The sequence below is a fragment of the Lytechinus variegatus genome, chromosome 16, assembly GCF_018143015.1.
Source record: "Lytechinus variegatus isolate NC3 chromosome 16, Lvar_3.0, whole genome shotgun sequence".
Classification (NCBI taxonomy): domain Eukaryota; kingdom Metazoa; phylum Echinodermata; class Echinoidea; order Temnopleuroida; family Toxopneustidae; genus Lytechinus; species Lytechinus variegatus.
This window is the reverse complement of record NC_054755.1, coordinates 12,572,947-12,710,589: the sequence shown is the minus strand read 5'-3', so window position 1 is coordinate 12,710,589 and position 137,643 is coordinate 12,572,947. Positions and strand designations below refer to the sequence as shown.

The 137,643-nt window shown below is 36.1% G+C and overlaps 4 protein-coding genes across 26 annotated transcripts; 2 read left to right on the top strand and 2 right to left on the bottom strand.

Annotated features, from left to right (window-relative positions):
- Positions 1-12,152: 12,152 nt before the first annotated feature.
- Positions 12,153-30,261, top strand: LOC121429880 (PCI domain-containing protein 2-like). 2 transcript variants are annotated; one of them, XM_041627134.1, is made up of 13 exons: positions 12,153-12,211; positions 13,907-13,948; positions 14,650-14,771; positions 15,735-15,800; positions 16,812-16,853; positions 17,543-17,597; positions 18,384-18,487; positions 19,190-19,265; positions 20,827-20,968; positions 21,790-21,890; positions 22,379-22,578; positions 23,394-23,517; positions 29,740-30,261. In XM_041627134.1, exons 1-13 carry the CDS (start codon positions 12,176-12,178, stop codon positions 29,830-29,832), a joined length of 1,203 nt encoding a protein of 400 aa, XP_041483068.1. In that variant the 5' UTR covers positions 12,153-12,175; the 3' UTR covers positions 29,833-30,261. The 2 variants fall into 2 exon arrangements, with proteins under 2 accessions (XP_041483068.1, XP_041483069.1); XM_041627135.1 differs by lacking the exon at positions 29,740-30,261 and having other exon boundaries at positions 22,379-22,630; positions 23,394-23,483.
- A 4,772-nt stretch (positions 30,262-35,033) lies between these two features.
- On the top strand, positions 35,034-97,535 carry LOC121429772 (traf2 and NCK-interacting protein kinase-like). Of its 3 annotated transcripts, none has more exons than XM_041626988.1 (28): positions 35,034-35,520; positions 39,614-39,679; positions 44,829-44,885; positions 59,402-59,446; positions 60,245-60,325; positions 61,719-61,829; positions 63,830-63,920; positions 65,616-65,801; positions 66,367-66,445; positions 67,507-67,673; positions 68,840-68,921; positions 69,475-69,707; positions 71,958-72,041; positions 77,302-77,390; positions 82,334-82,482; positions 83,206-83,261; positions 83,872-83,966; positions 84,980-85,159; positions 85,779-85,928; positions 86,439-86,694; positions 87,378-87,521; positions 88,235-88,317; positions 88,763-88,945; positions 89,325-89,474; positions 90,532-90,610; positions 90,976-91,056; positions 91,604-91,743; positions 92,301-97,535. In XM_041626988.1, exons 1-28 carry the CDS (start codon positions 35,473-35,475, stop codon positions 92,376-92,378), a joined length of 3,243 nt encoding a protein of 1,080 aa, XP_041482922.1. In that variant the 5' UTR covers positions 35,034-35,472; the 3' UTR covers positions 92,379-97,535. The 3 variants fall into 3 exon arrangements, with proteins under 3 accessions (XP_041482922.1, XP_041482923.1, XP_041482924.1); XM_041626989.1 differs by having other exon boundaries at positions 35,035-35,520; positions 88,766-88,945; XM_041626990.1 differs by lacking the exon at positions 71,958-72,041 and having other exon boundaries at positions 35,035-35,520; positions 77,302-77,391; positions 82,332-82,482.
- A 4,052-nt stretch (positions 97,536-101,587) lies between these two features.
- Positions 101,588-105,513, bottom strand: LOC121430233 (translation initiation factor IF-2-like). The gene is made up of 3 exons (XM_041627509.1): positions 104,610-105,513; positions 102,152-103,070; positions 101,588-102,117 (listed from the first exon to the last, which is right to left on the bottom strand). The coding sequence occupies exons 1-3, from the start codon at positions 104,694-104,696 to the stop codon at positions 101,588-101,590; spliced, it is 1,536 nt and encodes a 511-aa protein (XP_041483443.1). The 5' UTR covers positions 104,697-105,513.
- Positions 105,514-109,182: 3,669 nt separating this feature from the next.
- On the bottom strand, positions 109,183-136,026 carry LOC121429713 (collagen alpha-1(I) chain-like). 20 transcript variants are annotated; one of them, XR_005971960.1, is made up of 17 exons: positions 135,917-136,026; positions 132,818-132,960; positions 131,963-132,069; positions 131,076-131,191; positions 130,312-130,590; positions 129,484-129,572; positions 128,968-129,060; positions 126,814-126,888; positions 126,392-126,457; positions 125,494-125,571; positions 124,106-124,162; positions 122,991-123,095; positions 122,068-122,281; positions 120,920-121,227; positions 120,221-120,286; positions 110,633-110,786; positions 109,183-109,515 (listed from the first exon to the last, which is right to left on the bottom strand). XR_005971960.1 is itself a non-coding variant. In XM_041626883.1 (16 exons), the coding sequence occupies exons 2-16, from the start codon at positions 132,930-132,932 to the stop codon at positions 117,817-117,819; spliced, it is 1,950 nt and encodes a 649-aa protein (XP_041482817.1). In that variant the 5' UTR covers positions 132,933-132,960; positions 135,917-136,026; the 3' UTR covers positions 116,421-117,816. The 20 variants fall into 20 exon arrangements, 19 of the variants coding, with proteins under 19 accessions (XP_041482817.1, XP_041482819.1, XP_041482837.1 ...); XM_041626883.1 differs by lacking the exons at positions 109,183-109,515; positions 110,633-110,786 and adding an exon at positions 116,421-117,998; XM_041626885.1 differs by lacking the exons at positions 109,183-109,515; positions 110,633-110,786 and adding an exon at positions 116,421-117,998 and having other exon boundaries at positions 122,991-123,092.
- Between the last annotated feature and the right edge of the window lie 1,617 nt (positions 136,027-137,643).

Sequence of the window (137,643 nt, the reverse complement as noted above, 5' to 3'; positions counted from 1 at the left end):
AGTTGTATAGAAATAATAGTGGTATAGTGGGCCCCTTACAGATAATAGTTAAGATGAATTAAAAATACTAAGGTCAAATTCTTGAAAATTATGGTTAACAGTTTTCATGTTGAACCCTAAAACATATTCGGTACATAATCAAATCAATAATAATCAGAGAGGGAGAGATTAAAATATGGAAAGAGATGTAGAGAAGTGGAGTAGAGAGGGAGATTGAAATATGAAAAGAGATGGAGATTGACATATGGAAAGAGATGGAGAGATTAAAATATGGAAAGAGATGGAGAGATTAAAATATGGAAAGAGATGGAGAGATTAAGATATGGAAAGAGATGGAGAGAAGTGGAGTAGGGAGAGAGATTGAAATATGGAAAGAGAGAGAGATTGAAATATGGAAAGGGATGGAGAGATCAAAATATGGAAAGAGATGGAGAAATTAAAATATGGAAAGAGATGGAGAGATTAAGATATGGAAAGAGATGGAGAGAAGTGGAGTAGGGAGAGAGATTGAAATATGGAAAGAGAGAGAGATTGAAATATGGAAAGGGATGGAGAGATCAAAATATGGAAAGAGATGGAGAAATTAAAATATGGAAAGAGATGGAGAGATTAAGATATGGAAAGAGATGGAGAGAAGTGGAGTAGGGAGAGAGATTGAAATATGGAAAGAGATGGAGATTGACATATGGAAAGAGATGGAGAGATTAAAATATGGAAAGAGATGGAGAGATTAAGATATGGAAAGAGATGGAGAGAAGTGGAGTAGAGAGGGAGATTGAAATATGAAAAGAGATGGAGATTGAAATATGGAAAGAGATGGAGAGATTAAAATATGGAAAGAGATGGAGAGATTAAAATATGGAAAGAGATGGAGAGATTAAGATATGGAAAGAGATGGAGAGAAGTGGAGTAGGGAGAGAGATTGAAATATGGAAAGAGAGAGATTGAAATATGGAAAGGGATGGAGAGATCAAAATATGGAAAGAGATGGAGAGATTAAAATATGGAAAGAGATGGAGAGATTAAAATATGGAAAGAGATGGAGAGAAGTGGAGTAGGGAGAGAGATTGAAATATGGAAAGAGATGGAGAGATTAAAATATGGAAAGAGATGGAGAGATTGAAATATGGAAAGAGATGGAGAGATTGAAATATGGAAAGAGATGGAGATATTAAAATATGGAAAGAGATGGAGAGATTAAGATATGGAAAGAGATGGAGAGATTGAAATATGGAAAGAGATGGAGAGAAGTGAAGTAGAGAGAGAGATTGAAATATGGAAAGAGATGGAGAAAGAAATGGACTGAAGTGTTATGTGATGATAAGACCTCTCTCACATATTCAATAACATATCAATCTCGGGAAACTATTTTGGGGTTCACTTCTGAACCCAAGCCAGAATAGAGATTGGAGTTAGATTACTTTAGAAATTGTTTCAGCATGCGGATAGATTAGAGATAGAGCTACAGAAGAGTTTATATTTTCGAGAAAGAGCTACAAAAGAGTTTAGATTTTATACTGCACAGTTAATCTTCATCCTCCATCAGACTTACTCATGTATTTGTCATTATCTCATTATCATCATCAAGTAATAATTGATGAATGTATATATGAACTGTACATCCTGCATTGCGTTGTCTTCATTGAAGACTGGTTTAAAGTCAAGTGCAATATATCCCAACGACAACATAACATAAGGAGGGCCCGAAATATGGAAAGAGATGGAGAGAATTGGTGTAGTATGGAAATACGTGCAGAGAAGAGATTAGGGATCTCTGCACATACAGATTAGTAGCAGAGATAGTGACAAAGCTGTCTAAAAAGAATCTATAGAGGGCACTTTTCATGATTTGTCAAATGCCACATGGATGGATATTCAAGGAAGTTGGTACTACGATTTTATGTTTAATCTTCATATATTTTGTTTAATTCACTCATTGCACATCCAGGGACGATGCGAAATGGGGGCACGGGGCATCCTCTTTGATTTAATAATGAAAACAAGAAAATGAAAGGAGAAAAGGGGTAATGAGGAAGAAACAAGAAAAAAAGAAAAAGAACATAAAAATGGGATTTGTGGTCAGAAAACACTTTACTCCGAAAAATCACAAATTTATTGAAAAAAAAGGGACAGAAAATAATTGAATAGTTTTGTGTTGATTATCATTATTTTCTGAAAGATTACCACCTTAATAATCCAATACTATTTTATGTGGTATAATTACGAGGCATTGTTTGGAGTGGTGTTAATTAAAATTGATATCAAAGAAAGACACACTGCAATTAATGAATCCTGATATCATGAAGACGTGTAAGTCATCATACAGTAAACTTCATTGTTAAATACCTTTTAATTAGATTAACATGATGATTAATACTAATCAGAAAAGTGTCATTTAAGATTTGAATTTTCACAAGTTCTGATTGTTGATTATAATTGCAATTAGGTTGTGATAAAGCATTGATTATTCTTCAGGAACCCACTTTGATATTGTTTCTATGAAAAATTAATAAATTATTTTCCCTAATTACAACGCTAATTGCTTGTTAATTTATACATTTAACTCAACTGGTAAAGTTAGAAAATATAACATTCTTCAGCCTAGAATTGATAGATGAAATAATAGAATTTTTAATTCACTAAAAAAATCATGCCCCATGTTCTGTCACTGATCAATACAGGTTTACCAATACAATGTGACATTTAAGTCTTTGAATATTAATCTATGAAGTTGTGCTAAATCACGGTGGGATACTGGGATTTACTTTCTCAATTAATGAATTATACAATTAGTGGTTGTATAATTAGTAACAGTTCTCTTTTTTTAACTTAATATTTCAATTTTATTCATATCATAATTTAAGTAAAAATATTTGTTTATTTATGTTACAAAACATGCATTGTTATCTTTGACTCAGAATTTGACTTTTTTTATGTATGATATGATTTTTGGTCGTTCTTTATGTTTTCATGTCATTGATGAAAAACAGATTTATGCTGATCTTTTGTACCTGAATAAATATGTTCTCATAAATAAATACATAATGTTACTTATAATGGTCTATGAATTGATTTATAAAGTACATGTAAATGGGGGAAATATGAAAGATAACTACAGTCTTCATCAGGAAAAATTTCCCTTCTCTTTTCAAACAGAGAGGTGTGCTGTGGCTAAGTAAGCCATTCTAACTGATCATTTCACATGCAAAATCTATTTTGGACTACCTGTAACTGAATATCAAAGTTTGAACAGCTAAGAATCAATGATTGATCACTACTTACAAAATCGATTTGTTGTTGTTGCATATTTGTTAATAATGTATTTCTTGACATTGATTATATTTGTTTGTGAAATTTAGTAATACTTTTAAATGAGAACCAGTGCCCTCGTTCGGCAATATTTCATTTCTCTTTTCAACAAAATTCCTTGGGCCCTTTGAACATTTATGGGGGGGGGGATGCAAGAAAATATTTGCAATCAATTGCAAATTCACAATACTATAGCAAATATAGTTCTTTTTTTTTCAAAATGCAGACAAGTAATTGAGTGAAAAGCTATTAATACACTGCATGTTTTTTGTGATAGACTTCAGGACCCTAAATTGACTAATTAATTCCAAGTCTCTTTCAGTGCCCCATGTTTGATTTTGTTTTTCTTTAGGCTGTAGATGAAGAGATAGAGGAACCAGCTCATTTTATTTTATATTACACAAATTTCCAAAAATGTGTTCAGACACATTATTCTGATCTTTTTTTAAATTGATCTTCAGAAAATCTTATCTACCCACAAGCCCCAGAAAACTGTATTTATGTAAAATTGATGGAACATGCCTGGAGCCCAGTTTCATATAGAGTTGCTATGGTAACATCGACATTATGGCTACTGCCATGGTAATGGGGATCAACAACTAATCATGAAGTCACCGTGGTAGTTGCCACAATAGCACACCATAATTTAAAATTTGACAACAGAACCCAGTTGTAACGCCATTACTATACTACTGATAATCATGAGCTGTTTTCTGAATACTAGTAATGAAAACAAGACAGAAAGGTGATTTTTAGTTATTTTCAATTTGTCCAATTACCAACTCGTCTACTACCATTTGGTCTACCATCAGTTCGTCCACTATCCACATTGTACAATTGCCATTTCGTCCACTCACCATTTCGTCTAATAACCAGTTGGTCCAATAGCCATATAGTCCATATACCATTTGGTCTAATTGGACTAAATGCAAATTGTGTGAAATGAATTAAAATAAAATGGATATTAAGACTAACTGGTTATGAGACGAAATGGTCAGAGACGACCTGGTGATTAGACAAAGCAATGATTAGATCAAATGGTTATTGGACTAAATGCAGGGTTCCCACAGAAATTTGAAAACAGAATTCCATGACTTTTCCGTGACTTTTCCACGATTAAATTGCTGCTTTTCATGACTTGCTTTCTGGCAAGGTTTCCAAAATCAGCAGAGTATGATAATAAAGTCTGAAAGAACTTTGCGAGACACGACAAAGCAGAAGCTGCCATAGCCATGAGGTAAATGCAATTCCATGACTTTTCACAAATTTTCCAAATTCCTTGACTTTCCTGGGGGGTGTTTCACAAAGATTTAAGAATGACTTAGAGTTGCACTTAAATACCGAGTTGCGTACGGTATGAAAGGCTTGACCGCATTGGTCAGATCATGCCAAGAGGACGCGCACTACTGCGTATTGATCAATAAGATTGCGCGTTGCATATCATGTACGCGTCGACATTTAAGTCATACTTAAATCTTTGTGAAACACCCCCCAGGACCATAAATTTTTCCAGGATTTTCAGTGACCGTGGGAACCCTGTAAATGGTTGTTAGACGAATTGACCTTAGACTAAATGAATGTAGACCAGTTGGTGAGTGGATGAGTTGGCAGTAGACGAATTGGCAATTTACCATTTTGACATCTTACAACCTAAAATAACAGTCATCTCACACACTTTTTTAAAGAGAAGAAAAAGTACATTTTATTCAGATCGAAATAGAGGACACATATATCATTTATATTACCTTGCTTCCATTTTGATACACAAGTCACGAAAAATGGACAAAAATGGTGAACAATGGGAAACATATTCTTGCAAAAATTAAGGCTATGCCGATACCTTGTGTATAATGATGAATCGTGAAAGTATTCCGTGCAGAACACAGCATATGGCATTTTGGACGTGGCTTTTACGTGTACATTACAAGAATAAACAATTATGTATTCAGCATCATCTAATAAAATTGATAAGCATAATGCCAGGATATCTATGGATTACATTGAGTTGGTGCAAGGTTAGGCAAACATTCAACAACTTGATGTAGCCAACATTGTTTAATGTATGCATTCAAGTTAACTAAAATTGCATTGAAGTGTCACCTGAAATGAGAACGGAATCACTCTTTTTTTTTTTTTGAATAAATGTGGATCCCATAATGATCTTCAAATGTGGACCATGGTGGCCTGAATCTAAAAAAAGGCGGTTTCAAATGTGGTCCATTCTATGGTTTATATATTTCATCATGCACAAAAATAACATACAACGCTCATGCACATCTTTGTCACCGGGCAGTGCACTAAATTCATGCTTTTTGCCACATTGTGCGGTTCAGGAAAAAAACTTCAAAATTTCTCTGTGAAAAATATACACTGTAAAACCAGGAGAGATGGGGGGTATTGTGCCCAGGCCCTGTCTTACAAAGACTTCGATAGATTTCTATCAATCTCAAACTTGTGATTGCTCTTAAATTTCTATCTCTTAATTACACAAACAATTGCAATCACAATCCAATTTAAGACAGGGCCCAATTGCAATGAATGGTCAAAACTGGTCTAAACCTACTTTATGTGAACTGACAGCGATAGTAGGATCATATTCTGCAGTAATATTTTCAATTCAGAATATATCATTGTAATTAAAGACAAGGCATTTATTGTGCAAAATCTAAATCAAGACCTATTTCTTTCTACCTGAATAACTGCATGTATTATAAATATAAAACTACTTTCTTCTGTCTCTCATGCTGCTTCCAAATGTTTACTTTTATTTCTATGCTACAATAACTTCATACCATTTGCTTTAAAATCTTTAAGTTCATAGATATCTGTAGAGTTGACAATGAAAAATGGCAATGCAATTTACATACAGCTCTATAGATTCATTCAATATTTAATAATTATTTACAAGAGATATCCAAAATCAAACTCCATACTCCACAACCCAACATGATCAATATTTTTACCTGAAAGTGAATAATTTGGTGCAATCTGTGTTGATAGCTTCTCTGTTATTAATCAAGAAATCAACACAGCTTAGGCAAAAGGATAAATGAAATCAGCACAAAATCAACATGAAAAAACAAAAGGTTTAAAGGGGATTGATTTTGATAAGACTTGCATTGCCTAAATTCAAATGTTTAAGTTATTTCTAGAATTCTAATAAAAAGAAAGTGAAAATATAGAAGTGACTTAGTGCATTATATCTAAGAAACAATATCTTTTAAAATGTTTGATAAAGAAATATAAAATGCTACTGCACAGATGGCGAGATGCAATAAAAATAAAAATCATTCTTTTCGAAGCAACTCTTTCAGCTACCGCAATGTGATTCGTAAGCATGATAAAATCAAATCATACTCAAAAACATTTATTTTTCAGTAAGTTATCAATCCATAAAAATAAAAATAGCAGGTTAAAATCAATGGCATTGATGACCTACTATTATGCAACAAAATTAAACTATATTCCCCAAAGAGAAAACTGTGAGAAAACAATCAACATCTGATACTTGAAGGAAGAAGACATCCACCTGAACACATCAAAGAATGAGATGTTGACGAAAATTCTGAGAAAACGCCCACAATGACAACCAAAGAAAATAATAATAATAAACCCTGAAAAGAATGTCCAAATCATGAAAAAAGATGGGGAATATTCTTTTACAACGACAAACATTCTTATTATGACCATTACTGAAGTACATAAACACGAACAGAATATTTAATTTGTCACTATGATTATAAAGACTTGATATTGTTACATTATGAACAAATTAAATTTGGTATATCTACTCAATCAAAAGCACACATGGTTTATTGTGAATATGAGGCATGAATAAACATTCATGACTAACAAATAATGCGTGATATCACCCATTTACATGTACTTCTCGATTACATACTGATAAGGTAGCAATAGACCTGTCAATAAAGCCATACAGATCAAAGTATTCACTATATAATTTTGGGGAGACTGTTGTGAAATTTCTTTCACTTTCATGTCACAGACACTTTTTGCTCAGAACTTGTTGCTATTATTCTGTCATACACATGCATTTGAAGTAAAATAATGAACACGAATGTATGAATTTCATGAAAATACAACCCTACTTCTGTGTTTATTTCAAGAAAATATAAAGAAACTGACTCATTAAGAAATTGAGTACAACATGTAATATATGAACTCCTTTCAAATAAGTTTGAGAAAGGATACAAGTAGAAGCCAAAAAAAATTGTGTGCACATTAAAAATAGAAAGATATGAAAGTGACATATTGGAAGCAATAAAGATAAATGGTTGAATTAAAGAAAAAAATCTGTGCATTTTCAAAAGCTATAATCTCATCACAAATTTCTCAATTGTCACAAAAAATGTGGCAAGTAAGACATACAAATATTCTGCTACTTTATATGGGATATAATAATTCTAAATGCAATTTGTAAAACCCTCAAATGACCCTTATAAACAGAAAAAGAGAAATACATCCACTTAAGTCTGAAATATTTGTGACATAAAACGCAAGACATAACACGATTTGTTCCATACACTTATCTTTACTATTTACGGGAATGTAGAGAATACTTTAAAAATGGGAATATGTTCATTGGAAATTTAGCATTATTAAAGAAAACATGCAGATTTTTTTTATCAAGAAATATTTCAACTAACCATACTTTCCTTTCATAGGTTAATTGCTGCATGAAAATTGTAATTGGTGTTTTATAAAGATAAGAACCCTTTTTTCAATAATTGGTAATTCAATTGAGTAAGTTTTATTTCAAAATAACTGAATTATACGTACTTTTTAGGTCATAATATATATATTGCTTAATTTGAATAAAAAAAGTTTCAATATGTCCATGCATCTTAACCTCTATAACATGTAGCTTAACTTGATGCAACTTGGTCAAAAATCTCCCTTTTATTACCTTTTTAATCCAAGAAATCAACACCATTTGGCATATATTTCATATCATATACACAAATATTATCATGACGTTGACATATGATTATAGGAGTGATGGAATTGATAAATGAAGAATTTTTTATCAATCAATTTTACAATAATTTGTCTTTTGAACGAGTTGAAGGGATAATAAAGAACAGGTACTAAGAAGCCGCAAACCATTATACCCCTGTCACATCAACAGACCGAATCCAAACTGACAGATGAGTGATGATTATTCTGGATATGTAATGTTCGATGGTTGGTCTCATCATTGTGACTGGGGCATTCATTCCACTTTTCGATGACCATATGTTGGTTGCAAAGTCCAGCTGTTGCGTTTGATAAGGATTGCCACTCACTTGGTGACCTTTGAACCTAGCCTGGGAACAACGAGGGCGATGCATCCTGGGAACCATCCACCTGCTCACTGGCTGAAGTTGAACAGTCTAGATTATTTCTCCCAAATAGGATTAAATGGAGATGAATGGCCTGACAATGATGAAGATGACAAACAGATGAAGACGGTGATGATGACGATGATAATGGCGATGATGACGGTGACCATGAAGTTCATGATGATGATGATGGTGGTAAATATGATTATCCATTGCCTATCCCATCCTGATCGATTGAATTATCTGAAATATTGCTGCAATGAAAAAAAAAGGAAAATAGAATAAAAAATAATACATTTATTGTATGCATTCATGAAGCACAAGTCCAAAAGGTGTTGTGTGCAAATTATTATTTCTTTTTCAGCTGAACTGTGACACATAAATAATAATAAAATAATATGTCCATTAATATAGTGCATGTTACTATGTGCATATACTCAACTGCGCTTTGATACTTGGTATCATTATTACCCCGGCTGTAGCTAAGCCGCCATATTAATAGGCGCTATAAAAGCGTTCAAGGAATAAATCCTACTGGGTACCCATTCACCTCACCTGGGTCGAGTGCAGCACAATGTGGATTAATTTCTTGAAGGAAATTACGCCATGGCTGGATTCAAACCCAGACCCTGTTTCAAAATCCGGAGACTAATCCACTGGGCCGCAACACTCCACATTAACACAGTACTTTACTTCTCTCTACTTCAGCAACTCAATATAACTTACTTTACTTACTTACTGCCCTAAGTAGCTAATTTGTGCATTTAATAACACACCACCAACCTTCATTATACATGTATTGTCACTTACAGGAAAACAAAATATCAGAGCAAGAGTGAGTGAGAATACAAATAATTAAGATATGTCTGAGTGATGATTCCCAAGCTCAGAGAAGATTAAGGATTCATCATAAGATGACCAGAGCTCCGTAACACAAATGTTTGCAATGAATTGCAAATATGAAAGAACAGCCCTGATTGGTCCCTGGTCAGTATTTTAAACTTGATGCGCACGGAACATTGATTGGTCAGTTCATTTAGTGATTGATCGCTAATCTTTGTGTTACGGAGCCCAGAAGTGAGAACCCTAGGAAAACTGCAGTTTATAATCATATAAATGAGGTTTGTAAATTCTAATCAGTTTGAAAGAGAAACATGGGGATAAATATTTAAATACAGTGTTAAGTCAACCAATCTCACTGGATTAACATGACGGATTGATGACACAAAGGGTTTTATTAAAGCCAGTTTAAAAGGTTTAGTAATGTTTTTATTGTACTGTACTACCATCTTGCATTTATACAAACTTCCATAAGTATAATGACCATTAAATCTTTCATCATCTGTCGATATTTGAAAAAAAAAATTGAAAATATTAAGTGCCCCCTCACTCTCTTTGTATTCTAATATCTTATTCCAATCAATTTGTTGTTGGGGGTATATTTTGAAATTGATAGGGTAAAATGAAATTGTATTGGATCTGACACATTTGTGCTTAATTCAAACATCTGAAAAAATAGCCTCTTGATCTTTTTAATTTAGATCTCTAAAGCAAATGAATTTTATTATTTTGTTTGCTGTTATCTTATCTTACCTGAACCACAAACAACGAAAATAAATAGTCCAATTAACCATGGTCCGACGGGATATCCTTCATCTGAATTTTTCTGCAGAAGTTAGGACAAAAAATTAATTCAAATTCATGAGCAATTGTCACTTGAATGTCTTTCAAGTTTGAACAAACTGGTATACCATTTAGTATAACCATTACTGTACATGTAGACTTTTTAAAAAGGACTTCCTTTGGAATATAATTTGGAAATAGTCTCATGTCATACCTGCCCACCAAGGCCAATACAGTTGTCAATATTTTGGGCACCAGGCCGACCCTAGCTCAGTAGCATGCAGTTTGTGCTCGAATTTAACTGCTCTCACATACATGTAATTCTATTCAATAGACAGTGCGCGGCATTCAACATTTATTTCCAAAGATAAAAGCATGAATGCAGTTTCAAAAATTTAACAACACAATGGAGGTAAAATACTGAATATTAACATGAAAGTCATGGATCCTACATGGATTCAAATAAAGAAATTTGGAGTGTGAATGACGAATTTAAAATCGAAGTTCCATCGGTCATACATTTGCACGAACATGCCACATCATCAGTGACACTGACCATGGCCCATGCAGCGCATTGCCATTGGCGTTTTCATTTTTGGTAGAAACTCGAACTCAGAAGCACAATTTGCAATGGTGTATACCATGCATTGCAGCATAAAAGTCACTCTAGAAAAATGATGATTTGAATCAATAGAGAAAAAGCAAACAAGAATAATGCTGAAAATTTCATCAAATTCGGATGTAAACTAAGAAAGTTTCAAAGTTGTGCTTAGTTTTCACAAAAATACGGTATGCACAACTCAGCAACATGCAAATGTGAGTCGACGATGTCCCTCACTATTTCTTTTGTTTTTTATTGTTTGAATTATACATTTTATTTTTTACAGATATGGCAATAAGGACCAGCTTTGCTGAAACATCAAATGTTAAAACAATTGTAATTCCCTAATGACATAAGGAGAAAATTAGAAAAGACCCCTCTATTTCCTACATGTATTTCATAGTACAATACAATACAAAAGAAATAGTGAGCCGAGTGACATCAAGACATCAGTCCCCTGACTCCAATCATTTAAATGAGGGTGTGCAACTGTTTTGTGAAATAAAGCAAAACTTTCCTCTTTTTTTACATCTGATTTATTTTTGATTAAATTTTAAGTGTAAACTTAATTTATGCTTCTAGTTTTATGTTTGATTTTCTCTTTTTTTATAATTCAAATCAACTTTTTGTTGGGGTGGACTTGTCCTTTATTAAATAAAAAGGGCATGAAGAGGGGCCGGTTATTCATGTGGGAGACAGCGTTACTCATGAGTTATTCAAATGACATGACATTTCATTGACAAGAAAACGTGATAATAATAGTTCCCTCGCATGCACAAGAAATTGCACAGGCCAATCATAGGAGCTGTCACTGCACTGCGCGATGCCATGCCAATGACACTCAATTGTAAAAAAAATACTCACCAATGTTTTCGGTACGTTCCCCCTCTTTTCCACGTTCTTGCTTGCTTTGTCATTTTGTAACCTCATTCTCTGCTTGCTAGGCATGTTGAAGAATAGTCTGAGTTTTCAAATTTGAAGTAAATAATAATTAAAAAATGACCAATATTGTAAATTTTCGATCCTCAGCTCCACTCACGTCGTGTCAAACGCCAGTGCACACGTCAGCGTCAGTTTCCCTTTAAATTCTGATCACGCGAATATAAATCTTTAGATAATTCTATGAATTGTAATTTCGTTTAAATAATATTATTTTTGAAAAAAAATATTGTTTATTTGTAACTGAGTTTTTATTTATCCTTTTTTTTTAATTTTGTGATGATGTGCATTTTGCTGATGGCACTATTTCTATTTCATCCTATGTGTAGACACGGCCCTCGGCCTCGGCAACATCAAAATCATGGCACACACAAGTTTGAATCAATATTTGCAACAGGTTAGTATATCTTTAAAGTTTGGATATTTGACCTCTTTTCTGCTTGTAATTTGAAAGAAATCGTAGATTATTGTATAGGATAAGTTTATTTGGCTAAATGACTGTTATTATCACACATTAAAACGAATAATTTAGTTTGAAACTATTGTACGATTGTAAGAACGGTCCCATGCATTGAAAATGGTGTTGGAATCGAAATATAAATTTAGTTGCTCGCACTAAGACAAGTCACACGATCACGAATCAAATGCCAGTGCCACTGCCAGTCAGGGTGACCAGATTTCACAGAATTAAATACGGGACATTCGACAAAGATTAGCAAAGAAGGCTATAGTGTTAGACTTGTGAAAAAATATAAATAATTGGAAGGGAGAGTGAAACGTGAACGACAGAATGGAGAGAAAGAAAAGACAAATGATGAATTGAGAAGAAAGAAAAAATGAAGAAGGGAAAAAATAAAGCTTACAAGAAAGTTAGAATAAAAGAAGGATGAAAGAAAAAATAAGAGGAAAAAAAAAGGTTTCCGTCATTTGAAATGTAGAAAGAAAGGAAGGGAAGATTAATAAATTTGTGAAAGATAAAAATAAAGGAGAGAACTGAGAAGGAAGGAAGGAAAAAACATGTTTCCTTCATTCTTTGAAAGAAAGAAGAAAAACAGGAAGGAATTGTGAAGGGAGGAAGGGAAAGAAAGAATAAGGGGAAAGAATTGGAATTTTACATCCGATTTTGATGACATTTTCAGCATTATGCCATATTTATGATAGTTTGATTTTTCTCTATTTAATTGAACCAACATTTTTCTGGGATGGACTTAACTAGTGGAGAATGAGATACCCATAGATTTGCAATAATTAAGGGGTGAAAAATGAGTGAGCCTCAAGTAGTGACAGTTGGCAGCTCAAGGTCTCACAAGATTAGTACATGTACCAAACTTGCACTTACAAAAACTAGCACATACAAAGAAAATAAAAGAAGCTGTTGATTCTATTTAAAAAGATATGTGGCAAAATTTATTAGTAAACATCCATAGTGGATTCTGACATTTTGCCATTGGAAAGCCAAAGGAAAGGGATACAAAATAAAAGATGGACACTCCTGAAGATGGATAGTCAACCTTCCCAAAATGTCAAGTCTTCTCTACTGCTCCTGCTAATGCTACACAAGTCTATTCGCCGACTCAAGCCAGCCTTCTCTCACCCTACCCTCTACTCGGCTTTCCACTCCTGGGGCCCGTAACACAAAGATTAGTGATCAATCGTACACTTGATTTTCACGATTGATTGTACATTGTAGTCAATGGAATCGTAGAAAAATGTTCTATGATCATTGCTAAGCTTTGTGTTACGGGCCCCACTGCTTTACAGCCCTTTTAAGTACTACACTTATCCTGAAAACAATACTTTGACAGAGTCTGACTTCCCAACCTTCACTTTTCACCTTTCCATTTCACTTCTATTTCTATCCACTTTTATCTCAGTCCTTCCATGGACTTTACACATGGGGTACCGTAAACCACTTACGCGATGGTTCATACCACCATGCAAACCTTCGAACATCATCCAAAAGTTAAATATCTAGAAACATTAGAAATCTGTTACACAACTGATTATTCACCAAATGATAGCAAACTGGAGCAAGAGCTGTGATGATATAGGCATATTAATGTTGTAAATTTTTCTTTGTTTGAAATTACAGGTAGAAAATGGGATCAAAAGGAGAGATGGCAGCCTTCTTGCAGTAAGTTTTGAATATTTCAATTATTAAAATGTCTATGAGAGAGGAAGAGACAGAGGGAGTGAAAACAAAAGAGAGGGTGGGGTAGAGAATTGAAAATGGATGGGGTGGGAGGGATTAAAATAATTGGTCATAGCAGAAATTTTAACTTTTCATCAGTGTTCACTGATTGAAATATTCACCTTGGCTTCAAAATGGTTAACAATGACAATGATAATTCTCAGCATTACTGAGACATCTTAATTAAGTTTCAGTTACCAGTCACCCCTCACAAATGAAGAAGTCCATTTACATCATGCATATTTCATTTTTGATATTGCTAAATAAATAATAATAGTCTTTAAGTTCTTACTTCACTTCACCCTATGTGATGATATTTTGACTGCTGTGTCTGTGTTTTATTGAATCGTATTTTATTGTTGATATTCCTCAACAGGGGTGTGAGAGTTCAGATTTTTATCTGATTTCAGATTTTTTTTGTTTTGATTTTCAGCTGAATTTCAGCTTATATTTGGCTTTCCTCTGTACAAAAAGTATGGGAGCTCTTTCTATTTCAGACTTTTTCAATACTCTTAAACTTTTTTCAGATCTTTTTATTTGTGACCACTCACACCCCTGTTCCTCAATGAATATTACTACTGTGTAAAGAGGAAGTAATAATGATAATAAAAATAGCCTTATATTCTTGATTTACTCCACCATAGGACCATCTTTCTTTCAAGCATCCACACATTGCCAACCCCAGACTTCACCTGGAGAGTCCGGAGGAACAGTGTGAACAATGGTTTGAGCCTCCATATGATGAAATGGTAGCTGCCCATCTCAAGTATGTCCATCACAAAATACAAATAGTGACTAGAGTAATTTGAATATTAAAATTTTTCATTGAATAATTCTTTTTTTTTTCATTTAATGTGTGATCAATAGTAAGTCCATTACAAAAACAAAATAATTGTCCCTGGGGCGTTAAAACCTTGTAAAAATCAAACTTAGAAAATGTTCAGGGCCCATCTCAGAAAAAGCTGTATTTTAGAGATATGACAAGTTGACAATGGTGGTAACATCATATTGTCTGAAAACATTCTTTTAATTTCTTTAGATCAAGAAATCTTTCTTGGCAGTAGAATGTTTCCTTTCATGATGTTAAACTCTAGTGGGGACGTCATGGTCTAGTGGTTATGACACTTGTCTTTCATTCTGAGGGACGTTGGTTCGATTCCTAGATATATGATGTGTTTTCCTTCAGCAAGAAATTTCCCAGGTGAGGTGAATGGGTACCCGGTAGGAAGAAATTCCTTGAATGCTTCAGCACCTATATGGCAGCACGGCAAAAGCAAGGGTAATACAGCATTTTGCATCCACAGGCAAAAAGCGCTTAATAAATCCAGCTGTTATTATCAGTAGTATAATTTAGCTTTTCTTGAGCAGTCCTAATTAATTTCACATTTATACTTTATTATACATACAAGGTTTTAGCATTCCAGCAACAAATTACTGACCTGAGAAATCTGTCTATTTTTTGTCTTCAGCTATTATGAAAGTATAATTTGTTTTCTATCAAATTATATATTATTCTTTATGTTCTTGCATATTACTAAATTCTTTCAATGTTCTTTATTTTTTAAGGCAGGTGACATTGGTGTTTCGATATTCACAAGTGGGGAGGAAGGGGGGGGGTCACACTTCTGTTTATCATTTGATATTCACAAGTGGGGGAGAGCCCGGAAAGGGTTATTTTCTTTTATCATTATCCTGTTAAAGTTAACTCTTAACTAATTTCATTGTCCAGGTGCTGTTGGTGTGTGGCTAATCATGACTTCATTGAAGCATACTCACTACAAAAAGTTGTTGTTCAGTATCCTTTGCTACATTCCTTGTATTTGATAATTTTATAATTTAAAAGAATATATATATGCATGTTATTCTGATATGATATTGTTGCCTTCCGGCACAAAGGCCGTTAGATCGTTGCTTTTCCATACAAATGCCATTAGTGCGCACTGCACGCCGCCTTCCCGCAGAAAGGCTGTAAGCATGCAGTGAACAGTGTCCGCGCTAATGGCCTTTGCACGGGAAGGCGACGCGCAGTCCGCACTAACTGCCCTAATGCGGGAAGGCGACGATATGCTTGTTGTTTGACAGTGGCGTCACTATCAAAATCTTAATCCAGGTTTCCAAGGTAAAGTTTGTGGAATGTCATCACAGCATGTTTTAATTTGAAAATAAGCATTGTTTATTAAAACTTGTTTGTTATGCTCGTACTGTAGCTAAGCATCTGGTGGTTGATTTCATTTCATTTATTTATTTCAACACGGCAAGACCTATTCAGCAAAAGCTGTTTTTCGATGAGTGGGGCCATCGCAACGCTGTTGCTTTGTAAACTTTGGCATTTCCCATTGTGTACGTAAACCTAAATTTGGGAAAAGAAGCTGGATATAACTGCCGAGTGCACCGTTGTAAATGTTGTAAAGCATGCAATGACGATGCACAGTCTTCGGTCTCAGAGATGTCATTAAGAGGCTCTTGTTTCTCAATTTGAGGCATCCAAAGAAGCATCTATGAAACTATTACTTGGTTTCCTATGGTCTACATGATTATTCAAATAAACCAGTGTTCTGCATGAATTCTGCTCTAATTTTAATATACATGTAGTTCACTATTTTGAAGAGTGACATTTTAATGTATGAAATGGTATGACATAGCTTGGATCCCCCCCGATTGTAAAATGCAGATTGAGACAACTCTTGGTGTTTTTTTTCTAACCAAATCACTCCCTGATTGTTCATCATTTTTACATCAAAGTCTCCTTTGATGTAGTGGTGAACTTTGTCCAGCTTTTATGAATCCTTAACCTGAGTTATTACAGAGCATTCAACAAAGCTTTCCAGAGTCAAAAGGATGAAAACTGGTGAGTTTGATATTGATTTTTAGTTCAATGGATAAAGGTGTGGGGGTGGTTGAATATTGGTATTAGTTGATTATATATTCCTATGAGATTTAAAATTTAAAATTCAGTAAGTTCATTCTTCCTGAAATCCATTTTTGCAAACGTCAAAAGTCACTAAGAAAAAAAAAGGACATTACAAATGTCCAATATTTTAATTGGCCTAACAAATTTTGATGAAATGACAGATAATGATAACAATTTTTTTCACAAGAAAACTACAAAAACCTCAATCATGTAACTGATTATTCTCTACATCTATCCAAGCAATATCTTTCACATTATAGTAACCAGACAGATTCTCAATTGTGTGCAGCTAACATTTATGTATAAAAAGAAATATACATGTAAAAATAAATGATCTAGTACTATCTTTTGGGTGAAAAGTCAAGTATTGCATTAAAGTGTTTAATTTCACTTGTGATAACAACATGAGAGTGACAATCTCCAAATCTTAGGTCAAGCGTGTATTATACTTCAGATTAGCCAATAATGGAAGCATAAATTTTAGCTGCACACAAATGAGAATCTGTCTTTTTGCAATGTTGTGAAAGATGCTTATTTTTTGGTTGTAATGTTCAAAGTTTGTTTCATTCTGTTTCCACATTCCCACTTCATTTGATTTATGAAATATCTTCTTTTTCTCTTTTCAGGGCTCTACCTGTTTTATATGTGGTCATAGTCGATCTGAGGTTATTTGCCAACAGTGTAAGTATAGCTCTTTCTTATTCAAATAATATTTATGATATTGTATTACGTTTAATAGTAAATACCATTAGTGATAGATCACACGTCTGAATACCGCTTTTACATGAGTGGTGATTGATGCCTCAGTTTCATTTGCCGTGCCTACCGTGGATTCTAGAATATCTACAGCCGGCAGTAATTATAGGGTCCCCTCAGAGTTTCTCTGGTCACATTATACTGTAACAGTCACATAATGGAACGTTTGCCACACAGGATATTTTTAATTTATGGAGACAGAAATCATGTGACTACCGTATGTCCTTTGAATTGACGATGCACAATCCCTTAGGGCGACTCTGTGGCGGCTGTAGGTTTTTGACAAAATACCATGCCAGACACAATCTAGATACAGTGCACCCAAACTACACACTCGAAATAGCATACATCTATGCAATATAAAGATAACCTCTGCTATGTTGGTTAAAACATTTCTTGAAAATAATGATTAAAAATATCACTAGACATTCAATGAAAAACAGAAAAAAATCATTTCTGAAAACTGTTAGATATTAAATGTTAAACATTTTTACAAGCAAATGCATGTCATTTTTTTCTCACGATCTCAAGATTCCATTCAAAATAGCCTCGGCGATGTAGGGTGAACCTTGTTGAAATATTTCTTGAAAATAATAATTTTAAAAATCATGCGACATTCAATGAAAAACAGAAAAAAAAATCATTTTTGAAAATCATTAGATATTAAATATTAAACATTTTACAAGCAAATGCATGTCATTTTTTCTTCAGGCTGAGACTCAGTTGTCAAAGAAAGGGAAAGGAAAACCTGGTGAACTGTTAGAGAAAGCAGCTGATACTATGATGGCTTGCTTCAGAACGTGTGCTGCTGATGGGTATGTATATTATGCCTCAGTTCTATTCACTTTCATGCACCTGGGGCCTGTTGCATAAAACTTATTGCCAAAAAAAAACTCTGCAAAATAAACAAAAACTCTGGTAAACAAAATTATGCCGTTGAAAATTATGCGTTAAAAAACTCTGGCAAAGAATTTGCCAGAGTATTTTATGGCAAAAGTTTTATGCAACTGGCCGCAGGTGGGTGTTTCACAAAGAATTGAGTGGCAATTAAAATTTAGTTTCATAGTCGCGTGCAGTATTAAAGTCATCACCACATTGGTCAATCATGAACAGGCACTACCGTGTAATCCATGATATCACAATGTAAAGATTGAGCATTGGCATTTAAACATGAATTGTAGTCGGACATACTTCTTTGTGAAACAACCTCCCCCAGTTTGAGCTCTTGTCCTAAATGAATTATAATATCCACAGATATTCTGAAATATGGAGATGTACTTTTATGCACTTAGGTAAAGAACCACAAAGTAAACGAAAGTGCCTTGTGAAATGCCTTTAATTCAGTTTTGACAACTGAATTCCACTATGCGGATAACATGGAATGCACCATGGGCAAACAATAGACTACTCTCATCATAAGATGCCATCAGAATCCGGAAAGAAGAATTTCCTTCATGACTTGGCCCTATTTTTCAATAAATTATTGTTTTGTACCTTTTTTCACACTACATGTACAGGCGAGCATCGACGGAAGATACAAAGAAATGGGGTATGCTCTATCTTGTCAACCAACTCTTCAAGGTCTATTTCAAGGTAAAGCATTCAAATTCAAAGTTTTGATTTTCATATCTTATCTAATAGTTTTAAGGGAGAGGTAGCTTTTTGTCTAATTTGAAAAATCAGAAGGGTGTTTTATGAATAATTAAGTCTGACTTAATGTAATTGTGAAGTGTAAATGAGCATGTGATAATGAACGCATGATATTATTGATAATTACTTAATCCTTAACCCATCACTTGCAAGGACATGTAGAGTTTAAAACTACTATGTATTTCTAATAATAATAATAATAATAAAACATTGTTTATATAGCGCATATAACGATGATAAAATCATGTCTCTATGCGCTTAGAAAGAAGAATAGAAAGAATGGAGAAGAAAGAAAAGCCTGTTCACAGGGGAGCAAATATATAATCAATTAATAGGTACATGTATATCTTATTTTACGAAAAGGAATGTCTTCAAAAGGGACTTAAAGGATTCTACATTATTAGCTTGTTTAACAATATCAGGTAATTTATTCCAAAGTTCAGCAGAGGACATTTTGAATGAACGAGCACCGTAGAATTGAGTGTTAATTTTGGGAACTACAAGGAGAGATTTGTTGTTTGACCTTAATTTTCTTTGGGGTACATACTGTTCAATGAGTTCTTTGAGATAGAGTGACGATTGACCTTGTAAGCATTTATAGGTTAGGAGTAATATCTTGTATTCAATACGGGATTTTACAGGAAGCCAGCGTAATTCTTGTAGTATGGGTGTTAGGTGTTTGCTGCGCCTCGTTCTTGTTATGAGTTCTTGCCTATGCAATAGTCAAGCTAGCCTTGTTCTAATGGACTACTCCCATCATGATAATCATACCTGATTGTATCATTTATAAGATAATTAGATTTATCTACATGTCTCCAACGCTCCTCTCCTTGTCATGCAACTTGTTCTGGCGTTGTTTGGACAACTGTCCAAGGAAATGGGTGGATAAAAACAGTTGGCAAAGAGCGCTCAGAGAAAGTCAAGATGTGTGTAGCTTGCATTCATGTATTTTTTTTAGTGAAATACCTTTTGGTCATCAAAAAAACATGTGTGAAATCTAGCATAGCAGTTACATAAATCTAATTATCTGATACATTGGATGTATCGAATTATCAAAAAAATAACATCAGGCCCTCGTCTTACAAAGAATTATGATTGATTTGATCAACTATGGATGGCCATCAACATCTATTTTGCATGTTCAAAATATTTTCTAACTATAATTGATATTCATGCATTCATTGCTTTTCTGGAAAATTTGCTGTGCTTCTCTTTTTTACAAAGGAAATTGTGCAAATTTTCTGTATAAAAATTATGACACTGATGGATTTCCATAGAGTTACGATTAATTGGATCAATTGTAACTCTTTGTAAGATGTGGCCCTGGTATATGAGTTTTTGTTTTCTATTAATCATTTAGGCATTTTATAAATAAAAGAATAGTATTCAGTTCTTCTGTATAATTTTTCTGTATATTTTTTTCAAATTATGATTAATTCTCTTAGCACAATGGAAAGGTGTGTATCATCATTGACTTGGATGTATTTTTTCAAATCCAATTTAGATCAACAAGCTGCCATTATGTAAACCTCTCATTCGGGCAATAGATGGCTCATCTCTCAAAGATCGTTTCAGTATCTCACAGCTAGTAACGTACAAGTATTACGTAGGCAGGAAAGAGATGTTTGAAAGCAACTTCAAAGCAGGTCAGTGGTCATTTTACTGCCTCCGTCCACCAAAGATGGTCGCCATGGTTATTAAGGTTTCTTGCAGTAACTAAAGAATTTTGACATGTTCATTTCAAACTTGGTCCAAGTATGCATACAGGAGTGACAATGATTTTAGCCACATTGCATAAAAATTACTATTATAATAACTTTATCATCCAATGGTAACTATCATAGTTACAATTGTCAACAGCCAATCAAAATCAAGAATTTTAAAGAAGCTCATAATTGGATGAGATTAGGTGTTTATAGAGGATTGGAATATAATCTAGCTTGTGCTTCAAACACCAGCACCAAACTGGAAATCACCCAATAATGTGATTTGGATCATATTTATGAATTCATATTAGGTGTTGTAGCCAGAGAAGGTAATCTAAATTTTGCTTCCAACACCAAACACCAAATATGATATCACCAGGGCTCCATAACACAAAGGTTTGCGATGAATTGCAAATATGAAAGAACCGTAATGATTGGTTCCCGGTCAGTATTTTAAACAGAGCTTGTATACAACGATGATCGTGATTGGTCATTGGTATTTAGTGATTGATTGCAAACCTTCGTGTTACGGAGCCCTGATTTACAAGGTACCTAAACAAATTTTAAATAAAGCTGGTCTTAAGATGATTCTATCTGGGGTTTAGCCATCATAGATGTGAGTTGAATATTTTCTGTAAACTGAAATTAGGTGATGGAGCAGGGGAAGTTAATCTAAACTGTGTTTCCAACACCACCTAAAATTGGCAAGTGTATCTTCGAATACTAACCGCAGTAATTTCCTTTAAAATTTGAATGTTTAGCCGAGGAGCACCTATCGTTTGCATTCCAGCGATGTCATCATTCCAGTCGGCAGAACAAACGTCTCATCCTGATCTATCTTCTACCTGTCAAAATGTTGCTGGTAAGTTTGCAGAAAACTACTTCCATACATATTTTAAATTGTATGATTTTTTTATATATTTAATTGGAATCCTACAAACAGTCTATAATCAAATATTAGCAGTTTATATAATTTATTCAAACAATCCTCTGATTTTCTGCATTAATTAACTTGAAACAAGATTTTTTTTCGAAATTTTTATTTGCAGTTTTGTAGATTGTGACATGGGGTTATCTGCATGCCAATTTCTCTTCACGATTGTTTAATAGCTGAAATCTTGGGGTGTGGGGGGAATCAGTTCCCTTAAACTTGCATAAGAATGGAAATCATACTTGTGTCTCCTACAGTGATTTTTTTTTAAAGTACACATGGCATCAGAAGTAGAAGTAAGGTACTGAACAAAGACTGGAGAGTGGCTCACTGTCAAAATTGCTAGATTCACTAATCTATGAATATCGACCCTCTACAATTTTCATACAAACTGTATAATTCATATTTTGACACACCAGGGTCATATGCCAAAGACATCCCTTCTGAAGAAGTACGATCTGATGCAGTTTGCGGATATCGCCAAGGCAACCAAGATGGGCGATCTCCGTCTCCTGATGAGTGCTATGAACAAGAACGAGGCATTCTTCATCAAGTGCGGTGTCTACCTCATCATCGAGAAACTACAGACCATCACGTACAGGAATCTATTTAAGAAAGTGTAAGTTAAGGAAACTACAGACTATCACATACAGGAATCTATTCAAGAAAGTGTAAGTTAGAGAAACTACAGACTATCACATACAGGAATCTATTCAAGAAAGTGTAAGTTAAGGAAACTACAGACTATCACATACAGGAATCTATTCAAGAAAGTGTAAGTTAGAAAAGCTACAGACTATCACATACAGGAATCTATTCAAGAAAGTGTAAGTTAGAGAAACTACAGACTATCACATACAGGAATCTATTCAAGAAAGTGTAAGTTAAGGAAACTACAGACTATCACACACAGGAATCTATTCAAGAAAATGTAAGTTTTGTTTTAAATGACAATGTCTATAGCAAAATATAGAGACGTAGTCTACCCCATAACAGGGTGGAGATATTTTGATTTAGGTAGAGCAGCATTCTTCTCAAGATCATATTAGGCAGAGGCTGACGTCAATGTTACTTTATAGCATAGCTGTTAAGAGCTAAAAGGAATATATTTAATTCTAAGAAACTATACATACACTGTAGCCATCAATACACATACATGCAAAGAATTACAAATATCTGGGAATAAGTTAAGTAATAAGGCACAGAATAAACACACCTTGGCCCGCTGCATAAAAGTTATTATTATGTTAACTGACACCCAATTGTAACTACCATGATAACGCTGATCAACAGCCAATCAGAATCAAGGATTCCACGCAAGTTACCATTGGATGGCAAAGTTACCATTATGTTAACTTTTATGCAACAGGCCCCAGTACACAGAAAATTTTGATCATTGTATATATATATAGAACACTTCATTTATCATTGCAGACAACTAATGCTGAAAGTACATCAGGTACCTATCGATGCGTTTGAAACAGCTCTGAAATTCACAGGACTGGAAGATGTAGACAAGGAGGAGGTAGAATGCATCTTGGCAAACCTTATATATAAGGTAAGAGTGCAGAGTGCAGTGGTGATTGATGCCTCAGTCTCATTTGCTGCGGCTACCATAGATTCTAGAATGTCTACAGCCAATAGCAATTATGTGGTCGCCTCAAAATTTTCATGGTCACATACGGTAATAGTCTCATATGTTAGGTTTGCCATACAGCATATTTTGGTAAGAGTGCAGCCCAAATTTTAGTCTTTTTAAAAAATGCAAAATTTTTTGTTTCTTGTTATTCCTTTTCTTGTTACTCAAAGTCAGCAATGACCAAAAGTTCCTGGATTTAGCCCATGCTGTTTACTTGTGTGATTCGTGATCTAGTAACTTCTGGGCCCCGTCTTACAAAGAGTTACGAGTGATCTGATCAATTGTAACTCTATGGAAATCAGTGACCTAATTTTTTCTACAGAAAATTTGCACAATGTCCTTTTTCAACAAAGAGAAGCATAGTGAATTTTCAAGAAAACAATGAATGCATGAAAATACAGCATAGTTAGAAAATATTTTTGAACAAACATACATAATAGATGTTGACGTTGCTGGCCCATAGTTGTGATTGATCGGATCAATCGCAACTCTTTGTAAGACGTACCCAGGTAGCTAAAAGTTGATAATAGTATACAACAAGAGGGATAAAACAGCAAATTTCATAATGATTCCTCCTCAAAATGTGAGAAGAAATAAAGAATGTTGTACAGATGTGACTAGACCAGCAGTAGGATTTCTAGATCAGTGCACAAAGTGAATGGCAAATTCATGCAGTGTGCTACTTAGTGTGAATGGCATTTTCAAGACAGCCATGTTACACTGCAAAAGGATTCTATATGAGGGAAGCACATCAAAGTCACCGATGGAGTTTTTTGCTGAAGTCTTAATGGTCCGTATTCTTAAAAGAGGTGTCAATTGTACCATGGTGCAAAATCATGAACAATGTAAATTTCTTGTATTATCGTGCTTCAATTTGATGTTTTTTTGCCAAGAGCCTGCACTTATAACTCAACTTTAAATAGATGTGATGAAACAAGCGTAATTGTGTTAACAAATTTGCATAGTCCAAGGTTTTGTTCCATGTGACAATTGAAGCCTCTCTTGAGAATACGAGTCAATGTCTGGTAAGGCTTCCTGGGGCCTGTTTCATAAAGAGTTGCAACTGTTGTAACTTTGCCATTATGGCAACTACCATTGTAAAAGGCCTCAGCAGCCATTCACAATCAAGGTTGCCATGGTAGTTGCCAAAATGGTAAAGTTACATCAGTTGCAAGTCCTTTATGAAATGGGCCCCCAGAAATGTTGGTCGCCATTCCATCTTATAGTTACATCATAAGAATGTGAAATTGCTGTGATGTTAATAAGATGACATCAAGACATGTGTTCGTAGATAATTTTTAAAATTCATTTTAGCTTTAGCGCCTATTGATATGGTGGCTCAGCTACAGCTGGCGTAATAATATGATACCTAACCCTACAGGGCTCCGCTGCGAAGCGGCGGAGCCCTACGCTCAACTATTGACATGCGCAGCAAACCGTCAGTTTGGTTCGCTTATTTTGGACATAATGCTTTAAAAGATAAAAATTGCTAGTCATATGGGCAATTCCACAGGTTGGTGGACATGAGCTTAAAAATTCAAATTCAATATTTTCTTGATTTTTTTAATACTTTAAGTCCTTCATACATGATAGTTTCAGGAACAAGAAATAAAAAGTTTATTTTCATATGTATACTTTGGAAAAAAATGGTCAAAAGTTGTGTCTTCCATTGTGTACCAAAATACAAGAAAAATAGTGAAAAATGAAATATGCCTTATTACCATTTTGTTGTTGCAACAACATACCACTTTACATATTTCTGAAGTTTAGAAGAGTCAAATTACTTAAAATACACAACCGCTTTTCAAGTAAATTTGTAGTACTCATTCAAAAAATAAATATTGCAACCTGCTAAGGTGATGTAACGTGAGTAACCGGAAAAACTGACTTTGTTTTCTGAGAGAAAAATTCTTCACAGTTAATTGGTGGGATTTTAAATTCTCTTCCTTCAAACAATCTTTGACACAGTGATGACGATCAAAATCATTGAAAAGTACAAATTTTTTTTTAAATTGATGAAGAAAAACTGTAACGTTACATGAGTAACTTTGTAACGTGAGTAACCATCATGTAATGTGAGTAACCAGTAAAAATTATTCAGTTCGCTAACATTTTCTGTGGGATGTCAAGTTTTAAGTCTCATGGTGAGTTGTGAAGTTATTTTTTATTAATTAAAAGCAAAATGAGGGTACATCTCTTTGATGTGACTCTTTGTTCATCAAAATATCAGTGGTCATACAATCACACAAAAAAATTGAATATTAGTAGAAGTATTCACAATGCAAGAGTGCATTAGTAAGACTTGGTTTTGATTAACCAAACTTTAAAGAGTGTTTGAACAAGACATTGAATGCCCTTACCTGTAACCCTATCTAGGCCGGGGTATTTTGGGAGTTGATATGGCCCGGGGGTGGGAGAGGGGGGGGGCTCCCAGGCCCCCCTTGAGATCTCGGCCATTGGCCGCACGATCACGCCAAAAATTTGCATGCAGGTTGTCTTGGACATAATCTACAATACTATACAGTAATTTATTTCATGCAAATTGGTATTAAGCGATTATGCTAATTAATGCATAATTAGTAAGCGAAATCGTACTTTTCCCTCCTACTCCCTAATAAAGCTCCAATTGTTCCAATTTTTGGTATAAAATCTCTTTTAGATGTTCCTAGCAATGAATTTTACACACATTATTGAATTTTTAATGACATGTGTGTTGTTAACCATACATAGACAAAATGTAACGTGAGTAACCGTAACGTGAGTAACCATATTATCTGCACCCCAAGTAAAAACCATGTGTTCTTTATTTTTTTAATTATATACAAAGTTTGTCTCCCTAATACACTTCTTTGAAATGGATATAATCAACTTTCATAAAAGCCTTGTATGAGGAGACTTTTCACTTATGTTGACTTTTAATTTTATGCATGTCCAAATCATGTAACGTGAGTAACCGACACATTCCAAAGATTTGCCAGGAGCATAATAGAATTTCCCAAGTTTTGTTTTTATACGAAGGATAGTCAGACTGTGTACTTTGTTGTGATAAGGAGATGTTTAGTTCCTATCAATAATAATGGAGTTACAGCTCCAAGTATGAGTCAAGGTGTCTCCAAATGTAACGTGAGTAACCGTGGAATAGCCCATATATACTCACGAACTTCCTGGACAACCAGCAAACCCTGTAGAATCCTGATTTGAAAATTAATATGAGAAAAAAAACGTGATTTTCCAGTGCTGTCAAAATGTTCCCATGTCGTAGCAGGCCATCTTGGAAAGTCCAAAATAGACTGCGCATGCGCGGTGTCGGCGCAGCAAACATGAATATTCAGGGTGCTTGCTGGGCGGTTTAAGGGGAACTTGAAAGAGAAAGGATAGCAGTATTGAAAGAGAAATGGGCATTATTCGAAGAGAAAGGGGGCAGACTTGAAAAAAATGGGACAGTTTTGGTAGTGTTGAGGGTTACAGGGGCACTTTTGAAAGAGAAAGGGACATTATTTGAAGAGAAATATGTAGGGAATGTACTATATTGGAAGAGAAGTGAGGTACGACTGAAGATGAAAGGGGCACTATTTCAAAAGAATTTGGCACTAATGGAACAGAAAGGGCACTACTGAAATAAAGATGGGGGTATTTTAAGCGATGAGGAGCTCTGATGTAAAAGCAAAGGGGCGCTATTAGAAATAAAAAGAGCATGTTAAGATTTAGAAGGGTTGATTGTTAGGACTTCAAAAGTGCGGGCACTGTGCCCCCATCCTCGAGCGCCCCCTCTGCCTACACTCTCATTATCCTTGAAATAATCCTGTGAATATTTATCTAGATATTCTTTTTTATCAAGTCTTCAAAGTCATCAAATATAAATTTAGCAGTAACTTATCAAGAACGCAACAATATCACACACTACCGTTGTGTGTCACACTCGTTATTTTCTATAACCTGATAACCTTTGTCATTTGCGTCTCTTGGTTGCAAGAGGTACACTGTCATGCTCTAAATGATTACTGTGTAAAATTCTGTGCACTTAATTCATCCCAAACCGGATTTTTAATTATTTATATCATCATTTAAAGAAAATTGATAAAGAGTATTTCATGAAAATTTCATAGCTAAGAAAATTACAATCTGATATATGTATAGCTTTTCAGTTAGTGAAGATCAACAGTGTGATTTGTTTTGTCAACACTTAGTAGATACGTGTATGTGTGTTATGTTCAAATAACAAATAAATGTTTACCACTTTGACAGACAATGCACCTCATCTAGTGCAAGGAGGGTGATTCGTCTTTTATTTTCTTGTAGCCACTGCCACCATGTTGGTGATGTTATGACTTCCGGTGAAGAAAATATCAGGTCGAATTGTCCTGTTCGTAAACCTAAATCAGTAGACATGAAATCGAGCATGACTTTTTTTTAAATTTCAATACAATTTATTTATTTGCCATCATTTAAAAATTCATCAATACATGATGAAACAGAAATCATTCGTTAAGAACATAATAATGACGGGACCCCCGCGTAAAAGACTCAATTAGTCAAGATTGATTCGACTGAAATAATGCCTTGAACAAAAAAACATAGTTGTATCACTTCCAATGTTGCAGATTCATGGTTACAGGTATAAAACCATGAAATAAACAAAATTGATTGTCTTTTGCTTTTTCATAGATCAAAGCTTAAATATTATCAGGGATCATCCAAAGTGTTGTAAAAATGTATGTCGAAAATTCTGATAAGGATTTCTCTACAAAGTAGCTAAGATTGCTTTCATGAATGGAAATGATATCACCCCAAGGCCCCAAGCATGAAAGTAAAGGCTAGTAGGGGAATCTTATAAAATCACCAGATAATGTACATCCTATATATTAAATGATGATGATTACAATTTGGCAACGGATTATCCCTGTTTATGAGGTTTATTGATTTGGTAATTGAGCATTATAACGGTTTAAAATGGATGTGTAGCTCCATCAAAAGATTAGCCTGAAGTATACCTTGTAAGTCATCGTCTGTCATATCTTTTTTGTTGGTAAGTCCCACAGCGAGGACACCGACCTTCCTCCACCTCTCCACCTGATTCATCATAAGACTTCGGAGGGGCGTCATGACAAGGGTCATTGGGCCAGGGCCTGGTTTTGCGGGTTCCATCTTTTGAATTGATAATGAAATTAGTTATATAACATAAGATATTTCATCAATGTCTTCACCTCCTTCTCCTCCTCCTACAACAACAACAACAAGAAAGATGCATACATGATTTGTTCAAGTAAAAACAAAATAAATACAAATTTGGATATAATTGTTTTCATTCCCACCTTGAGTATTTACTTACACATGAGAAAGAAAAAAGAAAAGAAAATGAGGCCCCTCTTACCTTTTTCTTAACCAGATGGTGAAGACCGAAACAATCGCTTTTACCATACCCCGTAGGGAGTACGCCCAGGGTGTTCCTCCCATTTAGGGCATGGACTAGTAGCATTACTTGTCCGTTTTTCAATTCATATTTCAGATTTAAATCTCTCACAGTTGATGCAATCTCTCTCTGGAGGTCCATGTTTTGCCGTCAGCCGGGGGCAAGGATGACATTAAGAACACGTGCGTTTGTTTACAATCTGTCACCCCATCGCTTCATGCATATTCATTAATCTCTCTGCAAAGCCTGAATATTAAAGTTTGCTGCGCCGACACCGCGCATGCACAGTCTATTTTCGACTTTCCAAGATGGCCTGCTACAACATGGGAACATTTTGACAGCACTGGAAAATCACGTTTTTTTTTCTCATATTAATTTTCAAATCAGGATTCTACAGGGTTTGCTGGTTGTCCAGGAAGTTCGTGAGTATATATGACTAGAAATTTTTATCTTTCAAAGCATTATGTCCAAAATAAGCGAACCAAACTGACGGTTTGCGGCGCATGTCAATAGTTGAGCGTAGGGCTCCACCGCGAAGCGGCGGAGCCCTGTAGGGTTATATGATACCAAGTATCAAAGCGCAGTTAAGTATATATGCGCATAGTAACTGCACTATATAAATGGACATATTATTTTTTCAAGGTAACATCATTTGATTTGCTCTTTAAATGAAAAATGAACACTCACAGTGCTATCATGGTAACCTCTCAGGCTTTTTTTTTCTATTTCAGAACTACATCAAAGGGTACCTTTCTCATCAGCACCAAAAACTGGTTGTTAGCAAGCAGAATCCTTTTCCTCCACTCTCCTCGTTTCTGTCATAGCGTCTTCTTGGTGCCAGTTTTGACATCACATTCAGAACTATCAAGGACTTTTGATGCTTGGAGAGTATCAAGGATAGATACTGCTTCATCTTGATCAGAAGGCTGCTTCTGCTTCGTCAAGCTCAGTCATATCGAAGACAGCTACTGCTCCGAGACATGCAGGACCAGTGATACTTGACAGTGTCAAAGACAGCTTTCTGTAAAGCACTTGGAAACTTTGTTCTGATATAAGAAGAAGAGAAGCACAGTGAAAGCAGAGTGTTGTTGTCACTACTTCGTCGAGCTCAAGACAGCTTTGCAAACTCAATATAATACTGTTTCTGTTTAGGTAACTCCTGTAGACACTCGGCAAAGCAGCTTTCTGCTGCATCAACACCAAGATGGTATATAACCCAATTACATATGAAATAATTTTACGTCTAGGCTAATCAGTTAATCAGCTAATGGCTGACCATTATAGACAGCAGAAATTATGCTTGGACTTTTTTTTGTTAAAGTGGGGATAATGGCAGGGCTAGGATTTGAACGTGGAGGAGCCGTGGTGTAGTGGTTCTGACTCTCGCCTTGAAACAGAGGGTCGTATGTTCGAATCTCACCGCGGTCTGGCGTCCTTTGGCAAGGCGTTAATCCACCTTTGCCACTCTCGACCCAGGTGCTAAATGGGTACCCGGTAGGATGTGAAAGTCATTGTAGCTTGTCCAGTACTGTGTGCGCCTTACAGGCGACTGACTGGAATACTCCCCAGGGAGTGGAGGATATGCACACATTGATTGTGTGCGGGAATCACTGATTGAATCCGATGACCGGGGTAATGATATATCTGTAAAGCACTTAGACATGTCGTTCCGAGATAATAAGAGCTACGGAATTATTATTATTAACTCACAACCTTTTAATCATGAGTCCAATGCTCTAACCCTGCCCAGGGGTCGCTTATGCGTACAGTGGCAAACAAGTGTGCCTCAAATAATGGTGTCCATAAAACGATACATACGATTCCAGTCAAGAACACAAATAATATGTCATAACCATCTGATTTCCATAGTTTTATTACACTGATATATGTAAGGTTTGAATTTGAATGTGAGAAATCTATAATGACAAGAATACTGAACATTGTACTCTGAGGAAAAATTATTTGCATGAATTGCGCTTCTCACCGTAATGTGAAAAACATTACTAGAATCTGATTTTATCAGATGAAGTGTTGCCGATTCATACATAAATCCAAAAATACTGATGGACCTTATACTGCGACACATATATGTTACTGCAAAATTAGTATTCTACTTTGCATGGAGTACTACAAAATAATTTTGAGAACCAAAAGCTTATGTCTTTACCACCTATTTGCTAGGAGAGAAGCTTCTATATGTTAGACAGTGTTATTTTTGAACCTGTATAAATTCTCTACCATGATGACTCTATTGCTTGTGAGCAAACGGGTAGCATTCATTTAAATGAAGTTGTGTTCAAATAATTCTCATCTTGAATTGCAAGATTTTTTTTTTTGTTGAAAAATTAATGAATTAAAGATCTGTATCATTGCATTGATACAAAGAGAATATGTTTAAGTTGAAATTTTTATAAACCATAATCTGTACAGGCTTAAACCTAGCCTTTAGACAGTACTCCTTGTATGTCATAATATTCATATCAGATGCCTAGTGACTGAAAATAGGGCGGGTAATTGCAAGCTCAGTGAATGAAATTGCTCGTGTACCCGGGTTTCGCCAACTCTCTTCGTTGACTGCTAGTCTCAAGATCTCAGCCACTACTTGACAAGGAATGTACCGGGGTAGTCAAGTCACAAGGCCTCTTCAAAAGGTTAGCTTAAACCAAGAGAGTGCAGCGAGTCCAATCAAGAATACATTTCCTCTACAAATGTGACCAGCCACCCCAAAACCACAAAGAAGTCGCGAGGAAAGCTTCTCTGTAATAGTCAAAATAGTAAATAGGCCTTCAAAAAAGGCCTTTAAAAATTTAGCTTATCTGAAGGAGTATTTCCTATTATTTTAAGTTGTAAAGTTGATTAGAAAACAAGATACTAGAGTCTCTTTGACACAAGTTATTGTGGACTGCTACTAGCTAGGAGGTTTCTTTGAAATTGCGCAGTGTGCACATCTCATGCTTGAGTGAACCCAAACTTCAAACGTTGTTTTCTTCTTATTTTCTGAAGCTCTCGCTTTATTTCTGCATTCAATCAAGTATTTGAGTGGGTATTGTTAATGAATTTTGACAAATTATGTACGATTTTAAAGCTAAGGATGTTCTTTGTCAAACTGAATTAAAATCTCAAAAATTCACTTCGAATGACTTATTGTTGGTTATGGGGTGGTTGGTCAAATGGGGAATCCAATCTTGGTAATAAAATGACCTGTGTAAAGGGGAAAAGTAGGAAAAACAGAATAGCTGTTTGATAAATGAGATCACAATGACATTTATAAATCTAAAATTTACAACTTGTTGAGGATATTATGGAAAGGGGTAAGGACACTTCTCGTGTATAAGTACCTTTCTCCACAGGGCATTAATATCACATAGATCACGCGTCCTCATAAAAGAAAACAATCAGTTCAGTCATTTTGTGTATTGGAGCCATAAACTCCAGTTCCTGTCTTTTTCTTTTGAAAGAGCTTTCTATTTGGATTTGATTTCCATTTGAAGTACATTATTCATTTGATTCTTCTGTAATACACTCATTCATGTTGTAAAGTAAAGTTAACATGTTGATGATGCTGTGTATAAAGTCAAGTTAATTAGGTTTTGTGATTATATGTATATAAATCATGCTCTATTTGGGCCTTTCTTTAAATACATGTTTTATAATGAATCCATTATTCCATGGTGTATAGTGTATTTTATTGTCAGCAAAGCCAGCCTGTGCCCCCTCCCTTTTGAGAGGCACAATTGATATTTGTAATGTAAAAGTGTCCCCTCCCTTTTGAAAATGAAAACTGTTTTTTTGCTTGTCAAATTTTTCCTCAGGGAAATGTGCCCCCCCCCCTTTGGAAAATCCTGGATCCGCCCCTGATTATGATACTAATAACACCTTCATTAGTTCATTCAGAGACCACTGAAATCCCACTAAAGGAATCTCTCCTTGCAATGTTTAACATTGTTTAAGCCTGTCACTCTAACAACAATTGTTTAAAGTTTTAAACAAGTTTAAGAAACAAATAAAAAAAAAATTAAGCAATTGTTTAAAAGTGTAATTAACTTCGTAGAGTGGCCGGCAATGTGCTTAAAATTCTAAACAGTGTTTTTACAGTGTAGAGGACCATGGAGAAAACAGAGACCACTAATTAGAAATTATAAAATATCTCGAAATTCATTCCAATTTTCATTGAAAATGGTTCAGAAGAAAACTTTCTTTGCAGCAAATGCAGAATGACAAACATCTTTTATTAAAGGGGAAGTTCACCCTGACAAAAAATTTATTGTAAATGTAGCAGAAAAAATAATAAAAAAATATTGCCGAAGGTTTGAGAAAAATTCATCAAATAATTAAAAAGTAATTAGAATTTCAATTATTTGATTTGTGACGTCATATGCGAGCAGCATTCCTACATAGCGAATGGTAAAATATCAATGAAATGTCATTTTCTCAGAAAATTGAAAATGGTTTTCACTGTACCTTTTGTATATCAATAGACAAATTACTTCACACCCGATCATGAATAGAAAACAAAATTAAGTCATCAGGAACCATACAGAATTTGAAATTCATGCATTTTATATTACATAACACATGGGGCAGCTGCTCGTTTATGACGTCACAAATCCAAAACTTTGAACTCTAATAACTTTCTTACTCTTTAACGGATTTTCCTCAAACCTTCACCAATATTTTTCAATATTTTTACAACAAAGTTTTCTTCAGGGTGAACTTCCCCTTTAATTACAATAACTAAAGATTGAATATAATCATATATTTTCGAAAAGGAAAGGAGAAGGAAAGACTTTATATCATTTTCTGGATACTATGTCAATGTCAGTCACAAAGTCATATTTTAATAAAGTATTTTTGACATTTTTAATACAAATATCAATGTTTGGGATAGGTTTTTACATGGGAGATATGACGTATCACCCTTTTTCTGGCCTTTTCATTCTCGTTATTTACTCACTTTTTTCTCTGTTGATGAACTTTTGGGGGCCGTGGCCTAACCCTAACCAAGCCCCCGCCCCCTCATCTGCATGCCAGTGGGGTTATGCGAGTGTGTTGATAAGAGAAAGGGGGAAAAAACAGTATGGAGAAATAGAAGGTGAGAGAAAGAAAGAGAGAAAGAGAAAGAAAGGATTCTGGGTCCAATTGCGCTGAAATCCAATTTCCATGAGATGAAATAAGAATGGACGAAATAATCATAATTATATTCATACCCATTTAGTATGAATATGCTTAATGAAAACAAAAATTGAAAGAATTAGATAAGGAGAGAATATAGGAAAGTGTATGAAAGAGGGGGGATGTAAGCTGATGGTGGAGAAGATTCACATCCATAACATTGATATCCATACCGGTTTTTAGGCCAATTTTTTATATTTGAAAGATTCATCATTCGTCTTGCAGCTGTTTTGCTTGCTGTAGATTTGGGGGCTTAATACCAACCAAGCTTTGCTAACTGCAATGCTGTTTATACATATATATATATATATATATATATATATATATATATATATAATTATTCTTTATTCATCTTCTTCCTTCTTCTCCTCCTCCTTTTTCTTCTTCTTTTTCTTCTCCTCCTCCTCCTTGTTCTTCCTTCTTCTTCTTCTTCTCCTCCTTCTTCTTCTTCCTTCTTTTTCTTCTTCTTCTTCTCCTGTGTTTTTTACTTTATCCCCCCTTTTTTGGAGGGGTGGGAAAATGCATCGTGTGCATAGAAAATATATTTGCTATTTTTTAGTTATGGTATATCTGTGCCCATTATCCATTTTTCTATTTTTTTTTCTAGGGCGGGGCGGCCCCCTCCCCCCACCCCCGTGTTCGGGGCTTTCGGTGCCTATATACACTGATTTTAGGTGTAACCTCTCAAAAATATCAGTTTTGGACACAGTCTGAAAATGATATTTGGGGGGATGATATGAGAACAGTTGGATTTGCAGTGAGCCCTCTCAGTTCCGTCAGAGAAAACAACGGCGATTTGGAATTTGACATCAAATCCTTATTATCTGAATATGTATACAAATGCATACGGCCGGTGTGCAGCGCGTGCAGCGCAGTGTAATTACGACAGTCTTTATGCAGTCAGGAAGCGAAGCAAAGTACGGTAGGGTTGCCCATGTCGAACAATGACTCACTCAGGTTCTGACTGTATTTGTATCTCCGAATGTACCATTCGATAGAAATGAGTGTCTCCAACGCCATTCTGTGGATTTATGGAAGGCATCCGTGCCAGTGAACTTGTGAGATTATATTGGATTTTACTACAGGAAGTAACGAAAGTTTGGTGATTTAGTTAGACGGAAGTTGCCTCCGAACACGCGACCGATCCAGTCCAAGACGGCCCTTGGCCTTAGCTTGCCCGAGTGGAATTCAGAGGCAACACCACCAGCGGTCCGCGGTATCTGCAGTAGTCTGTGCAGAGAGCTTCTTTATTTTGGCCGCAGCTGTGACGTACAGGGCGGTGGAAAACAAAAATGGCATCAATGCGAAGTTTAGATGATATTGATCTCTCCAGTTTGAGGGTAAGGAGGAGGTGGTATTTAAGAATAATTAAAACAAAACAAAAACAAGTCAAAACTTATAGCATTTTGATCTACAAAACAAAATGAAACAAATTTCAACTAGCCACCAAATTCAAAACAAAGACAGTATGGTATCGGTATACCGGTACTACTAGGCAAAGTCAATGAAACATTCCTCAGTCAGTTCCTAAATTAACCCAGGGAGCCAGCTTGCAGATGATAAAATTATATAAAACTTATGAAAATATGATTCACTATGTTCTGACAAAATGGTTATCAGAATCTTGATCAACTTCTCTTTACAAAAAGGAAGACCAAAAGTTTTTTCAGGAACTGCGAGAAAATTTGCTTAGGTTATGATGGGGTGTCCAAACTTCGCGCACTTTTCAAAAATATTCATCAGGCTTAATTTTGTCCACAAATTATTCATAATTTATACAAAACCAATTCAAGAAATAGTTACCACATTGACGGCAAGATCATTAACTATAAAATCATGGACGAAAATGTAAGGTACATGTAGGTCACGGGGTTTCGCAGGTATCGCGATTTCAAAATTCTATTCCGATCGGCGAATGCGGGCTGTGCTGGAAAACCGGCACAGAAAAAGTGTGACCTAACTTCGCGCACCAAAGCTTTTGTGGAGATTTAAACAAAGACTCAAGCTCAAAAAGTGAAATATTTATATCAGATTGATGACAAAATGCTATGGAATTGGTTAGTACCACATTTAACTCACATTTTTTATGATTTCTGCTTGTAAAATGGTGATATCGTGATGCTTGTTGCTTTCTTCAAAACGGGCGCTAACGGTGACAAATTTGCCGATCTTTTGCCAATATTTTCATGAATACTGGACTAATCCTAAAGAAACTTTCAGCGAAGGGTAATTTTAGGTCGCTTTTCACATTGATGATGTCAGATTTTAAGGATATTGGCAAGTTTTGGAGATAATGACCGTCCGCGAAGTTTGGACACGCGCAAAGTTTGGACTCACTGCCATATCATATTAAGGAGAATATATTGATTATGAATATGGCCTTATCAGTGGAAAGGTAATGATGTGGGGATTTAATATTTGGTCATTAAAAAATAACGAAAATAATACATAAGGTGGAAATCGCCAAATAAAAAGTGCTAAAATGCCTCTCTGACATATGCCTTGCATCGGTCTCTGAATTGACTTGAATTTGATGAAGTGCATGGTTGTACGAGAAATGTGATTGGCTCTCCCACGTCAAGCATGCAAAACCTGTTGTGAGGGTATGTTTTCTCCACACTGTCACTGAATAGTTCGATCACGAAATAAAAAAACCCCAGAAGTTTATTATCTAGATTTGGATTTTCAAATTGATGATTTTGAAGATGAAGAGAATGATGATGAAGTTTCTAGCTCTAGAACAACAAAGTGACGTGAATGGAGGTAAATTAGGGGAATTGGTTGATGAGTTGGATGATTCAACTTGCATGCAGATTCCCTACCAACTCATTCAGCTGCTAGCTGCACCGCTGGTCAAATCCATGAAAATTAATTCCAGCATGAGTTATTTTATGACCACATCCAGACAGAGTCTCTTTCCTCTATCAACAAAATAATGAGATGGAAAATGATGATATACATGTAACTATACAAACAAGTGAAAGTGAATATATCCGAACCTGAATGCAAATCAATAGCAGAAGACGATATGCACCGACGATGAACTTCACGTGGCTGGGATATATTGTCACTCGTTCTGTTAGATAAAATTTCTTTCTCATTATTTTGACAAAATTACGAAACTCAGGGAATTATTTTAATATAGCCTGCCTGGTACTATTTTTAAAATTATGATAAAAACTTTTTTGAAGCAAAAAATTGAGGTAAAAGATCCGCCTATCTTGCATGCAATTGTAAACAAACCATCACAAACACAGGGCTACATGTAGCTTGCTCGCCTTGCTGATTGTTTACAATTGCATGCGAGCTAGGCGGATGATCTTTTATATCTGATTTTAATTTACCTCAATTTTTGCTTCAAAAAAGTTTTATCGTAATTCAAAAAATAGTACCAGGTGTTACTATATTTCTATATAGAAAAATAATTCCCCAAGTTTCATAATTTTGTCAAAATAATGAGAATTTTTTTCTAACAAAATGAGTGACAATTCCAAGCCATGTGAAGTTCATCGTTGGTGCATATCGTCTGCTGCTATTCGTTGAGTTCATTTGCCTTCAGGTTTGGATATATTTACTTGTTTGTAAATTATACAGTTGTATCATTATTTTCCTTCTCATTATTTTGTTGACAGAGGGAAGAGACTCTGTCTGGATGTGGTCATGCTGGAATTCATTTTCATGGATTTGACCCACGGTGCAGCTAGCAGCTGAATGAGTTGGTAGCGAATCGGCATGCAAGTTGAATTGACCAACTCATTATCACTAGCGTAATTCCCCTAATTTACCTCCATTCACGTCACTTTGTTGTTCTAGAGCTAGAAACTTCATCATCATTCTCTTCATCTTCAATATCATCAATTTGAAAATCCAAATCTAGATAAACTTCTGGGTTTTCTTTCATTTCGTGATCAAAGTATTCAGTGTCAATGTGGAGAAAACGTACCCTCACAACAGGTTTTGCATTCAAGTGGAGCTTGACATGGGAGAGCCAATCATGTCTCTTGAACACTCATGCATGTCATAAAAAAACCCAATTTTGCAGGTCTAAGTAAATTCTGCGTGTTTGAAGCATTAAGAGAGAGAACTTTAACTATCAATTAACAGAGTTTCATCGGTCTCCATGATAAATGATTTACACCGTCGTGTTCTTATTTTCTCCTTTAATTTGATAGCGATATATGATTCTCAATTTTTAGGATTTGCAATATATTTCTACTTAAGCAGTCATCTTGGCTATTGTTAAGTGGAAAGCAGTTGTTTAATGTCACTTGGCCACTTCAATACTCATCTGGACAATTGAAACTCTGCATGGCTTAATGTATTCAATTGTATCAATTCTTTTTCAATTGTTTTCTTCTTCTTCCAGAGTAAGTGCTGCTTCAAGGTGATGACGATAAACACACTGGTTGTGTGTCAATGTGTGGAACTTTTCACATACTGTTGTTTCATTATAAATTAAGCTCTTGTTCTTGTAGTGCTGGTGCGAATATCTACATGTAAAGTTTTGCATGACAAAAGCCAAGGTGGTGTATGAGTTTAAAGGAGATGTTCACCCTAACAAAAAGTTGATTTAAATAAAGAGAAAAATCCAATAATTATATTATAACACTGAAAATTTAACCAAAATCAGATGTAAAACAAGAAGGTTATGACATTTAAACTCCCTAACCCCCACCCCTAGATCTTCCACCGAGGATTGTATACCATGTCACCAAAACATTAGTATAAGCGATAGATTATAGGACTGATATCTAAAATTGATTGCATTGATTGTGTGTGAATGTGATCAATATCCATTGCCCCCCCCCCCTAAAAAGAAGAAGCCCCCACGATCAGTTGCTACATGTATAGCATTGGTACATGTAGTCATGTACAACACTATTTTGAATATCCCCATGTGGAAACCATCAAAGTTGATTCCAACAAGTCCCAGGCCCCGTTAATTAATGTAGGTTATATAACTTCCTTTATTAGTTATACTCTACACATGTAAATGATGCGCAGACTACAGATTACGTTGTGTACACCTACAGTACATGTAGGGAATAATTTTCCTGCTATTGCATCGCAATTTGCTCCACATTTTTGAAAGACTGCTATGCATAAAAGTCTTTTGTATACCACATTTCTACATGTTCACCTGTAGGACTGTACATTAGTTAGTAGAGAGCTTTTCTCCTATGACCAAAAATGCTATTCAAATTTGTAAAGCAAAATTACATGTATTCCCTGGTACCGACTTTTATATTAGTTTAAATATTAAAGAATTGTAATTGAATCTAAAGAATTGTAATTTAATTTAAATCAACAAGATTTTAAAGTTTGAGTATTAGGCCATATGACATGCCATTGCCAAGTACACCTGTCACTCAATGACCTTATGACCTCCATGACCCTATGACCTTTATATTTTGTATGTTGATTTTATTCCAGGATCCGGCTGGCATCTTTGACTTGATGGAAGTAGTGGGAAATGGAACTTATGGACAAGTTTATAAGGTTTGTTTTCCAAATTTGCTATTTCATTAATAGAATTTTTGTTGCATTGTTTGATATTGTAAAGCCTATAAATCTTTTGCCGGAAACTTATTGGACAAGTTAAAGGTTGGTGTACAAATTTGCTAAAGCAAGTTCATAAAGGTTTCAATATCAACAAAAAATATAATCATAAACATGAAACTTTACTTTATATGTTTCATGAAATAGAATCGCATGAGCTACATGTATGATGAGTGGTGCAAGCCGTACATTGTGTACATCCAACTGTACATGTACATTGTATTTTGGACAAATAATATTCAGTGACTGCCTACATGTATTCCGATAAAATGTAATACATACATGTAACAAATATTTTTTTTCTCCTTCTGTATATCTTAACAAAATTTAAATCAAGTACGTTTAATTCAGTCTTACCAATCATAGCCCAGGTTTCTTTGTTACATTTCAGGTGACCACCAAGAAAAATATGATGAGAAGACAGGAAAAAACTTGCCAATGTTTACGTGGCCATCTTGTTCTCTTTGTTAGGAGCTAAGCTACGAGACGCATATAGAGGGCGGCAGACTCTTTATGCGTCTCGTAGCTTAGCCTTAGCTTCTATAAAAGAGAAAAAGATGGCCAAGTAAACATCGGCAAGTTTTTTTCCCCGTCTTCTCATAATATATTTTCTCGTTATTTTTTCAATGAATGTTTGGAAATTAAATCAATATTGTATAATCTGTGACTTCTTTGTACTTCCCCGTTCATGAATTCATTTATCGGGATACCGGATTCCGACCGGCGCAACACCGGCGGATTCCAGAACAAAAAATTTCTGGCATGACTCGGGCCTAGTCTTGTTATCTGTTAAGAAGTCCTAATGTTTTGAAATCAACATTTAGGTATTTACAGTAGATGTGTAAATGTACATGCAGCTCGAGCTAAAGCCGGGGTAACGGTAATAATAAATGCGACTCGGAATATATTATTTCTAGATAGATGGTGCTATATAAATGCCTATTACTATTATTTTTACATGCACACTCTCTGCAGGGAAATGTTTGTGAGAATTCCCTGCTCTCTGTATGTGATTTGCATGTTAGAATAAAGATACAATTTGTCCTTGGACAAAGAGTTGCATGCTCTGCTTGTGAACTCCATCCATCAAGCTGTGATTTGTTTGCATGCAATGCATGCAAGATTGGTACATCACATGGAAATGTACCATAGACAGTGCACACCAAGACATCACACTGTGCTGCATATATATTCACATAACAGGATATATGAGGCCTACATGTACATGTACACTGTACAAATGTTTATACAGGTACACATACATGTAGGCTTTAATAGTTTTGTGTATCTGTTTGTGTGTGTGTTTGTTATTTTCTCTTTTATGATACATGTACACTGTAGAAATGTGTGTCATTCAGAACCCTATCCTATACCCAGGGTCTTCTCAGAAATGCATTTCTAACTTCCACTCTCAGATGGGTGACAGGATACAGTATGCATCTTCTTCTTTGAGTCTTCCCCCTTTGTCAGGGGGGGGGGGAGGGATGCAGAATGCATTTTTTGCCTATTTTTTTTACAGGGGCAGGGCGATTGCCCCCCCACCCCCTCCCCTTTGCATCTTGTCTTTTACTCCAGAAATGCATTGCAGTGCCCAGTCAAATTTATTTCATAATGGTGGCCTAAAATTATCCATCAAGTGGGTTTATGTTATTCTAGATTATCGCTCCTTTTTTACCATTTTCAAGGTGTTATCCCTGCGAAAACATCCCCAAGGACAATCCACCCAGAAATCCCCCCAACCATCATCTCCAGGCCGTATACAAACTGAAAGGTACATACGGTTGGTCTGGAGCGACGAACATTAGAATGTACATTGGATCAACGAAAAGAACAAAATGATGGAAAATGAATTGTGCCTGTTTTACAACCAACCCCCAAACTGGTCAAGAAATATGTTCTGGTGAGGAGAGGGGGCCTACAACTGTACATGTCCCACATCAAACCCTTGGACAATTGCCCATGAAGATATTTTCCCCTACCCTAGGACAATTTCCCAGGATGCATGTACACATTAGTTACCCCTCAACAGCTCCCCCCCCACCAAAAAAAAAAAAAAAAAAAATTGATCTGATGCCAGAACAAGCACTTGGCAATTCTTGAATAAGTGAACTTCTGAACTTTTTGGTCAGGTGGCTCTGGTTATTCATCAGATTTTCTTTTATACTTTATTGAAAAAAAAGAGAAAAGTATTCTCATTGCTTTAAATAATTGTTTTCTTAACTTTACATTTTTGTGCCGCTTGAGTTGAATGGTCAATTTGGGATTTTTATTTGCAGTTTTGCACAGAGTTGAAAGTTGTTCTTTGTGAAGTAAATTGAACACAGGAAGGTGACATACTCTAGTCAAATTTGGCAAATTTTCTGAAGTACATGTTTAAACAGTTGATGACAAATGCTGCCAGACTACCATTTTCACATCCCTCTTTCTGTTGTGTACATGGACATGTAGATTTGTAGACTGTACAGTTGCATGAATTTGCATAAAGGACTACATGTACCCAGTTTTTCCATTTTTACTGGTCCAAACCCAAAATGTGTTGGTCCCCCAAATAAAGGAAAACTTCAATTTTATTTTGGTGTCTTTTATTGCCATTTGCGGCGGAATGAGTGCGGTCTACATGTACATGTACATACATGTACATCAACTGACTGGCCTTGATGTGCCCCTTACCATCGACATTGGAAATTATTTGTTCCTCTTTTTTTAGAAGGGGGGGGGTGTATAGTGAAAAAAGAAATCAGCTGCTCTAACTGCAAAATGACAGATGATCTTTATGTATTCTGTATTTGGAATACTCCCCAGTGAGTGGAGAAAGGGAATGCATTGTGTGCGGGTATGACAGGAACCTATGATCAGGGTAATAATTATGATGTACGTAAAATGCTTCAATAGAATTAGAAACAAAAGTATTAAGAGTTATATAAATGTACATGGGTTTCTATACAGGTGTGCGAAACAGAAACTGGATGTGATTTTAGAGGAAAACATGGACGATTATAGATGAGATAGAATTTGAGTTGATGACGTGATAAAAGTTCTCTTGGCTTCTTGAGTGTGGGAGGGAGACTATAGTCTGTCGATATCGATGAATCATCGGCAGAGCACGAATAAATCCAGACTGAATCAATATGGAAATGATGGGTGCATGTTGTGGCCCTGATCCGAATGCTACTTGATTCACTAATAATATTTGCATAATACCTTTACTCTCTCTCTCACATTTGTTGTCTCTCTCTTGTTGCTCCTGCCTGAGCGAGAAAGACTGTTGATTCATGTCTGCATGCTGTGTGGGGGAAAGCGTGCAAAATTAGTATTACATACATGTACTAGTTACTACATGTATTACAAATTTTGTGTGAAAATTTATGCAAACAAATTTCTCAAGTATTTTTATTGTAAAATAGATCATAAACCCAAAGGCCTGTATTCTGTACTCTGGTTCAAATTAAACCAGGGTTTAAAGTTGTGGTTTATCTATGGAGAGCCAATTGGAGCACAAATCCCTTACAGTACACATTCAATTTTCACATGGCACCCAAATTGTTCGTAATTGTCTGGGAATGATAACTGAAGTATTTTTCTTCGTTATGAAAGCAAAATGAAAACAAAATAATAAACAGAATTTTTTGCTCCCATAATTCTAGCACACAGTTAGACCGTGGTCTACATTGTACATGTAAGTTAAACCTGACTTCAAATACGGGCCAGAATGTTTTAGAGATTTAACTTGTTGAATTTTAATATAAAGAAAGGAAATTGCTAAGAAATAAACCATCATCAAACATGTTTGTTTTAATTCAAAGGGGCAATGATGTACATGCAAGCCCTAATTCTTTAATGACATTGCATTGTACATGTACATGTACAGGTAGGCCTACATGTACATATTGTAATTTGATAAAAATTGTAATTTAAGAATCTAACAAAACAGGAAATAAAATTCACCTCTGTGTGTTGCCAATTAGGATTCGTAAGCATTGCAAAAATATAGGCATACATGTACGTGTAGACCTACATTATCATGGAAGTTTTCTCAGTTTAACTGGGAATATTAAAGTTATTATTTTCCTGGTATCGCATGATTCGCATCACAATTTTCTCCACTTGTTTTAAAGACTGCTACACAAAACTTGTGTAGCAGATTTTTATTTTATGCTTAATGATATATGCCTGATTTTTATATTGTTATGTAGAAGAAAAATCAAATCAAATCATTATACATGTACATAAACTGTTGCTCAAGGGCTTCAACTGTCTTTAATGTTTACAATGCTGTTAAATCAAATTTGTGTAGCAAAATTATTACCCAGATAAGAAATACAGTACATAGACACAATTTTGGGTTCCGAGCCATGTGTAACAGGGATTTAAATCTTGAGATACAATACATGTAGAATAAGCTGTGGGTGTGAACTTGAAGCTGGCCCCTGGACTGGCTCTGAAATGCATCACATAAACAGTGTGGAATACATGTAGTTTGCAAGCCCAGTACTGTTACTGTTAGTGCCGAATGGAATCCAACCTTTTACATACATGTACAAAAGAACTATTAAAGACATGGTTATTTTTTTTTATGTAAGCCTCTGGCCCCTACACTACACGTACATGTAGATGTAATAATGGAAACCAGTACGTGATCAATGTAAAGGCACATTGATTACATGTATATGCAAGTCTCTACACTAACTTTTTTTCTTGGTGGCCCGATCAGTCCACAAAAATCATCAATTTCATATTTTTGGTGGACTGCATTTAATGTGGTTATGTGGTTGCCCTTAAGCAATAGTTAACATTACAATTTATCAATAATTTTGGTAGCCCAACTGGCCCATCAAGTGTGGGCTTTAATACAGAAATTTGGTGGCCCGACTCTCTTTTTTGGTTGCCCCGGGCCACTGCTAATGTCGAGCCCTGTTATGCTTTTTGCATCACATCATTATTGTAATGAATGTATTTTTAAATATATCAGCGGTCCAAGAGAGGACTAGGCCTGAGCATTTATAGAAATATGGTCAGAAGAGGGTTTAGTATATTACGGTACCCTTTAATGTGCATTTTCTATTATTATTGTCTTTGCTGTCATCTCCAGGGTCGGCATGTCAAGACTGGTCAACTTGCTGCTATCAAAGTGATGGATGTCACCGAGGTGAGTCTGATATCTATTCATATCATGGGCCCCTTATCATCAAGCGTAGTGATTGATTTTAGGGCTGACTTGTCACGATTGATTGATGAACTCTAATTATCAATTTCATCAATTTTAGGAATCAGTACCGCAATCAATCACTAAGCTTACAAGCAGAATTGGCAATTTCCCAGGGAAAATTAGCCTTTAGGTATTATTTTCCACCCAGGTGGGAAATACTGGGAAAAACATTTAAATGCCTTGAAGTACTTAAAGGTCAAGTCTACCACAGAAAATGTTGATTGAATCAATAGAGAAATATCAAACCAGCCAAACGCTGAAAAATTGCATCAAAATTTGATGTAAAATGATAAAGTTATGACATTATAAGTGTTGCTTATTTTCCCAAGATATGCACAACTCACTGACATGCAAATGAGGCAGTTGATGATGTCCCATTACTTGTTTTGTATTGTTTGAATTATACGATATTTCAATATTAACAGATTTGATGTCAAGGACCAACTTCACCGAACCAATGTTAAAACAATGGTACAGTACATGTGATTTCGTTTGTTCAGGGAGGAATAAACTTTTCTTTCACACGACAATGAGGAGAAAATGTTTCATATTTCCTACAATAAAATGCAAAAGAAATAGTGAGTGGGTGACATCATCAGTCCCTTCATTTGCATACATGTACCAATCAATATCTTCATGTTTTGTGAAATTTAGCAAAACTTACAATAACAATTGTCATAACTTTCTTAGTTATTTTACATCCGATTTTGATGAAATTTTCATTTTTTTCCTTGTTGGTTTTTTCTCTTTTCATAATTCAACTTTCTGTTGAGGTTGGCTTGTCACTTAAGTTGTACATGTACGTTTGGAAATGTAGTGGAAATTGGTACTAGAATAATGTACATATGCTTGATAAACACCTGGGCGATACCTGAAAAGATTCAAGAATTATATTTCATAGTATTAGTATTTCCCTGCATTTCCAACTACAGACGTATTTCCCATTTTCCTAAGAAATTATCGAGGTGGTGTTTACCGGTGTTTAACACCAGTATTTCCTACTCCGGTCAACCCTGGTTCCAGGGGCCCTGAATTGAATTTTGTGACATGATACTCTGATACCCCTTTCATAGTGAGAGCCGAAGTGGAGTTAGTCCGTAGTCCAGAAGGAGTTACTCCACTTTGGAGGGCAATGTGAAAATTCTGAGATTAGTTCTATCTGGATTCAAAGCGAAGTACTCAACCCACTTCGAGAAGAGGGTTACAAACGGAGTTACTCCGCACCGGAAATGCGGTATGCGCTTATCGCTGTGATCTCGCGTGAATTCGGCCACACGTATGGCGCGAACTCGTTTGGAAACCATGGCAATGACTGCGGATACACCGCTGCGGTGCTTGCCAATATGAAAGGGGGTTTAAAGTCAGTTCGCAGTACAAGCGGATCAACTCGACTCGGAGTTACTCCGGAGTAACTCCACTTCGCCTTCACTATGAAAGCGGTACTAGAAGAGGGATTCCAAGATTACCCCTTCCGTATGTTTACACTTACTATAATTTCATGTACAGTTCATTTCACCTTATAATTTATGGAATAATTTCAGTTTGTTTAGATTGCATTTTAAATTGTCTGATCCATCAAAGGGATGATCTTGCTTGTTTTGTGTGTATATATGTGTGTGTGTGTGGGGGGGGGGGGCTTCTGTCTGTATCATTCAGGGGCCCTTTTTATAAAGAGTTCCAACTGTTGTAACTTTGCCATTATGGCAATCACCATGGTAATCTGGATTCTAATTGGCTGCTGAGCCCTGTTTACCATCATGGTAGTTGCCATAATGGCAAAGTTACAACAGTTGCAAGTCCTTTATGAAACAGGCCCCTGGTTGTGTTGTGCTGGCTATAAACTTGGCTGCCATCCACACCTTCATGATGTACATGTAGGAATATTGTAGTATAGGCCTATCACTTCAATGTACTAATTCCTCAAAACAAATGCTGGTGCAATCACCTGCGATTATGATTTATTTTATTGTACGTGTGGCTCTCCTGTATGTTATTTGTCCAGTTGGATTTTGATTTTATTGGTCTTGGACCATCAGACTGGTGTCAATGTGTATTACATGTAGGCCCTGCATTCCTTTTTTTTCAAAATGCAATTCTTGCCAATATTGAATGTACAGATTTAGGGAAAGTAAAAATCAACTATTTTCAGTACTACATGTACACTGTATACTACATGTACATGTAGAAGTCCATATAATAAACTGTACAGTAGATTTGTACCTACATGTATGTACATGTACATGTATGTACAATAGGCCTGAAGACTGTAGTATCATGATTCGAATGCCTACAGTATGTATACGTACAGAGTATAGTGTTCATGTGTCATGGTTTACTCTAAGTACTTGTCATGTTAAAATACTGGTACATGGATGGAGTACATCCTGTAGATCCATCATACTGCGTGCAACTTGTCTCTAGATCAGTATGTAAAAGGAAGTGCATGTACATAAACACTCTCATTTGGCACATGATTGTAATTAAAGCTAGTATTCTTCCAACAACAAGTACATGTACATGTACATTGGAGGAAGAGAGACATAAAAAAGGTGTACATGTATGAAAGTTCATGTAGAGTTTACTGTATATCCAGGTATTATTCATGTTTAACATGTAGGCTTCTAAATTAATGCATCCGTAGACCAGTGTATAGGCCTATGGAGTAGTCATCAAATTTATAAAATAGAGGGAATGAAATATAAAAGTTAAAAGTTCCATTCGCATACATTTAATTTTCTGTTATACACCTGTACATATTTAATATTGTACATTGTTGGATTGATTTCTTATGGCCACACAACATAGTTTGCATTTTTTTTGTAACTGCCACTTTATACATGTGGGTGCAAGTGCGAATTATCTTGCAACTCTAATACACAGTCGAAATTGAAAATGACATTGCCAGATGACTGGGATCTAATCCTAGGAATTCTATCACAGGTTTTTGTCTCACCTGCGAAGCAAAGTGAGACTATAGGCGCCGCTTTTCCGACGGCGGCGGCGTCAACATCAAATCTTAACCTGAGGTTAAGTTTTTGAAATGACGTCATAACTTGGAAAGTATATGGACCTAGTTAATAAAACTTGGCCATAAGGTTAATCAAGTATTACTGAACATCCTATTAGAGTTTCATGTCACATGACCAAGGTCAAAGGTCATTTTGGGTCAATGAACTTAGACCATGTTGGAGGAATCAACATCGAAATCTTAACCTGAGGTTAAGTTTTTGAAATGTCATCATAACTTAGAAAATATATGGACCTAGTTCATGAAACTTGGACATAAGGTTAATCAAGTATCACTGAACATCCTGCATGAGTTTCACGTCACATGACCAAGGTCAAAGGTCATTTAGGGTCAATGAACTTTGGCTGAATTGGGGATATCTGTTGAATTCCCATCATAACTTTGAAAGTTTATGGATCTGATTCATGAAACTTGGACATAATAGTAATCAAGCATCACTGAAAATTTTATGCAAGTTTCAGGTCTCATGATTAAGGTCAAAGGTCATTTAGGGTCAATGAACTTTGGCCGAATCGGGGGTATCTGTTGAATTACCATCATAACTTTGAAAGTTTATTGGTCTAGTTCATTAAACTTGGACATTAGAGTAATCAAGTATCTCTGAACATCCTGTGCGCGTTTCAGGTCACATGACCAAGGTCAAAGGTCAATGAACTTTGGCCGAATTGGGTGTATCTGTTGAATTACCATCATAACTTTGAAAGTTTATGGATCTGATTCATGAAACTTGTACATAAGAGTAATCAAGTATCACTGAACATCCTGTTTGAGTTTCAGGTCACATGATCAAGGTCAAAGGTCATGTAAGGTCAATGAACTTTGGCCATGTTGGGTTTTTTTGTTGAATAACCATCATATCTCTGTAAGTTTATTGGTCTAGTTCATAAAAAGTGGACATAAGAGTAACCATGTATCACTGAACATCTTGTGCGAGTTAGAGTAGTATTCAAAGTCAGCACTGCTGCTATATTGAACCGCGTGATCTGCAGGTGAGACGGCCAGAGGCATTCCACTTGTTCTCATATAATTGTATTGAACGATAAAAATGAAAAATGTACATGTAGAAGAAATACAGTATGTGTACATGTACATGCTGCATTGCTTTATTTTCTTGCCTAATAATGTATGTACATGTACCTGTGTCTTGGTGTCTGCATGTACTACGAATGTCTCCCTTTAAAGGACAAGTCCACCCCAACGAAAACTTGATTTAAATAAAAAGAGAAAAAATTCAACAAGCATAACACTGAAAATTTCATCAAAATCAGTTGTAAAATAAGAAAGTTATGACATTTTAAAGTCTCGCTTCATTTCACAAAACAGTTATATGCACATCTCGGTCGATATGCAAATGAGAGAACTGATGACATCACTCACTCACTATATCTTTTGTATTTTATTTTATGAAATATTCTTATTTTCTCGTCATTGTCATGTGAAATGAAGTTTCATTCCTCCCTGAACACGTGGAATTCCATTATTTTAACATTTTGTGCTTCAGGCAAGGAGGTCCTAATCATCAAATTCGTAAAGATTGAAATATTGTATAATTCAAACAATAAAAAACAAAAGAAATAGTGAGTGACATCATTGACTCTCTCATTTGGATGTAACTGGATGTACATGTAACTGGTAACTGACTATTTTGTTAAAAATAGGCGAAATTTGAAATGTCATAACTTTCTTATTTTACATCCGATTTTGATGAAATTTTCAGCATTGTGCTTTTCTGATTTTTCTCTATTGATTCAAATCTACATTTTTCTAAGGTGGACTTGACCTTTAATTCCATAAATTGGCATGTCAATTTTTCATTGGCTATAAATGATGTCTGAATATATATGCATGAGTATCAAATATTTACTTGTCTAAACAAGTCTCTAATTTTAAATTTTATGAAATTTTATACAGTACGACAAACAGGCTTGCTTGTGACATCACAAAATTGTCTAAAATCTATGTCTAAAATCCATATATTTGAAAGCATTTTTCTGCTTTTATTACATGTACATGTAGATATCAAGTTGACGTAAGAGTGCACTTCCGTTTTACTTTCTTTTTGGTACACAGTCCATATCCTACATGTAGATGATACTTCTATTTTGTGTGTGTACAGTATGCAGATCATGTATGATGAGCAGCTGGGGCTATCCATCATAATGGAATCAGATACCCAGCCAGGCAATGTTGATTTGGAAAGATGTCATGGTGCTAAGACATGACCCTGTTCTCATCTACTTTCTTGAACTGGTTTCCCTTATTAAAACCAGTTTAGAAGATCACTTTGACACTATTCTCACTACCTTCCTACATGTAAAGCTAGTTTACCGGAAACTACATGTATTTTACGTGTAATGAGAAAGGATGAAGTGATCTTCTAAACTGGTTTTCAAGATCACTTTGCCACGTGAAACTGGTTTTAGCGTAAGTGAGGACACAACCGTTCTTCGGGAAGCGATCTTCGCACATTTTGAGCGCACTATTCTACACACTGTGTAGAATGCCTACATTGCGGTTTCAAATTTTCTGTGAAACGTGTCACCCCACTGAGAGCGTTCCCATAGAAATAAGATCGCTTTAATACGTGAAGTAATTTTGAAACCGCTTTCGGGTGATCAAATGGGAACGCTAGCAAAGCGATCTTCCAAACTGGTTTCCTGAACCGGATTCTGGCAAACTAGTTTTAGAAAGCATAATGAGAACTGGGTTTTTGCTAGCATCCTCATCTCTATCTCCTGATTCAGTTTCCGAACCACTTTTTAATGTAAAGTGGTCTTGTTGCTGTGGGATCGCTCTCAGCGGAGTCACATATTCGCGCAAAATTCAAAACCGCAGGGTATTAGCATTCTACACACAGTGTGTACAGGGGAGCATGCGCACATTCCTGTACATGTACTTCCTTGCAAAGATCACTCCCGAAGAACGGTTGACGTTGTGTCTAAATCTATGCTTTAAAGGTAAATGCTAGTTTTGGTAATGATATCAAAATGAGTTCGTACAGAATCCAATGAAATGACCACCAAAGTGTCTGTTTGTATAAATAAAACGTATGTGCCAAAGGATTCTGGAAGAAATTGTGTAATTGCTGATGAGAAATCAGCAAATAAGCACAGAATTCGGGTAGAGCGCCGGGCCCGACATTCAAAGCAATAATTATACCCTGTCCCACGTGTGCTTATCTGTGTTGGGGATCTTCAGTCTGAACATTTTCAGCGTAGATTTCAAGATTTCACAAAGTTCAGTTTATGTAACTGTACCAGGAGGCCGTTTTATAAAGCTGTTCGTAAGTTCGACTTTAAGGACTGGTGATCCTTTCTTACGCGCTAAACCATCGCCGATATGTATACCATTTACCAAAATCACCAGTTGTTCTTAAAGTCGTTCTTATCTTACGAACAGCTTTATGAAACACCCACCAGATCTACATGTAGATCCTCGATGATATACTGACAATTAAGCCTTGTTTTACAGACTTTCTCATGAAATCAGTGTTTACTGCAACTACTGGAATTTCTCTTTATTAACCAGTTTTTAACACAAGTCAAAGTGCTCTTGAAAAACTACATCATGAGGTGGTTTTGATGCATTGCCTCGTTAAGCTGGTTTAAGCATAGACGAGGACACAACCGTTCTACGGGAAGTGATCTTCGCATGGAAGTACAGTACGGGAATGTTTGCACGCTCCTCAGTACACTATGTGTAGAATGCCTACATGTATATGTACCCTGCGACTTCGAATATTTCGAAGTGGTTTTCCAAACTGGTTTGGAAGTGTTTAAAGATCAGTGTATGTACAAGTTGGCTTTGAGCATTCCAATTTAACATGTTATGCGTAAACTAGTTTCCATTAAACTGGTTTCCACAAAACTAGTTTAAGACGTACATGTATGAAGGCCTACATGTACACGTAAATGAGAATGGGGTCCAAGTCTCTCAATGACCAAGAAGAATAGGGAAAAGGGAAAGGAAAGGGGGGGAAAAAGGCTGAATAAGTGAAATATCCATAAATGTCAAAATCTCTCGCAAAATGTGAGTTTTGTGTTTTAAAGGTAACAATTTTTGCTCGCTTTGGAGAAATTTTGCCCTTTACGCCTTGTCTGGCTGGCCCTATCAAATTTTGGCTCGTTGCGCTGCAGGCTACAGTCTGGTACATGTACATACATGTAGGCCCATCCCATGCTCCATGTACACTACACTAGATTTATATGTATACATGAGACTGAAATGTAAATTTAAGGTATAAATGGAGCCCACTCCAGATACTTCTAATCACATGTAGCTTGTTTTGCTTTCCATCTGATATAAAGAAGCACCTTGATATATCTCTCTCATCAAATTGCAGTGATGAATACCCATCTCATATCCTCCCCATTGACAGCCATGCATCATGTAGGCATTATGACGGCTGAATGTTCTTCATTATTCCTTTCCCTCAGGAACCGAGCACCCAGATAATTTATGATTATTTCGATGAGTAATGCCCGAACATTATGTGAAGCTTTGCTCTATTCCAACCCATGCGTCACAGGTCAACGACCTCCAATCAGTTGTGCATGATTAGATGTAATGACAGACGGTCATTAAGCCAGACCGGATTGCTCAACCAGTACCCCAATAGAGATTCTACATGACATGTAATATAGTGTAGGAAATAAACGAGGTCGACCGGCGATTTTGCCCTTACTACAGCCTAAATTGCCCTTAAAAATAAAATTCCTTTGAAAGAAAGCAATTTAGGGTGACCATCTTTTCTAGAGTCAACCCAAGACTGCCGCCACGATCAATTCAGGACTAAATGATATTTGCATTTACTTCGTAATTGTAATTTGTGTCGAAAATGTAGCTCTTCAAATTAAAGAAATAGCCCCCCCCCCCCATTTCAGCTTTAGCCCCTATGCTTGATTTTAAGAGTAATTGTACATGTACATTGTAGTCAATGTAATCAGTCGTTAAAAATGTTATACGATGATTGCTTTAGATGTGTGTTATGGTCCCCTGATCATCATTTGGCCTACATGTATGCACGCATCTCATAGAGGGAAAGATGAAAACTAGATCAAAGATATTACATGTACATGTACATGTATGGCTGATGACAAAATACATAGACCTATACATGTACATGTATATCTGACAACAAGAGATGTACAAAAAATTATACTTCTTTATGTTTGCACTTGCACTATTTTATAATAGGCAATATTGCAAGTGAAATCTCGTAACCTACATGTAGTTACTAGGGTCCATGGTTTATTTATCAGTTGAAAATGAAATGTCCTTTGCATGAACTTTCCTTTCTGCTACTCCTGTGTGACCCATTGATTTACATGTTATGCATGTAGGTATCTATCCGCATAGATACTACATGTATCAATCTCAACAACAGATTTCTTAGAAATCAACCGCATTATCCACCAAATAGAATGACTAATACAATTTGCATATATCATGACAGCCACAGATGGCCATTCACCTGTGTTTTGGTAATCTCAGCCATTCGCAGTGTCAATAAATGGACCATGCATGTACAAAACATGTAGGCCTACATGTTTTTGTTTATACATGTATACCGTTGATCTGCTTCTTACTACATGTACTAAAGTTTATCACTTGAGATATTAAAACCCATTTGGTCTACAGTATTATCAATTTACATGTACTACTGTACGATGGATGTAGTTGCTGATTGGCCTACAGGCTGTTCTAATCTAAACCTCATTTAAAGGTCAAGTCCACCTCAGAAAAATGTTGATTTGAATCAATAGAGAAAAATCAGACAAGCACAATGCTGAAAATTTCATAAAAATCGGATGTAAAATAAGGAAGTTATGACATTTCAAAGTTTCGCTTATTTTCAACAAAATAGTTATACGAACGAGCCAGTTACATCCAAATGAGAGAGTCGATGATGTCACTCACTATTTATTTTGTTTTTTATTGTTTGAATTATACAATATTTCAATTTTTACGAATTTGACGATTAGGACCTCCTTGCCTGAAGCACAAAATGTTAAAATAATGGAATTCCACGTGTTCAGGGAGGAATGAAACTTCATTTCACATGACAATGGCGAGAAAATCAAAATATTTCATATTTCATATAATAAAATACAAAAGAAATAGTGAGTGAGTGATGTCATCAACTCTCTCATTTGGATGTAACTGGCTCGTTCATATAAATGTTTTGCTGAAAATAAGCGAAACTTTAAAATGCTATAACTTTCTTATTTTACATCCGATTTTGATGAAATTTTCAGTGTTATGCTTGTTGAATTTTTATCTTTTTATTCAAATCAAGTTTTTGTTGGGGTGGACTTGTCCTTTAAGCCCAGCACACACTATGTGATTTGATGCGATCCGATTTTCACAGAAATGATAACATTTGTAATCAATGACATGACCATTCCAACCAATAACAGCAATCAGAGATACATGTAAGAACAGTGCAGTGGTAGGACTACTGAAATCAAAATTCATTCTTGTTCGAGCCTTCCTGTAGGAATAAAAGCAAATTTAATTCGAAATCGCAATGACATCATCATCGGCTGTGACTTAAGCCGATGTGGATGTTACTCTGACAACATGGTTTGCCGCAAATCAAAATTAAGATTTTATCATCCCTAACTAACTTTATGCCAAACTTAAAGCAATTTTTCTTCTTGGAATCTTCATATTTAATGCGAATGAGATTAAACAAATTGCGTTGTATTGGATCCCGGATTGGATCGCATAATACATGAATGTGCTTGGCTTTTATAGTCTAAATTAATGTCTAGTTGGTCTAATTACCTCTTTTATGGTTTAATTCATGTGCTTTTGTCAAATGGTAATTTGGTTCATAGACAGTTTAATTAACCATATACTAAGTGGTGATAGATCAAGTGGATATTAGATGGGGGCATTGTGGTCTAGTGGTTATGACTCGTCTTTCAATCTGAGGGACGTTGGTTTGATTCCCAGCCACGGCGTGTTTTCCTCCAGCAAGAGAATTTACCCACATTGTGCTGCACTCAACCCAGGTGAGGTGAATGGGTACCCGGCAGGAAGAAGTTCCTTGAATGCCAGGGCGCAATAATAATAACATGATTGTAATGCGCAGCTGAGTATATACATGTACGTATAGAAATTGCGCAATATAAATGTACAATTATGAAATGGTTACAAACATAACCTCAAAAATTGGAAACTACATGTACACGGATAGGGTAAATGTCACCCATTAGACCAAATTGTTAGTAGAAAAATGAAACTGGTAGAATACAGTGTACGTGTAGACAAAGAAGGAATAAAGTCATTAAACCATGTACATGTAGTACATGTAGGGTGTGAGACCTAACGAAAGTACATGTATACCAAGCCAGTCTAGAGCAGTCGGCAATTGATCATGACTCTGATCACCCATATGACCCAATGTCATACAAGCACTTGGGTTCTATTTGTCTCAACGTAAGGTTTCATAGAAATCACCAACCAAGTTTGTTCACCAAATAGAATGACTAATTCAATTTGAAAATGATGACGGGCAAGGATGGCTGTTCATAAATCACCTGTTGTGGCATATTGAGCCATCCATAGTGTCAATCAATAGTCTGTTTATCATTAACACCTTTTGGGGCTAGAATTGAAATTTCAAAGCATATTTCAGCATTTTTTTTTCAGTTGATTAGCACAAGTGACATGTTTTCATTATGGTATTCTGAAAGCTATTGTCAAAACTATACTTGTAAATTGTTGCGATCAGATGACATACAGTGTACACCAAGGGCCAGTTGCATGAAACTTTTTACCTGAGAAAACTCAGGTTGATTTTACCGGTTTTTTTGCCCTGTGTTACAGTCAATGGCAGATATTCAGACTAACCTTAGTTTTCAGTTTTTACCAGAGTTTTCACAGGTAAAAAGTTTTATGCATATTGTGGGCTACCTTGTATTGCCTCAACAAAGCTGGGCCTTCAGTCTGTGTGCAACACTGGCATTGGTCCAACGGTCCAAGACCAGTAAAGATTGCTGTCAGGCCAGTAACTTTTCAGTAAAAGCTAGATTTACTGGTCTGACACGACTACAGAAGTAAAAGAAATGTATCAAACTGATACAAATAATATTTCTCCTCTTTTGTAAATTATAAAAATGGCTCTTCAAAATTAAGAATTGGCTCTTATGAATGATGTTATGTGTGTGTATGTGAACTGTTTGTTGTAGGTTTTTATTTTTTTTCTTGGGGGGGGGGGGGGAATAAAAGCAGTAAAAGACAGCAAAATAAACTAGAGTCCTTTTTAATTTTTTTCTTTATTTTGGAGACCAGTAAATTTGAGGTTTGGACCAGTCAAAAATGGAAAAACTGTATATAACGGTCCGACATGAACAGGTTGGACCAGTAGAAAAAAGGTGGAGTCCTGCTTTAATGTACATACTGTACATGTATATGTGTACATGACTCCTATACAGGTCAAATGGCACAATAGTTCTGCAGTATACATGTAGGCCTACTGCTTTAGCATTTAATTTTTTTGCCATGTGCATATACAAAAACAAATTTATTGAACTTTGAAGTTATGGATACCATTGACCTGTATGCCACAATACAATTCACTGTGTCATTCATGCATGTGTACACACTCAGCACAAAGGAAAACCCACTCATATGATGACACATCTGTGCATGCCATTATTCTAATTACTCGGAATAGTATACATTGCCAATTTGAATATTTTATATGATGATTCAAGTGACATCCATCAATCAAAACATTTTCATGGACAAAACCATTATCATGAAAAGGAAAGTACATGTAAATTGTGAATTGCTTTTATTAACACAATGGATATACACTGTATGGTAATTTTGATGGTGACAAAAAAAAACTGTATCATTTTTGGTTCTTGGGTAGATGAATTTCATTTCAACTCTAGTGAATGTAACAAAACAGCAATGTAAAAATTGTCCTACGAATTACCTGTCCCATCTACATTTTCTTTATTTTTTAACCTTACATGTGTACCTAAAACTGAACATTGTTTCACATAAAAAAAATTCTGTATATAAATTATAATTCATATTCATTATTCAGTATGGTGATTGAATGTTTACATGTAAGATGATGCAACCATATCTTTATTTTTAGATTCCAAGAGAAAAATGTTTTGTCCCATCATAGAGCTTTAGCTCTATGGTCCCATCAAGTGCTACAGTACATATGCCAATGAAAAAAATATGATCATCATTGGTAAATATAGCAATTGAACAGAAAAATTCCAAAATTTCCTAGGTTTTAGAGAAGGGGATTGTAAAATCTTTATGAACATAATTATTATTTTATCTCGATGTTTAACAGTTAAAGTTGTTTTTCTTTGCATCTGATACCCCTATATTACCAACTTAAAATAGCTTGGACATGGGCATGCCCATTGATGTATCATGATACATGTATGTTGTAAGAATTGTTATCATAGCACGGTCATTAGTGAAATAATACCCTTTTTACACATGCTAAAATTTCCTTAACCCTGTACTATAGGTGGGGCTAATTGTTACTTAGCCCCACCTATAGTACTGGGTTAAGCCCTGGTTAAGCTTAGCCCAATTTCTTTTTACACAGCATTTTTGCAAAGTGGGCTAACCCCACCTTTAGTACGGGATTATTTGGCCCTGCAAAAAAGCAGGGTTATCCCAGCAATTGCGGTGCTAAGAGCGATAGTACGGGGTTAAGATCGCTAGTGTAAAATGAAAGTGGGCTAACCTTAACCCCGTATTATATATGTAGGTGGGGCTAAATGGCAATTTAGCCCCACCTATAGTACGGGGTTAAGGAAATTTTAGCGTGTGTAAAAAGTGTACGAGTGAAGTACTTGTACTACGAATGATCGACAAATGTATTTAAAGCATGAGCTACCACTAGTCCGGGGTTAGCGAGTTTCGTGTGTGAAAAGCAAGCATTCCTTATCCAGGGTTAGCAATAACAATTTGACATGTGTGAAAAGGAAAAAAAATAGTATGGGGTTAAGGATAGTACGGGGTTAGCGATAGTCCGGGGCTAAGAAAATCCTGTGTGAAAAGGGTATAAGACTTTCTGCCAAGGAGCCATTATAATCACTACTTTGCTATCAAATTTGTTGTTTTATGAAGTATTTGCAAGCTACACCCTTTGGCCTATTCTTTTACACCAGTGTTGCTGGTATGATGATGTACTGGTCTGTATAATTCAAGGCATACCAGTATGTTTTTCAAATCATTGGTCTTAAAATTTAAAGGACAAGTCCACCCCAACAAAAAGTTGATTTGAATAAAAAGAGAAAAATCCAACAGCGCATCACTGAAAATTTCATCAAAATCGGATGTAAAATAAGAAAGTTATGACATTTTAAATTTCTTCGTATTTATACTGTTTCTTATGATATTCATTTTAAACCAATCTGATTTGTGACAATTATTGCATTTGTTTGGTTGGACCCTCTGTATGATGTAAAATCAATAATGAAAAAATTCAGCAAATTTGTGTACAATAAATCCATCAGCTACATGTACAGTATTACATGTACATGTACATGCATTTACATGTATCTGTATATGTAGCCCAGTCAGTATAATGTTCCCCATTTTTCTGGGAACTATTCCCCTGGAATACAGTTCCACCAATATTGTTTTATGTTGGTCATCATGGCGGCCAAATATTAGGCCAATACTAGTGCTGTTTACTGGATAGAGAGGTCTGCCGGGAGGTGCTACTTTGTTCATGAAAATCAATATGGCATAGGATATAGCTATTCTATGCCCTAAAATTAGTACACCTGTAGTACTACTACTACTGTAGATAAAGTAGTACTGTTATTGAAATAGCCCTGTTGACATGTCAAATTGATCATTGTTGACAATGTTCAGCACATTGTCTACAGAGAAATGCTTGGAAGGAACACTGTCAATCATTCTCTTGAAGACGACAGGAACACGGTTTTTAGAAATGTCGAGTTTGGGTGGCCCTTTGCAAGACCAACACATGCCCACAAAAAGAGTTATGGTGTACAGTGAAACCTCAACACTCTCAACTGTCAATCTGTTAATATTATGAACGACCATCATTGCACCCATGTATTTCTGTATCACACTGGTCTACCGGTCTCTGCCAGTTTATAACTCTTATACAGCCCTAGTAAAAAAAGGACCACAAAATGAGCACATGCGTTGTGTCCCCACCTTGATCCACAATAGTGTGGGCCCAACTCTGTATTAGATTGTAATTGTGTTGTTTTTATATATATTTGGTATAGAATTTGTTTTGCTGAAATTTCTTGCACAGATTATATTAATTGGTTTTTAATAATGATTTTTATTTTCATTTTTACTAAAATTTTTACAGTAATCCACATTCAATCAGTACTTTTTGTTATTGATCACTACTTCACATTTTTTTGTTCATTTTGTTTGTTTATTACAGGAAGAGGAGGAAGAAATCAAGCTGGAAATAAATGTGCTGAAAAAGGTATTGTTTATCTAAATTATTACAAACACAGGTCTTTATATAAAGGGTTGGATAAAAAAGTATTGATAATGATACTACTTGACTAGTACTTCTGCCTCTCTGCATGTTCTGTTAATTTGTTTGAAAATATAGATATAATACACCCAGCTTTTTATTTAATACCGGTTTACATCAATTTCAGTAAAATTTTCATTATTGAGAATACAGAATCTCCAAAAAGAAATGTACATGTAATATTTCTGATCATTTTGTAAATGAGGAATCGATTTATGATTACTCTTGATCTATATTCTTAACACTTTGTATTTAATTAGTGTCTTTTATTTGAATTTTCCTGATTTTTCTGGTGATTCATGTTATATTTTCTGTAAATTGTAAATGATAAAATAATCTTGTTTATTGTAACAAGCATGCCTGTTAGATATTTTCCTATTTATTCGAAACAACCTTCATGTACATGTACTGTATTGTCAGGCTAGCGCTAGACCTTGTCCAGATTGTAAAAAAAAAAGGAATGATATATTTTGCTTACAAATACATGTCAATAACAAATTAATATACACAATAACTAAAAAAATGTCATGGTTGACTTGAGTGAAGTCAGTGAGCGCACATTCTAATGAATATGAAGAAATTATGCTAAAATTCACTCTTTGAAGTATAAAAATGTCTCCTTTGTACGAGTTTGAATGATGAAGATTTTTTATTTGACGTGTATTCACTCAGGCATTGCTTGCATAGCTGTTTGGTGCATTGTAAATTATTGTTAAATATTACTCATCTTTTGTGTTCATCCAGTACTCCCACCATAGGAATATTGCAACATACTACGGGGCATTCATCAAGAAAGGGGTCAAAGGTCATGATGATCAGTTATGGGTAAGTGTTCCTCATGCTATTATTTATTTACCAATGATTATGATGATGATTTTGATGATGATGATGATGATGATGATGATGATGATGATGATGATGATGATGATGTTGATTATGATGTTGATAGTGATGGTGATGATGATAATGATGATTTTGATGTGATGACAATGATATTTATGTTACACAAGTATCCAACTTTATATTTTATGTGCTATTTTTTATATACTCTTGGTCAATAGTGATATGATGTGTTTCAATGAATTATTATTTTTTTTGTGTTTTGTTAATCTTTCAAAACTACATTGATTGTTAGTCACACTGATGATGAATACGATCAATATTAAGGATCTAGCATTGATTTGATGGTCACAATGCACATGATCCATATCTGGGCTCGTGTAAAAACAAGTTAATGATTTATATTTTTTTGGAAATTTGATATTGGAATATCACACTATCCTACCAGCAACATTTCACTGGATTCCTGAATCGTAGATGAAAACAAACTTTGGTAAGAAAAAGAATCAAGTCGGAATTGAATCAAATCAGAATTGCCCAATTCATTGCAACATTTACTGTATTTCTTTTTTTTTCAGATCCCAAAGCATTTGAAATGTGTTTCTCTCATTGCCCTAAATCTAGGATGAGATGCAGTTTTTTTATGACCTCAACTTATTAAAAAGCTGACTTCCCTAGCCATCCACTTTGAGTGAAATCTAAAGGATTTCTAATCTGACCGAATTCTCCTTTTTTTTCCATTTTCTAAAATTTCTGCAAATTCTGTGTTCTGTGAATATTGTTCATGAAATTCTGTATCATTCAATGGTGTGCGATACACATGACATGTATACATGATAATAAAACATTTTAAGCAACTGTAAATTTAGTGACAATCTCAGAAAAATTTGTTTATTGGATTTTGTAATAGTAATCATTAATTTCCCTGCATTTATTGTAATTTATATATTGGACTCTTATGGAAATATCAGGGGCTCTTTTTTTTTATTTTTATTTTTAGTTTTTTAAGGGCTCTTAAAGGCATTTTGGAGGCAAATTCACCCTGAGCTCCCATTTAATTTTTCCCCTGTTGATCAGTGTACCTGGATGCCATTGTGGTTTACTCATTCCAAACCTTTCCAATTGAGCCAAACTGCCATGTTGGGTCAGTCGGTAGAGCGTCTGTGTCACAACCGGGAGGTCGGGAGTTCAAACCCTGGCCGCGTCAGACCAAAATACGGTAATAGATGGGAGTTGCTTCTTCCCTGTTTGGCGTTCAACAATTAAAGGGATAGAGCCTTGTCGATCTGGCGCTGCACAGTGGCTGCCGGGCCCGCGATCAGTTATGCATTTCATTTTTTTTTTATTTAAAAAAAATGATTTGTTGTATTTTGTTCAGCTTGTGATGGAGTTCTGCGGAGCTGGATCTGTAACGGACCTGGTCAAAGCCACCAAAGGCAATGCACTCAAAGAGGAATGGATTGCGTACATATGCAGAGAAATTCTCAGGGTAAGTCATTTTCAATTTACTTCTTATACAAGGGGCGTTATCATGGGTAGGGGCACTTATTTATTTTTTCCAACCAAATCATGCAAACTTACAAATCATGAATCACATTTTAGACATAGAAATGGGGAACAAACAAAAACAGAATGAGCATTGCTACATGTTGGTTTAGGGGAATTACATGTAAGAATAGTAAATATTGTTTCTCAGATGCATACACGTATCACTCTCACGTAGCACTCCATATATATATATCAAACATCTGGTGTTCATGTTCATATTATTTGAGACAATTTAAATTTGCTTTTACATACACTGTAGACATACATGTAGACATAAATAAAAATAAAACAAAATCAGCAGTGCTATTTGTTGGTTATGGGTATTAAAAGTAGTAAATAATGTTGATCAGCAGCATTCATCTATCACCCCCATATAGCACTCCATACAAATATCAAGCATCTATGACATTCATACCCATATTGTCATTTGAGACCATATTCACTTGCACACTGCCACTAAACCAGAAGTAATGGACAATGAAATGCATTATGAAATTAGGTATTCTCTTAATGATAATTTCACGCTGACTTTATCATTGCTATTAAAAACCTGACGTACATTTATCAATTAAAATGTTGTAACTGTGCACCTTCAGGGTGCAACAAAAATGCAATACTGGGAGCACCTTTTAGGGTGCAATTCTGCACCTTTAAAAAAGAATAAAGGTGTTATTGGGAATTTGACATTGCTTCCCAAGCATGCGAACATTTTCACAAATGGTTAGATTTGCGAAATTCAAGAAAATAATAACCCTTCCGAAAACATCAGCTGATACTGTATTCTGTTATCGAAGCTTATGAGTTCAGTTTCTGGTCAGATCTGAGGAGATACTCTGTTGTCGAAGCTAGGTAGTTTCTATCTATCTCGGGTGAGGATATCTTCTCTGATGGGCAGACAGGCAGGCAGCGGGGAGTTCCTTTCAGATATCATCAAAGAAAATGGAACACTGCTTGCAGAAAACGGAAGAGTGGTTAATACGATAGACTCACAATAGAGATAAACACAGCATGGTGGAGACCTGTAAAGCTCTCCAGTTACCATGGCCCATCGGGATCATTGTTGAATTCAAATCCTATAACCTCATAAACTCAAGAATGCAGTAGTAACAAAACAAATTGTAAAATTGTCTAGAGTTTTGTATTTGTATAAGTTGAGGATTGTTCTTAAGAAGACCTTTGTTATTTTAATAATCAGTATCTTTAAAATTAGAAATTTATTGCGTACACATGTACATTGCTTTAGGCTTCCTCAGACAAGAAATATCTTACGGTACAGTGAATGTTATGATACATGTAGTCCTTTGTGGCAGACAATGCCATGATTCCAATCCACATCCTGGACAAATCATCTTTAATTTGATAACAAATCATGATTAATAAAGTCAAGACTTATACTCTGACATTTCATACACTGATTATAAACATTTCATCCTTTCTTTTATTTCATTTGTTGACCTTGTGGGTCGTTGAAAGATGTAAGACATTTTTCTTTGTTGTAGCACTTGGTTCTGGCGGTGGAGCCCGTCTTTATAAATTGCATTGTGTTCATTCCTAGCATAGTTCACCCTAGTTGAGATATCTAGTCTTACCAAACAGACATCCTTATTTTCTTTCTGGGCATTATAACGCTAGTCTTTTCAGAATAAAGAATATTTGACCTGAAAATGTGATATATTTAAATTGATCAAAATGATGCTCATGATATAACTGGTGCAAATGGTGATTATGGTAATTACTTTAATGATGACGGTGATATATTAAAGTGTGTGATTAATTGAAAAAATATTTTTTAATTCAAATAGTTTTTATAGACATCTATCAATCGGGTCAAGAGATGTTGATTTTGTTTGTCTAATTTTGATGTGCAACTTCATTACAGTTCAGATACTGTTGTTTTAATGAAAAATATGAATGAGAAAAAATTGTTTATTTTGTTTACAGGGCCTGAGTCATCTCCATGCCAACCATGTGATACATAGAGATATCAAAGGCCAGAATGTCCTTCTCACAGAAGATGCAGAGGTCAAACTAGGTAGGTTGAAATAATGGCTTAAAGCATCTTAATTGGCAATTCCCCCTTTGGTTATAAAAAAGAGAATATGAGGAAATAATAAAAATGCCAATAATGATGACAATGGTGATGATGATGAGGATAATAATAATGATAATATTGATAATAATAATGATAATAATAATAATAATAATAATGCTTCTACTACTACTACTACTAATAATAATAAAAATAATAATGATAATAATAATAATGAAGATAATAATAATAATGAGAAAAAAAGTACTTTTCATTATTTTGAAATATATATAAATATGCTTCACTTATGAAAAAATATGTATTATTAGATGCAAGTAGTCACATTTTAATAGTTTAATTGCAATAAAATCCAGTAAGAAATATATTGTATATTTTGTGATTTTACATGAATGTTGATGTTGGACAGGCCCCAAATGAAACAGACAGTACTGTTTTCTTTTTTGCTTGGTGTAAACTGTTTTTAAAAGAAATATGAAAACAGGAGTGACCATTTGATATGGTGTAATGTCTTCATGTGTACATGTAGATAAAGAGATTGGATTGATAATGATTTACCGAATAAACAAAGTGATTTTCCCTTTAAGTTGTGATGTGAGGTCATACTACCCCAAGATTCATACAAATAGGTCATTAATCCACTCCTATCAAGTTAGTATGTGCACTTGTGCTATAGAAAGGTACTCGTAGTAATTGAACCTTCTGTTTTGTGAACAAGGAAATGTGCTTTATTTTCATTGCATCATATGAAATTCATTCTTACATGTATTTACTATAAAGCTTCCGTGTTTTTGCAAATATCGTTATGAGAACTACAAAAATAGGGAAGTCTTTAATGGTACATGTACTTTATATGGAGTTATTTAGGTTTAAAAAATACAATATGAACATTAATACCAACCCTTTGTAATTAAAAAAAAAAGTCTTATTTTGTTTTTTCCCCCTTCAAATAAACTGATTCAGCCCACTTTAATAGCCCTGGAACACTCTACTTCTACATACTGGTCTTTTCATTATAATCAATGAAAATACCTTGAAATTTTTGCACAAATTAATGCAATTCAATACAAAAATGTAAGTAATAGATAATAATCTGATCATTTATCAAGCGCTTTATACATTATACTTATAGAAGCAATTACAGATTAATTTTTCCCCGGTCATAGATCTAATCAGTCATTCCTGCATGCATCCTCCCCTCCCTGGGGAGTATTAGGGCCAGTTACCTTATGAGGTGCTCACAATGCTGGACAATGAATTTCACATCCTATCAGGGGGGTGGTCCTTAAAGCTGTTCATAATTTAAGATTGATTTTAAGAACAACAGGGGAGCGTTTCATGAAAGGACTTGTCGGACGTTTTATCCGACAAGTCCCATTTTATCCGACAGTTACTATAGTTACAGTGCCTCTCAGCCAATCAGAATCAAGGAAAGATGTCAGATCTGACAACTTGTCAGACAAAAATGTTGATGAAACGGTCCCCTGATAAACCTGTCATATGCGATAAACCATTGCCAATGAACATTTTGGTGTATACCATTTACCACAAGACAGGATCACCAGTTCTAAAAGTACCGCCCCTAACTGACGAACAGCTTTATGACACGGCCCCAGGTTCCCGTTTATCACCTCAGTGGTAAATTCCTCTCGTTTATTTTTTTATGTTTTTTGTTTGCAGTTGACTTCGGAGTTAGTGCACAGTTGGACAAGACAATCGGGAGGAGAAACACATTCATTGGGACGCCATATTGGATGGCCCCTGAAGTCATCGCCTGTGATGAGAACCCCGATGCTACGTATGATAATAAGAGTGACTTGTGGTCACTCGGTATTACAGCACTAGAGATGGCCGAAGGTCAACCACGTAAGTATTAGGAAACTTGGGAACCTTTTGATTCATGCGCGCGCCCTCTAGTGGACCTGACATTTGTACGTCGTAATAGCTTGCTTTTGTTCATCTTATATTAAGTAGGTGAAGTGATGTTATGCGAAATACAGAGCATACGTAAGCAGACACCCTCTGTCTGCTATAGGGAAATCCAAGTGTCAGGCAACTAAAGAATGCTAAAAATTGAAAGAATAAAATTTTTATATTCATATTTGGATAACTAATATTTTAGATTTCTTGGCATGAGTCGTTTGATTTAATTACAATGTAGTTATTTTCGGATTCTTACACAAGAGTTAATCATGTTATTCTCATGAGAAATATTTTGATTCATGACATTGCCAACTCAGTGAAAAAAAATATATATTACGTGAGAAAAAGTTCTTCTTGCATAATCAGGAAGTTTCGTTGTGGAAACGAGAATGATTTCTCACGTCATCACACACTTTTCAGTGAAAAATCACATGAAATTCTTTGACTTGTATTGGGTCAACACTTCATTAATGATGTATTTTTTTACTCTTATCATCATTATTTACAGCTTTATGTGACATGCATCCTATGAGAGCTCTCTTTCTCATTCCCAGGAACCCTAGACCAAAGCTAAAATCAAAGAAATGGTAAGACGATAAATTCCTTTTGGTATCAGTGCACATTGCATTGTGGGTAGGCCTGTGAGTGTTTGATTTGTATTAATTTATGAAAAAAATAAACCACTTTTTATAAACTGGGAGATATTGAATGGAGGATCCTTCCCTAAAGTTGCTGAAATCTAAAGGGGCTCTTACACCAGGGTGGTGTTTCATGAAGCTGTGCGTAAAGTTACGCACAGCTTTACGCATGACTGGAACCTGTTCTTAGGCGCTTAATCGGTTCTATAGGGATACATCATGTAACACAAAAAAGGATCACCGGTCTTGCGTAAAGTCATTTATAACTGACGAACAGCTTTAATGAAACGGGCACCTGGACATTTTAGCCAGCAGATGCAGACATTCTAAGTGTGGCTTGTTGTTTTGAGCCATTTTATCCCTAAACCCCATTTCTTGATATCAAACATTTGATTCTTGATAACAAGAATTGCATTTTATTAACATCACAAATATCAATAATTCAAATTTTTGTGATATGAAGAATCAGTTGGGATGGAATCCCTTTCATTGTCTATATTTCCTTGAAAGTATTTTGGTTTAATCGGAAACTACCCCCAAAAAGAGGAATATTCCCTTCTTTCTCGACTCTAGAAATTTCAGTCGAAATTAGGCCACTAAAACATCAATGTATATTATATGGGACATGGATGCCACATTCTGGCGAAGCCAACAAAATCTGTCATTCTTGTATTGTTTACAAAGATATTTTTATAATGCCAGCAGATAATCCAAGAATAACCTACAGAATAATAGATTTTTAGCTTATTTATGGTTTGGGGTCACGGCTTGTGAGAAATGCCCCCCCCCCAAAAAAAAAAAAGTGTTTCCAAGTCGAGAAAATACTGAGCAGTTCTTTAATTTTGTGGAATAGTGTGCCCCAATCAATAGATTTAATGTTTTGGTATGCTATTTGTTCTTTGAAAGGAACAAAAAGTTTGTGGACTTAAGGAGTGCTGCAGACTTCTTCCCACACAATTAATTAATTGATTTCATGTTCTGACTTGTTTGTTTTTCTTTTTCTTTGAAAGGAACAAAAAGTTCATGGACTTTGTGGACAAATGTTTGATCAAGAATTACCAGCAAAGACCGGATACCAACCAGCTGCTGAAACACTCCTTCATTAAAGACCTTCCAAACGAAAGACAGGTCAGGATTCAGCTGAAAGATCACATAGATAGGACCAGAAAGAAGAGAGGTAAGCTGCAATACCCAGTGATAATTGAAAGATAATAATACAAATAATGCACATCATGTAGGGCGTTAGTAAGAATTATATGCCCGGGGTACCTATGGAACAGTTTTTCCTCTTGCTAACAAGCTCCTGAAACATTGCTCACTAAAGACCTCTCAAACGAAAGGCAGGAAAGAATTCGGCTAAAGGATCATATAGATAGGAAAATACCGAAAATTCTACCGGGGGTAAAGATCATAGAAAGTAATAGGGTAGTTTTATCAGCATTTTCATAGTTCAACTTAACTTGATTTTAATTTGCTGAGAAGAACTGTTTCCATGATAACTGTCAGATAAAATGGGACTGGTCAGATAGAACATCCGACAAACCCTTTCATGAAATGCTCCCCATCCGTCCGTCCATCCATCCTTCCGTCCGTCTGTCTGTCTGTCCGTCCATTTTCTTTTTCTAGTGCAAGAACTTGAAAAGCAATAAGATAAATTAAGTTGAATCTTATCACTGTGGATGTAAAATTAATCTTGCCATTTACTTTCTATATTAGTTTCATCTTACCTTATTAAAGAAATATCACAGTCTTATACTATTATATTCTGTGTTAGTCCACAAATTTATTCACAAAGATAGACAAACATCTGTATAAAATGCATTCTTATTATTTGTTATTATTAGTATGGTTATCAGCATGCAAGCATATGTAAAATCTTTTGCAGGGTGTTTATCTTCATTTGCCTCTCTCCACCCAGGTGTAGTAAATGGGTACCCGGTAGTAATGAATTCCTTGCATGCTCGGACTTGTTCAGGGAATCAGGGTAGCCGTGCTAGACCTGCGGTAATAGTATGAGGCAATTAAAAACATAGTATGATGTGCTATAGTGTGGAGGAGCCGTGATGTAGTGGTTCTGACTCTCGCCTTGTAAACAGAGGGTCGTGTGTTCGAAACCCACTACAGTCTGGCGTCCTTTGGCAAGGCGTTAATCCACACTTTGCCACTCTTGACCCAGGTGCTAAATCCGATGACCGGGGTTATAATATATCTGTAAAGTGCTTAGACACGTCGTTTCGATGTATTAAGTGCTATATAATAGCGGATTATTATTATTATTATTATATGAATATTGTATGTGTATTATATTGATTGAATGAGGTGTATTTTGTTGATTCTTTTCAGTTGAGGATCTCAGTACTGATTATGAGTACAATAGCAATGACAGTGAAGAGGAACCAGAAATAGAAGACGAAGGCGAGCCAAGGTAACTATTTTATTTTATGAGTTTTACTTTATCCTTATTTTTGGACAGTTGTGACTTTGTGATGAATAAAATTCATCCAAGACTAATATTATCCAAGACTAGGTATGATTATACATAAACATGCACACTGCCGGTGGATACTTATCTCTTATTCAGTTTTACTCCATCAGTAATTAGAATCCTGTTAAACTAGGGGCTCATATAAGTATGATTTAGGGGCACACTTAAATCCTGATGCGTACATGATATGCAACGCTCTATCTTATTGATCAATATACAGTAGTGCACGACCTCTTGGCATGATCTGACCAATAAGGTGATGCCTTTTATAACGCATGGAACTAGGCATTTGATTTTGACTCTTAAGTCATACTTCAAATCTTTGTGAAGCATGCCCCGAGAGAGTCACATGGATGCCGGGAACTAAATAACTAACTTGAAGTTGTTCCTGTACAATCCATTTGACTTTACATAAACAACCTAGAGCAAATGATAAAAATTGACAGTCAATAGTCAGTTCTTTCAATAATTTCTTTGTCTTGGCAATACACAGTTCCATCCTCCCTGGACCCAGTGAGTCGACGCTCCGCAGGAACTTCCTGCGTCTTCAACAGCAGCAGCAGCAGGAGGAGGGAGGTAGAAGACGCCTGGAGGATGGACCGTCCAAGTACCAACCCCCCGATGCACTCCGTCCCATTCCCAGTAGAGCCAGTCAACCTCCGTTGCCTCCCACACCATCCAGTAGAGAGCAGGCCAAGGCGCAGGCCAGGCTTAGTCAAGCTGTCGGTAAGCCTATCACCTTTGTAACTTCCGAATGTTTCCATGGCAGAGAATGAATCAGTGCGGAGGCTTCAAGGTGCACCCTGTATTCTTCTGTGGGCATGTGTTTGGTCCTTGAATAGACTGCCCAATCTTCATTTCTTCGTGTTGACTTCAGGAGAATCATCAATCTTTATTCTCCTGAAGACGGAAAACTAAACGTCCAGTTCTTGTGGGTTTTTTTCAGGATCAAACGTTTGTACACAATTATAATACATGATGTATTGTGGAGCCTCAACATTACCAATTATACTTTCATGCCAGTCATCAATGCTTTCTTCTGCTGTCTGTTGCATTAGTTGTCGTAGTTGCATTTAAGTTATATCCTGTGCAGAATTAGTATTTGCTGCGAAAATATAACAAGAATATAAGAGTATGAAAGGGCATCCAAAATGTATGAATTCTTGGCCCTGTCTTGACAAAGAGTATGATTGATCAGATCAACCTCAACTATATGAAAATCCATCCATGTCAAAAAAAATTTTACAGGGACTTTGCGCAATGTCCTTAGTATTAAAGCAAAGAGAAGCACTCTGGGTTTTCAAGGAAACAGTGAAAGTGAAAGTATGAACATACACCAGATCTGCAAAATATTTTGAACAAACATGCATTTTAGATGTTGTGGCTTTCCATAGTTGTGGTTGATGATCGGATCAATCGCAACTCTTTGTAAGACGGGACCCTGGTCTAAAATGATGAGAATGAAATATTGGGTGAAAGAGCAACTTTCATTGTAATACATGCAATACCATACGTAAACAAGTACATGTGCGCTGAAACAATCTAGAATCCAATATCATCATAGGAGGAGACTAAATTGTAGCTTGTAGAGCTACAAAGTTATGCTTTCACACAGAATGGGAATGGTCAGTGTATGAAGAGAAATTAATGGAATAAGCTTGATTATAAAAAAATCCAAAGTTTGATGGAAAAGATGTATTTTTGTAGGTACAGAATACTAATTTGCTCTTTCAAAGGTTTGCAGCTCTGTCGATGTATATGTTTTTCTCTCACATGTAGAAGTAATCATGTTTGCTTGTTTCAGTAGTCTCTTACGCCTCTTTATGCCCTGGAGAATGATCATTAGACATGAAGCAATAAAAAAAAATTACAGAGCCCTGTCGTTTTTATAGCTGTGATTGATCCAATCAGTCGCACCTATGGAAAGCTATTAATGTCATAATTGATAGAAATCCATAAATGACATAATGCTTCAGATAGGAAGTGTACTTAACGTCCCTTGGAAACAGAGAGGTGCACACTGATTTGTCAGGCCAATGATATATCTAAAATTAGGCCTATACATGTACTTGGGTGATTTCAAGCCCGGTGTTGGTGTTGATGTTAGTGTTGGAAGCACAATTTGGATTGCGTTTTCTAGCTTGAAAACCGTTTCTGAGTTTACAAAATGAATCTGGGGCCTGTTTCATAAAGGACTTGCAACTGTTGTAACTTTGCCATGATGGCAACTACCATGGTAACAGGGCTCAGCAGCCAATCAGAATCAAGGTTCCCATGGTAGTTGCCATAATGGTTACAACAGTTGCACGTCCTTTATGAAACGGGCCCCAGGATTACAATATTGACACCTCGACACCTAGAGAATGACTTTTCAGGACTATTTCCATTGTTTCATGTAAACATAGACGTAATGCCAACACCAAAAGCTCAACACTTAACTTGAAATCGCCCATTGTATTCAAGATACTCTGAACGAATGTATGCAGTTTATACATGTATGTTGGCATCGCTGGCTTTCCATAGTCATGATGAATTGGATCAATCATAACTGTGCGTATAAGACGGTGCATATATCATATGTTGCAAGCAAGACATTTGGCATGATTATAGATTGCCAATACTGTACATGTACGAGTGTACAGAGCCATAGATGTGTCATGGTCAATTCATATAAGCTCTTTATTGCTTGAGAAACAAAAGGTCAAAAGTTCATTTCATTCGCACTCACTTTTGAAGAACTTCTCAACCTGGCAAAAATTAGCAAGAAAAATATGTCCTTTACAATTTTCTGCCTCTGGTAAATTGCATCGTTGGTCAGATTGAAAAAACAATCCATTATTGTCATTTAGCAGTACCTGTGTATGTAGTGTGTGGTTATTTTCTTTGCTCCCTCTACATGTATGCATGATGATTCAGTGTTTGTCTCTTTTTTGTGTGTGCCTTCCTTTTAAACCCCTTTCTACTACTGACCTACAGAGGGCGACACACCCCCTACCACGCCCATTGTGGCGGTAAGGGGGCAGGTAGCCAAAGCTCAGACTCCACTAATCAATGATCTGGGTAAGTTAAGGGGGCCCCTTATCGCATCAGGGTCCTGTAACACAAAGGTTAGAGATTAATCATACAATCGATTTTCATAATCACTTGTACTGTGTAGCCAATGCAATCAATCTTAAAAAATGTTCTACGATGGTTGCTAAGCTTTGTGTTACGGGCTTCAAATCTCATCCAAATTTCATCCATATTATTGTGTGACAACGGCATCAGGGTCTTGGCTTTTCCACAATATACAAACAACAACCTTGCTTGCATTTTTTTTTGAAAACCTGCCCCTGTGATAATTTGTAAGGCAAACTAGGTTAATCTTTGCTTGGCTGGGCTATTTTCAGAGATCATGTGGCAAGTGGCCTATTCATATCCCAATACCTATTTATTTTAATCCTAACTTAATCCTTCTAATAACTTAATCAATTGTATCCTTTAGTGAGTGACAAAAAGGCATTAGATGGACAAATACCCCCCCCCTAAAAAAAAGAAGTAAAAAAAATAATATCAATAAATAAAATATGAAATATAAATAATGAAAGTTGAAATGAAAATTAAAAATGTGAAAATAAATGTGTATTTTCCTCGAACAATGTGCCAGGCCCATGAATAAAATTTGAAAGATAAGATTCATGAATACTAGGGATACAGTTTATATTTATTTTCATACATCTGGTGAGTGTTGCATAAAGCTGTTCGTAAGATACAAATAACTTTATGAAAAACTGTGATTCTTTCTTGTGGTAAATAACATACACCAAATTTTTTTATTGATGTTGATTAAGCACCTAAGGAAGAGTCCCCAGTCATTCGTAAAGTCGCTCGTAACTTATTAAGAATATCTTTATGAAATACCTACCAGGGGGCCATTTCATAAAGCTGTTCTTAAATTAAGAGCGACTTTAAGAATGACTGGTGATCCTTTCTTACGCGCTAAATAATCACCAATGAACATTAATGGTGAATATCATTTACCATAAGAAAGGATCACCAGTCGTTCTTTAAGACACTCTTAGCTTAAGAACAGCTTTATGAAACACCTACCCGATCCATAAACCTCTTGACCATCATGTGACTATCCATGTATTGACAAATATCATCTCTGCTAATACATCTATCATGCTGTAACAATTTTAGATTTGATTAATGAGACCATAAAAGCCTTTTCTGTATACATGTATAATTACTCTCATGTTTATAAATACACCATATAAATTTACCCCCATATTCATGCCTCAACTTGCCATGCTATCTGAATGATGATAACTTTCTTTACATGGACATACATATCTAAATCTAAAAATCAGATACCATGTACATTGTAGAATTATCTTGTCATGGTAAAGTTCAGAAAAATCGTCGAAATCAATGCTCTATTCGTCAAAGAGTAGGGTATTTGCACTGTGTATTGCGCATGCCAGTCAGGACTAGACAAAACCTCAGTGGGGGCGTCGTGGTCTGGTGGTTACGACTCGTCTCTCAATCAGAGGGACGTGGGTTCGAATCCCAGCCATGGTTTGTTTTCCTTCAGCAAGAAATTTATCCACATTGTGCTGCACTCGACCCAGGTGAGGTGAATGGGTACCCGGCGGTATTAATTTCTTGAATGCACTGAGCGCTGAAAGGCAGCTCGAGCTCAAGCCGGGGTAATGATGATAATAACAATGCGCCTCAGAATAGATTATTTCTAGATAGATGGCGCCATGTAAATGCCTATTATTAATATTTTTACTAGTGCCCGATACAGTGATACACCAGAAGGTGGTCTGTATTCAGAGAGGAAGAATTAAGCGGCTTTCACAATCGTTTGGTCACAATACAATTATGTTGCACACAATTGCAATGGTTGTAAGAAGTCGCACCTCCTGTTTTGAAAGGGGCTGAAGAAGAAGAAAAATCTTTCTGTAGAGATTGGTTTATTGAAAATGATTTGACATGCATACCGTACCTTGTCTGACTTTACAACACGTGTGCTTCAAACTATGTTTACTTTCTCCACTCTAACTAACGTATGACTTTTATTTTCCTTTGACTTTGAAGTGCCAGGTCATACGAAAGAAACCTGTGAATTCCTTTCCTGGTTGCCATTAGGATTTTATGAAATTCATCTTTTTCTTTCATGTTTTGTTTGTGATTTTCTGTTAATACATCTACACTACTGTTTTGCTGATAACCCCTTTGCTGTGAATCATTGAGCATGGCTACAAAATATTTTGTAACTTGCCTTCATGTTTTTCATAATATATTAATGTATTACCGTGGCAACTTGAATATCTTGCATTTTGTTTTTTTAATTTCTAATTCTTCTGATTTTTATTTTATCGCTTGTGATATTTGTTTAATTGAAAATATAATTTTTCCTTAGCATGTTCTTATAATAAAGATCTAACAATACTTTTTTCTCTTGCAGAGAATATTGCAATCATCATTACAAACCTTTAGGAATCGGCCCTAATTTTTGTCTCACCTGCATAGCAGAGTGAGACTAGGCGCCGCTTTTCCGACGGGGGCGGCGGCGGCGTCAACATCAAATCTTAACCTGAGGTTAAGTTTTTGAAATGACATCATAACTTAGAAAGTATATGGACCTAGTTCATGAAACTTGGCCATAAGGTTAATCAAGTATTACTGAACACCCTCTTAGAGCTTCATGTCACATGACCAAGGTCAAAGGTCATTTAGGGACAATGAAGTTAGACCATGTTGGGGGAATCAACATCAAAATCTTAACCTAATCAATGAACTTTGACTGATTTGGGGGTATCTATTGAATTACAATCAAAACTTTAAAAGTTTTTGGATCTGATTCATGAAACTTGGACAAAATAGTAATCAAGTATCACTGAACATCCTGTGCAAGTTTCAGGTCACATGATCAAGGTCAAAGCTCATTAAGGGTCAATAAACGTTGGCCGAATTGGGGGTATTTGATGAATTACCATCATAACTTTGAAAGTATGTTGGTCTAGTTCATAAAACTTGGACATGAGAGTAATCAAGTATCACTGAACATCCTGTGCGCATTTTAGGTCACATGGTGAAGGTCAAAGGTCAATGATCTTTGGCCATAATGGGGTATCTGTTGAATTACCATCATAACTTTGTAAGTTTATTGATCTGACTTTCGAAACTTGGACATAAGAGTAATCAAGTATCACTGAATATCCTGTGCAAGTTTCAGGTCGCATGATCGAGGTCAAAGGTCATGTACCATCCTATCTCTGTAAGCGTATTGGTATAGTTCATAAAACATGGAAATAAGAGTAACCAAATATCACTGAACATCTTGTGCGAGTTATAGTAGTTTTCAAAGTCAGCACTGCTGCTATGTTGAATCGCGTGATGCAGGTGAGACGGCCAGAGGCATTCCACTTGTTAAGCAAATTGAACCCTTAATTGCTGCGATAAGGATGACTACATTCATAAGCGTCCATGCGGACACTTAAGTTAACACTGTAGGCTACGGAGGGAAAATGATCACTTTTTACAATTTTATTAGAAAGTGTGTTGCTAATGAATAGCAATTAAAGTTACTCAATCCCTTTGAAAAACTAATCAGTCAGACTGCAGGTCCCAAGAAAGTGGCTTCTTTCATCCAAGTGATATTCATGACTTCAGATGTTTTGCATATTTAATGAGCTTGATGCGAACCAAAACACCTCTTTTCATTCGGTCATTGCTGCTCTAATTGTGCATCGAATTTCATGAATTTGGTACCATTGTAAAGAAGAAGAATCATTCTTTTAGGTCATGTGTTTGGATTTATTCAAAGATTTTGTAATATAGGTTAAAATTTTGATCTAAAATATGCTACAAAATAAATATTTTCACCTGACAAAAGCTGCTATTTTCACACTTTATTTATGTTTGAGCCTAAATGATTTTCATATCATGATAAAGCTGAATATGTATGCTTTGAAATGATATAGGTTTCAAAATAAGAATTTGTTTAATCGGGTCAAGATCACACTTTTCATTTTCCAAGTACATAAAGCAGTTTGAAAACAAGAATACTGCACTCTGATTGGTCAAAGAGACCACCCAGTGGCAAATTCCAACGGTTCCAGTGCCTGGGTTCGTGGGAAGGTCACACTTCCCATGTGGTAATCTCTTCAAATACCCCACGCCTGTTGTTCTGTGAACCTTATCCAGCCAATCAGGACTCTGGATTTCATGCAAGTACAAAATTTCAGAAATCTCGTCTTGTACCTTGGTGGGAAAAGTGTGATCTTGACCCGATTAAAAGGTGCCGCATATCAAGAGTGGCATTGTGAGAAAGTACAGAAGTTCAGCTTTATGGTGATATAGATATCATTGAGGCTCAAAATAAAAAGTTTTGCACAATTTGCAAAAGAAAACAGAGGAAGAAAATTCAGTTTTGAGGCACATTTTCAGGCCAGAAATTTACTTATTTAACCAAATATTGTATACAAAATAAATGACCAATATGAAAGAGTAACTTTTACTCTATCTGATGGTGCAATAATATTTCATTTAACTTGAGGTTAAAACAGGTAAATTGTTAGAGAAAGAAAATCTCACGAATCACGAGATTTTGCAAGGGGGAGGATTCAGCCACGAGATGATTTGGATGAATCTGGCCTTTTTGCTCATTAGCATAGGGACCTGCGGTCTGACTGTAATGTATGAATTTGTGTTTACTCTTAATCTTTGATGGAACTGTCTTTAATAGCTCACAGGACAGATATGCTCAAGCTTCCATTCATGTTGGCTTTATACTGGAGCGTTGCGCTTATGTTTGTACGGTCAAAAGTTGAAAGCTCTTATTTCTCAGGGAAAGTGTAAGGAAAATGGAGACGATTGATCATGTGATAAAAATCAGCCAATTATGGAATTACGATCCATATTAACTCTTGATTTTATTTTCTCTTTTCCTAAATTGTGTGTATTTATTAAATAAATTATAAAAAAAAATTATGTTCGTTTCTTTTCAGTGCAATATGATAAATAAAATAGATATATTAAATATATCAATTCAGCCCCTTGATATATATTGTCTTTTAATCAGAGGGTCATGGGTTTGAGTCTCAGGTATGGTGCATTTTCCTTCAGCAAGAAATTTACCCAAATTTTTCTGCACTCAACCCAGGTGAGGTGAATGGGTACCGGTAGGATTAATTCCCTGAATGCACCGAGTGCTGAAAGTGGCATTCGGAATAGATGAGATAGATGATGCTATACAAATGCTCATTTTTATTATTGTTATTATCATCATGACACATATTTTTACAATTATTTTCATTATCATTTTCAGCTGGGAAGCCACAGGTTGCCCAATACAGTGATGGGAAGAAAGGATCCACAAGACCCGCCAGCTTCCAAGGACCAGCTAGAAATCCAATGGTAAGATCACAATATAATCCTTGGCTTTTTAAAATATAACTTTTCAACAATTTTTAATGATTCTTGGCAAAATCGTCGCCTGACAGGCAGAAGGGCGATAGGTTGAACGTGTGCGGCGATTTTCTATTCCTGTGTGACCAGCATAAGGGGTGTAAACTCAAAGCGTGCATTACCAGAATGTACAGTGTGTGCACGAGTTAACGCCCTTCTGTCCGTCCACTGACCAGTAGCCATGGGAATTGACGCGTACACGCACAAAACTAAAGCCCTTATGCCAGCTAGGTGACAGACATGGAATGATTATGAGGGCCCTGTAACATAAACCTTAGCAATTGATCATTAGGCTGATTTTTATGATTGATTTCATTGATTTTTGTGTATGATCAATCATTAAATTAGCCCCATGATCAATCGCTAAGCTTTATTTACATGGCCTAGGACTGTCCTGTCATTGATCAAATTCTGTCGGAAAAATCTGTGATGTCATGCATGATTGAGCACTCATTAAATACATAATGATCTTTGGCTGTCATGGGGAGGGGATGGAAATTACGATTTATTCACCTCAGAATTACGAAGAGTAATATTAATAGAGTAATTACTGTAATAAAGTCACATTAATGGATTCAGCTAAACTTAAATGAGCAGTTGAAAATGGAATCAGAATTTTCAGTGTATTTTTCTCTTGCTGAAACGAGTATGTTTGGTGCCCAGCTTTCTGGATCGACTGATACTATCAAAACGTTTCCTTAAGGAGATGCTATTCCTGTATTGTTTCAAATAGGATGTTTGTAATGACTAAATCATTTGTAGAATATAACACAATGCGTAGTGGTTCTTTTTACCATGTAATTGATAGGTAACTAAATAGATTCAATATATTAATAAACCTATCTTAGTACAATTCACAATTTCCCCCACACTTTTTAAAGACTGCTACACAAAAAGTCTTAGTTGAGAGCCTTTCTCTTAAGACCAAAAAATGCTAATCATGTTTCGTTAGCAAATTAACTCCGTTTCATATATGTATACATCCAAGATAATGAATGTTTGTTGGTTTGTAGGGTATTTTAGCTATTCCATGTCTGTGAATGACTCTTCATGTATGTGCAATCATTTATGAAGCACATTGCACGAAAGTCTGTTGGTAAACGTCATACAATCTGACATGTTTTCTTACCTTTTAATGTTCAATGTGATTTTTGTTTCCATGTACCCCTGCCTGGCTTCGATGCGTCACGTTTGTAGGAGGTAGACAAAATTATCATCATTAGTTTGGCGGCACATTTCAATCACAGCTTTTATTTTCTTTTGCTTCATTCACATTTTCATCGCTTTGTGGTATCCGGAAAATTGCAGTGGCTTAATTTTCATTGGTTTTTAACTTGATTATCAATTGCACTTAATCGATAGGGGTGATTTCCTTTGCAAGTGGCTTTTTAAACATTGGAGGATAGAAAGGAAAGATATCAGTTTTTTTATGGAATTGAACTGATATTATGAATAAATAGTTATGGCATATGTACTATGAAATGCACAAATTGTTCATTTGAATTTACATGCAAATATTTTTTTACATGATATTTGAGTGCACATTTAATAGAAGACAGTGCAACAAACTTCCATGAAAGATACTACACAATGCAATACATGTACTTTTATCCATGTTAAGCTAGCACACAGTTCAATACACTTATTTTAATATTATATATTCATTAAAAAAAGAGTTAATTGATTAATTGGATTTTTGTTTGGGTATGTTTGTGATGTGTCCATTTCATGTTCTTGTGTTTTTTTTCATCTGTATGTATTTAAAAATCCACTCTCAACGTGACACATGCTTTTTTTTAATTGTCAAGTTTTCAATTGACGTTTGGGCTCACATTCACATTTTCTAGCACCATTTCACCTATGCTCTGTTTGATCTATTCACATTTTTCCCTGTTAATTCTTTTCATTGGTTTGCCATTTTCATGGTTTTGCATGTCTGAGGGATGTCATTTAAAGTTTGATGGAAGTATTGAGATGTTTGTGATACAGGCAGGCATTATTAATCTGTGCCGGCCGCACAGAAACATTGTTAGCCTAAATGAGTGCTAACAGCAAGCCCAGTCACATCTTTTGGATTGTGAAGTCACAACATATTTTGATGTGTAAGTAATGCATTGTTGTAAAATTGGACATTGCTGCCACAATACCAATTGTAACAGGGCTTCTGTTTGCAAACTGTTCGCGCTAACAACGTTTCTGTGCGGTCATTACTGGAGCTCAGGTGGGTGTTTCATTAAGCTGTTCGTACAGGAACATGTTCCAGTCCTGTGGAAATTGGTGCGTAATTCACAAAGAGGAGAAAGACCTCTATGAAACACTTTTCAGGATGGTTTTGAAGATTTTTGGAAATTATGCACAATTTAGAGCACATCTGGTTACCCTCTATTGATTGTTTTAATCAGATTGTTTTAATCAGATTTTCAATATTAACAATTCCAATCAGCTATAAAGTGAAATTTTATCTTTATAGATTCAAATTCTCATTTGTATAAACAACTGAATGAATGTTTATTATTCTTGGAAATACAGTCCCAGTTCAGTTTTGTTATATAAGACCAGGAAAAATTGGGGTAAACCATTTAGAAACTGAACATTTTCAGTCCTATGCAAAGTAGTGCATAACTTACATGTAGAAACAGCTTTACGAAACACCTCTGTTGACACAAACGCTTGATTATAGGCCTGGGGGTGGTATTCTGAAAACTGTCTTAACTTGTAACTCAGCAAGATAACAGCTCGCTAAATTTCTCTCAAATCGGTATTCTGAAAATGTTCTTATCTCTGTAAGGACATCCCCTATTTTATCTCTGACACACTCAATATTCTATCATCAACCAATCATTCAACTTTTTATATGCTATAGGTCAACCAATAGTCTCTTCTGATAAATACTGAAGCGCATTGTTGACATGAAGTGTAATATCCTTTGTGCCCCCGACGCTTATGCTTGTGCGCTACTGTGCTAAAAATACATGTGGTTTTTCATATTTTCACTGAAAAGATTCATCATCTCGATTACCAATTTTAATTGCTGAAAAGTCTATTGATCCGTCTATGTAATGTCTTTGAAATGTCTCTTTTAGTAAAACATGATGTTCTTGCGGGATGCAGCAAGAAATTATTACTGTTGACCGAGAAATATCACATGCAACATTAAGTTACAATAGCCCCCTACCTCTTGTAAATTTTGTTGTATTTTGCAAGGAAGCCAACAGAACGCAAAGATAAAAGAATTTTCAGAATACCTTTTTTCTTGATATGTTATCTTGCGCACAGAGATATTTCTGCACCGTCTTTAACTTTACACATCGTTATAACTCTGACATCATATGCGCTCAGTGAAAGTCTCAAGAAAATTTACAAGAAAAGATGCAAGAATTTTCAGAATATGGATTTTATTGCAACCCTGAAGATGCATGAATATTTCTCTTAAGACAATTTTCAGAATACGGCCTTTGATTTCTATGCCTGATTTATACATTAATCATAATGTTCAATCAATCAAGCATACAAATCAACTCTAGAATCATGTCAAGTAGCATTGTGCTAGCTGCCCCAGATTTTGTAAGAGGTAGCATTGGGAGCACATGATATTCTGGTAAAGTGCTGTTTTGATGCAGTAAGTCACTTGTTTGTGAGGGATATGTATGGGTTTTATTTGATTTGAATACCACTCCTTTTTTACAAGTGCATGCTACATGTATGTTTGAATCATTGACTTGGGCATTTGTTTCTCAATACTATGCATATATATTTTCTCAAACTTTATAAAAAATCATTGTTTGTCATCCTATTATGTTAACCTTTGCCTGTGTTATCTTATTGATTGTCTTCTCTTGCTGTTTCTCTCTCACACATACACACACATGCGCCCACACCACACACACCCATACACACACCCACACACATGGAAACATCCTTTCTTATACTTATGTTTAATTTTCAAATACCAGAGCAATGCATAAATCAGTTGGCCATTCTCCAAAACACTTTTATTCTTTATGATTTATATTCAATTACCATATTGTGCAACTCTATCACCATAAAGCAAACAAACAAATTTATTTTAGCACATAATCATATCTTAGAATCTTTAATTCAAACTGAATAAAAAGTCAAATTAATTTTGCTGACCTATTTTTGGTAAGGAGCTGGGCGGTCACCCATGGATTATTTAGGAAAATGAAAGAATATTTATAATTCTCAAGCATTTATCAATTTATTCTTTCTTTTATTATTCTTAATCTCTTTTTTTGCTTTGGGAGGGGCATTTCTTCTCTTATGAATGTAATTACCTTCCTCCTCTGAAATTTAACTACCTGTTTTAATATCAATCTGGTTTGTAAAATCATGTTTCCTTTTCCATGGTAGGCATAACACAAACTAAACCTGTGAAGCAACAAGTTTCCCTCACCAAGACACTTTCTCAATAGTGCCAGTCTAGACCTTTACTGGGCAAGAATATCTTTTTTTCTCCGTATTCCAATTACAAATATTTGATCAAATGAACAGAAATTGTATTTTTCCAGTGTGAGATTTCTTTAATAAAACCTACTTCACAAGCAGCAAATAATTTCTAAGGAAATTCAGTTTAATAACTTTATTGCAATCTGAAATTTCTTTGGCTTCATTTTATTTTCACTGTAGATTACTATTCATTATCGATTTCATTTCCATTAATTGTTTGAAGTGTGCTAAGCCCTGTTACATAAAGCTAAATAGCGATGATCGATCATGACTGATGTCTGTTGACTGCAATTGATTCCATTGATTGATGTGTATGATCAATCATAAAGTCAGCCCAATGATCAATCGCTAAGCTTTATGATACAGGGCCACTGTGTTAATCTTGAAAGGCTAATGATTTTTCATATGAATTTTGTAACTTTTAGGATTTGGTTGCCTTGGCTGCTCAGCTGAGCGCAATGGGAGGAGGCGGAAAGGTGGATGAGGACGACGATGATGATGAGGAGGAGGATGATATCGTAGGCGGCCCTGGCGGAGATGGGACTATCCCAGCGTCCGATGCTCCAAGACCTTTGTAAGTAACAATGTCAGAAATAAATGGAAGAGACAGGCATTTTCACCCCTATAACACAGAGATGCCAAGTTCAAAGACCAGCTATACGTGAGATTTTCTGTGAATCTGATTCGAGGGGATGAACAAAAGTCCAAAATGCTGGAGTCTCACGCATAATGAGTGTGACTTGGTAGCTCTGATAACAGCAAAAATGCCCCCTGAATTCCCCAAATTTTATGGTTATGAGCGACAATCTTTCTGGAGTCGCCCCAAGATCTGCCACAAACGGCGTTCAGAAAAACTTAGAAAATCAGTTATCTACCCTCGCCAGAATAACAATTTTTACCACTTGTTGCATTAAAAAAGGGTTCTTGAAAGAAAAGAAATCTAGCCCCAAATTTCTGCAAACACTTCAAGGTGTAAGAAGAATACCCCCTCGGTAAAAAGATATATTTCAAAAATGAAAAGAAAATACTGGTAAGTAATACACACATCATTAGATATTTTAAAGCTAATGGTCGGTTTTGTACTTGCCATACCCAAAGTACCCCTTAAAATTATCAAAACCTTCATTTTTTTGTGGGGGGGAAGGGGCAACTCAAATTCTTCATATTGCCCTAAATGCATTCTATATATTTCTGCAACCAAGAGAATAACAATGAATTCACTATTCACATTTACACATAAAAGATTTATATGAAAAGAATATTTGATTGTTTTTGTTGTTTGTTTTTGGCATTACAGACCTGGCACTCCTGGATATGATGGTGACACATTAGAAACGTTTGTTATTAAAGAAGGTAAGATATCAAACATTCCTTTTTAATTGGTATAAGGCAGTCTATTTCAATTATTTTCCTGTTTTCTGCCTCTTGTGTTTTCAGGTAGCCGCTCTATTCATCCAATTTTGATTTCCGTGATTTATTTAACTGTCTTGAGAGATGTGAGTGAAATCTGAAATTGTCATGTCTTATTTTTACATCAAATTTTGGTAAGATTTTTCAGTGGTATGCTTGTTTAATTTTTCACGTTTTCACTCAATCAACTTTTCCTTGGGGTGGACTGTCTTTTTAGCCATAACTAGCCTGTACAATTTGAAAGATCATAAGGGGGGGGGGGGGGTAGGTTGATGAAGTGATTGTGCCATAAATCCACTTTAAGAAATATCACCCATTGGACCAATTCAAAAGTGATGTAGAACTGAAAACACTTATTTTTAATGCCTCATTAAGTTATTTGTATGTCTAGGGTTTTCTATTGTGCATTTAATTTTCTCTCAACCTTTTTTTCTTCCATAAATTGTCATGCATAAAGAATTTATAGTATTGTATTTTAGTGTAAAAAAAACTGTCCTATTGTTATCATTATGATCGTTTATATCACTGTATTGTTTCCATGTGTATCTTGTAGATCCTAATGCAAGTACAGACAGTGTTGAGAGTACAGAGAGCACCACAAGTTTCATCCAGTCTAAGAATGCACAACCTGGTTCAAGCAGAACACAGGTAAGCTATTGGTCTATTGTACGCAGGGTAGCCACTTCAGTTCTGAAAACTGTTCTACCAGCGGGACCTGCTAAACATGTTGTTATTACCCCGATGTGGACACTAATGAATTGGATCTGGGCCCTGTCTTACAAAGAGTGACGATTGATCCAATCAATCGTAACTGTATGGAAATCCATCAGTGCCATAACTTTTACTACAGGAAATTCGCAAAATGTCCTTTGTAAACAAAGGAGAACCCACCAAATCGTCAAGAAATCAATGAATTCATGGATATACATTCATATCTGGAGAATCTTTGGAACAAACATGCATTTTATATGTTGACTTTGCTGGCTTTCCATAGGTGCGATTGATTGGATCAATCGTAAATCTTTGTAAGACGGGCCCCTGATGTGACCGGTCATTTGTTTTGACTAACGCATAGATTTACTTATGACTTGTGATGAGTAAAGTCCAGTAAAACCTTTCTATCGAGGCCACCCACCTGACCCAAAAGAAACAGAAAAACAAATGGCCACTGAAGACGGGTGACCTTTACAGACAGGTTCTATTACACATATTCCTTTCAAATGGGAGACAATGTTGGTGACCACTTAAGACAGATGGTCATTCATATATACCTCTTACTTTGTGTTCTGTAGATCGATGTAGCACCAATGATTAGAACTAAGGTACCGTGCATGTCAGTTCTTACTAAGACAAAAAAAAATTGTTTCTCTGATGTAACCCGACCGCCCCTTCTCAAACCTGCTGACCTATGTTTTTAAAATTCAAATTTAGCCCCCAAAAATGTGCAGACTGACCCTAACCTTTTTAAGTGCTGAATGGTGCGGTAGAATATTACCCGTGACATGAGAAGGAAAAAAGCGAAACAAAACAAACAAAACAGGACAGACAGACCCATAATTTTTGTACCTCTTTCACGGCAAATAATCATTTTTTGCCTTATACTCTTGATGATGTGTATTAATTTTGCATTATCTCCCATTCTTGATCTCTCTGTTCTATAGATTGATGTAGCACCAAACAGACAGTCGCGGGGCGTGGTGCAGCCAGGAGGGCGGAGCACGCCCCCTCAAGGTCAAGGTAGACCTAGGTCAGGGTCACCCAGGGATTCACCCCATGCACAGAGGAAACAAGAAGCTCTATCACAAGGGGGTAATAGAGGTAGCCCCTTAGGAAACAGAAGGGTAAGAATCCATTCCTCGATTTTTGTGCTTTCGGGGGAGGGGGGGGGGTTGTTTTGTGGAAGTTTTCTATCACAAGGGGAAGGGGTAATTGAGTAGCCCCATAGGGAACAATCTCCTTTATTTGGTGCAGCCTGAAAGAACACAGTCATTGATTTTCACCGACTATTATTATAAGCTACTCGAATACTTGCATCTGATTGGCTGAAAGCAAATTAGTAAAAATCACCAACAGAACTTTTTTCATGAAATGCTCCCCAGTTCTCCACACAATGAGGATCTAGCTTAAAGTGAACAAACTAAATTGGATTCCTAGTCTTTATCATTTCATATGGATTAATAATGTCAGTACTAGAAAAAAAGTGTAGAAATGGTATTCTTTTTCGCTTAAAGATCAGATATGCACAAATTTCAATAATGCTTACAAATCAACTATCACTATGCTTTTTGTAACCTGGCCCCTGCTTCATTACAATAATTGTTATATTGGTCATGGTGACTGTTTACACAGATTGCCAAAGAGCCAGTGAGACCGGGTAGTCTTGAGATCAATGCTTTGTGATACTTGGCCCTTGCTCTATTATGAGAATTCTAATATTGCTGAATGTGACTGTTTACACAGATTGCCAAAGAGCCTGTGAGACCAGGTAGTCTTGAGATCAATGCTGGTAGCAGTGATGTTCTACCAGACCTACTTCCACAGCAGCAGAGTCCCAAGGGTGCGTCATCAAAATCTCAACAAGTCCCACAGGACAAGGCATCATCGGAAGAGGTAAATTCTTCTCTAAATTGAGAAATATTGATGATGATGATGGTTGGTGATGATGATGAGGATGATAATTATGATGATGATGATGGTGATGATGATGGTGATGATGATGGTGATGATGATGGTGATGATGACGACAATATACTCAAGGTAGCCACTTCAGCTATTGTCTAATCTTCTGCGATGTGCCATTATTAGCCTCCTTTATTCCAATAGGCTGAGCGCCTTACTAGAAGGCACAGACTTCACTTTTTATGTCTTTGTTATGAGTTGATCATGTGTTGAACCTAAGGCCTCCTTTTCATGTGGTGGGCACTTGATCATTGAGCCACCATGCTCATTAATGAGATCCTGTTGTATTAAGAGATATAGGTCATTTGATCTTGGGGAAAAGATCTCTCTGGAATGTAATAAGAACAAAAGTTCCAGTCTTATAACCTCTTTCAGGAGGATATAGAAAGTGTGCCATCATAAAAAGACTGGATCATTAACAATATTTCTTTGTTGTTTCAGTACCGACAGGCCATACTTGCTGCAAATGGCACAGGCAGTGGTCCAAAGACCCCAATGCGGAAGCAGACATCTTTTTCAGCATTCGGCTTTGGGGCAAGTCCAACGACACCGAGCGTACCATCGCCACCAAATCGTCGCGGATCCAACATCTCGGTCAACGTAAAACCAACAACGCCCGAGAGTCTTAACGACATGCCAGAAATTAGAAAGTACAGGAAGAAATTTAACTCAGAAATACTCTGTGCTTCATTATGGGGTGAGTATGGTAGTGTAAATTGGTCAAATAAATAAAGAAAACTGAAAGTTTCAATTCGATTTCATTTTTTTGTTTGTTATGAAGAAGAATATGTGTGGAATTAAAAATCAAGCTCCAAGTACTACTCATGTTGATTCATATGGATAGTTACTGAGGAAAACAAGTCATTTTCACTGAATATTTTGTATTTCTATATCCTTTTACCAAATCTCAAGGGTGTTGAATAGTAATTCAATTCTATGGTAGGCTGCATATGATTGATGTTACCATTGATAACAGTTTAAATGGTGGATAGCTAAATACCTGTAGTTGTAGCAAACAATGATTTCATGAGAAAGTCTTTAAAATCAAGGTTAATTGTCACCAGATTACTGGATATCTAGTTCTGGTTCATTTGCATAAACCTAATTCTATGGAATCATGAAAGTTAAGCCAAAAAATAATTACCAACACAATTGCAGGAGAGTGTATTATTATTACTTCAAAAGTCTAGACACCTGGCTTGAAATGCCATGCTTATTTTCTCCATTTATCTGCAATTACACATTTTGTATTAGATTTTCCTTTCTTTTGTTATTATTACTTGGTTGGTAATTTCATTGGATTCTGTTCAATTTTTTAGATTATTCCTACAGCTGGCATTTTTGCTTAATTCTGCTATCACTCTCTCTTTCTCCATTCAGGCGTGAACCTATTAATTGGAACAGACAATGGTTTAATGTTACTAGATAGATCAGGAGAAGGCAAGGTTTATCCTCTAATCTCAAGAAAACGCTTCCAACAGATGGATGTCCTGGAGAGTCAGAACATCCTAGTGTGTATAGCAGGTAAACATTTCCTTTCTATACTCTGAAGCCTTGGAAAAGGTTTTTACTGTTGGCTTTTTGAGTTGTAAAAAATAACAATTTAACAATGGTATACATGTAGTTAAAGGCCTCCGCACACCTTATGACTAGTCTACAATCAGATTTTGGAAAAGAAATGCATTTTGCTTGTTTTCTGAAAAAATGAATGAAAAAAATACTTTAATTTGAGGTTCAAATAAACTGTAAGAATACTAAGATAGCAATTTTGGATGATTGAAAGCCTTTACTTTTTAGTAAAGGCTAGATTGGTTTCAGATTGTAGCCGATCGTATAACTGCTATGAAGTCATTACGACTAGGTATTAGATTTGCTTTTATTCTTATAACGATGGTAGCAAAGTCGCAGATTTGAACATAAGTATTCTTACAATGATATAGGTCTTTAAACAGTAAGATGTTCCATGTTTCAATATCGCATCAAGTGTTACCACGTTTTATACCAAAATCGAGTCGCTGACCGATCGTAAGGTGTTCAATGGCCAAAATGTAGAATATGTTCACTACTGAGCATTCTGATTAATTGCTGGCAGTACAGCATGTCACTTGAATTAGCCTGAACATCTCATCCTTTTGCAGTGTATTGATACGATTGATTCTATCCACCTGCTAAGAATTCTGTATTTTAGAAATTAAAATGATGCATGCAGGGTTTGTTTTTTCTGATTGTCTTTCCAGGGAAGAAGAATAAGCTACGGACATACTTCCTCTCATGGCTGAAACAGAAGATAGTGAGGAACGACGGAGAGGCTACATTGAGTGTGAGTAAAAAAGATGCGAGTCATTCATAAAGCTATGGGGAAAAGTCCCTTATACCTCACAGAACAGCCTCCAGTTCTGTGTATTTTATATGTCATTTAATTTAGTTGAAAAAAAAAAAATTGTACAGGACCCTGGGATATAGGCCTACTATACATTTGTACTCATTGGTTAACATCACAAGCAGTCATATGAAAACCTATTAATAATTTGTAACCCTCCCAAAAGTGCAGGTATAATTTAATGCATTGCCAGAATATATGAAAGTATATGCCCTAAAACAGTTATGACTTGAAGGATATACATTTAAAATATGTATATTGGGTAAGTTTTGTAATTTAAGATGAACATCATCATTTTGCTTATATATATATATATATATATATATACAATATTTGTATATTTAAAAGACTCCTTTCATTTTGTCTCCAACCACTTCTCTTCAAGCAGCAGCAGCAGACCATGGATAAGAGAAAGAGTGGTTTCCTTGCCGTCGGTGATCTTGAAGGTTGCATCCATTACAAGATCATCAAGTACGAGAAGATCAAGTTCTTGGTGATCGCCCTCAAAGACAGTATCGAGATCTACGCCTGGGCTCCCAAACCGTACCACAAGTTCATGGCCTTCAAGGTAGGGGAACCTTTTACATTTCGTCTCTCTTTAACCTTAACTGTACCGGTGTACCGGGTGGGAAGGGGGGGGGGACTACTGAGATCTTCGCCTGGGAGCCGTTTCATAAAGCTGTTCGTAAGTTACGAGCGACTTTAAGAACGACTGGTGAACCCTTCTTACGCGCTAAACCATCACCGAGTCAATATACCATTTACCACAAGGAAGGATCACCAGTCGTACTTACGAACAGCTTTATGAAACACCCACCTGGGTTCCTGAAATGTACCACAAGTTTAGAAATCACAAAAAAAAACAGCACCCAAACTGAATCAGTCTATGACATTATTAAAGAAAAGATTCCTTAAACTTTGTTCTGTTTTTTAAAATTTTGTTGTAGTCTTTCCCCAACCTTGTTCATCGTCCATTGATTGTTGATCTGACTGTGGAGGACAACCAGAGGTTAAAGGTCATCTATGGGTCAGTGAATGGATTCCATGCCATTGACCTGGATTCAGCATCGGTGCAAGATATCTACACACCACCTCAGGTAGGGTATAACAGAGAGTGGATGGAGGGGGGAGGGGTTGAAGAGAGAGAGATGAGGCCGTTCTCATTACGCTTTATAAAACTAGTTTACTGGAAACTATGGAAATGCTCTCAGTGGGGTGACATGTTTTTAAACCCCAGCGTAGGCATTCTATACCTTTCGTGTGGAAAAGTGTGCTAAAAATTTGCGAAGATCGGTTCCCGAAGAATGGTTGTGTCTTCATTTACGCTAAAACCATTTTGACAAGGCAAAGTGATCTTGAAAACTACATCGCGAGGCAGTTTTCTAAACGTTTGGACGATCGCTTTGAATGTTCTCAGTACACGTTAAACTAGTTTCTACTAAACTAGTTTCCAGTAAACTAGTTTTAGGAAGGAAGTGAGAATGATGCCTATGACAAAGAGGAGGGAGGGGGTTAGAGAAAGATGAGAGTAAGAGAGAGAGAAGAGAAGGGGGCTCAAGTGAATCATTACAGAGAGGGGAAAGAAAGACAGCGGAGAGTAATCGAGATAGGATAAAGGAAGAAGGAGGACTAGGGTAGGTAATGACAGAGAGGAGGAAGACAAGAGTCGATGAGAGAGAGTGAGGACAAGGGGGGTGAAGAAAAATGAAAGAATTAGAGAGAAAGGAAAACAAGGATACATGGAAAGAAAAGTAGACAACATAAGTCTACTTTCCATGAAATTGAATAATTGTATAACCAAGCACTGTTTCAGACCAGAATGTGTAAAAACATGTGTTTAATAACATCTTTTCAGTCAAATTTTAAGTCATACAACATCGCCTTCATTGAACATATTACCGAGGTCCCAAGTGATTCGACTTTTGTAGTAGACGCACTTGTATGAGAAAGAGAGACAGGGAGACAGACAATAAGACAAAGAGAAAGGAAACGATAAGGGAAGTCATATATTGCTAAGATCAAGAGATAGGACTAGGATGCAATAAGATAAATGAATACTTGCTTAGAGATATTTTCTTCAGCAATAATTGTGGTGGATTATCTGGTATGGATTTCAGATCGAATCTAAATATCTTTTTTCATTTTTCTTGACAGGAGATTGGCACTATCACTCCTTACTGTGTAGTCATCCTACCAAACTCACAGGGAAAATACCTCTTACTTTGCTTCAACAGTAAGTCTCTTACATTTTTCTATTTCATGTACATGTATGTGTTTCAACAGTAAGTTAACAGGATGGGGTGGGGAGGGGGGGGTGATAGATTCCAACAAAAATTGGCACATTTGCCACACTCAGCGTTAATAACAAAATTCACTGACACTATTCTGATCATTGACAACATGACATTCAATGACTGGTATTAAAAAAAAATAATCAACAATCTAATGGCTGAGACAAAAGTTGGATGGAATTTGTACATGAAATCGTGTTGTTGAGCCATATTGGGAATGACATGCTTGTACCAAATTTTGCTTAACGTTTTTTTTTTGTGTAAGAATACTCTTATGGATATATTATATTTTCCTCTTAATTTTCAGATGAAGGTGTATTTGTAGATACTCGAGGTGTTCCTTTCAAGGATGTCATCTTACAATGGGGAGAGCTACCTGCTTCAGTTGGTAAGTTGCGTTTGATTTTGTTGATCGCAACGGTTTATGCAGCTTGCCCCAGACCATTTCGCCCGTATTCACAAAGGTGGGTTTGAAAACCCACGGTTGAATCCATGGCTGATGCATACTTTTGTCACAATGTGCCAAATTGATGCCTGTTATGGTTTGATATATTTATTGATGAGTCCAATGTTTGAACAGTGGACTCATGAATAAAATAGCGGAGGGGGGGATTAAGAGGTTACTACACTTTAAGTGGCAGCGCGTGCTAAAGCTAAAGCCAGGGTCATGATGAATAGAATTCATCGGAATATATTATATCTATATTGATGGCACAATATATATATATATGCTTCTTATTATTATCGTCATCTTCGTCATCATCATCATCACAATCACCATCACCAGCATTATCATCAAATATGTTTGACTTCTGCAAAATGTAATCATGTTTTCATATACTGGTTTGAAAAAAATTACATCATCACCGTCATCACCATCACTACCAATATGATAATCATCATTATAATATAAATGTTTTTATCATTGTCTACAGCCTATATCAGCACTGGTCAGATAATGGGCTGGGGGAACAAGGCTATTGAGATCAGATCAGCGGAGACTGGACACCTTGACGGCGTATTCATGCACAAACGAAGCCAACAGCTACGCTTCCTCTGCGAGAGGAATGATAAGGTTTGTATCTTTTATATGTTCTCATTTTACCTGTAATCCCTATGGGAGTTAACCTTTTCTCATAACTGGATTTTCTATTCCTATGTATCATGAGCGATGTCTCCATAATTTTTGGTTTGTTTTCACTGAGCTTTAGCTTTGAATATGATGTCGTTGAGACTATAACAACTTTTGTCTCTATTCTTTATGAAATACTGGGATTTTGTCCATATTTCCCATGCAAAATTTGGTTTAAGATTTCTCATTTTCCTTCTTCATGTGATCTACCATACAGTTGGGTTTAATGGAGACTATGATGTTGATGCTCTACAAGCTGAAAATTAAGAAGGAATGTATTCTATAATAAGAGCAATCAATGGATAGAAGGTGACTGATGAGGGCCTGAAACTTGATTATTAGCAATTTGTAGTTTAGAAAGTTAATTAGCATTACGGGAAGATACATGTAGTGAATAATAAAATCAGGTATGATTTTTTTTGTCATTGATAAGGAGTGTAGCATGTACTACTATTTTACTACTTCAATAGCATCTTAAATTAATTTTTATCCATTTTCAGGTGTTTTTTGCGTCGATACGGCCATCCAACTCCCAAGTCTACTTCCTGACCTTACGAGCAGGCCTCGGTAACTGGTAGATCCCCACTCAAAGGACTGAACCGTGTACAGACGACCTACCATAGGAACGAGACACTCAGAGAATCGGTTGAGATCCGTCAACTATCCACTCTTTAAGATTGTCTCTATATCCTCTTGGTTCGGTGCACTCCCTTTCAAACAAACACTGGCGTAAATTCAAGCAGCGAATCCATCATTTGGGGAGGGGGGGTGATATGTCACGTCCACCCCACCCCCTCCCCCACTTGAGTAATGTGATGTCGTGTATCTGCACCAAGGCAAACCGAAAGTGATGAAATATGTTAAAATAATTCTCTTCTTTCAAATTGAATACCTATATATTCAATTAGCTGAATTTTTGTATTGGTGTTTATTTGCACAATTTACACCAGTTTCAGGAGACCAATTGAAGCGAACCTATTGTGGAGGGGGGTGATCTTTTGTGTCAACCCCCCCTCCCAACTTGAATAACATGACACCGCGTATCTATACCTTTGCATACAAAAGTGATTTGACATGAAAACAAATAATGCTCCTGTTTCAAATTGAAACCCATATTCTGTTTTAAGCTGAATTGATGTATTGTCTGTGTTTGCACAGTTTTCACATATATGATTCAATTCAAACAAAGTGATTGATCATGAAAAAAAATAAGTTACCTGTTGCAAAATGAAACCTATATATTCTAATAGCCGCATTGTTGTACCGGTTTTGTTAGCACAGTTCTCACCGCATTCAGGTGTTTCAATTCAAGTGTTCAAAATGTCCACCTCAAGTGTTTAAATTAAATGTTCACTTGTCTTTTTTTGTCTGCTCAACGACCATGAAATATTTAATTGTGGAAATATATCTGTTTTATACAGGTAACCATGGGGTTCCTTCTCCATGGGACCATTATGCGTCCTGCTTAACTGGGATATGTATAAGATGAGGTTGATGACTGTGTGATAATGGTAACATTATTAATTAATAATATCAATTGAGATAAAAAGTTCTTGTACAGCGCATATCACATTATGATATGGCGTCGCTGTGCGCTTCCAAAGGACTTTGACGGATTATGTTTCTACAATGGTGCCATCTGTATCTAATAAAAGTAAAATATGTCCTAAGCAACCTTGGTTATAACCTTTTGATGAATGGGATAACATCATTTGTATATTTGGTATTGTATGCATGGATGAAGCCAATGTCTAATATGAAGTTAATGGGGAGGTATATCTCGTTGCTTTATGTATAGTGTCCAGTTAAATATGAGATTTTGAGACTCGTCATTATATGCTATTTATGATTATTTTCATTTTAGTTTCCCGCAGTGATAACTCGTACTCCAAACCAACTTGTGATTTATTTTCCTTGTTTTTGGTTCCAATCCTGTCAATAAATGGTTATGACTTGGTTTGGCGTATCATTGTGTATACAGTATAATTCTGTATCAAAGCATGCATATTCATTAGGCAGTGAATACGCAATTTACGGTTTTCCCTACTTTAAACCACTTAGCTGTTATAATGTATCACATGTAATGCCAAAAGAACATTTTTCAATCCGTGGTGAATTTTCAGTGGGAAAACATTTTCCTAGTACGAGAGAAAACATGAATATCCAACTTGATTGACACTAACAATAACTTTTATCAGAAGTCTCAAATTGCTCATAAATGCGGCATAAAAACCATGCCCTTTAATAGCAAAGCAGGTGTTATGTGCTCTGCATGTCAAGGAATAATTACCTGCCGCACCCCTATTTACCTAACCTGGGTTGAGTGCAGCACAATATGGATGAATTTCTTGCTGAAGGAAAATTAACGCCTGGAGTAGGATTTGAATCCACGACCGTCTGATCGAGATGGGGTAATAGTGTAAAGTGTACAGTGTTAATCTCCTATGATCTTTATCTCCATTTATGACCCGGTTAATAGGTGCTCGGTCAGTATACTATCTAGTATGATACTTCCCAGTTAATGGACAATTTTGTACATTACGTGTGGGGAAGCCTGTATGTGATAACTGGGAGAAGCTTGCTTACAGTATGTATCTTTTAAGTGCTGCATGTTCATAAATGCCTGTTTTTTTTTTGTTTTTTTTTTTTAACTCAAAGTACTATTGTTTTCATATGAAGAAACATCATTGCTTCCGGTGGCGGATTCAGGGTTTTGAAAGTGAGGGCTGCAAATATCCAATTCTCAATTTTCAATTTTCTGAGATTTTGCTATATAAAGGGGGGGGGGCATTCAACCTTGTCTGGATCTGCCATTGGCTTGTGTATTAAAGATGATGATGCTAACTAGTAAAAGTTTTCAGAATTTTACTTGGATACGATATGTTTTTTCACTGTATAGAGTCAGTAAAGTGTCTTTATATGATGAAGATATACATCTTCACACATTAAGTGAGACAGGGTTTTCTGAAGCAAATAATTCAAATTTGATGTAAAAACAGTAGAACTTTTTATAGTCGGTTCATGGATTTTATGACTCCGCCCATTGTTATGCCTGGGGTATTCATACGTCTGTCCTGTTTTTGTTCTCGCCATAACTGAAGAACTGTCTGATTTGAAACTTGATTACAAGTAAAGTATGCATATGGAAGTGACAACGACTAGTTGGGGGATATCAGAGTCAAAGGTCACAGATGTCATATTATTCATTGAAATGTCTTATTCTCACGATAATTGGAAACTGAGGGATCAACTTGAAATTAAACTTGTTCCTGAATTCTTATAGGAGGGTCGATTTGATGATATTGTGAAAGTTTTATTGAAAATTTGGGAGTTAAGTGTGCAATAGATTTGAAAATGGGGAAGGCATGAACTTCTCTTGTACACAGTTGATAGTCCATCTAGTTCACTTTGGTTCAAACCCTCTTTTCAAAGGCATTCAATTATATTTAAAAATCAAAGTTCTGTGCCTGCCCCTTCACGCTCTCAAGTTTGATCAACATTGACTTGACTTGGAGGGGGGGGGGTGATGTCGCTTTCAATTTGAAGTTGGCAAATTGACGTTATCATGTATATGTGAATTAAATTGGGTTACTGGTGCTTGGATATTATTAAGTTTTTGAATTTTTATTTCCTCTCAGTTTTCTAATATGAGAACAAGTTTGCTTGCCATGCTATGGGCCTTATTTTTTTACTCTCTTATTTTTTAGATAGTGTTTCCCTAAGTTTTAGAAATCATATGTGTAAAAAGGCATTATAGATTCCATGTATATAATGTAATAAAGTAAACTATATGTAATTCTAGTTAAACAATGTAAGATTGAGGATATTGCACTGTTTAAATTATTTCTTTTTAGTCTTCTTTCATATGTACTAGTAGAATTTATGTTCCTAGACCTGTCGTCCATACATTTCTATCTATTCTGTTTTCTCAACCTAGTGGATTATCTGATAAATAGACCACATGCTTGTAGGCTAAGTAGATATAAATATGATAATCGCGGCTGGGAGGCAAATGCTGTTCGCCTAAACCTCGTGGTCAATCCAGCGGAGTTAACAGGCCTTTGAAAACCCTGGTTTGAATGTTGACTAGGCCTGCTAAAGTTTTAATCTACTTTCTGCCATTTTATTGCCAGAATGGCTCCATTGCAGGAAGCCTTAGAGCGACTTTAGCCATTTTCCCTAGCAACCCCAAGTTTACATGTAAAAGTGACAATGTTGGTCATATTTTAGGCTAAAGAAGTCACAGTATGTGTGTAGTCATGTACAAGTATGTTTTTATGAAGGCAAAGGAGAACTGAAATGTTTTAGTCCAACATTTGAGTCTGTTTCAGAATTCATCATTGTTACTACTTCAGGGTGATATATATACATGAGTTACTATTTCTCCATAGGTTAATGTGTCTTTTTAATCACAGTAAGTTTAGGACTTTTTAATCACTTTTCATATGTATTTATTGGATAGTGTAGACTTTACAAGGCATTAATGAATGTTGTAATTATCATTTCTTGCAAGCATGTAACATAATAAACCTTGAATTTGTTCCTCTACAGTAATTGAGTTCATAAATTCACTATTGGTCCAATTTAATCTCTTTCTATTCAGGATATTGCATTATTAAACTACTTCTTTTCCATAATGCCATTATTATCTTGCTCCACATGTTTGAGCAGGATAATTTTGCAGGAATGTTTTTGCCTTCATTGATAAACTTGTTCTGTAAAACCTGATTGGTTCAAGTAGTGCATAATTGTGCTTGCATTAAAAGGCCAAATTGTCACTTTTCAAAATTCACAAAACGGTAACATCTGTGGCTCCAAAACAGTAAATAAAATAGCATTTTACCCTTTATTTATAAGGTTTTAAGATATATATATATATCTGGTTGAAAAATATCTGATTTCATTTTTTAATGAAAACTTTATGGAATTTGCATTTCAAAATGGTGCAAAGATGATGATCAGTTTTAAAACCCAATAGCTTGAAATATCCTGATGAAAAAGGAATTCTTTTATTCATTCAGTATTTGTAAAATAATGAAGTCACCTTACTTCCCAGCAGTGTTTATTTTTCTTTCTTTATATACATGTAATTGCTCTGTTGCCTCTATTATGTATAGCATCTCCCCTTATATCCTGTGTACATATCTTGACCTTCTAAATGGACTGCGATAAGAAATATCTGAACTGTAAAGTAACATATGTGCATTAATTAAACTTTAAAAATATATCATTTCAATATCTGGGGCAATATTTATGTATGCCACATTTTTACATTTGTTTTTTTTATAAGAAATTAATCACATGCAAGAAACGGGGGCTCATCTTCGTCGGATGGAATTCAGATTCGCATCAGCTGAATCACTTTTCAGTTTTGTAAAATTATGTATAGTTTGAAAATTCATATTCTTTTTTATTCACGCGATTTTTTTCTGCTTTTAACGCACTGCAATTGTTATTCGTGTATTTCCTTTCTTTTTTGTTGTTGCTCAACTCTTAACGAGAATGATATTTGTGGTGTTTCTTACTTTGGTAAACAACGGCAGTGTATATAGAACAGTCCATAAATAACTATTACTCTTGTTTGTGTATTTATGTAATTATGTAATGTATCATGTACAAGTATGCATATTTTAAAACGTGTTGGAAAGAAAGTGTTCACTGGAGGATGTGCAAAAATGATGAAGAAAAAAAAACGAGAACTAATTAAACTGACGTTTGACATTTATACAAGGCAATTCATGACTGTGGTGTATTTGTGTTATTTGGACTTTTTGTTCTCAACTCTAGGCCTTTACAAATATAGTTATGTTGCCTTCATCCGACTGAATGTAAAATGCGAAAAATGGGGTTGTTTTTTTTTTCAAGCAAACTGAATAAAACAAATGCAATATTTTTGGAAGAAAAGGTCAGATTTGGACGAAGAATTTGCTCAAATCTGTATTCAACGGCTTAAAAAGCAATTTAATATGCATTGTGATGTGTTTGTCTGAGTGATTAAATCATCCCATTCGTGATTTTCTTTGTGCAGCACAGGAGCGAAGGTATTGAAACCCCCATCCCAGAGAGCAAGACCTCTGAAAGACTGCTGTAAGACCACGATACTTGCTTGATATTTCAAGGGTCTTTCAACAAACTTTCAAAGATCTCCGAGGTCTTTCATGATTCTTGATGGATCTTTCATTGATCTACGTGGTCCTTGTGAGTCCCCAAACTTTTTAAAACAGTTCAAAACAGTCTTTCAGCGGTCTTACAGGAAAATGGACTTTCGGCAGTCTTTCAATGAACTTTCAAAGTTCTTATTAGTCTTTGCAAGGTTTTTCAACAGTCTCCCAAGATTTTTGAGGAGATTATTGTAAGACTTATGAGAGATCATTGAAAGGTCAGGTAAGTAAAGATCATTGAAAGACCAGGCAACTTCCATGGAAAGAATTCTGAAAGATCACTTGTTGCATAAAAGATCTCTGAAAGATCATTGGAAGATCTCTACAGAACTAGTGTAAGACACAGGGGTGTGAGTGGTGACAAATAAAAAGATCTGAAAAAAAGCTGAAGAGTGTCGAAAAAGTCTGAAACAGAAAGAGCTCTATTGCCTTTGTACAGAGGAAAGCAAAAAATAAGCTGAAATTAAGCTGAAAATAAGAACCAAAAAATCTGAAATTAGATAAAAATCTGAACTCTTACACCCTTGAAGACAAGAAATATCCATCAGTCTTTCAAAATTCTTTGAGGGGTCTTTCTGAACCATTCTGAAGAGATGACAAATTTCAGTTATCTTGGAGAATGCTGTAAGACCTTGTTAACATTTGGTCTTTCAAAGGTCCTCCAAAGCTCTCCTATCTGTGGAATTTGTGTTATTAGGGCAATATAACAATATTGATGGTGTCCTCAAAATATGAGTGCTGAAACGATTAGAGCCCATTCCTGGTTGTTGCTGCGAATAATGATTTCATGGGAAAGTACGGTATTGAAAGTCAAGGTTCAATGTTGCCATGTCATAGTAGATTAAGACTGGCCTGTGTCACAAACACCATAAAATTATTTGAATTCTACTGGTTTTGTAGCTGCCATGCTGACCAGGCTCAACACCTAATCAGAATCACACTTGGAAATTACCATGATGGTGAAGTAAACTTTGTTACTCTTAATAGAATAATACCCGTTTTATTAAAGGTAAATGCCAGTTTTGGTAACGATCTCAAAATGACTTTACAGAATCCAATATGATGACCACCCAAGTGTCTGTTTATATGAATAAAAAATATGTGCCAAAGGATTCTGGAAGAAATTGTGTAATTGCTGAGAAATAAGCAAAATAAGCGCGGATTCGGGCACTTCCGTCGGGTCTTTATTCCAGCAATTTGATATACACTGTCCCACGCGTGCCTATCTGTGTTAGCGATCTTCAATGTGATTGTTTTTCAGCTTAGATTTAATGATTTCACGAAGTTCAGTTTATGTAACTGTACCAGATCTAGATCGACGATGATAAAGTAATACTTAACCTTGGTTTTACAGACTTTCTCACGAAATCAGTGTTTTACTGCAACTACTGGAATTTAGCTTTAACACAAATCTTAGTTTGTACAATCATGAAATCTGAGCTGATAAATGATTTCCCAACCTACTCTTGAACACAAGCTCCCAACAAAAAACAAACAAATTAAACTCATTCTTTAGAAGGCCATGAAGACGGACTGTACACTGAAGCAGAATGATTAGTGATTGATCGTAGGGTGGACTCGTATCAAATTCATCATACACAATAATTGATGCAATCAATTGTAGAACTCGGCTCCATGATCAATAGCTAATCTTTATGTTACGGGGCACTGATGGTGACTTGTGTATCAAACATATTTGATTTTTTCCCGGCTTTTTCCCTTGAGACCAATCATCAAATAAGGTTTTTTTTTTCAGCAACATATTGTTGCCGGCATCAGAATTGGGCAGATATATTTCATCAAAGACTATACCTCAAGAATATTCATAAACATGAAGCGTCATGCTATGAAAAAAATTGCAATGACTTAAGAAACTTGTCAGGTGCGGCGCAATGGGATAATCCTTGTGCCGACAGAACTAGAGACAAGGTTGTAAGTTTGAATCCCAATATGGGCGAGAATTGACTTTTTTTTTAATTTGAGGCAAATCTTTGAAGAAATACAAGACTTGTAGCCTGATTTAAAGCCTTAAAAATGGGTCATCTGCTAGACAGAAGGAAAAAAGGGGAAAAAACATAGGGGAAACAAGTTTGTCACCAGAGGAAGAGGAGGGGGGGGGGTGTAAAAGCTTTTCACACTTTCACTCATGACATAACAGGCAACTGGAATTACAGTGCTGGAATTCAAACTATATTTTTTTCTCATTTAAAAATGTTTATTTCACAATTTCAAATCAAAGCAATTTATAAATGAAATACATGTACAATCATTGAAACAGCAGTTAGTTGAAGAACAGATTTTTTTCATCAGGAAATAGAAAAATAGCAATTTGTTACATTTTCTATTGACAGGAGAGAAAAATAAAACTTATGAAAATAATTGCAAGTCATCAAAGCACCATTGAATAATATTTTAATTTTTTTGTATATCCACTAGTAACATTAAATCATTTCCTCACATTGTACATTTGACAAAATCATTGCGACATGAAAACAAAATATCAAAATCAAAGGAATTATTTGAAATAATCATTGATTCAGATTGTAAGAAAGTGACAGTTCTATGGGGGAGGGGTGGGGGGTATGTAGACATACTGGCCCGTATTCTGAAGTCGGGTTTAACTTGAACTCGGGTTTAAAGTTGTGGTTTAAGTATGGCGAGCCGATTGTTACACAAATTACTAACAGTAGAGATATCATACTTCAGCTCATTTTGCTCTCAAATCATTCATAATTGTCTAGGAAGTATAAAAAGATTATTGTCTTCACCATCGATGAATAAGAAACATACAACTTAATTTTAAAAAATGATACTTTTGGCTTCCCATACTTAAACCACAACTCTAAACCTGAGTTTAAGTTAAACCCGACTTCAGAATACGGGCCAATGACTCCTTGGAAATAGGCCCTGTTGTTAGGACGAACATTGGGATGGGGGAATCATATGCAGTGGTGCACAAAAGTTTTGAACCCCTTCAGAAAATGAACATATTTAAAGTGTTCATGTTCTGCCGTGTTATAGATATTTAATTGCGAAGAAGTCCGATGATAAAGTATCACATTGAACAAAGTTTGTTCCTCTAGGCTCGCCGAACATTGTAGTGTTGTTGTCTACATTCAGTGCATTTTGTGGGGCTGGGTTCACTAACTTTTAATCACAACTGCACAATCGAAAATGAGAACACAAAATCTCATATTCATGAATCTGCAAGATGTCAACAATATATAAAGTCTATATAATTCGTATGAAAGTCAATCCTCATTGCTTTATGTCTAACTTCCTTGTACCTTGCCATGACTTAACTAGGAAAATGGTCTATCAGAAACAATTGTAGGTAATGCATGGACAGTGCATGCTGGGAATGTTTCTAAATTATAAGATATTTGTTGTGTTCTACCATGTTATTTGTGAAATACATATCAAACACTTAATTCTTCAAAGCCAGTTGGTTTCACAACTTTTTTTAAATTAAATGCACAAATAGAATAAATAGATATTGTTAGTTGATTTCTTAATAATCTATTTCAGTATCTCAGAAGGTAATATTTACTTTAATCTGAAATAATATTCTATTTTAGTTAATGCATGATTGCCCCCAATGTGCTGAAAATGGTTAACAATTTGTTTCATTTATGCTTCCTTTTCTGCAAGAGCATTGTCTTCTTTTTTGTAGTATGATCCAACATACTTTTGCCAATTATAGCCCCCTCCTCCTCCCCCTCCACCACCACCTCCACCGCCTCCTCCTCCACCGCCACCTCCTCCTCCACCGCCACCTCCTCCCCCTCCTCCACCGCCACCATAACCTGGTTTTGGTTTGGGCTTCGGTTTATATCCTCCACCACCACCTCCTCCTCCCCCACCACCTCCACCGCCTCCTCCCCCACCACCTCCACCGCCTCCTCCTCCGCCACCTCCACCGCCACCATTACCTGGTTTTGGTTTAGGCTTAGGTTTGTATCCTCCTCCTCCACCGCCTCCTCCTCCTCCTCCTCCCCCACCGCCACCTCCTCCGCCTCCTCCACCCCCACCGCCACCATTACCTGGTTTTGGTTTAGGCTTAGGTTTATATCCTCCTCCTCCGCCACCACCTCCACCACCTCCTCCTCCTCCGCCGCCACCTCCACCACCTCCACCCCCACCATTTCCTGGTTTTGGTTTAGGCTTAGGTTTGTATCCTCCTCCTCCACCGCCTCCTCCTCCACCACCACCACCACCTCCTCCTCCCCCACCGCCTCCTCCACCCCCACCGCCACCATTACCTGGTTTTGGTTTAGGCTTAGGTTTATATCCTCCACCGCCACCTCCGCCGCCTCCACCACCTCCGCCACCACCCCCTCCTCCACCGCCACCTCCACCATTACCTGGTTTTGGTTTTGGCTTTGGTTTATATCCTCCACCACCGCCTCCTCCTCCACCGCCACCTCCTCCTCCTCCCCCTCCTCCACCGCCACCATTACCTGGCTTTGGTTTAGGCTTAGGTTTGTATCCTCCACCGCCACCACCTCCTCCTCCTCCTCCTCCCCCACCGCCTCCTCCTCCGCCTCCTCCACCCCCACCGCCACCATTACCTGGTTTTGGTTTAGGCTTAGGTTTGTATCCTCCACCGCCACCACCTCCACCTCCTCCTCCCCCACCGCCTCCTCCTCCGCCTCCTCCACCCCCACCGCCACCATTTCCTGGTTTTGGTTTAGGCTTAGGTTTATATCCTCCTCCTCCACCGCCTCCTCCGCCGCCTCCACCTCCACCGCCTCCACCACCACCACCTCCTCCTCCGCCGCCGCCTCCTCCACCATTTCCAGGACAAGGTTTATTGCAGTCTGAACAGGGTTTTGGTTTTGGTTTTGGCTTTGGCTTTCCTCTACCTCTTCCTCTACCCCTGAGCTGGAAGAGGCGAGCAATTAGAGCACCTTTCTCCTCGTCTTCGGCGTCATTCCCAAAATCATCAAACTCATCATCGTAGTCGAACCCGTAGGCCAGATCGATGTAGTTTTGGTCCGTTTCTTTTTGGATACCTTTCACCACAGCAAGATCATGGGCATTCTCTTTCGCTGCGGCGTCTTGAGTGATGATGCCATTCACTAGTTCTTTGCTGTCAGCCTCCCCTGTCTAATGATATCAAAAAGGAAATTTATGGCATGTAATTAGTCTGTAATCCATAATTACCACTGCACTGAAGATGTGAGTGTTCATAATTTAAACAAAACTCTGCTTTGCACTTTTGTCATCTTCAAGAACTTTAATATAAGTGGCATACAGATGCAAATGATGTTTAGTTCCTAAAGGTGATCAAAATCAATTTTAGGATTGAATTCACCAAAAGGACCCATGCTAGAGTTGGTGGTCTTGAATAGACCTGGATTTAAACTTAGATTGTACAAGAACTTTGGTCAATATTTAAATGGAATGCTACGTTTCAACTTACTTTCATATTCATCACCAAGATAATATACCCAATAATTTATCAAATTAGTTGTTTCTTCATAGTTTACTCTTCTCATTTCACAACAAATTGAATTTTGGGGCAACTTTTCGCCACTGGATTAGAATAATCTCTACTTTGTGAATGAGTTAGCAATGGGCACTTTATAAACATGTGGTCTATAGTCATTCAGGTTAACATAGGGTTAACTAATGCATGGCTCTAAAAATACAACCCAATAGGTTTTATCTATCTTTATTATGTTTTGAAAGATCCAAGTTTAAGTTAGAAAGATTTATAATACTCTTCTAGATATTAGTTTATTGATGGGCTGATATCAAAGTTAAAATTGTCATTTTTTTTATTCTTGGTACATGAATGAAAATTTCAAATTTATCATTCACCAAGCAAACAAATGTTGCATTAGTCAATTATAGCCAATATCATGAATATAATGCATAAATATAAAATAAACATCAAACAATATGCCTCACTCATTCATCAAAATTTCATCAAATTCGGATGTAAAATAAGAAAGATATGACATTTTTAAGTTTTGCTTATTTTTACAAAACAGTTATATGCACATTTCAGTGGCATGCAAATGAGACAGTCGATGATGTCCCTCACTCGCTATTTGCTTTTTTTTATTGTTTCAATTTTACAATATTTCACTTTTTACAGATTTGACATAAAGACTAACTTGACTGAACCATAAAGTATTAAACAATGCTTATTCCACATGCTCAGGGAGGAATTGTCTTTTCACTTGACAGTGAGGAGAAAATTAGAATATTTGTACAATAAAAGAAATAGTGAGTGGATGACATCATCACCATCAGGAAGTGCATATACTGTTTCGTGAAATAAGCGAAACTTAAAAATGTCATTAACTTTCTTCTTTTACATCTGATCTTGATGAAAGTTTCAGTGTTGTGCTTGTTGGATTTTTCTCTTTTTCTTCAAATTAATTTTTTGTTGGGGTGAACCTGTCCTTTAATGCCAAACTATTAGAATTCAATAACTTTATTTCCTTTTGGACTGCGATTTAATTGTCTGCGTTTTGCTCGTTTTCATTTTACTCTTTCATCCTGGGGTACCCCTTTCAAGTTAGAAGTGGCGCAATTTGCTCGCTTGTCCCGGTGCCAATTTTCCTTGAAATGCCACTGTGAGTACTTGTGATATAGCACGGTAGAAGAGAAAAGAGAGAGGTCATTGATACATACCTGCTCAAGTTTTGAAATGGGGAGTGCCTGGGTACACCTCCACACTGTGGCAATGATGACCACACTCGCAAGAAGCCACCGAGCCATGGTCAGTAGCCGTAACTCCCCCAGTAGCGAACTGGTATCAGACTAATCACTCGATCTGTCAGAGGAATTCCAGGTTATGATGCTGGCTCACAAACGATCCTGATGAAAATGTCCTTTCCAAAACTGATCAGCCCAGTGAAATAGTCTTCAGCAGGATGAAGAGAGCAAGCTTTTGAATATTTTCGAGCCCCCGATCGATAAGCAAATATGTTTTGAACTATGCTACTGTTTTAACATATTGAAGGGGCGGTGGTGCCATAATGAAATAATATTTTGATCAAGGGGGGGGATGGCAGGACAACCTATATGTGACTTAATTTATTTTTTCCTGATTGAATAACAGACATAAAGTTTCACAAGTCTTCTTTCTTCCTCTCCCTCATTTTTTTTTTTTGCTACTTATAGGGGCACTCGTTCCTTGCCCCCTGTTCCACCATCCTTTACTTTTAAGTGGATTCTATTCAAGAATTATGAAAATCTCAAGATTGGGTCCTTTATAGTCCATCGACTGATGAGCAAATAACAAAAGGTCAAGTTAAATATTCGGGAAAATAAAAGTAAAGTTGAATATTTGAAAAGCAAATGTCAGTAAAACTTGAATGATCGCTGTTGAAAACGTCTAGACGATTTTGTAGACATGAGATCTCATCAATTTGAAATAGTCAAAGCATTACTGTATAGATTTTTAGAATTTGAAGGGCATGCCTTGGTATATGGGGAATATATTAGAATAGTTGTGAGCAAAACAATTGACCTCTTTAAAATGAAAATTTAATTTTGCAACAGTTAACTCAAAATCCAGAAGCTATATTCTTATTTTACCTCATTCCATTTAATTTATTCATTTATTTACTTACATTCATTCATTTACTCACTTATTCATCCATCACCACCACCACCACCACCACCATCATAACCACCACCATCATGACCATCATCATCATCATAACCATCATCATCATCATCATCATCATCATCATGACAATCATCATCATGACCATCATCATCATCATCATCATCAATCACCATAACCATCATCATCATCATAACCATCATCATCATCATCATGACCATCATCATCATCATCATCATCATCATCATCATGACAATCATCATCATGACCATCATCATCATCATCATCATCATCAATCACCATAACCATCATCATCATCATAACCATCATCATCATCATCATAACCATCATCATCATCATCATGACCATCATCACCATCATCATCACCACCACCACCACTACCATCATCATCATCATCACCACCACCATCATCATCACCACCACCACTACCATCATCATCATCACCACCATCATCATCATCACTACCATCCTCACCACCACCATGACCATTATCATCAGTCACTATCAATATCATCACTATTACCACAGACTGTTATCATCAACACCATTAAGGTGATTCCATGCTTTTGATGTTTTCACTGATATTTTTTGTGTCCCATACAACACTACCTTTTTCCTTTCAAATGCAAAAGATATGTAATATTGGTTCTCGTTCCCCTTCTTGTAACACTCAAAGATGACCATCAAACAATCTTTTGTCATGTCAATGTTGTCTTGTGACACAGCATGGAATCACCCATTGCTACCATCATGACTATCATCAACACAGTCACCACACTTTCACTACAACCATCCCCACTATCATCTCTATCATGACTACCATCATCACTATCATCATGACCACCATTACTACTATCAAAATGACCATCATCACTATCATCATGTCCACCATTACTACTATCAATATGACCATCATCACTATCATCATGACCACCATTACTACTATCAGTATGACCCATTATCACTATCATCATGACCACCATTACTACTATCAATATGACCATCATCACTATCATCATGACCACCATTACTACTATCAATATGACCAACATCACTATCATCATGACCACCATTACTACTATCAATACGACCATCATCACTATCATCATGACCACCATTACTACTATCAATACGACCATCATCACTATCATCATGACCACCATTACTACTATCAATATGACCATCATCACTATTATCATGACCAACATTACTACTATCAATATGACCATCATCACTATCATCATGACCAACATTACTACTATCAATATGACCATCATCACTATAATAATAATAATAGACAGTTCTTGTATAGCGCATAACACATTATGGATAACGTCTCTATGCGCTTCCAAAGGACTTGGATATTATTACCCTGGCTTTAGCCTCGCAGCCTTTTTACAGCGCGATGGCATTTCAAGGAATAAATTCCTGCCAGGTACCCATTTACCTCACCTGGGTTGAGTGCAGCACAATGTGGATAAATTTCTTGCTGAAGGAAACTACGCCATGGCTGGGATTTGAACCCACGACCCTCTGTTTCAAAGTCCGGAGACTAATCCACTGGGCCACAACGCTCCACATAATCATCATGACCACCATTACTACTATCAATACGACCATCATCACTATCATCATGACCACCATTACTACTATCAATATGACCATCATCACTATTATCATGACCACCATTACTACTATCAATACGACCATCATCACTATCATCATGACCACCATTACTACTATCAATATGACCATCATCACTATCATCATGACCACCATTACTACTATCAATATGACCATCATCACTATCATCATGACCACCATTACTACTATCAATACGACCATCATCACTATTATCATGACCACCATTACTACTATCAATACGACCATCATCACTATTATCATGACCAACATTACTACTATCAATATGACCATCATCACTATTATCATGACCACCATTACTACTATCAATACGACCATCATCACTATCATCATGACCACCATTACTACTATCAATATGACCCATTATCACTATCATCATGACCACCATTACTACTATCAATATGACCCATTATCACTATCATCATGACCACCATTACTACTATCAATACGACCATCATCACTATCATCATGACCACCATTACTACTATCAATATGACCATCATCACTATCATCATGACCACCATTACTACTATCAATATGACCATCATCACTATCATCATGACCACCATTACTACTATCAATATGACCATCATCACTATCATCATGACCACCATTACTACTATCAATATGACCATCATCACTATCATCATGACCACCATTACTACTATCAATACGACCATCATCACTATCATCATGACCACCATTACTACTATCAATATGACCATCATCACTATTATCATGACCACCATTACTACTATCAATATGACCATCATCACTATTTTATCTCGTAACTCCAAGTTACGGGATTATATGAGATACGAGCTGCGCATGCGCACATCAGTGAGCCTTGTGCATGTTCGACTGACCACGGGCAGTCATTTTTTCCTCAGTTATTTTTGGAAGAATTTTGCGCTTTTCGCACTCTACAGGAGGATAGCGTTAGAGTGCTTATTTGTATACTAATTTTACAAGTTCTGAGCCCAGTTCTAGAACTGTAATTTGTGAATTTAGCCTGTTATGGCTAATTTTGCAAGTGAAGAAAACCAAATGGAAACCGCCACTGACACTGTATTCTCACCGGAGGCCGTCCGCACGGTGGTACGGGCCACCAATGCAGAGGTGAGTGCCCGGAGAAAAGGGACGGCTGGAGGTGATGGAGTGGTCTTCGCAGGCATCATCATGACCACCATTACTACTATCAATATGACCCATTATCACTATCATCATGACCACCATTACTACTATCAATACGACCATCATCACTATCATCATGACCACCATTACTACTATCAATATGACCCATTATCACTATCATCATGACCACCATTACTACTATCAATATGACCATCATCACTATCATCATGACCACCATTACTACTATCAATATGACCATCATCACTATCATCATGACCACCATTACTACTATCAATATGACCCATTATCACTATCATCATGACCACCATTACTACTATCAATATGACCCATTATCACTATCATCATGACCACCATTACTACTATCAATATGACCCATTATCACTATCATCATGACCACCATTACTACTATCAATACGACCATCATCACTATCATCATGACCACCATTACTACTATCAATATGACCATCATCACTATCATCATGACCACCATTACTACTATCAATATGACCATCATCACTATCATCATGACCACCATTACTACTATCAATACGACCATCATCACTATGATTGTCATCAGTCACCGCCACTATTACTATAACCATCACCATTACATCTAAAGCCCCCCCCCCCCTTCCTCCACACCCTTCGGCTGTGGCTTTCAGGTAAGCAGAGGAATTTGTGGTAACATCTACTCGGCTCAGCATAAAACCACTGCCTAACAGCTGCCGAGATGGGGAAGGTTACTTGGACACGATTCAAATTATAGAAGCTTGGACAGATCAATTTAAATTTCCAACTTGCTTTATTATTAAAGAAACATTTTTTTACACTTCCTTTCTTCCATCAACAAATCAATAAATTGATATGTCAATTTTAAATGCAATACATCAACTTTCCAGTTTTACATAATGGTCCGGTCATAAGAAGTGGCACCAGTTCGAGGAGCAGCAGCGGGTACTGCATTGGCATTAGCAACAGCCCAGACTTCCGAAGGTCAGAAACAAAATAGTTCTCGCTGGGTGCTGCAGCAGTTTGAGCAGTGGCATCATCCTAGTCTTCCGAGGTTTGTTCATCGTAGGTGCCAATTCCTCCAGGAGCCACAGGAACCTTGGCAAAACCAGCAGCAAACTGAAGCAAAGAAAATATATTAAAATGAATTTAAGCCAAACTCCAGATGTCGCCGAGAGCAATAATTTAGAAAGTCTCTCGAATGAAGATGAACTATTAATCTACATATGGACTGTCATTGTTGAAACATACCCTATGTGAAATGAAAACTAATTGAAAACTGAGAAAGATGGAAATCGCCAACACAGATAAGAGCACCTGTATTGATTATAGCTTGTAAACATAACCAAAAGTATCTAACACTGTAAACTCACGATTGCTTATTTTCTAACCAAATCATTTGGTAAATGATTTGTAATCAAACAACCATTTAGGATCCCATTTAATTATCTTTTAAAATTCATTTAATGATCATTATCCCAGTTAGACAATCAACCATTTCACCTGCTACTTTTTATACCTCATCAGCCAAAATTTGAGCCATGATTTTGTGACTCCTCTTCTGATTTTCAAAAACCTGGTGCCAAAAGATTTGCAATACTTATACCCTTTTTACACAGGATTTTCTTAGCCCCGGACTATTGCTAACCCTGTACTATCCTTAACCCGTACCATTTTTTTCCTCTTCACACATGCCAAACTGTTATTGCTATTCACGGATAAGGAATGCTTGCTATTCACACAAGAAACTCGCTAACCCCGGACTAGTGGTTTTTGTCGATCATTCGTAGTACAAGTACTTCACTCGTACTTGCCATTTAGCCCCACCTATAGTACGGGGTTAAGCTTAGCCCACTTTCGTTTTACACTAGCGATCTTAACCCCGTACTATTGCTCTTAGCACCGCAATTGCTGGGATAACCCTGCTTTTTTGCAGGGCCAAATAATCCCGTACTAAAGGTGGGGTTAGCCCACTTTGCAAAAATGCTGTGTAAAAAGAAAGTGGGCTAAGCTTAACCCCGTACTATAAGTGGGGCTAAATGGCAATTTAGCCCCACCTATAGTACGGGGTTAAGGAAATTTTAGCGTGTGTAAGCAGAGTACTTAGAGCTTCTCTGATCATAAGTCTTGGTGTAGGGCATTTAGGTGGCAAATCACTGATTGCGTAGGAGTTGGAGGGTGGGGTTGTCAAGTAAACACTGTGGAATGCACTTCATTGAAAGTTCTGAACACTTACCTTCTTCTGTCGTCTTTCTCTGTTAGAGATCAGCTGCTATCCAGTCATGTGACTTGCAATGGTAGTCAGGTGACTGGTCACGTGACAACCTGCTACACCAGGGCAGCAGTGAATGTTGTACCACTTTCAAATGACACCACAGCTGCAAGTCATCCTAAATTCAATCATCGAAATAAAACAGAATAAAGATGCATGTTAGTACAGCAGTACAAGGTGCAGAACAACTTTGAACAAAGACATTGTGCAGCATATAGGACAAGACAAGAAATGAAGGCAAGCCAAAAAATCAAACTCAAAATGGAACTCATGTTCAAATGTTCCTTATGTAGCCATGTAATGATTTCAAAAATTAACAGGCTTCAGTATGTCTTTGTACAAGGCTGTTCTCGGTTGTCAATAGAAGGGGTTTCAGATATTGAAATCGGTACTCTCATTTTAGTAGTTGTGGGTCATCATAGGTTATTTTCATTAACCATGTTCAGATGGCGTTCGACTGAACGGATCCCTGCACACTAATAGAATGAATGAAAATCTGAACTGCATAAGAAGTAATAAATTTCAATATTAAATTTTCACGATATGATGTTTCAAGCTTAGAGTGAAATGAAACTGGAAAGACTTGTACAAAAGGCAAAGTTGATATCAAATATGTCATCCTGCCCCAAATGGTACAATAATATGATGCTACAGGACAATAAAATCAAGAAAATTGAGAAATTCTGCATGCACATCACTTTTCCATAATCCATAGTTCGAGCTTGGTCATTTTAGTTTCAAAAATTAATATAAAGGGAATATTCTCATATGAATAATGAAATTTATTTAATCTAAACCAGTTTAGATGCCTCATTACATTTTCTTCGGTGCATCTGTTCTGAGCAAATTAAACTGGGTTCCAATGGGACCAGTCAAGCCCCGATGTCTTCATTTTGACATGTTCCGTAAATTGTCTCTTAGAGATCACATTTCCCAGCGTGATTTTTCAAAAAAAATGTTCTGCAGTAATTAACATCTTCTATTCTCTATTTCATGAAAGGGAGGGGTCTTTTAGAGATTTCTTTTTGGCTTAAACTGTTACCAAGCTTGAAGTGTTACATTTCTATCTTACATTTTGAAAAGTGAGTGGGAAACTTTCACTCTACTCTACACATTGTTAGCAAACAAAATATATTTATTACGATACATTGAGTTCAAAGTATCTCTATCTGATATATGAAAATAATAATTACAATAAGTAGTGAAACACCATTGTATATTTCCCTCCTTTCATTTCTTTGTAAATTGATAAAAATTTTTTTTTAAATTTACCTTTATGCTTATAATGCACAACCAACACACTTTTCCTTGTCTAGATTGATTAAAAACAGAAAGCTAAATTTACATGTACATTTGGCATTTAGATGATAAGTTTAGTTTACACATCTTTTTTTCTCCCCAATGATGATGTTTCTTTGTTACCATTTACTTGAAGAATGATAAATTTTGGTCTGTATAATTGTAGCCATGTCTTACTCTTCATTTTTATTCTGAAAGGAAAATGGCTACACCTTTCAACTTCAACTAAAAGGTCAATTCAGGTCAATATTTGCACTCCTACACACTTCACAATGTACATGAGTGTACATGTCTCTTTGAAGACGGTACAAGTATTTTATGCAAATGGCAAGCTAAATGTCAAAATGAAGTATCTTGTTGCGCTACATTTGATACCCACTTAGATTACATGTAAGTCCCAGATGTATAAACAACTTTTATATTTTGAAAAATATAGTTTTGTTAACATTTGATTTCCTCCTTCAAGTGGTACAGGATTATTAACATGTACATGCAACATCAAGTCAATTTGTTTTCTAGAGCTATTTAAAGTTTGCACAGTCATGCACAAGTATTCATGAGTCTGCTGTTTGATTTTATGCTATAATAGCAAACTTTTAAATCCCATAACCCATGTGCTTCAAACATAATTTAAATGTTACTTTGTTTACCCATACGTTTGATATATTGTTCCCCTATAATGAAATGACATTTTATGAAAATTTACACTAATTTTAAGACTTCTTAGATTCAGATATTCCACATAAATACACAGTTCACAATATCATTTACACTGGGTAAAATTTTGTTTTTTTTTCAAATATATTAAGCAACTTATATGTACATTTGCTCTTTTTGAAGTATTCTAGATAATTCAATACATTTTTAGGAAAATAGTTTCATCATAGAAACTATTCAATCAATTTTATTTGCCCCAGATTATTGTGTGCAGATTTTGCTGAAAATAACTTCATTTATTTCATGTGAATTGAAGTTTTCAGCGTGTTTCCTGTGTTATATTTTTTTCTGAAAATAAGAGAGCTTGAATATTTTATTCCCTCTCTTTCTCTATTTCATACTCACCACCATTCTTGAATTTCTTTTTTTTTCTTCTTGAATTATCTTGTCGGAATTTCTTGCATCAGTAATCTTGAGTGATGATGTAACTTCACCTTCTGTGATCATTTTTCTCCTCTTCAGGTAAATACTTGCCTTTTGTACATTTCATAAACACACTCATTGACATTTCTTCGTCGGTAAACACTCCGGCTTCTGAATTATTGGAGTTGGGTTATATAAACAACGTTGCAAATATGTGCAAATCTGTGGAGCTTAAATGTGAAGCTTTGGAACCCAAATGACGACATATTGTACAAGCGTTTTTTTCTTTCAGTTTTTGCTGTTTGCTCATATATTATAAAAAGATTACAGCAAAAAAAAAAATAGATTTTCTTTCATGACTTTCAAAGTTTTTCCCCACACTTTTTTTTTCAGTACAAGTAGTGAGGCAATCATGAAGATAAATATGATTATTGCAAAAAATTTGAATAATCTATGATGATCAAGATTTTTCATTTTAGTCTTTTAAGAATTTTTTTTTCTTACAAGAAAATTACAAAGAAATTTTTTGCATTCATAGACATGTGCTGTTTGGAAGGGGGGGGGGGGGGGTTCATGTAACCAGTCTGTCTTTTTTATCCATGAGCCTGCACAAGTCTTGTAGTGTAAAATCTTTAAACATTTATCTCTCTCTCTCTTTTTAAGGCAGTTTATATCATCAAGTGTTGAGAAAGCTTAATGACTGAATTAATTTCCCCAAATTGGCTTTCTTTCAATGCTTTTGATTTTTTTTTAAAGATCAGATTTAAACTTTAGTTAATGGGAATAAAAATAAGTGGAACATGGTACCCTAAAACATTTTCATCAACTTGTTAAAGTTTTGCTGAACTTACAAACAGCTTAAGGGCAGCAATGCTTTTTGTTCCACTTTTACAAATACCTTTTTGCTTTTTGTGTCACCTATACAAATGCCTTTTTTGCTTTTTGTATAACCCTTTTACAAACCTGTAATTCATTTTGAAACATGTTTCTTTTTTTTATCACTTCAACAGCTGTATGCTAAATGAACAAAAACTATCAGGAATAGGACTGGTCAGAACATTTTGCAATCAGAGAGAATTTCAAAATGAAAATCCCCATTCCTGAATTTCAACTTAAAAAGAACCAGATGTAAACATTAACCTTTTTATTAAATGACAAAAATATTACTTTATAAACCTTTAGGAAAACTAGGGGGCATTTCATCAACATTTTTGTCCGATAAGTTGTCAGATCCAACAATTTGCTTTGATTTGATTGGCTGAGAAGCACTGTTACTATGGTAACTGTCTGATAAAATGTCTGGCACTTCCTTTCATGAAACGCTCCCTGGATTATTTTCTGTTGGCTACACTACATAGCCAGACCACATGGGTTTGTAAAATTAGAATTTGATGCCTTGCGATCCTGAATAGAGAAAGCTCACACTATTTGTAAGCAGGAGTGCAATGACAAGTTCACCAAATTCACTGCTACATACTAGTACCGATGTACGCGTGATATAAACTATGCTAACATTGTCAATGTAGATTTACAATGCATTGCATGTTTAGAGTATTCCACTACTACAGAAATGTTTCTTATGATTGCAAATTGATATAAAACCCCCACAAGGGGGTTTTACATGTATTTCTTTTTCTCATTCATTTCCCCCCATATTTAAGGAGTATCTAACAAAACATGGTCAATGGATTTAGTTAGTTATGAAGCCTGCTGCAATAATGGTGAATTAATGTTTTGTAGTCAAGGCTGACACTTCTAAGTCATGAGGCTGCCAGAGAAATACTTCTTTCATAGAATTTGCACACAATGTGTCTTGGCCCGAGGAGCTCCGGAAAAACTAAATTCCTGGACGTCATAGACAAATTAACTTCAAAGCAAATGTTCCTTTGTGCAGGTGCAATAGCAAAGGAATTCCTTAGTTTACATGACAACATTCACCCCAAAAGCATTGGTTTTCATTTTTAGTATGAGCAGGAGGTCTTTAGAAACCCCCAAATCTAACTTGAGTGCAGGGTATATTTCACTGGAGTTGACAAGGTATCAAAGTTTGTTGCAATTTTTTTAACAATCATGATCCTAGCCTCTTTCTTATTAAGGGGGGGGGGTAAAATTTCAATATTTTTTTTTTCATTTTGTTACTGCTTTTCTTTCAGATATATGCAAAGCTGACTGAGGGGAAATTCTCTAGAAAAAGACCCCGTAAACTATCCTGCCAAAAATGTATTTGTTATTGTTGATGTAATTAATGTTAAATAAAGAAGCTATATAAATGTTTTTGTACTGATTGGTATTGCAACAGGCTAAGTTAGTATCATCTTGAGTGTTTAAAATAATGAAAGATAACAAACATTTTTTTTCTTCGTCTTCATCAGTTTATCAATACAGTCTTCAATAAGCTAAAATGTGACAATACAATATACAAAGTTTGATACATAATTAAATACAAAGCACTTACAAAAACAACTACTTGATGATCACTTTCTTAAAAATAATAAAAATAGAGTAAAATCCATACATCTTATGTGATAGATACCTGCAAACACTAGTTTCAATTTCCTTTCTTTTGCTTTTACTTTTTCATTTTGCTTTCATTTTGTGTTTTGTGGATATACATGTACCCTGCAACACTTTCAATTTTCTTCATGCTTTTAATTTTTTTTTATATCGTGGGTGTGTTTTTGTGTGCATGCGTTGATTTAGGTGCACTTCTACACTCTCTGTATAATCTATTATTTTCATCTTTTCCTTTTTCTGTCCTTTCCATTTTCCCCTCAGGATATTGAAACATGCTTTTTTTTCTGGACATAATCAATAGTACAATAACAAAAATATAAAACTATACATGTAAAATAGGTTGTCAAACAGAGGGATGAGGAAAGATGCTAGATCGATGAATCCACTCATAGGTATTACTAATTTACATGTAAGTACAGAACAAACAACGATAATGCTATTAAAATTCCAACTACTGTAAAATCATGTCTGGTCATCAATTTTTCTCAGGTACTAGAATAAAATTTGAGATTCTGTATTTCCCATTTGAGATTCAATTTTTCCCATTTCTATGCTAATATATTTCTTCCGGTTGAATGACAATTTTTTTCTCTACTACCACGCCTCTTTAAAAACAGATCAAGATACCAATACATATGTACACAGATCGTCATAACAAACTTTTCTATCAAGTCCCATTTCTCATTATTACATAAAGCAGAAATTACAGCAATAATGCCAAGATACACTGTTTACAGATTTGCTAATTCAATTTACAACACCTATAAACAAATTTACAGTAGCACAAAATATACCAAGTGTCCATTTGCTTTTCTGAAATTTGACTACTTTTTAGGTGAAAAAGCTGTAATCTGTCTTCTTTCACCATTTTGGACACATCATATGTGACTTTTTGCTCGGGGTAATAAGACTGATGCATTTTAGTAATTTTTTTCTCAAATGTCCAGTTCCAGTATTCTGGCTATACAGACATATGAAAAGTTTTACATGTAGTTGTTGTATGCAGTTCCCTTTTGTAATTCAAAGTTTTGAAATCCCCCCTTTCAACATTTATGAGTTGGGCAATTCCATAGAATAATCAACCTTTTTGTACGTCCGGCCCCCACTTTTCTCAATTTTACTTCACTTCATAAACTGACAAAGTCATGGTCATTTGAGAGCATTACAGACTGTCAAAAGAAAAAATCACAGACACACAATTTCGTGAAGGTCCCACATATAGGGGGTCAAACGTACTTATTTCATGGAATTGCCCAGTTACAGCTTGTTACACCTTATTTTATTTTCAGAGTAATGAATGTCAGGAATAACAAACCTTGTTTCTTTGTCCATTTTTTTGTCATGACTCTTCAGAATACCAAACCCTATTTTCTGTTTTATTTTTTTTATTATTGTGCCTTTGTAAATAATAAACCTTCAAAAAATATTGGATCTCAATCTATTTTGGGGGGTTTATATTTTTCGGGCACGAGCAGCTGCTAACAAATATAAATCCTTTTATTTTTCAACATCATTTTTTATTTTTATTAATGCATTACAATTATTTGTTTGTCGTTGAAAAGCATGATATTGCATCTCATCAACAGCACTCTGTAATTTTCAACAATTTAAGACAAAGGCGAGAAGAAAATTCAATTTTTGGAGGTCGCCAGATATCTACTATGAATACCATTTGGGTGAATGCATAACCTGACAAAAAAATATCAATGCCCAAGTTAGTGGAGCTTATCTATTCATTCCTTTCAGATACACTTTTTCCATTGTCAAACATCTTTTATATGTATTCCACCTTAGTTTTATAGGGGTGGCATTGATATCTCCATTCATATTCTTCAAGTTATTTTTCTTTTCAATACCAATTTTACCGTTTCGTTGGTTTTGAGAATGACGTTATTCAATTTACTTTGCCTTTAGAACCTTTTTGACATTTGAAAAAAGAAAAATGGAATTGCTCATCAAGCTTTAAAAAGGAACTTTTAAATCTGTTTAAGAACAGTTAAATGTTAACACTATCTAAACATAGTCCAATACAATCATTACTTCATTTTGGAATATTCATACAAATAAGAACATCGTGAAACACCTAATCAATAACATTATCGTTCCCTCTAATAAATTCATTGCATAAAAACGCAATTCCTATTTACAAATCATTCTTCAACGAATGCCTCAATGATGTTTTAAAAGGGCCTGACATAGCAGTCAGAATTTTTCTCTCTCAATTTTCTCTTGATATTTGAGCGGCTTCTCTTGGTCTAGTAACGGCTGTAAGGGCGGCCGCCCCCATTTCTATCGGCGGGGGCAGAGCGGCCCCCGTAGGAGGATTGGGGTGCGGTTCTGTAAGAGTCACCGTACCCGGGCTTTTCGGCACGATCGCCACGCCCACTTGGGTACTGATCGCGAGAGGAAAAGGCTGATCTTGAACTGGATGAGCTTCCTGTATGAGTTTAGGAGAAACAACATGGGTCAAGCATGGGGTAGGTCAGTGTCAGGAAATCGCAAAGACGATCAGAGGATGTGTCAATTTACCTATCGCAGGAGGCCAATTTTTTTGTCCATGGTGTCGAGTACATTTCAATGTGTGCCAGGTTTCCAGCGTTGAAGAGTATATGTACAATATATTCATAGTTAAAGACATGCTGTTCAAGGAACATGAATTTTATTTTGTTTGTCCTTTTACTGTTTTCAATAGTTTTAATCCTACGTGAAGTTACTGATACATGTAAGTGTAATATATAACAAATGAGAATTCTGAAAGGCATTTCAATAACAAAGACCAGTCTATTATGTAAAACTGCTTATGCAAGTTGTAAGTTAACAAAAATGGCAATATTTGGTAATCATATTTCTCATCATCCCCATTTCTGTTCCCGTTTCAAGCACACAAGAGACATACTCATTGCTATGTCTACTACCCTTTTTGATCTTTTTAGTTTCTTTGCATCACTCTCTTAATATTGAATTCAGTGTGCCTTTTTCAGTACCTAACAATGTCTCTTTTCGCTTTGTAATTTAGCTTTCATGCCCACCTTCATTGCTGATCAACGATTGCATCTTCAATTTTCATATAAGTATAAGTTGCAATTCTTGTTCTTTTCATTGTTTGTTTTTGTGTGTGGTCTGTAAGGGCCTCCTGACTAGGTGAAATATCGCACATAGGTTGAGAAACAGTTTTTATACAAAAGTAATGATACTAAATGATTATACTAGCTAAAATATAACACTTATCAGAAGCCTCAAAACGCTCTACAATATAAATTCAGAATAATTTTATTTTGTATTTAGCAGAGCAGTTGCTATGCACTCAGCGTTTCAAGGAACTAATCTGCCAGGTACCCTTTCAGGCTCCGGGTCAAGTTCCACGGTCATGATTAAAGCCAATCATTCAATTGTAATAGAATATTGTTTAAATTCATTTCACAAGAACTATAAAATGATTGGTTTGGCATCTTAAAATTCAATATATTACAGTATCCTCCAATTATTTTCTATTGATTTTATTATCTTGATCATTAGAAGTATCATATATATATTTTTATTTCCTTACAGAGGGGGGGGGGGGTGGTTTCTAGATACAGGACAGTTTCTAAATTTATTGGTCTATCCTTGAAGTTTGCACTTAAAATTATTTTTTGTAAACAGTTCACATTTCATCCAATGCACAGCATGTGTCTAGCAAATCTTACAAACTATTGGAAAACTGAGAAGTTATGGAGTTAGTTTAAAGCATTTCATAGCCCAAGGATTTTTTTCTTGGATAATTTCCACTACAAAAGACACGTCAATGCCTCCAAAGCATGTGCTAAGTTTTCATCTTCATTTTATTTCTTGAATGTGGATGGCATATGAAATCTAGTTAATTATAGCATGGACATCAGTCTTTCAGATTTCTGACAAAAATGTAAATAAAATTTCAATACACATACTCTGTATGATCCAAACATTTTTAATTTTCAAGATATAAGATACTAATTCACTCATATTTTCGACAAAAGCAACTAAGAACTAAGCTTGTATTACCCCTATTTTTTCTTCCCTTCTGTTCGACGTTCATATTTTATTTTCTATAGGTTATGACACCAAGGGATTCATACATTTGAAAAATCTTCTTTTCCCTACTTACATATTAACTAATCATCTTACTTTTATGTTCTTTTTTTGGTAAGATATATTTTTTTCGTTTTGAAACACTTGATTGTGAAAATGTTTCACCTCAAAAAGTGGACAAAAGATAAACAATTTTAGTTTGAGTCCACTCATTACGATTCACCTTTCATTCTATTTTTTCCCTACAAAGCAAACCTTTTTTCCATTTGCTTTTTCAAGTGTTAGCACACATACATGGGTGCACATATATATAAATTTATCATGGCATTCTTACTGTAGACCACATTTGCTTTTGGGATATTCACTTCTGCTTCAACTTCAAAATAGATTTTTAGAAACCTGTGAAGATTAGGGCAAGGTACATTATGGCTAGGATTGTCGTTTGCTCAATGTTTTTTTTTTTTTCACAAGAGCAATTATCATTGAAGCAAATGGCATGAAATGATCTCTATCACATCTTAACTCTTTCATTCCCCCAAACTACAGTTTTCCATTCATCCCAAGTGTGGTTTAGAGGAGTTTATGGTATGGAGGGGGTTAATAGAAACTTACCAGCAGGGTCCCTGGCAGAGCCATAGCTGTCTGAGGCAGCACCATATCCCCGGCTACTGGCTTTCTCTGAAAGATGAAAAGACAAACCATTCAGCTCAGAAAATTAGTAAAATAGTTACTTATAACTATGAATGTATTTGTACCTGGAATAATAGCTGTAGATACATCAAAAAGAGAGGGCAAAACATAAGAAATTTTTTTGTTTGATTTCATCAATTTGAGCAATTCCATTTACATGTTTATTCCTGAATTCTTTGGTGTCAATGAATTCATGCTTTTCTTCATTGGTTCAGCTAATGCAATAAAGGATCTTGAAACCTTGATTGACAATTGCTTGAAAGATATAAGTATTTTGACTTGCAAATTTGTTACTGACCAACTGCAAATTTGCGAGTCAAAATACTTCTACAAATTTGCGAGTCAAAATACTTCCATCTTTCAAGCAATTGTCAATCGAGTTTCAAGATCCTTCATTGCATTGGGTGAACCAATGAAGAAAGGCATGAATTCATTACAATTTAAGGTAACTTTGTCATCCAATGGCAACTTACACAGTAACACTGATCATAAGCCAATCAAAATCAAGGATTCTATGCAAGTTACCATTGGATGTAACGGGGCCTGGTCTTGAAATTGCTCTGACTTCAGCCATAATTGGACTTGAAGAAGGTTGACTTATGGAGAGTTGACTATAATTACCATATTCATCATAGGTTCTTGAGGAAAAGGAAGATGCTTGTCTTTCCTCTGCAAAGCCTCCCCTGGCGTAATCCCCTACAGTCTCTTCCCGCCTAGCCGGTTCAGCATAGTCCCTCTGGCCACGGACAGGAGGGGCGTAGTCCCGGGCGGCCATTGGGTCGCGTCCCCTTGGTGCTTCACGGGACATGGGTGCATCACGGGGGAGGGCAGGCTCCCTGGCTCCGTATCCTCGAGATGCTGCAGCCGATGGAGCAGCACCGTAGGGGTCGGCGCTTCGAGCTTGAGGCGCGTAGTCACGCTCGCCGTAACTGTATTGGAATGAGAGAAGGGGTCACAATACTTTGTTTAGTGGGTCCTTATGTTCTAATACCGGGTACCCGGTAGGAAGAAATTCCTCGAATGCTCGAGCGCCCGATCAAGGTAGCCGTGCTAAAGCCAGGGTAATAATAGCAGGGCCCGCTGGGAGAACAGTTTTTTTATCTGAAGTGGCTACCCTGGGTAAATATGCTGCTATTATTATTATAATGCTAATTCATAGATCTATTACTAGTAATCTCCCGACCGACCACATTTCACTAATCCACAACAGTTGAACGTGCTAAAGATAAACAAGTTTTATAAACAGGGAAGATATACATGCAAGGCACAATTAACTTTTTTCCAATTAGACTGATAAAAGGAATGAGTGAAAAATATCTATTGAAGAGTACTGCTTATGGAAATTCACCAACACCATACTTCACAATGCTAGAAAGTGCATGTTTGACAATATGTCAGTGGTCATTCATTTGACAACAGCCTGTACCCTTTTGTCATGCTCTCTCAATGAAAAGATAAGGGAGTTGCCAGCTATTCATAGTAGAGATCAACAGGGACACCAACCCTGTAGGAAGAATTGCAGTATTTTGGTTGGAAGAAACGATTTAAAATTTCTTTAGGGAAAAAGGTATTTTTATGCATGACTGTAATATTTTCATTAAAAAGAAAGAAAAAAAAACATTCGACAATGCAGATAGGAACGGTTGGCACCACTGCAATGCACATCATCTCTTGATGAGAAATTAGGATGGTGCTCGCTTTCCATAGAAGAGGTAAATGTACATTGATCGCCACTCTTCTAACAAGACAACAATGGATCAATAATTCACCTTTCTCTGGTTTGGCGAGCTGGAGTTGGTTCACTGTTGGCTCCATAGGGAGCCCTGGAGCGGTACGGATCAGCGGCAGCAGCTGAAGCAGCCCCATACTCTGCCCTGGCAGGCCTGGACTCGGCGTAGTCATAGGCTCCTCCTCCTCCACGGCTCTGCTGGCCGTACTCCTCCTGGACGGCACCACGTCCAGCGCCTCCACCTCGGGCTCCACCTGATGGTCAAATGTTAATGTTAGAAATCAAAGTAACATCATAACTTGTACTTACAGGTACAAAAATGATTTCAATACCAAGTATTTAAATCAAGGTTAACCGTCACCATATCAAAGATCTGGTATATTTACATTATACCTACATGACACATGTATGCTAAAAAAAATGACTGCACTGAAGATCACCAACATGCATGAGCTCATGGTGGGACAGAATATTGCTTACGGTCAAGCACAAATGTTTAAAAGTTAAAGTAACATCATAAATGATTTTATGTGAACTTTCTTAAAATCAAGATTAATTGTCACTATATCACTGTAGCTCTAAATCTAGCATACTTATGACATATTTATTGACATGAACTTTGTGGAATTGAATCATGAAATTTTAGATGAAAAACGATCGTGCCGAAGACCACATCAACACAGATAAGAACATGTGGTACAGCATATTATTATAAAGCTTGGAAAAAGAACCTACATCTAGCTGGATGCCATGCTTATTATGCTAATTCCAATGCATATTCAACAGCCGAGAGTGGGGGGAGTAATAAGCTTTCCATGGGCAGTGCAATTTGAAAATAGCACAGGCTAAATTGAGTAAAATGCATAGTAATATCATCAATTAGAATTTTGTTCTGTGATAAAACTGATTTTTCTAAAAATTTGAAGTTTAAATAATTTTTTTGTTCGTCTCAAAATCACTTACCATAGCTCTCTTCTCCATACTGGGAAGCAGGAGCAGCACCAGCGCCACCACGGCCGCCATAGCCTGCTTCACGCTCTGGAGGGAAGGAAGAGCGAGGGCGCTCTGCTGAATTCAAGACGAAAGCAGAGTAGAAAATGGAAAACATATTAGTGAACAGATTCAGCAATAGCACTAAGAATAAGAACAGAGGTACTAAACTCGTACCAAATATGCAATTTTCTCCCATTTAAAAAATTTGTGTTTACTATGAAAGGAAATAAGATTGAAAAGTAGGAATTTCTTAATATATGACATACTACAACCCAATAAAATGTTAAAATGATAGTACTGGTGTTGAAGAATAACAACGATACGAAATGTTAACTGCAGTTTCACAAGAGAATGTTGGCTGTACTTCTAGTCTAGTAATATTACCAACAAAATATAATAATTTTTTTTGGAATAATTCTTTTCTTGTTCTTGATTCTGTAGGTACCTTTATACACGAGTCTTGTACAAATAATTTTATTATATATTCATATGCATTAATGTCCTTGGAATCCAAAGCATTTTTTAGTAAATCTAAATCCCGAGACAAACTTATTTTCCATCACCACTTTGTTAATACAATGGAATTAATCAATAGATTGATGAAAAATGAATTCAATTGAAGCATGGTCATGAATTGGTAGAGAATTAAGAATTGATGCCTTCCTGAGCATCTTCCTTTCTCTTCTCTTGCAGGGTTCCCACAGAAATTTGAAAACAGAATCCCACGACTTTTCCACGACTAAATAGCTGCTTCCATGACTTCCCATGACGTCCCGGGAGTTATGTAGAATTTGGGACGTCACAAAACTAGGAAAAATGGAAATCACGAACACCAATTATGATAGCACGGTATGATCACAGAGTATGAGAGTTGCGAGACACGACAAACTGGAAAGCTGCCATAGCCAAGAGGTAAATGCAATTCCATGACTTTTCACAATTTTTCAATTTCCCTGACATTTCCATGACCACAAATTTTTCCATGACTGTGGGAACCCTGTCTTGTAAACAATAACTTGTACAGAAATCGTGAAGTATGAATGAAAGTTGAAAGTAGTGCATGAACGTTCCCAAGCGTTATTTACCTGCATGACGCTCCATTTGAGGTGGCGCCCTAGCCTCTCTCTCACGCATGAGGGGTTCTAAAATATGGGGGGAAATGTATCATAGATTACTGACCAAATAATTTAACAGCATCGACTGTTATCTACTATCATAATTAAATAGGAATGTTCATACACTCCTAGTAAAAAAAAGACATAACAACCAACTAGGTTCCTGTATTATTTTCCTATCGTACTAATAATAATGTTAAGTTTATCATTTCTATTGAGATCAAAAGGGACGATTGTATGGAAATATTTGGATATTTGGTATCCATGGTAACAAAGTCTTCATAGTTTCTTTGTCTTGTCAGATGTGATTAACTGATTAGAAACTGATATCAACTTGAGATTTACCCAACCCCCTTTTCTAAAAGATATACAGGCAATTTGTATTTGAAGGAAGGAAATAGAGGGCCTAATAGCATGAAAATAACTTGTGTAGGATGAGTCAGAGTAATTTCTTTGTGTTTTGGGGAATAACCAGTATCTAGCAGGATGTAAATCTATTGTCATATCCTAATCCCAACAAGTCAGTCCAAGCCCCCCCCCAGCAATACAATAGCTATGTCCTTTGGACCCCCCTACATTCCAGTAACCTATTAAAATGAACTCCTATTGAGATCTACAAAGGGTTACCCTTGGTGGAAGACCCCAATTACGTTATTGTTAAAAACCTGCTGCTAATAACCTGTGTACTATTATATTAAATACATAGTCCTTGTTCGTTTGCCTTTATACGCTGAAGTGGTATTCAAAGGAGACGTACACATTTACTTCACTTTCATTGCACAGTGTATGACTTTGTTTTATCATTCATAAAGCATGTCATTCTATGTCAAATGGTCGGAGATTTCTTTGAACCAATACATGTATGTAGCAAAATGAGGTTCAGGAATGAACAGATATGATCAAGCATTGTTTGAAAGAAAATATATATTGAAAACCCCAGATTCCAGATAGACGTTGTCCAGATAAAAGTAAATGGACTGACAATAATAATATTGCATCTTTAATGAAAAAAGCCCAATTAGGGATGGTCCAGCTTACATGTATGGCCAATTTTTTAGGTTTTCCCATACACTGACACCCAGCAATGAATGCAAACATGAGTCACTGCACAGCAAAATTTTAGATTACCCAGTATGATCATTTCCATGCAAACTTCATTCAACAATACACAAAAAGCGATATGACACGAAGCAAAGCAAAAATGCACAGATAATTAAGTACATCTTTGATACAAAATATAATACATAATTATATTGCTGTAGTTCACAGCTTATGTCCAGTACTCTTCCAATGTCTAAAGTAAAATGATATTAATTAGAACAATGTGAAAATGGTATATTATATATATATATTTTTACCCTGTTCTCTTCTCACAGGTGCCTCGTCCCACTGTGCTTGGCGAGTTGGAAGTAAACCTCGTTCGGGGTATCCGCCACCTAGCAAAAGCAGAAAACAAAATCAAAATCTGACAAATTAGTTTGATTTATACAGTTTTCTCCATCCCCCTCAACGGAATGCAATCTACAAACAAATTTGGGAACGTTTCATGGCTTGATGGATGTTTTATCCGACAAAGTCTGCATTTAGCATACAGTTTCTATGGAGCAACAGCCAGACAATCTGGGGAGTGTTTCATGAAAGGACTCGTCGGACGTTTGATCCAACAGTTACAATAGTAATAGCGCCTCTCAGCCGATCAAAATCAAGGAAAGTTGTCAGATCTGACAACTTGTAAAACAACAAATGTTGATGAAACCCGCCCCTCTTGCTTCTCACTGAATCAGAATCAACATTGTCAGATCTGACAACTTGTCAGACAACAAGAGCTGATGAAACGCTCTCTCTCTCCTGCTTTAGTGGCAACCTGCGTATCAAAGGACCACCCATGTATACAGACTACAACTTTGGTTTCTGCTGAATTGTAATCTACATTGAAACGGTATTGCAAGAAACTGTCTGTAAAGACTGCTTTCTTGTCTTTGTGTGGTCTTTGTATACAGGCTCCACTAAACAAATATGAAATGAAGACAGAAACACGCAGCATGAATTAAAAAAACATGATAGAAGCAATTTTTTTGTTAAGCAAATGGAGAAAGACTCAACAATACAATGAAAACATTCAAGACTGGAGAAAAAAAATTGTTAAGAATATGAAGAGGTTACACAAGCTGCATATGCCCAGCATTCTTTCCACTTCTAAAGCAAAATGATATGAATTAGAATGACATAGGAAATGGTTCATAGAGGTACTTTTACCCTGCTCGGTTGCATCGTCCCATTGTGCTTGATGCGTTGGTAGCAAACCTCCGGAATAACCTCCACCTAACAGGTAAAGAAAAGAAATCAAAATTGGAAATATTAATGCTATCATTGACATATCTGTTATCCCCTCAACCTAAAGCAGCTTTAAAATGAAGTTAGACAGAAACGCACACCAACAGGACCTCTTAAACAGGAATATATGATGGAATATAAAGCAAGCAAAAAAAAAAAAAAAGCAAAAAATTGAGAAAAAACACAAATGCACCATTAGAAGTATAACATAACAGTCACGATGAGAAAGGCTGAATAAATGTAACCCTCATACACACGCCGTTAATGCCAATTATTCTTGCCATTTCGAAAGAAAAATTGCATGAATTTAGAATGACATAAGAACTGGGTCATGTCTATTTTACCCTGCTCTCCGCTGACAGTGTTGTCCCATTGGGCTTCGTGTGTTGGTAGCAGTCCCCCTTCGGCGTATCCACCAACTAACACAACAACAATAACAAAACTCTGAGTTAATCTATTACTCTATTTTACATACACGAAATATGAAATGATATACGAAAAAAGAAAGTATGAATATTAACAACAGTAGTGTCCTTCATCTTGGAGTGTCAATAGACTAATCAGGCAGCAGAACTAGAATGAGTCTGCTGCATTTTCCAGGGGCGCCATCACCTTCATGTAATCACCATACTCCTGGATGGTCCCCGATTGTGTAGGATAATCCAGGGGAGCATTTCATGAAACAAAGAGTCAGTGATTTGCACTAACAGATGTTATAAGCTACTACAAATTCTTGCATCTGATTGGCTGAGAGCAACTTAGTCAGTGAAAATCACTTACTGCTTGTTTCATGAAACGCTCCCCAGTGCTCCAAAATCAGTTTGTGGAAAGTGGATTAAGTTGTTAGGGGATGTAGGACAGTGATATAAACATACATATTGAGAACAAAGTCACTGCATAGATTGTTGAAATAAGAAAGACGATACATTTTAATGGTAGAGAGAGGGAAACATAGTAATCTGAAGTAGGGTATGTGTACGTGAAGAAAACTGGAACAGTACAATTGAGGAAGAAACTTGTGTTGGTGTGCCATCACTGCAAAAGGAAAGTTACCATTTCGACCATGGCCGGCCCACGGCTGCAATCGATCTTGATTCATGTCGGGCCTGTGCCGGGGCAGATCTTTGGGTTGAAATCAAACATGGACAAATGCAGAGGAACGAAAAGGGGAGGTTGATAAGATTTGGGAATACACTAAGAAAAGTGCATCGGTATTTCACTGTGCAGGGCCCCATTGCATAAAAATTACCATTACGGTAGCTTTGCCATCCAATGGTATCTTGTGCATGGAATCCTTGATTTTGATTGGCTGTTGATTACCATTACCATGGTAGTTACCATTAGATGGCAAAAAGTTACCAAATTGGTAACTTTTACGCAATGGGGCCCTGGTCATCAGTTTATTTTGATTTGAATTTATTTTTCTTTTACAATTCATTATACATAACGTGATAAACAGAGAAAAATTAAAATACACAAAGTATACAACTCTAGTATTGGTACAATGGAGTGTTACACATTGCATCTTCATCAGTAGCACATGCAAGACATTAAATTTCTATAAGGCAACAAATATCTAACCACATGCAGATAATTTTTGAAGCAGCCCCCACTTCTCCCCCAAAATGAAAAGAAAACAATGAGTTTTCAACAGCATCATACTGGTGTACAGTACAATAATTAATCTAAAACTGCCAATTAAACCCAATTAATGTGGTTCTAAATTTCCTTTTTTATTGGACATGCTATCATCTTACCCCAACCCTTGAAAAAAACAAAATAGAGTCTGTCCATCATTAAAGCAGACAAAATCACTTAAAACAAAAAAAAAATTGCACCACACAAGAACTATATTCAAATTAGGTCTCAACCAAAATTTGCAGAATGATTAGCGACTTTAATACTCAATTCAACTTGCTATATCCAATCCATGTTTTTGTTGATATATCTTGCAGATAATCAAGATGTGTTTATGATTACAAATTAGGATATTGATGCATCATCATTGTACATAATATATTGTACATGTTCTTATGTCTTGTTGGAACAATGAATAAAAACCATGGTTTTATTGAAAAATATCAACGAAAATTCTTAGGAGTGAAAAAATGATTTTTTATTTTAAAAGTTAACACCCAACATATTACAGCCATACTTTTGTATTAAAATGTGATGATTAATACATGTATCTATTATTTGATATACGATAATTATTGTACATATTCTTTTGTTTTTTTAGAGTAAACAAATATTTCAATAACAATAAAAACCATACTACAATCACCAGTTCACACTGCACAAAACAACACAAAGCACTGCCATCATTGGCTAGACAGAGATTTAAAAAAAATATTCAATGAAATAATATATGGGAGGGGAAAACCACTAGATACCAATGCACAAAATTTCTACATATACAGAAAAATATAAGAAATTCAAGTTTCTGTCTACAGGAAAATTCTTATCAAACAGAAATATCTTATCATTATGAAACCTACCGCGATATCCTTCTGGGGCTCTCTCGGCGGGATGTCCCATGGGTTCCCGAGCTTGATGGTAATCTGGTGCTCCAGGATCTTGTAAAAGGGGCTCTGGAATTTATATAACAATAAATTTGGCTATCGTATAGCATATACAGGACTTGGTCTAAAAGCAGGTGGTCTGCTTCTCAGATAGTCTAATACCACGTGGTCTAAATCCACTTGGTCTACTACCAGTGTTCGCTAATTTGCCTTTTGGTCTAGTGGTCTTCCTTAAACTTGGTCCAATACCCATTCTAATCATTCCCATTTAGAATAATGCATCAGAAGGCCCAAATTCCACTTTATTTACTTAGTATTTTGCATATTGCCATGTGAAAAAATCTGTGTCATAAACGGTGTATATGAACAGGGTAGCAGAAATCATTTGAAAAGAATTCTTCAAAGGATTTTTTTTCAACAATAAAAAGGTTGATTTCAACCCAGTTTTCAGCAAGTAAACACTAATATGGGACTGAGCTCAAAGCGTCATACCTTTACCAAGTAGAGGTCTGGTTCCCCTGGGCCCGTTGAACCCTGCGTCTTGGTCCATTTCTTCCATGGGAGGTCTGTCGATCAGTGGTCTAAAAGAAAAGCAAAAAATACATATCAATATCAAAGTGAGTCCGTGTATCATGTTTGGTAAATACCCCAAACGTTATCACTACTTCCAATACACTACGAAATTAGGATGCCCTACAACGGTTACGGGGTGGAAGATATGAATGTGTTTTACAGGATAAATAGGGTGTTTTTAATTGATAATTATTTTGAACATGTCCGACAAAGTGCTTGCATGTTTTTTTTTAATTAAATGTATTAAAAAGCATGGAATGGGGTGAAAATTTAGGAAATACGCTTGGCTGTGGCTTTCTGATATCCAATCACAAAAATCTTAAAATATATAAACAAAGAGCCTCTTTAAAATGAAAATAGAAACATTGCAGAGAGAGAGGGCGCTAGATATCCAAGATTCTAGTATTTGCAATTTCAGAGAGAATCGGCAGTTGAAAAGATTAAATGATTACCAAGTATTGTAAGGCATGTTAGATAATGATCAATTGTATTTTATACCATTGGCCCTTGACCAAATCTTCAGACAGGATTCAGGGTAGAGTGACAAGAGTCAGTGCAGACGACTTTTTTACAATTCTCAATCCTCTGGCCTGGTATTCTGAAAAGTGTGTTATTTTTGTTGTTGAGGGAGTTTGTGCCATGGCAGGCTGGATGACCTGCAATTCGCATCTAATTGGCAAATATCTACAACTAAACTGTGCTTGTAGTCAAAGCATGAAAAAAAAAAGACATGTAAATTTGACTCACCTTCCTGGCCCACCTCGTCCCCTTGGTGCCCCCCTGGGTGCTCCTCTAGGCGCACCCCTTGGTGACCCTCTCATACCACCCCTTGGTCCGCCCCTAGGTGGTCCGCCTCGTGGTGGTCCATCAAATCGACCACGCCCTCGACTTCCTCCTTCTTCACCTCCCATACCTCCTCTGAATGGGCCGCCACGCCCCCTTGGCATGAAGCCACCCCTTGGTCCGCCTCTTGGGGAGAACCCGCCCCCCATTGGACCCCCACGCAGAAGAGGTCCTCCCCTTCCTCTGTAATAAAAACATAAAAAAACATATCGTGAAGAAGGAAGACCAGGCTAACTTTGAAAGAAAGTCCACAAAACATGAAAAGTTGTTATAATATAAATGAAAATTTGAGCACATAAAAAGGAAGTTTGAACAAAACAGGACAAACAAAATTATCATGTTTGTAGACAGTAGCAATCGCCACTGTGATGAAAAGTAGGGACAACTACATGTCCGAAAAGATAGGAAAGCTCATTTGTAGGTAGGGACAACTGCATGTCCTAAAAGATAGGAAAGGTCATTGGTAGGTAGGGACAACTTGTAACAAAAGAAAGGAAATGTAATTTATAGGATGGGACAACTGCATGTCCTAAAAGAAGAATCCTAAAAGAAGGAAAGTTCATTGTAGGTAGGGACAACTGCATGTCCTAAAAGGAAACGAAAGATTTTTTTTTGAAAACTAGCCAAAGAAGTACCCCTGAACTTGCTTATTAAAACCAGTGACGTACCTTGGGCCTCCTCTTCCTCTGAAGCCCCCTCTGCCTCCCCTTTCACCACCGGCTCCTCCTCCTGAGTGTAGAGACTTGAGGGCAGCATCTACTTTCAGCTCCACTCCTTCAATATCCTACATGGGGAAAAAATAGAATCAAACGAGGTATACTAATATTACAGGTCATTCATCTTGAAGAGTGGTGGAAATCTGGAGACCATCTTGAGGGATGTCATCATTGTCAAAAGAATTGCAGTATTTTGAGGATGCAAAAAAATAGAAAGGAATGGGGTGTAAAATAGTATTTTCAACTTTTTTCGTTGGCATGTGTCTAATATGATAAGATAAAAACATCATAAAAACATACAGTACTTATAATAACACACAGTTGATAAAGTATGCCCCCAGAAAAAAGAGGAAAAGTTGACATATCGACATGACCACTTCAAGTAGCTTTGAATGACTGATCCTATAAATCTCAGCTAAGCAAATCTTCAATACAATAATTCTTAATCTAGCAGACATAAGCACCTGTTACAAAATGTTCTCACATACAGCAATGGTACTATTACACATATGATATAAAGTTCATTTACTTCTTTTACAGGCTACTTTTTAGCGTACCAGACCAAATTTGCTTAATCATAAACTTTTTAAGGGCTCTTTAGAGCAACATTGGGGGCAAATTCACCAGAGTCCCAGTGTAAACTTTTCACCAGTACAAATTGGTGGAGAGTGGAATCTCTAGTCTGGAGCTCATCTTACATTTGCAAAGATTCAAATCGATCTCAGATATGTAAAGCATCCATGTCATAATTCTTAATCTAACTTTATAAATATTTCAAATTTGAAGAATACAAATACATGATCACCAAGAGTTAGTTTCTTTATGACCTTTGACCTTACCTTTCCATTCATTCCCTGTATAGCATCATTTGCATCCTCCTCGCTTTCATATGTGATGAAGCCAAATCCTCTAGATTCTCCGGTCTCTCTGTGTTTCATCAAGTTTACTGATAAGGAAACAATTGAAAGATTGATAAATACACTTAACTCTTCCTGCATGTCAGACAGTCAATGCATACAGATCTCTACTTTGCAAGAGATTAGACGTAGAGATAAAACTTTAAAACTTTCATCAGGGTCCAGTTTCATGAAGACTCAATATAATATCAAATGCACAAGTTTATTATCAGCCAATAAAATCAAATGATTTCAGTAGCTTTAAACTGTCATTGCAGATTTGTTATGAAACACACCCCTGGTCTGAAACAAGGAAATATGGATAAACATGGATGTAGCGGAAAGCTAATTCACATCAATATGTATAATCATATAATCAATGTGAGAAATGGGGCATGTCTTACAAAGAGTTGCGATACAGCAGCGATAGATTGAAATCAGACTAAAAATAAAACTAAGATCGATCTCAAAAGTCTATTTGGGATTAAGGAATGTAGATCAATTTGAAATATTAAACTCAATTTGGAAATTAAACTAAAACCAAGATCGATCTCATAAGTCTATTTGCGATTAAGGAATTTAGATTAATTTGGAAAATGTCGCAACCTGTTTTAAGACAAAGCCGAGGTGTTCTAATGCAAGGTACTTATATTGGAATATGTCTGGACTTCATGAAAAGCTAAATCGAACCTTCCAGAAAATAAACCTGTTTGCTGAGGCACACTTAAAACGTATGATTAAGTGTCTATATGTCATGGACAGAAACAGACCATTTGCTTTAGTATTGTTCATTCTTACCTTGGGATATTTTGCCGAACTTGACAAATAATGATTCTAATTTCGCATCGTCCCATGTCTTAGGAATGTTGCTCACAAAGACCTTGTTTGGCGAGTCTTTAACTGCAGCAGGCATCTTGATTGATTGTGTTTATTTCAATTGTCTAGAGATAAAAAAGAATTAAGAATAATAAATTCAAACAAGTCTGCGCAGAGCATGTTGTCTACACATGCACATATCTGTGCAGTTCTAATAAAAGAAGCCACGCAATGAACACAAACTTTACATGTATGCATGCAATACATATACTGATATTGCAAAAGGACAACAAAAGAAACACCAACAAAAGCATATTTTTTTCCATCCAAAATTTTATCTCACTGAGGTCAGAAGCCCACTTGTTTTGTGTGTGGATGATAACAAAATCCATATCAAAACAAAAGTAGACGATGAATTTTTAAAGTAGACGGTGAAAAGGGGTAATTTTTCATGAGGAATCTGCTTATCACATTCTTATTTGCCACCAAGCTAATCCCTTTGCAGCAAATGTAAGTTACAAAGGAAATTGGTCTCCCAAACTGGAGACTGTCTCTGAAATTGGATATCCAAATTCTTTACAAAAGTCTCAGATCTGATATTGGGTTGGAGATCACTCACATGTATTGTGAGGTTAGTATTAGTATACTTACCTCGCACTATGAACCACGTTTGGCAGTGGATTCCTAACTAGTGGGTCACGCATGCATATTGGCATTGTGCCTCCACTGACCTTGGGCAACCATTATTGAAAAATAAGTAGCGCAATTGTTCTCCTGATCAACTTTCTACAGTTCAAATTGCGAGCCAGATCGTCTTCCGACTTGTTCTTCAATCTACACACAACGAATACCAGTACACACACATAGCCAGAAGGCTTTTACAGAGTAAAAATCATGTACTAATGTAAGGTTACTCTCATACGAAGCCAGGTCTTCCTTTCTATACATTTGTGTGTACCACCAAAAAACCCAAAACTTTCGCCCCCGAGATTTCTACTTTCCCTCTAAAAGATCTTGCCCTAAATCATGTACATGGGATACAACTTCATTTCCGACATTTCTACGCTATGGATTTTATTTTTAGACAAGAATTCATCAAAAAAAGAGAAAAAAAAAATGTTTATACTGCCATCTTGTTTTCTATTGTTCTTCACCCACGATACCCGACGCAAGCGTTAGTATCGTGGGTGAAGAACAATAGAAACAAGATGGCGGCGTAAACATGGGGCAAGTCTCTTCCTTCTTTTCATGATATTTTTCTCATTTTTTTATGAATTCTTGTCTAAAAATAAAATCCATAGCGTAGAAATGTCGGAAATGAAGTTGAATCCCATGTACATGATTTAGGCCTAGGCTAGGGCTAGACATGCTAGATCTTTCAGAGAGAAAGTAGAAATCTCTGGGGCAATAGTTTCAGGTTTTTTGGTGGTAGGCCTACACACATACAGTATAGAAATGAAGACCTGGCTTTGTATGAGTAACCTTACATCAGTAAATGATTTTTACTCTCTAGAAGCTGCCTGGCTATTCCCGTGATCATGTTTCTCCCCTTTTTCTGACCCCTATTTACATCAGATCGAGGACAGTGAGTGACCACCCCTATTTTCACTACTTCGAGAAGTTTTCCGTCCGCGGTCGTTCCATGAAATTGACCCCTTTTCCCGGGATTTTGGTATTAAACGGTCATGCGGTCCCCATTAATGATTGAGTGACCCCACCGGGAAGACGATGAAATCACAGTCATGACGGTGGCAAGTTTTCCCCATCTTTTCACATTTTTCGAATGAATTCTTATTTAAAAAGTAAATCCATAACATAGAAATGTCGGAAAATGTCTAGTCACAACTCACATTCACCATGTCATGCATGTAGATTTGTACAGTTATTAACACACTCAGTAAATGCACTCTGCAGCTGCAGCATGCAGACACAGTACTCGGTAGTATGGCAGTGTATCCTATTGCCGGACACCTTTATTTCAGTGCTTTAAAAATGACAACTAGAGGAAATACAATGAAGAAAAATTATACCTTGCTATTCCAAATATTCTGAAAATTATGAATATGTTGAAATTATTTTATATTTTCCAACCGTTTTCTTTGCACCGCACTTGCCGCATACCCCTCCGCGAAAAACAATTATTTTCGTGCGTGACAAATTACATCATAATTCCGGACGCTCCACGGACGAGTAAAAACATTCTTAATTATAATGGTGTAAGAAAAAGTTGGTGTGATTTTTTCATGACATATCGTCTCATGAGTAAATTCTAAGTTTTGGTTTGCTTTCTTATATCGATTTTGAGCAGATCTTTGTAATAAATTGGTGTTTGCTAACTAATTTCATTTTTTTAATTTTTTTTTGATTGCGTGTTCGATATGGCACTTTCCAGTATTTATGCTCGTTCATATCGTGACCCTCAGTCAAGTTCTATCGATGCGCAGACGATCGTTGACGGCTCTCTACCTCGCGCACGGACGGCCGGGGTAGGCTACATACCTCGAGAACTAGCCGCCGTCGACGATCTGATCGATGGAGCGGACGAGATTGAAATTCGGCGAATCAGGCCAGAAATTAGGTCCGTATTGCCATCAGAAAATAGATCATTTGGCATTTTGGGATCAATTGTTAATGCAAAACTATGTTATATGATATTTTAAGCATTTTCTGCCATTTTAGAGAAAAATAAGGTAAAAGTTGGATTTTTTTGCCTTGTTTTTGCAAACTTGTTCTTTGAATTGATCTGTGAAATTGAACTGCGGAAGTCTTACGGTACGAAATTGATTTCGTACGCAGTACTATGCGCGTCCGGAAATATGATAGTGTCCGGTAATACAATACTTTACTATACTAGTAGTTGGGCGGTAGATTCACTCACGTCACGTCACTCAGCTCAGTCCGACCAATTCACAAAACCAACCACTTTTGCCAAGTGTAAAAAAGCAGTGAGCAGTGTTCAAACTTTTACATTTATAACTAGAGTTTTAGAGACCTTTTACTTAAAACACGAATATACTCAAAGCATACAGTTCAAAAATCAATATATCAGTTTTAGAGTCAGTATGTTTTCATTATACTTACAAAAAACAGTTATAACTAGGCTTTTAATTAGGGCTTCACGTGTTTTTGGCGTGCACTCTCTGCTGCTTGACAATGAATGTACGCATGCGCAAAAGCGATAACTCGAAAACGCTTTTTTTTCATCCGATCCGATCCCCAACAAAGCCACTCTTTGCGCACGCGCACTCACGAGCTTTCGTAAGGCGCTCTTGATTGAGGCCCCAATTCTTTTTTTCAAGAGGGAATATCATGCATCTGCTAAAAACATGAGGACCCAATATCCTTGTCATTTTTGGCATGCCTCATTTTTCCCGGAACAAAATGATCTCGATTTCGTAAGGAAAACTTTTTTTTTCGCTTGTCGATTTTTTTCCTGTACAAAATGCCACCCCTTTTTGGAAATTCCCTGGGTTTGATAAGACCGGTTTGACTCACTGATCAGTGGTTTGACTGGATGGAGTTGGGGAGGAAGACCTGCGGGTTATGGCTATTAAAGGACAAGTCCACCCCAACAAAAACTTGATTTGAATAAAAAGAGAAAAATCCACAAGCATAACACTGAAAATTTCATCAAAATCAGATGTAAAATAAGAAAGTAATGGCATTTTAAAGTTTCGCTTATTTTCAACAAAATAGTTATATGAACGAGCCAGTTACATCCAAATGGGAGAGTTGATGATATCACTCACTCACTATTTCTTTTGTATTTTATTATATGAAATATGAAATATTTTGATTATCTCGTCATTGTCATGTGAAATGAAGTTTTATTCCTCCCTGAACACATGGAATTCCATTATTTTAACATTTTGTGTTTCAGGCAAGGGGGTCCTAATCGTCAAATTCGTAAAAATTGAAATATTGCATAATTCAAACAATAAAAAACAAAAGAAATAGGTAGTGAGTGAGTGACATCATCGAAACTCTCATTTGGATGTAACTGGCTCGTTCATATAATTATTTTGTTGAAAATAAGCGAAAGTTTGAAATGTCTTAACTTTCTTATTTTACATCCGATTTTGATGAAATTTTCAGCATTGTGCTTGTCTGATTTTTTCCTATTGATTCAAATCAACATTTTTCTGAGGTGGACTTGACCTTTAAGTTAGCCTTTTTTTGCATACCCAGGCAGCCGCTCCAACTCTCATCCAGGTCTTATTTTCTCTATCATGCAAAATGTTGATTGATTGTCTCTGATTTATATGTATTCTCTATGTTTTGTAATGCCAAATAAAATAATAATAATTAGAATATGACCATTCATCATTAGCGTACCTACGGGGGGGGGCAGACTGCCTCCCCATGCAACGAGTCACAACCCATGCAAGGGACGTATGCCCCCCCCCCGACGAGTCACGATACCCGTGACGAGCCCTTTTGAACTTGTCTTGAAGACTTTTTTTTTGCTTGTCAAATTTTTTGGCGGACGAATCTGCCCGGCCCTTTGGAAAATCCTAGGTACGCCCAAGGAGTTGGAAGCTCCTTGGTACGCCACTGCCATCCATTATGGTCACCATTTAGAATAGGAGAACAAAAGCGACTAGAGAGTGTGCCACGAAGATCAACCAAGCTATAATCCCACGATTAAGAATTTGTCCTATTCAGAGCGACTGCATCTCAGTCTTCTGACAGAGGATAGAGAAGAGGGGATATAAAATAATATATATCAGGGCATGGATCCATGATCAGGGATCGAGTTCGGAGAGTAATTATTATTATTATTATTTATTTGACCAATATAAAAAAGT

Excerpts from the sequence above, each read along its gene's own strand:
- LOC121429880 (XM_041627134.1), top strand. The coding sequence starts at position 12,176 with ATGGCACACACAAGTTTGAATCAATATTTGCAACAG. Across the intron at positions 16,854-17,542 it reads AGTCAAAAGGATGAAAACTG|GGCTCTACCTGTTTTATATG; the intron begins GTGAGTTTGATA and ends TTCTCTTTTCAG. Across the intron at positions 18,488-19,189 it reads AGAACGTGTGCTGCTGATGG|GCGAGCATCGACGGAAGATA; the intron begins GTATGTATATTA and ends CTACATGTACAG.
- LOC121430233 (XM_041627509.1), bottom strand. The coding sequence starts at position 104,696 with ATGGCTCGGTGGCTTCTTGCGAGTGTGGTCATCATTGCCACAGTGTGG. Across the intron at positions 103,071-104,609 it reads CCATTTCAAAACTTGAGCAG|ACAGGGGAGGCTGACAGCAA; the intron begins GTATGTATCAAT and ends TGATATCATTAG. Across the intron at positions 102,118-102,151 it reads TGGTGGTGGAGGAGGAGGCG|AAAACCAGGAAATGGTGGGG; the intron begins GTGGAGGAGGAG and ends TAAGCCTAAACC.
- LOC121429772 (XM_041626988.1), top strand. The coding sequence starts at position 35,473 with ATGGCATCAATGCGAAGTTTAGATGATATTGATCTCTCCAGTTTGAGG. Across the intron at positions 59,447-60,244 it reads AAATAAATGTGCTGAAAAAG|TACTCCCACCATAGGAATAT; the intron begins GTATTGTTTATC and ends GTGTTCATCCAG. Across the intron at positions 77,391-82,333 it reads GACCAGCTAGAAATCCAATG|GATTTGGTTGCCTTGGCTGC; the intron begins GTAAGATCACAA and ends TGTAACTTTTAG.
- LOC121429713 (XM_041626883.1), bottom strand. The coding sequence starts at position 132,932 with ATGCCTGCTGCAGTTAAAGACTCGCCAAACAAGGTCTTTGTGAGCAAC. Across the intron at positions 130,591-131,075 it reads AGAGGAAGAGGAGGCCCAAG|AGGAAGGGGAGGACCTCTTC; the intron begins GTACGTCACTGG and ends TTTTTATTACAG. Across the intron at positions 129,573-130,311 it reads GGACGAGGTGGGCCAGGAAG|ACCACTGATCGACAGACCTC; the intron begins GTGAGTCAAATT and ends CTTTTCTTTTAG.